Here is a 144,179-nt window from a genome sequence, read left to right as displayed (position 1 = left end):
TCTTTTTTCAGTATCAGTCGATGCAGGAAATCTAATGTCTGAGCATGAGGTTTTCAATAGTAAGTGGATACTGCAAATTATTTCACAAAATTTTTCTGCCTTCAGAAAATGAGACCACAACGATCATTATAATTAAGCCTGATTCCGCCAATGTGCATCCTGGGAATCACGCTGGCAACTTGACCATTGCCTGGGGCCAAAGCGGATATATCTCTTGCTTCTTGAAGCCACAGATAATGTGCGTACACATATTAAATTGTTATTTTTGAATTGTTTTCATGAATATGCTGGAGACCAAGCCTTTGTTTGTTCATGGATTGGAATTACTCAATAATATTCCTGTTCCAGCGGCTGTTAATGGAGCTAGTTTGTTCTGCTTTGATGCTATTGTGTATTTATATTTATGGTTTTAACGTGTTGTGAGTTGCTCATAAACCTTCAGGTAACAAGCAGCTAACAAGTCAAAATTATCATCATCATCATTGAATTGCTAGCAGCAAGTGCAAATGTCCTTGTGGAAGCACCTTAAAAATCCTGATATGCTCCTGGAAATGAAGACATTTGATAAATACTACATATTAAAAATACTATTATGTACAACTATTCCACCCACATGCTGGGTGCACAGAGCTTTTCACAAATATTTGTGGGTTGCACAGATGTATTTTGTTGGACCACCATGACTCACAGAGGATTTATGCTGTACAACTGGCTTCTAACTACCATAACTAACTAACTAACTAACTAGCTAGTTAGCTAACTATACACACAGAGAAATAGACATACAGGCACACCATTGGATTGTAAAAACAAACAAACCTCAAAGTGTTTTACAAACAGAAAAGAACAATAAAATTATCAGTAAAAACAGCTGTTTAGAATATTCAAGTCATAATTAAAATTGATAAGCCTTCCCAATGCAGAAATCCAACCCACAATGCACAGAGGGGGGAAAGCTGGAGACAGTGATGGGCAATGCCTGAAGTGAGTTGTTATCTCTCTAATATCTCCTCAACAACATTTTCTCAACAACCAAGGAACCAATCTGAGGGCAGGCCAAGGGGACTATTGTTCAGTCAGACCATTTGCCAAAAGACTGTATGTGTGTGTCCCCTAGGCATGCTCCAATAACCAGCAGCCATGCTCAAACAGGTAATATATAATACAACTCAAAGTTAGGCATATTTAAGCTCATTGAAATCAAGGGCCTCAGTTTGGTTGAAGTTTGCCACAAGTAGGCTCCACTGAAACCGGGGGTGCAGTTTAGCCACAACTTTCTTAAGCCCATTGCTTTCAGTGGAATGTAGTCAACTTAAATTAAGGACCAATGTGTTTAAGGCCCAAAGTAAAGAAAGATGCTGAGAAATCTCTCTGTGCAGTGGGACAGTTTGCATTCTTTAGAAAAGAACAGCTCATCTGTGCTGTTGTGGTTCACAAGCAGCTGCTTAAAATGCTTCTGAGTGTGTGGTCTAGGAGCGTAACTCTGTTTTTGTTTGTGGCTCTTGTTTGGGGGTGGGGAGAAAGTTTTTTTAAAAAAAAAATCCCTGAAGATTTATGCCTGACAAAAAACCCTTAAGTAGAGTGATAGCTCATAAAACATTTTAGGCAATGTCTAATGAAAGAAACTGACCTTTGTCCAGCTCTGATTGCATTTTGATGGGTGTCCCTATCTGTAGACGAGAGTGAGTTCCAGATTAGCATGGCAGTGCATATTTGCTTTTGGGCCCACAACTGCACATGCATGACCCTATTTTGCTTTGCTTTTTTTTTTTTTTTATACGTTGTAGATGACTTAACATTATCATCACATTGAATTTAGAGCCCTTCTGATCCAGCAGCTTCTTGTGGGTGCGTGGGCCCCAAAGTACACACAATGCTGTTTTGTATCTCATGCTCCGGTGGCACAGCAGCAGCAGGAGGCCCATTAGCTAAAGTGGTACCTCAGGTTAAGAACAGTTTCAGGTTAAGAACGGACCTCCAGAATGAATTAAGTTCTTAACCCGAGGTACCACTGTAGTTTCAAAAGATTCTACCACCACCCCCATTATCAGCTGTCATCTTTTTTGTGTGACATCTTCTGTTTTGCACAGTTTGGTGTGTTCTGGTAGGCTTCGGCCTGCTTTCAGGAGGAGTGATATGAAGTGGTTTAAAACTGCAAAGGGATCACCATGCAGTTGCAGCAAAAACTACTTTTACTGTATTGTACTTCATAAGGATTTCATTATAGTCTCCTTCTCCTCTTCCCCGCTCCCTTTCTATTTTTCAATGTGTTTTGTTTTTTTAAGGAAAATTTACCCAGCAAAATTCTTGCTGTCAAATCAATGTTCTTAAATAAAAGCCTTTAATTTATCACTCCAAAAAAAAAGAAAGAAAGAAAGAAAGAAAGAAAGAAAGAAAGAAAGAAAGAAAGAAAAGATGGTCGTTGTGGAAAATCCATTGAGTTCTTTCATTTGCCAGAAATGATAGGTCAAACAAGAGGAAACGTTTATTTTCACGTGCCACTTGTTATTGTTGTTTTTATAGGTCAGGGAATTATAAACGGCTTTAAGTGCTTTGCAATACCAGCCTTTCTTCCTCCATGGACCTTTTCGGGAGAGGGCTGGGTGTGTTAGAAATAACACATTTATGTTTATCAGCACCAGTTTTATCATCTGCTTCTGATCCAGTTGACTTGAGCTGCCTATAGATTTTTATGGCTGTGATTACCTAGCTGATTTTATTACTGTGTTTTAATGGTCTAAATTTGCTTACTGGGTAATATAAATCCTGAAACGGCATAACAAATGCCAATCAGAGAAAAATAGGGCTCTTTTCCCCATGCGACTACTTAATGGAGACGTTTAGAGCTACTTTGCTTTCTGTGATGTGATTGGCTGCATTTCCTTCCCTGAGCCTTTCCCCTTGGTACTTTCTGTCTCCCCCTTTGGTCTTTAGCAAGTTCTCCATGTCCCCTTGATTTGTCTGCTCTCTGGCTGCCATTCCTTGCACCCAAATGCTCTAGCATAACCTGAGTGTCAAGCCCCATAAAAACGGTTGAACCTCATTCAAGCACCTCTGTGTCGAATTAAGGCTCTGCACCCAGGCTTAGGGTACAGACTTCCACCATTTCTACTAAGGTTCTCCATTTATTTCAGTAGGTTGAAATGTTTATAGACAAGGACGGCTGTAGATTAAAACGCACACCTCCAAAATGGCAAGCATGTTTTGTGAAATACACTAGCAATTGCTTGAGCTTCTGTAAAATGAAGTGAAAATGTGAACTGTTTTCTTCCTTCAATCTGATTTGGCATTCCTACATCACCATGTCTCCAAACCTGTTTTGCTGCATCATGATCCGATGCCATCATGATGCATTTGTGACCTCTGATTACCTGGGGTCACCTCAGGTAGGAATTTCTGAAATAAATGTTGCATATCAAGAGAAAGTAGCCACTGTGCACAGGTCCTATGGATGTGGGCGGTATACCCCCCCCCCCCCTACACAGAATGGTTACAAACTTGTCAAATTGACTCTACTTAATACAGGATTCAGGCTTGAGGAACATCTTGCTAAGTTCAGTAATGTGCTCCACCTCACAGGGTGAAGAGATACATCCAGGCTAAGCCACTGATAAGGGAAAGTCAGAATATCAGACATGTTTATATAGTATGTCTGCTATATAACCTAGGAAGCTGAATCTGTCTTCTATACTAGAGCTGAGACAAATTTTCTCAGGAGGCTTTTTTCTAAGACAACCTCTCTTCCCCGCCACCACCACTCTCACCTGCCAAAAAGAAGACCACTTTACAGTATATCCCCTGAATATTCACTACACTCTCTCTCTATACACACACACACAAATATATACACACACAAACACACACATACATAAATACATATATGTATACCATATTTTTCCGTGTATTGGGCGAGGTTTTTTGACTAAAAAATCATGTCAAAAAACTAAGAGAAATTGATGAACTATGCAGAACTGGCGAAACTAACATGCAAATTATGAGACAAGGGCAACTGTGACTTTAAAGAAGAATGGGAACCTTTTACAAATTATTTAAAAATCTACAAAATGAACTGGACTCCTTGGCAGGTTTTGAATAAACATACACAAATTTATTGAGGATTAACATAGTAGACAGATAATATAAGGATGTATACAATTTTATAATATGCAGAAGTTAACATTGGTTGAGAAATCAGAGAGAGGAGCTGAGGGAAGTCTTAGGGGAGAGGAAGGGAGGGTTTGTTGGGGAGGGGGAAAATAGGGGGGGATAATGAAAATGATTTGTTTTGATAATTTGTTATGTTGAAATTCTTAATAAAAAATTATATATACCGTATTTTTCGCCCCATAGGACGCACCTAGTTTTTTGGGGGGGAAATAAAGAAAAAAAATTATTTCCCCCCCAGGTGCGGGGCTGGCGTGGGGGAAGCCCGAGCTTCCCCTGACCCCAGCCCCCAGAACAGGCTGCTGCCTGCAAGCCTTGCAAGCCCGGCGTGCAAGGCTTGCCGACATCTGCCCGAAGCACAGGGCGGGCTCCGCAGCTCGCCCCGTGCTTTGGGCTGCAGGCTGCCGTCCCAAGCCTTGTGCGCCCGGCGGGACCTCCCGCTGGACGCGCGAGGCTTGCGGATAGCTTCCTGTAGCCTGGAGAGTGAGAGGGGTCGGTGCGCACCGACGCCTCTCGCTCTCCAGGCTTCAGCGAAAGCCTGCATCCGCCCCATAGGACGCACACACATTTCCCCTCGATTTTTGGAGGGGGAAAAGTGCGTCCTATAGGGCGAAAAATACGGTATATAAAAATCATGTCAAAAAACGGGGGTCGTCCAATACATGGATAGTGGCATGGGGTGGGAGAAGCGGCACACCGCCAGCCACCCAGTAGGTGGGAATGCAGCTTCCCCCGATGCCACAGCAAGCAGGAAGCAATCTGGGGGTGTTTCCTGCCCACAGCTGCATTTGGGGTGGGGGAGAAGCTGTGTGCTGCCAGCCAGCTTGTTGACGGGAGTGCAACTTCCCCCAATGCCGCAGCAAGCTGGGGGCGCTCCCTGGGTCGTTTTCTGCATGTGGCAGCATCAGAGGAGGTTGTGCTCCTGCCAACTGGCTGGCTGGTGAGAGTGCAACTCCCCCTGATGCCGCCGTGCACAGGAAACGATCTAGGGGGTGTTTCCTGCCTGCACCTGCATGAGGGGAGAGGCTCAACAACTTGGGACCATCTCCCCACATTTTCTTAAAATTGAGTCCCCCAAAATGGGTCTTATACATGGGGGCGTCTTACAGATGGAAAAAATATGGTATATATGTTTCTGCCATTCCATCCTATGCTAGGTTTAGGACGTTGTGGAGGCTGCAAAACTGTGGCTAGACTGTCAACACAGTTGCTATTATTACTACTTGTGTTGGAAGTGGAAAACCAAAAAACATAAATCCTTAGGGAAGAAATAAAGAAGCTGTTCCACTGTTTATAGGGAGCACTGTCTACAATAAATTATTGGAGACTTTCTCCTCATCCAGAATAAATCTGGTGAAAATGGACCACCAGTTCCTTGGTCCGCAAACAGCATGGAGTACAGTTTGATTACTATTATTATTATTATTATTATTATTATTATTTTTTTACAGTGGAGAAGCAGAATCTAAGTAAGTCTACAGAACAATACCGTAATGGAACAAATGCAAAAGTAATAAACGTGATGGGGGACGGAATTAAACTATAGAGATTCTCATCTTATTTTGGTAATATTTATGTCTTTAAAGCAGGAAAGAATAAAACCAGCAACTCAGATTGTATTTCTAAGAAGCGAGCTGCTATTGTTTCATTTCATCCACCTCTTCCAAAGGTAACAGTGTTCTATCATGCAAAGGCATATATCAACCAAAATGTTTAACATACTCAAAACCTGACATATGTAATATACTATCGAAATGCAGTAAAGGTGAAGTTTACAATCTAGCAGAAGTTAAATGTTTGAAACCCCAGCTGATGTCAACAGGCAAGTCAAGGACATGCATACACTTCTTCCAGATGACTAAAAAATGTGTGACTTTGACTGGATCTTGCCCAAAGTTTTACAATCTAGAAACAAAAACAAAAAAATAGGATAATAATTATTGCTTCTTAACATGCATTTGGCTGCTCCTCAATACCAAAATGTATAACTATGCAGCTATTTAGAATTAAAAACAGCCCAAAAACCTCTTTAAACGGCTCCAACACATTTGGCCCACATGTGTCCATACACTAGTGTTCATCAATACATCCTATTTGGCACATCTCATTTTCCATTTTTAAATATCTGGGGCAAAGAGATTTGCATGTTGCAACATCTTTGCTAGGATGGACAAGTATGAATAAAATTGTCCTGAGCAGATGAACTGTATTGGCATGTATATCATATATACCAAGATAGTTATCTTTAGACTAGAACTCCCATCATCTCCAGTTACTGGTCATGCTAACTGGGACTGATGAGAGTTGGAGTCAAGGACATTGGGAGGCTTGCAGGTTAGCCACTCAATGGACCCTTATCCTGTGTGCCATTTTGCTAGTGCAACAGAACATATGGTCTTAAATTTATATATATATATATATATATATATATATATATATATATATATATGAGAAACATTTCTGTTGCTTACTTAAAATAATCCAAAGCATTAAAGTAGGCAATAATGAGGACTAAACAGTTTATGTATACAGTGGTACCTCAGGTTACATACGCTTCAGGTTACAGACTCCGCTAACCCAGAAATAGTACCTCGGGTTAAGAACTTTGCTTCAGGATGTGAACAGAAATCGTGCACCGGCAGCGCAGCGACAGCAGGAGGCCCCATTAGCTAAAGTGGTATCTCAGGGTAAGAACAGTTTCAGGTTAAGAATGGACCTCCAGAATGAATTAAGTTCTTAACCCGAGGTACCACTGTATGGTTTATATAAAGCTGTTTAAAGCTTATAGAAAACCTACACTGTCACTATATTCTATCAGTATATATATATATGGGAGGCGGGTGGCGCTGTGGTCTAAACCACAGAGCCTAGGGCTTGCTGATCAGAAGGTCTGCGGTTCAAATCCCCTCAACGGTGTGAGCTCCCGTTGTTCGGTCCCAGCTCCTGCCAACCTAGCAGTTCAAAAGCATGTCAAGTGCAAGTAGACACCTTCTGGCAGGAAGGTAAATGGCATTTCCATGTGCTGCTCTGGTTCGCCAGAAGCGGCTTAGTCATGCTGGCAACATGACCCGGAAGCTGTCTGAGGACAAATGCTGGCTCCCTTGGTCTATAGAGCAAGATGAGCGCACAACCCCAGAGTCGGCTGTGACTGGACCTAACAGTCAGGGGTAGCTTTACACACACACACACATATACACTTTTTTCTTTCTCTTTCCTTTTTTCTTTTTCCCCATTTTCTCTTTTTGTTGTTTGTTCATATTAGATCTGTTTGGTTTGGTTTTTTATTGTATTATATGTCGAAAACCTTACATAAAACTGATGAGGGGGAGAGAAAAGAAAACACTTTATGCTTATTAGATCAAGTTTGGCTACCTCTCCTGGCTTCAGATTATAGTGGACTGCAGTGCTCCCTTTGCCTATTGAATGTTTTAGCCAATGGCCAAAACAAAAGGCTAGTCAGGTCTCAAGCAATCTGCCCCCAGCCCCTGTTTTGTCAATTAACATATGCTAGGGTGCCTGTGGGATCTATTTTACAGTGGATAGTCACTGTTTGAGGAGCTGTCACAGGATGGCCCTTTATTCTATGGTCCAAGTCCAGTTTAAAGTAGGGCTGCCATATGTCCTGATTTTCCCAGACATTACCAGGATTTCAAATGTGGAAAGCTCAAAAATTTGAAATATGGCAACCAAGGAAAAGGAGACCAAGGGCCTTGAAGTTGCCTATTAACACTTAACAGTATCTGGATAGCAGGTTGAGCAACACACTGGTCATCTGGTCAGAGTCTTACATGATGAGTTATCTTGGGTTTTAATTCAAATTTCAGTAGTTATTGCTAGATCTATACATGTAAATCAGCACGTGCAATTTTTATGCAAGCCTGTGTTTCTCCTGTGTTTCAGTTTCTCCTTCAGCACACCTGCTGGTCTTTCTTTCATATTGTATAATGTTAGAATGGGATGGCATTGTTGTTGTTTTTGAATTCAAGAGGAAGAAAGGGATGTTTTGCTGCAAGAAGGTTGAGTGGTAAATCCGAAAGGAATGAAATAACAGAAGCAAGGTTTAAAAAATAATAGAAAACAGAGCAGGAACGGAGCACTGCAGAGCAAAAGAGAAAGTAAAAGCAAGTCCAGGAGAATTAAAAGAAACAAACTTCTAAAGCTTTAGGAAAGATGCCTCAACTTCAGAATTTTGATTTTCAATATCCAAGCAGCAGGCCCACATGTTTTGGATTTGAGAGGTATAGGGTGGCAAATGTTCTAAAGTTTGTACTGGGAAACACCGCAGATGATATTTTATGTGGCCTAACCCATACAGCAGAAGACAAAAGTTATTATGAGGAAGTGAGAGGAGCTTTTGATAACCATTTCATAGGAAAGAAAAATGTTGTATATGAAAGCCTCATTTAACAGGAGGTGCCAGGAGCAGTGGGAAGCTGTCGAAGATTTTATCACTGCTGTACACACCCTAGCCAAACACCCCACAGCAATAAAAGGGTAGCTAAAAGGCGGCAGGATCATAGTGAGGATTTTTAAAAATGCAAAACTGGCAGCTCAAGTTGCATTTGTGATCTTACATTAGCCACTACAGTAGCAAAAGTGAAAATGCATGAAACCATAACCAAACAACAGATTGATTTACAGGCTAGCCCCACAATACCAAATGCCCCGGATAATGTGGGCACTGAAGAAATGAGACAAGAACAAGTACTGATTGCCAGTGATGAAGATTTTGGAGAACCAAGATGCCAGAAAGGGAAATACATATACCTTCATTTCCCCAGTGTGCCTCCCTCTATCCAATATGTAGCTAAAGGGCTGAATAGAGAGTGCCAAAATCTGCCCAGCAACTGGACTTTAAACAGCTAAAATGTGTGGACAGATTATAGGTGCTCTATATCTGGAGCATTTTGTTTCATCACTACTTTTCACTTTAATGGTGTCAAATGCATTTTCTGTAAAGACAGATGCTCTTTTCAAGATGTTGCCAGCTTCATATACACATCAGAATCCTGATAATCAGCAGATGTCACCACTGGAATGGTTTGGGGCTCACACTTAACAATGAACCTATGTTTTTATGAATATAAGAATCCACCAAATGGTATTTAAAGTAGAGTTGCTACCATCTGAATTTCTTATAATATTATAACTCCATGTTCTGGTATTTTAAAACACACACACTTTTCACTATTTGTTCACTGAGACCTTCAGGATATTTTGTGTTGCTCCACATCATTGTTTACAGGTTTTTCCCTCTTTCTTAAACTACCATTTTCACATGTGACAAATGTCACATGATTCTATCAACATGCCCTCCAACATTTCTGCAGTGAAAATAGGGATGTCCTATTCGATAATAATAATAATTTTATTATTTGTATCCCACCCATCTGACTGAGTTGCCCCAGCCACTCTGGGCAGCTTCCAACATACATAAAAACATAATAAAACATTAAACATTAAAAAACTTCCCTGTCTTCACACGTCTTCTAAACATTGTATAGTTGGCTCAGGGGTTGGTGCAGCAGCTGAAAAGGACCATGGAGGAGGAAAGTGCCTTTGAGCATCACTTTGGAAGCCGACACACTCACAAGGTCTCACTAGGCCATAGTTTGGCTTAGCATGTCATGTGAACTGGACCCGGGTGGAACAGCAAGTAGTATTGTGGTACCTTAAAGATGTTTATTAAGGCATGAGCTTTCGTGGAATACTGTCGTCTCCATCAGAAACATGAAGTGTTATCCAGAGTTACTGGTGTATGGGGAGGCGGGGAATTGTAAACAGTAAGGGGGGAGGAAAATGAAATGTAGAAAATAAGCTATGTAATGTGTAACCATGATCTGTCTGTTTACAAGCTATGTAAAGGTCAGCATTAATTTGCTTTTGATTTCAGCATTGTTAATCCTACTGTATATCTTAATTTAATATGGTGAAAAATCAGGCTGTGGCCTATGATGTTGTTTGTGATTATGCAGAAGAAAACTGAGATAAAAATAACACATTTAATTCAGAAGCAGTTATACTAGTAAACAGAATAAGGTGGCAGTCCAAGGAAACTAATTAAGGTATGGTGGCTTTTTAAGATAATGAGGGAAAGTAGTCCCTTAGTCTTGAACCAAAAATGAGACATACATGAGAAGTATTGAGTGCATCACTGTAAATATAAGAAGCCCTATCTGCATTAGGAAATAAATTTAGTCCAACATCTGCGTGGGATCCTTAGAAATATTTGAAAATAGCCATCATTACATCTCAATTTCTCTAGGAAAACTATATGCATATCCTTCAACCTTTCCTTAAAATGACTTCCCTCATCATCCAGGTCACCCACCTCAGGACTCCCTCGTTTCCTGTTGGGAATGAAGGTAGGGTTCTTTGTTGTTGATAACAATGTTGTTGTTGATGGTGATGATGATTACAAATGATTTTTTCAATCTGGTTTTACTTCTGTGAGCTGCTTTGGCTCAGTTTAAATAAAGTAAACCAGGGTGTGAGATATTAGAATGAACAAAATAGAACCTAAGTATTTGTCCTCATAAACAAATCTGGGATCAAAAAAATTGCCAGTACATGGGGTTCCTATAGGTGTTTGCTTGCTTGTTTTCTGTAATGCTTTCCAGAGCTGGAATTGGGAAACCTGACCATCACATTCCTTCTGAATCATTTATTAAAACTGTGTGTTGATTGCTGAGAAAAACATTCTGGCAAACAGTTTGTGAATTTATTTTACACTGGTATATGTATGAATGAGATATTAAGAGGGAAGACCATATAAAATGTTTGTGAGAATATCAATCATGGGCCAGATAGAGAGCCCAGGAATTCCTCATCTGGCCCCCGTCCTTGATGTTTATCATCCCTGATCCATAAATTGATACCTAACGCAGAACACCTTGAGATTACTAGCTAATCTGACCTGAATTGTTTTCTAGCCATATAACTCAAATAAAGCTGAATAGGCAACTGTGAATTTGGGAACCTGCAGATGAAAACATAAATCATATAGAGCTGAAGTGTGCAGTGGGTACGTCTGTATTATTGCATTAAGTAGATCTAATGTAGTCACCCTCAGAACAATTCAGGGAATGAAAGATAAATATTATTTTTAAACATGCCAGTTCCAAGCAGAGAGAAACAAAAGCCACAATAATACAATGAAACAAAATATAGATTGTATGTAGCAGCAGGCATGTGGCCTTGTGCCAAAAACAAAATCTTATTTTAGTGAATCAGTCTCTATAAACAACTTACTCATAATTGTTTCAATTGAGGAGAAAAGGTGGTTGCCGTTTCCACCGAATCAAAATCTGAGAAGTGTGTATTGTTATGTCATTGTGTCCCATTAAGAAGTCTGGGCATGGCACAGTATAGTAACTGATGCTTTATTAGGGAGACCTATTGCTTTCTTTCTTGCCTGTTTCTGAACTAATAGACAAAGGCACATCTGCACTCCACGTTTAAAGCAGTATCAAACCACTTTAAAAAGTCATGGCTTCCCTCAAAGAACACTGGGAACTGTAGCTTGTTAAAGCTGCTAAGAGTTGTGAGGAGAACTCCAATTCCCCCGACAGAGCAACTGTTCTAGGGCACAGTCATTTTGAGTATCTCAAAATTCTACTTCTTTGTTATGACTTGAACACATATATAACCAGTCTATGTGACGGTGGTTGAAGTTGGTCATGACTACAACATTTCCCCTTTTGGATGCTTCCTTGATTTCATTCTTCACCTCAAGATCTCATTGAGCATTTTAATAGAGGCGAAAGTAGAATGTTCCCAGTACTATTATTCTTCTAGGCCAGTATCACCACTCAGAATGATTCTGTGGAAGAGTCTGCCACTTTAGGGACCTCTACCTTGCTGGATTCAATGACCTCTTTGACATACAGAGCAACATGACCTCCCACTTTGATGGTAATAACTACTACAGTGATTGACTGCGGTTTTGTTTGTTTTTTGTTTGTTTAAAAAAAGGAATATCCCATTCACCTACAGCCGGTGTGGGGTATCTGTGAGCACCCAAGTATTATTGGGCTCCAGCATATGTGATTGCCAGGGATCATGGGAATTGTAGTCCAATGAGATCTGGAGGACACCAAGTTCCCTGGCGTCATCCTCTAGGGTGGCTTTTCATTAGAGTGGCTGGGGAAAGCCGGATGGGCGGGGTATAAATAATAAATGATGATGATGGACCACAAACTACATCATCAGCATATTGAAGTTCTATGACGGAAGTTGTGGTAACCTTAGTCTTTGCTTTCAGCCTACTCAAGTTGAAGAGCTTTCCATATGTTCGATATATGGTTTCTACCCCAGTGGGGTAATCCTAGAAGTAATATACAGTGGTACCTCGAGTTAAGTACTTAATTCATTTCAGAGGTCCATTCTTAACCTGAAACTGTTCTTAACCTGAAGCACCACTTTAGCTAATGGGGCCTGGTGCTGCTGCCACGCTGCCAGAGCACGATTTCTGTTCTCATCCTGAAGCAAAGTTCTTAACCTGAGGTACTATTTCTGGGTCAGCGGAGTCTGTAACCTGAAGTGTATGTAACCTGAGGTACCACTGTACTGTCGTCATGAGTAGTAGCCATTGGCAGCCTGATTGTCCACAAATTTGTCTTAATTCTCTTTTAAAGTCATTTGCACTGCTGACCGTGTCCCCATCTTAAGACAATGAATTCCATAAGTTAATGTCCTGTGAATCTTATTCATTTCAGTAATATTTACTTATAAATGAGTTTGGTGTTTGAGACGAAAATAGATTTGGTAACCTTTATTCCTGCTGAAATGTACTAAGTGATGTGTCTTTTGAGAAGCAATTTAATGGTGGTATAAAGAAAGAAAGAAAGAAAGAAAGAAAGAAAGAAAGAAAGAAAGAAAGAAAGACCTATTGCAGGTTTTTCTTGCCATAATTCAGGGATTATGAGGCCAAGGTTTAACGTCATCAGCAAAAATCTGGTTGTCTTACAGTTTACTGGCATAAAATTCAGCCTAATTTTTGAATGTTTGTAGAGTAAACAGTAGCCAGGAAATTCTTCTAGACTTGTTATATTGCTCACACACTTTCCCTTTCCTCAGATGTTTGAGCAACATGATTTTAGGCAAGCAAAGAATGGGTCTTCTGTTTACATTTTGTCTGTTTTGAATGGCATCTATTTTATTTGCTTCAGTCTCACCAAGTTGTGTGACACACACAACCTGGATTTTAAATCAAGAAAATAACGTGCGCATTTTGTCCTAAGCTGGTTTCTCTGCTAAAATCCAGTATGATCAGTGGGGGGGGGATTGGTTCTGCCTATTAATTAAAAGTATTTTCAGTCAATTAGTTATCTGAATAACATCTTTATCAACGACTTGGCTGATGGACTCAAGGGCATCCTGATCAAATTTGCAGATGACACCAAACTGGGAGGGGTGGCTAACACCCCAGAGGACAGGATCACACTTCAAATCGACCTTGACAGATTAGAGAACTGGGCCAAAGCAAACAAGATGAATTTTAACAGGGAGAAATGTAAAGTATTGCACTTGGGCAAAAAAAATGAGAGGCACAAATACAAGATGGGTGACACCTGGCTTGAGAGCAGTACATGTGAAAAGGATCTAGGAGTCTTGGTTGACCACAAACTTGACATGAGCCAACAGTGTGACGTGGCAGCTAAAAAAGCCAATGCAATTCTGGGCTGCATCAATAGGAGTATAGCATCTAGATCAAGGGAAGTAATAGTGCCACTGTATTCTGCTCTGGTCAGACCTCACCTGGAGTACTGTGTCCAGTTCTGGGCACCACAGTTCAAGAAGGACACTGACAAACTGGAACGTGTCCAGAGGAGGGCAACCAAAATGGTCAAAGGCCTGGAAATGATGCCTTATGAGGAATGGCTAAAGGAGCTGGGCATGTTTAGCCTGGAGAAGAGGAGGTTAAGGGGTGATATGATAGCCATGTTCAAATATATAAAAGGATGTCACATAGAGGAGGGAGAAAGGTTGTTTTCTGCTGCTCCAGAGAAGCGGACACGGAGCAATGGATCCAAACTACAAGAAAGAAGATTCCACCTAAACATTAGGAGGAACTTTCTGACAGTGAGAGCTGTTTGACAGTGGAATTTGCTGCCAAGGAGTGTGGTGGAGTCTCCTTCTTTGGAGGTCTTTAAGCAGAGGCTTGACAACCATATGTCAGGAGTGCTCTGATGGTGTTTCCTGCTTGGCAGGGGGTTGGACTCGATGGCCCTTGTGGTCTCTTCCAACTCTATGATTCTGTGATTCTATGAATCTCATTGCACACGAGTATGCATACAAACATTCATCAGAAGCTTCTTCCACATTCCCACAATCTCACACTTGTGTGAACTTTTATATTCAAAGAACTTTCATAGGATAGATAACTTGGGGAATCAAGTCCAGTTCAAACATATTTTGCCCATCTGCTGATTCTTCATATCCTGAAGGACTAGAAATATTGGAGGACCCTTCCAAAATATGGAGATTCTTATACATAAGTGCCTGATACATGCATGCATTCCTTTCTCCTGAAAAGTGTGTGTGTGTTACATACATGTGTGACCTAAGCAACACGTGTTTATGCATAGGCTGAAAAGAAGTACATGTGCCCATTCTTCCACTATGTTAATAAAAATATTAATAATCATAATTTTATTATTTCTACTCTGCCAATCTGGGTGGGTTACAGGGAACAGCCAACTAGTTAAATTTGTGTTGTGACATAGACCTTGTTCTTGTTTTCTAAAGAGATTATATTCTTCTCTCTGCTATAATTGAACAGGTCATTTAATGAATACAAATAATATTTGGGAAGCTTTTCTGCTCCTTTTGCTATTTCCACAAATTATCTCACATAACGTATTTGGCACTTGATGACTCTACTGAACAAGTGAACTCTCTTCAGGATGTTCAAAATTCACTTATCTTCCCAACTCTTTAAGATACAGCAGCCTTAACGTTAAGAGGTTGGTTCCCCTTCATTCATACATAGGAAAAGGGTATCGTTCTGCAGCTCAGATGTACAGGCAATTTTCCAGCTCCTCAGAAAGTCCAAGAAACGTGACGATTGCAATGAAAGTCTGTTTGTTAAATAGAAGCACATCTTTGTTTCTTCATGAAGGAACTTCTGGAATGAATCAGAACAGAGAGAAACTTTTGGCAACTGCCAAGCTGCAATTAATTAATTGGAGCTTCTTCTGCCCCCCCCTCCCCACTCCCAGTCGCCATATTACTTTTAATGTTCTTATTGTATTTCACTGAGTAGCACCTATTTAATTAGGTTTTGGCTGAAAGACAGAAGCAGATGGTGTGTGATACAGAGGGTGGTGGGCAAATGTTTATGGAACAGAGGCTAACATCCACTTATTTATTCAAAGTACGTAGACGATGAACCTTTTTACAGTAAATGGTTCATAACTGAATATTTACCAAACGTGGCAAGGACAAGCTGGAGCTGATTCAGGTATCTGTTTTTCTCTTATGTGAGTGAATTTTTTTGGGGGGGGAGGGGATGAAGAAATGTATGCTTCTTTGCATTTTTTGTTATTTCTATTTATTTATTTTTGACTGTTGACACAGGCAATGCACAGGCAATCAAACACCAGTTATTGGCGGATGTCTTCAAGTACCTGCCGCAAGAACACTACTTTTTCACTAATAAAACATATTGGCTCAGGTGTTGGTCATTACGTTCCGAGGCTGAGGAGAGAAAGTTTTCTAGGACTCATATGAAATGCAAGTACGTGTGTAACACTGTCCTGAATGTTCCTGAGAGGAAGCATAATGAACCTGACACAAAGAGGAGGCCAGAGAAGTTAGGTAGAGAGCAATGGAGAGTGGTAGAGAGCATGTGTTGCCTGTGGAACATCCTAGGTTCCACCTCCAGCATGGTCTCTGTCTGAAGCAGGGGTTGCTATTGTGGCACCCATGGGTACCAGTGTGCCCAACAGAACGTCCCATGGTGCCTGCAGAAAGCAGTAAATGTTCCCAAACTTCCAAAGTGGATTACTGCCGTGCACTTTGTGTGGGTCTGCCCTTGAAGGCTACTCAGAAACTTCAGTTGACCCAAGTGTATTACCAAGATGACTGGCTAGGGTTCCATTTAGATCTCCTGAAACTCGGGTTTTAAAACAGCTGCATTGGTTGCCATTTTATTTCCAGGACAAATCTGAGGTGCTCATGTTAATGTTTAAACACAGGCCCCAAATATCTGAAAGACCACTTTCTTCCCCATGGAAGCTCTTGGGTGTTAAGGTCAGCCCTCTTGGTATTTGTGAGCTGGTTGCCCACAAGAGGATATTTTCTGTGGCAGCCCCTAAGTTGTGGAAAGCCCTCCCCACAGAGGGACACATTCAAAAACATATTCTGTCAGTGTAGAAAGTTTGTTATGCACCGCATGCCTAAATTAATTTAGAAACAAACATTTGTATCTTCATAACCTTTTGCGCGTCAAGCCCCGAAACCCACCCCATGGAAATAAAGACACAGTGGAGACAGAATTTAGTTTAAAGGTTAATGGGCAAATTTAGGCCACAGCTTTATTGAATACACAAGTGTGACTGGCATTGGCTTAGGCATTGGTATTCAGTGACTATAACTGGCTCCTGCCCACCCTGCTGGGAGCCTGCAAAGGGTAAACTACCAACAGGGGGAGCTCCATCAACATCTATTGACTGGTGCTCACCCCTGCAGTTCCCGGGGCTCCTGGCATGGCCTTAGCCCCTCCCTGGGCTTTGGACAAGTTCCAGACCCCTGGATTCCTTTAACGGAATACCCTATCAAAATGGAGGTGCAGGTGATGGCCTCCCCTCCCCTCCCCACATTCCCCTAAACCAATGCCGAAGCAAGAGGAGGTCCCCACGTCACGCTACCGCTTAAATACCCCCGCCCCCAACCATGCCACCCCACTGATTGGCTAAAGGCCAGTGGCAAGATTGTGGCACCACCAGTTGGAGCAGGGCAAAGCCCAACCAATCCGGTTGGGGGAAGTCCCAGTTCTGCGCACAACATGGACCCTCAGTTAGGAGGATCCAACTTGTCACTGTTTTGCTGTGATGGTGGTGAATATCTTGCTTTCTGACTGCTTTGAGAGAACAAAGCAATAAATAGATCCATCGTGATTGTAAAGGTTAGTGTCCGTGTCAGAATGCCTACATAGCTACGGCATCCCTTTGCCACATTGGGCAGGGGGGTGGGGAGGGAACGATGCGTAGCTAACATCTCATATTATGCCCCATAAACAGCATCTACATTTGCAGTCATCTCGTCTTAAAATATTTATTCAGCTTAAATGAAGAACAGATTTGTAGGGAGATTTACAAGAGGCTTACGTGCTTCTTTTGGGACTTTGTCCTAATATTCCATGACCTCAGCATGCTCTTTCTTTTCTTTCCTTTTTAAAAAACTTATCCAATAATGATTATGTGAGGGTTAGGGGGAAGCATATGAGCTTCCAACATTCTTGTTCTTTTGATCAACTTTCATTGACCTTTATGGGTCTGTTTTCTTATCTAAGCAAGGGATTTTACATACATTACTTGGAGCAGTTTTGGGAATTTCCCACAAAACCACCCACAAACCATATGTGTGATGATGCTCTAGGCTACACATTATCTTTAAATATATGAAAGCGGGAAGAAATAAGGAAGCTGAGATTGCTAGGGCTGTAAACAAGCCATAAATACTGAGACCACTGCAGTCAACAAATAATTTGTCATTGTGTTATTTGAGTGCATAGAGGTGATCACAACGCAATGTGCATGTTAAGGTCACACTTGAAGCAATAGTTCATAAATGTTTGGAATACAAAATTCCCTTAATAGTTGAATTAGATGACTGTGGATCCATGGAAGATAGCCAAGAGACCTAAAGCAACATTATTATTATTATTATTATTATTATTATTATTATTATTATTATTATTTTATACCCTGCCCATCTAGTTGAGTTGCCCCAGCCACTCAGGGTGGCTTCCAACACACACAAAATTAATAATAAAACACCAAACATTAATAGTGACAATCAGATCATATATAATAACTTTAAAATAAACAACTTATACCAAATAAAGCAATATGCAATAATGCATTAGAATCCAATAGTAAACGCTAAAATTAAACATCAGCAAGTCAAGTAATAATTAGAATGTTTACACTCATTACAATAAAAAATTACTCATCAATAATCGATAAAAATAGCAGCAAATCACAATGCATAAAATACCACAAATCATAAAAAACAATGTCAAAGGATTAAATTAAGAAGCAAAGACACACAAAGTATTTAAAACAAAACAAAACAAAAAAACTATTCCTGAAGTCTTTGCTTTTTCAAGAAACATATTCTAAATATTTCTAACATATTTTTATTCCAGAAGGTATAATGGCAAACCAATTAAAAGAATCATTCATTTCTAGGTCCTGCCATCAGTGATGGCCCCTTGGCCTTTTTATAAGGCTCCAATCCACCCTCTGCCAGATGTACCAGATTTCTAAAGAGCAGCCACCACATTCACTTCCTCAAAACTGCGTAATTGAACCACTGCTTTTTTGCCCCCCCCCCCACACAGTTACAAGCAGAGATCTGTGTAGGCTATATCATGGTTTTGATGGAATTCAGAAGTGATTTAGCCTAACCTTTCTACCTTCTGAACTTCATCTTGTGAAATGCTAAATTCAGCAACATATGACATCAGTTGTGGTGTGGTGGTTATCGTTAGACTGGGGTGATCTGCATTCAGATCCCCAGTGAAGTGGTGGTGCTCACTTGGGTGGGCTTGGGGAAAATTCCTAACTTCCAAACTAATCTGTCTGATAGGGGTTTTGCATGGCTTTAGGTGGCACAATTTCAAATACAGTGGTACCTCGGGTTAGAATTTAATTCATTCTGGAGGTCCGTTCTTAACCTGAAGCACCACTTTAGCTAATGGGGCCTCCCACTGCCGCCGCGCCACCACTGCACAATTTCTGTTCTCATCCTGAAGCAAAGGTACCCGAGGTACTATTTCTGGGTTAGCAGAGTCTGCAACCTGAAGCATCTGCAACCCCAGGTACCACTGTACAATGCCCTAGATGCCTCTGAGGAAGGTGCACTACAAATGTGATACAAAGCTAAAGAAAATCAATTTCTTGGATATTTGCAAATGCAAAACAATAACCCAAACATCTATGATGAGAGTCGGTGTTACAAAAGTAAGTATCAGAGAGCCAAGGTTATGATGTTATCATCTGGAAGGGAAAATGCATCCAATATTATCATCTCCCCATAAAACTGAAGGGTGGTTTATATATATTTTTTTAATAAAATATTTATTAAGATTTTACATAACAAAACAAGCATCACAATCAGACAAAACAAAAGAGAAAGACAATCAAAAACAGCACAATCCAAAAACGAAAAAAAGTAAAAGTAATCAGAAAGAAGGGGGGGGGGGAAACAGAGAAAAAATAAAAATCTAGTTTTTTGCTTACTGTCTTTATAACCCTCTTTCCTGACTTCCTCACATCTCCCTTATCTGTATTCCCCTTTACGTAATCAAGTTCAGCAATTCCTTACCCTCTTTCCAATCTTACTCAATATTATACATTTCAATCTATTATGTCTTCGGTTTTCCTTTCCTTTTAAATCCATTTATCACATGTTCTTTATAACTTAATCCCTTATATCATTTGTTTAGTTTTGACATAATTTTACTTTGGTCTTACCCTTTTTTCTTAAAACATTTTTGCATATTTCTTTTTACTATGTCACTGATGCCATATTATCTTTATATCCAACAATAACCCAAACATCTATGATGAGAGTTGGTGTTACAAAAGTAAGTATCAGAGAGCCAAGGTTATGATGTTATCATCTGGAAGGGAAAATGCATCCAATATTATCATCTCCCCATAAAACTGAAGGGTGGGTTATAATCATATTTAGCTCTTGCAGCATAGGTGATGAAGCTACTCCACACAGTGTGAAAATCATAGATGGTTGTTCACTTATGCATTGCTCTGAACTTTTGCATGCCATCCTCCACACATCTTGGTACCATTCTCCCAGCATCCCGGGACACTATTCTTTCCAGGGTCTCACTATTGCCAGTCTAGCAGCAGCAAACAAGAAACCATTTATATATGTCATGTCAGTTTTGCTTCACCATGTGTAGGAAAGCCTACATGTCAATTCCTTCCCCGTAAAATAAATTGTCACACAAACCTACCCTGGGTTTGTTTGTTTCTGTGTTTGTTTCATCATTTATATCCTGATTTTTTCGCTATTTCCCCCTATGATGTCAAAAAAGCGAAAGTAATCCAAATAAAACAGCCACACAAAAAACACATCAAAATGTATCAGCAAAAAACCCTCAGAACCGTCATAAAATGGCTGTAAGTCCTACTCTATTAGGAGTCACCTTATTCTTGTGGTTGCAATTTGTTTTAAAATGTTTTTAACGTTGTACTGTATTTTAAATTGTTTTGGCCTTCCAAAGGACCCTAGGGTGAAGGGTGGATAATACATCTAATTAAGAATAACAATAATTAGTCATCTATCACAGTCGTTCCATTATTGTGTGTATGTGAGACAGATGAGACTGCAGACCAGGGAGATGCCAACAACACCAAGAAGGAAGAGAAAGGCTTTCAAAGCCTCTATGAAAACAGTAAGTTTGGAAGATCTCCCCAGTGAGTGAATTCCATAAGTGCAGTGCCAGCACCAAAAAGTCCACGTCCTTGCTACCCACCAATTGAAATAACCTTCCTAATCACAGACCAGAGAGAAGAGCCTCAAATGTCAGTCTCGGGAGTCACCTGACTTTATATGTGTGCAGATAGTTTTGGTCCTAGACTGTTCAGGCACTCGAAACTGAGCCTAGATGTGATGAGTTTGGCACCAGTGTAATGTGCGCTGGCCATCTTGCTCCTACCAGCATCCTGGTAGCTACATTGTGCATAAGCTGCAAAAGAAATGCCAGTAGAAGACTTTGTAGCGTGTGAGTTGGTGGTCTAGGCCCATCAACCCTAACCTTCTCAATGTGGTCCTCCAAGCATTTAAGTTGCTAACTAGGGAGATGGCATGAATGGTTCATTTTGAGACAATCATTTCTAAAAGTGATTTAAATCTGTCGAGTTAAAAGCGTGAGCTTCCTCTGGCTTCCTACAGGCACCCTGTACCTCTGAAACCACAAATTTGTGCATGCAGTGGATTCTCTCTGGCTGCACTTCCAATGGCACAGTCTGTAAGCTCTTTTAATAAGATCTTGTGACATACTTCCCCCTCCCCCTGGGCCCCGAATAGGACTAGTCCAAATCCCTTGTGGCCAACAAATCATTTACATGTGCTCCATCTTTTTGGAATTATTTTCCTGTGTCAGCTTTAAGAAGGCGGTTGCATAACTTTGCCCAAGGTCGCTGCTCTGACAGTTCTAAGTAGGTCTGAAGTGTGTTTCCAATTACAGGCCATTCAAAGCAAAAGATGGGAAGTCATTTCATACAACTGCTGGTGCACATTGCCTCTGGAAATGCAGGGTTGGTGATGGGTGGAATCTAGATAGATGAAGACGCAAGCATGTGGCCACTGAGAAGAGGAATGGTTGCCCAAAGCAAGGCACATCTGCCACAAGATACTGTCCAAAGCTTGCCACAGATGATGAAAGCAAATGGCCAGCCTCATCTCTCCAGAAGGAAATATGTCTCACCACTGATAATATAGCACACAGAATAACTGAACATACTAATAGTTCGACAGGAGAGAGAAAACTAATAATAACCCAATTTTCATCAGTCTGAATGGCTCAGCTATCCATGATTTCTGCCAGTCCCCAGGCATGCCTCAATAAGTTTCCCTCCTCCTCTCAGGGTAGTAAAAGCCAGTACCAAAAAGGGATTGTGAGACACTCCAAAAAGATGTCTCCAAACTTGGTGAATGGACAATAAACTGGCAAATATTCTTCATGATATGCTAGTCTAAGGTAAGGTTACCAGATTTTTTTCAATGAATCCAGAGACACTTTTCAACTTCAATGGATTTTGTATGGGGACTGATTTGTAAATCTGGGGACTGTCCCCGGGAAACGGGGACGTCTGGTAACCTTAGTCTAAGGTGATGCAGATTGGGACAGAAAATCCTAAGAACATAAGCAGAGTCCTGCTGGATTAAGCCAGTGGCCCATCTCATCCAGCATCCTATTCTCACAGTGGCTAACCAAATGCCTATGGGAAGCCCACCATCAGGGCCGCAGCGCAACAGCATTTTCCTCATCTGTTATTCCTGGAAACTGAGGCTATGTGGTATTACCTCCAACAGTGGAGGTAGAAGCCATTGACAGTCCAATTCTTCATGAATGTGTATGGTCCTTTTTTCAAAGCCATCCATGTTGGTGGGCACCATTATATCATGTGGGACCGAATTCCATAGTTTAACTAGGAAATGTGTGAAGTAATTTCTTTGGTCTCTCTTGAATCATCAGACATTCAGAACTCAGTGCTGTAGGTGGGGAGGGAGGAAGGGAACTGCAGCTTTCTGGTCCTTGTTGGAAATGAAGTGCTCTTTCCTCCTCGATCACATTCTGGAGGCAGTAACAGATCCCCAAGCATCGTATAGCACACAAGAAGAATTGTGTACTTACTATTCAGCTGCCCCTTGGAGGCTGAGCATGAAATAACTCTCTTTATGTCCTCCTCTAACCCACCACTGCTGAATCGAACCTGCTATTATTATTCCCTTCTTGCCTCTTCTGGTGGAGGAATGGCGGCTGACTTACAGGCAAGCTTTACGGGACCGAATGTGGTAAGGATGCCCTTTCAGTAAAGTTGAACCTCTTACCACCTCAGGAGACAAAACACCTCAAAATTATGTCTGGTGCAACTAATTTATTAGGGCTGGTGTGCGTGTGTGCTTTGAAGTTCAGAAATATCAACACTTCAGAGGTAAGGGAAGCCATAGCTGCCCTTAGTTACCCTCACTGACAGGAATCTCTGACAAACAGCTTCATTTCTTTGCGCTATTATATTTTTGCAATGACCTACCAGAGCCATTCATGGAATTACCAAGCATTTGCAAAAGTGCTTTGAGACACAGGCATGAAAGTATTTCTGCGTATGTATGGTATTATTTTTCTATGCAGATTTGTTCAGGTTTCTACTCTACGTGCATCTGAGAATGTACTATGTCCCATATTCTTCATCCATAAAATATTGTCTGTTTTTGAACATATTACAGTTTTTCCAAGCTACTTAAGGAAGTACCTGACCTAGTAATATACAGTTAATGTCTTTACATTCACTCTTTTCGTTCCAAGATAAATATATAGCGTTCAAGAGTTTTCAGTGCGGTTTCATCTTTTTGCTCCTAAGCCAATCCCTCTAGTCCTATATAAAACAGAGCTGCTTTTCCTTTCTCAATGAAGTAAATCTAGATTTGTTATGACTCAGCGGCTAATAGCATTTTGCTATTTATTGGAAGCGTTCCACTTTACTGTCGCTATTTAACATTTGCTTAGTGCCAAGAGGCAATTGACAAATCTAGGGCACCGGGAAGGTAGAAGAAAGTTAGCAGGGATGGGAGATGAGAGAAGCAGAAACGTGAAGCTATTCGGACACCGTTTATTTATTTGTTTTATATAAACATTCATTAAAAGGGGCACCCAGGGCAGTTCACAGCAATTACACATTCAAAACCAAGGCGAGGGCAACCAGAAATGCCACTGACATTGGCAAGGAAGGAGGGCAACTCCATTAATCTCCTCTGGTGAGGATTCTGTCTGCCAGCAAATGCCCATTATCTGCTGGTAGAGAGGGGAAGCCTGCATCTTACCGCCCAACAGTGGGAGTCACTGCTGCTTTCCAGGAGGTGGAGGGGAGGTGTGGGTGTTGACCCAGTGTGGTCACCCACACATTGGTGCACCCACTCAGTACTGATATTCATGCTACGTTACCCCTCTCCCAGTAAGCAAGTTCAGGGACTCACTGTTGCCTTGCCCTGTTGGCTACCACTACAGCTGTCTGAGGGAAGAACTGTGTGGTAGGAGCCACCCTGTCCTCTTGGCCTGGGCACTGTCACTGGCTTGGCTCACAGATCTGCTCACTGGTTCAGGGGAGTGCTTCAGGAGGAGGCTGCTGTTCTCTTGAGAATAATAACCACAGTTGTACCTCGGCTCCTGCACGCCTTGGGAGCTGAACGTTTCGGCTCCCGCACAATCAAAAACCGGAAGTGAGTGTTCCGGTTTTCGAATGTTCTTTTGGAAACTGAACATCTGACGGGGCTTCCGCAGATTCTGATTGGCTGCAGGAGCTTCCTGCAGCCAATCAGAAGCCGCGCTTTGGAAGTCGAACGTTTTGGAAGCCAAACAGACTTCCAGAACGGGATTCTGTTCGACTTCCGAGGTATGACTGTACAGCAGTTCTCCTGCAAGGGCAGACATTGCCATTTCAGGGTGGATGCAAACAATGGGGGGGATAGGTGGTGGAAGAAAAAAGGATTATCAATTTCCAGGAAAAAAAACTGGGCCAGGGGAAATGCCACACAGAGACACACTACCAGAAATTACTCAGTAGCCTCAAGAGTTGTTGGTGGCGTTCTGCTCCCCTTCCGTGGATTTTTAAGAATACAGCCTCTTCTCCCCGGCAGAGAGATTTCTCTATAAACTTGCATGGGGGAAGGGGGAGTAGAAAACTAGCATAATTCCCCAGGAATCATCAGGTTGGGCAAAATGTCAGAAGTATCCCAACAAGGACACTGTTATCCCAAGGATCACTGCTGTGTTAAATGGGTTTCTTTTCCAGTGACTTGCATGGAATAAGGAATGTAGGATCAATCTCCAGAAAAGGCTGGGGTGAATAAAGTGTCACACTCATACCCAACAAGAACCCCATTACACCAATGGCCATTTGTAGGGGTGTGCCTCTAACCCCCCCCCCATGGAGTTTTGAGACTATAATGGAGATCCATCGATTTGCATACAAGAAGGCATAGATCCACATGGGGGGGCACCATTTTAACCCCCTCTCCATTTAAATTTTATTTATTGATATTTTTGCTGTGATTGGAGTGCCCAGGGAAAATTTCACTGTAATTAAAAGTGTTAAGTTGTGGGCGAACATATCAGACGACACAGCGATTCTTCAAACAGCTCTTGTTTATTCAGAGGCCAGAACAGAACTGAACTGAAGGGTTCAGTCAGCCTGCTTATATAGAGCTCCAGTACACATAATTGTAACAACTTTCTAAAACTATCCAGTCACTGAATGTCACTTTCGATCCCTTATTTGCATAACTATCTACAGTATCCCCCTGCTGGCCCAGGGTGGGAACTTCAGTACATAACAAAAAGCCAGACCTGTAAGTCAAACAAATGATGCCCCCCATCTCCCTTTCTCTCCTCCGGTGCTCTAGTGAGCATGGCATCATGGTTCCAGCATCCAGTTCCCAGCAGCAGCAATACTGCTGCATTATGGGACACTGCAGGGGTGGTGCAGGTTGGTAGTGAGGTCATACACACTGGTAGAGCTAATCTATCACTTCCACTGGGGTACCTTCACTGCTCCAATGTAGTTGTGGCTGTCCCCACCACAACTGTCTCATATGCAGCAGCAATACTGCTGCTGGGAGGTCAGGTCTGCTGGTCCTAGGCTGGATCTATACAAATTTAAAAAACACTATTTTAAAAAATGCTATAGGGGGGAGGAGCTCCCAAGGCAATCTGCCATTGGATTCTGCTCTACAGCGCCATCTGGTGTCACATTTTTATAACACATTTATAACGTTAGAAATTGACCTGTGTAGCTGAGTCCCTGGGTAGAGATGGTGGAGCAAGTTTGTTCCGTGCATGGTTGCTGCTGGTTATTCAGTGCAAAATGTTAGATCACAGTGAATGAAGTTTCAGATATTCTATAGGTTTGTGTAGAGGATAAGCTTCCATCAGTCTTATTCATTACTGTTTCTCTCATTCTTATTCTCTCTCTCTCTCTCTCTCTCTCTCTCTCTCACACACACACACACACACACACACTGCCTTTCATTTCATTCTTCCATTATCTCAAATGTATTTTTAATTGCTGCTGCATGTATCCATTCACAAATGATATACAGAATGCAGAATATCACCTTAACAGCACACTAACTGCCTGCCTCTAGGCAGAACTCATATTTTTTAAAAGAATATATATATATATATATATATATGCCTAATAATCTTAATAGTGTTTTGGGCAATAGGTAATTTAAGCATAAAAATGGTTCTTCTGGCCAGAAATGTGGCTGTTACAGATAATTTCCTTGCAGGCGGAAAGCCCTTTCATATTTTCCAGGGACTGCTGAGATGGTAAGGCAAATCAGTCAAACTACCTTGGAACACTGACTAAAATTCCAGAAACGATACAACTTTACTAAGCTTTTTACCTGAGGGTGAACTCATAGTCACCTTTTGAATCATCTCTGCTATTATAAATCATCTTCATTGGAAGTCTTTCATCTGAAATGTCTGATCCACATTTCCATTTTTTTTCCTCTGCAAGGGAAGCCTTGAACTCTGAGATAGAATATAGAATTTATCTGTAGGGATAATGAGTAGTTCTTCCCCAGCCCTGCCCCCCTCCAGCATCTACTTGCCAATAAAAAACATTAAAGCTCCTTCATTTGTCTAACCTTTAACAGAAGTTCCCCATCTGTGTTACTCTACTAAAAATGTGAGTTTTGGACTCTTTGAAGTCCAAATAAATTTTGCTTCAAATGTGCCATACCATACAGCTTAAATAAGTTGCTTGCCGATGGATGCTCCTGAAGAACAGCTTCCTGAAATGTGCATGGTTGCCATAAGAGTGTTCATTTAAGGAAGATTATATATATGTATAAATATTTCACTTTTATTTTATTCCTGCTTGTATAGAAACTAACTATACATAAAGTGCCAATAGATGTAGCAAGAGTTCACACACCACGATCTTGCTTTGTTTGAAAGGAAAGCAGCTTTGAAGTAAGAGGGCTTGAAGAATTCGGTGGGTCTGAATTCTCAAGTGAAATCACCTGTTTTGCACCTCCTGCATTTATGTGTAAATCAGAACATGATCCTCTTTGAAAACTGCACCCATAACAAATTTTGTGAGGTGGTTGGAGGGCTAACTCTTATTCATTTATTTAAAACATTCTGACATCACACTTAACTGAAAGATTTCAAGGCAGTATATTGTTATTATATTATATTTTGTTATTATCATTGATTTATTACCATTCATTTATCGCCTTGTATTCAATCAACTTTAAGTGAAGCATGATTAATTATTATTTTTTTAAACCCAGCTAATACATTTCATTTTAAACAAAACTCAAACCATACACAATAAGAATTCATGGCAAAGACCCATTTATCCAAGTGGGACAATCTGCCAGAACAAAACTGTCCTCAGTTGATTCTGGAAAGTGCAGTTTGTGGATGCCTGTCCTAACTCAACAGGAATGCTATTCCACAGAATGAAAGAAGTCACACTAAAATACCTGCTCCAGGTTATTGCTGAGTGGGCTTCTTCTGAGATCTTTGAAACTTTGCAAGAGAAACTCTCCCCCAGACCACAGCAATCTACTCTGCATACTGCCAATCAGGATACATAAAGCATAAAACAATAACCACAGCATCATTAAAAAGACAACAATACCATCAACACAAAATTATATATATATTCATCTGCCTGAGTAAGGTAGCTGGCAACTAAAAACCTTCAAACGTAGGTGCCAGGCACACACACACACACACACACACACACACACACACATATATATATATATATATATATGAAATCTAGGACACCATATTTCAGTTTCTTCCACCATTTTAAACCAGTAATAGCTATCCAGAGTGGCTAGAAAGCATGGCTTATACCTTGTGAGTTGAAAATGCCCTTGGAATGATGGGGAATCTTAATGGGCTATAACAGGAGTTTGTACTGGGGAGGGGGAGGTGGCTGCCCCAGGAGAGGCCGGTGGGGAGGTCAGTTATGTGCAGGCAACTTGGTGGAGCCAATCAAATGCTCCCACCAGTGATTTTGCACCGCACTGACCTCCCAATTGCCTCTCCCCAGCCCCTTATTGTAAGCTGCAGAAATGCCAGTACCAGAAGGCCAGGTACCACTGCCCCTCACTACTGACCACTCCTGGTTGCCCCACTTCCTGGTCATTGTTTTAAATCCTCAAACCACCTCATCAGACCTTTAATAATAACTAGATATTTTTCAGTGGGGTGGGGAATCAGCAGATGAAATGCAGTTTGAGCAGATAGAAGGTGGAGAGGTGCGTGGTCTTTCGTTTTGACAGAGAAAGCTGTTTTCTTCACAGCAAATCATTTCTCCAGGGCACACCGATCACAGTCATTGGGGTGGGGGTGGATTTTGAAGTCAATATTAAATACAGTGCTGTTTTTTTTTCCTCCACCACCCATTTCCCAATGCAAATCAATGGAGAGAGTTATCTCTCCCAAGTGGAAAAGGCTGTATCCCCAAATATCTGTGGTGGAGGGCAGGGCCCCACACTCCACCAACAACTGCTGCCAGCTCCTGGGAGGAGCAAGATGCAGGGAGTTCAGCCAGATGTGGGCACAGCAGCAGAGCAAATCCAAAACTTCTGCCACCTGCACCATGCTGCCGTCCCTGTGCCCCATCTTTCACTATCTCTCGAAGTGGCAGCAACATTCAGTGTTATGGAGGCACACACGCAGGCAACAATACCCTGCTTGCACCACACCACTGAACATTACTGATAGACAGTGCAACCAGTCCCAAAGAGTTAATCGCATTATCCCCCCCACCAGCACCCTGGGCACTGAAAGCAGAAAATAAAAATTGCAAGGCTGCAAAACTGTTGAACAATATGACCTAGTGGATCATCACGAGAGAATGCTAGGAGATGAAGTTGTTGTTTCTGTTGTTATTTAAAGTGGGCTCCGAGTTAATCCAGAGCTTTAAAAATTCATTACCATGTTTATTCTCCAGTATTTTGGGTGTACCCAAACACTTAACTGTAACCATATTTATAAGAGTCTCCTAATTTCCTGAAGATGCAGACTGTATGACCACAGACCACAGTTAGGAACTTAATTTATTTCCAACGCGTTCCCCACTCCGCACTGTTATTGCCTCCATTTGTTGTGGACGCTGCCCCATATCTCAGGCTTCCAGATTTCCTCAGGATCTCTGCTGCTTTCATAGTTAATGCTGAATCTGTGGAGAGCAAGGCAAACACACAGTCATGGTGGTGCAATGGGAAATGTTCGTGTCTTCTCAATGCCTACTCAATTATGCTTGTAAACCATGACTAAGTTCGCCCGCACCTGTTGCATATCAGTTTAACATCAATCGTCATCACAGCCCCCAGCACCTTAAACTAAAAATGGGTTGTTTACTGCCCACTTAATCTCAGCACAAAATGATGAGCAATGGAGTGCTTCCTGCTTGTTACGTGTCACAAATCTTCAGCGCAGCTTGAAGACAAATACATCAGTTACCCTTTTCAGTCCTACTTCATTTTATTTTTTTCTAAGCAACAGAAATGGCCCTTTGGCCAGGTTTGATGAGTCAGAGAATGGTTTATAGAATTTACTCAGCACCTACACTCAATAATACCATGACATTTGCTTAGTCTGGGCCATCTGAAATTTCCTTCCTGACAGGAGGGAGCACAGAACTGCTTTGTGAAATTCAACAGCTATTAAGGAAGGGCAAATCTGTCAATTTGGATTTCAGTTCTGTCTCCACATTTGCACATCAGTTTGTGACTTTAAAAAAAACAACATCTAATGAAAATTGTAAGCCTTTAAGAGTGCATTTATTCTAGCATGTACATTTTGGTATGCAAATCTGCTTAGTATACATACTTTTCCCAAGCAATATGTCTTAATATGTGTGTTATTATGCAGTTTCCTGTAACAGATGCATTTTCGTGCACATTTTTTGGCTGGCGTACTGCATCTCAAAATTCAGAAAAGTGATAATTTCAAAGGATAGCTAATTTCCATTCACATATTGTTTTATTAAGTAGATTTGCATTAAAATTTGAACCAGACTGAGCTTCATTTCCATCCCTAATTGCAACTAGCTCCAATGGAAGTTTTGCAATGCGCTGAGAATTTGGTAGTAGCTGAATTTTGGTAGAATAGGAGCACATGGAGAACTTCAAGATTGTGAATTAAATTTTAATAGCCAATTTCTGATTAGAGATGGCTCCTTTATTTAAAGATAAAACATTAGGAAGATTCCATCAGCATTGCTAAATATCATAAATAGGAATAGGACAATATCACTGCTTTTACTCTTGCCAACAGTCCCCCTCATCCTTTATTTCCACACTGTGGCTGCAGACCAAATCACCTGTCAGGAGAGTTATGAGATTCAGGTGAGGGTCAGATGCCTTGTCAATCCCAGCAGGTATATAAGAGGCCTTCACCCTGGCCAAAACGAAAGTGCTTGGACGTGGACCTGGAAAGCACAGGGCAACAGGTAAATGTGAGTGAGCCCTAACATGGGTAAGCCCTCTGGAAATTATTAAAATATTAGTGACCCTCTTTGAAAGGAATATATATGCCAGTATACCTGAAGGAGCAGCTCCACCTCCTTCATTCAGCCTGGACGCTGAGGTCCACTTCCAAGGGTCTTCTGGCAGCTCCCTCACTGTGGGTGGGGTATAAACAATTATTATTATTATTATAGATAGCTGTCCTAGTCAGTTTTAACCAAATTACCATTCCGATTGAGCTAAATGCATTGCTAAGGAACTGCATCAGAACCAGAGCACAAAGTACTCTTTTGTGATTTGTTTTTAGTTCACGATGCATAAAGATTAACATTACATAAAACCATTACCCTAGTTTTTTCTAGGATTTTTCCCCCCTAGTAAGAGTAGAAAATCGATAAATTATATAAAATTCCCTCAGGGAAGCACATATGGTGTATATATATCCGCCCCGCCCCCCGTATATAGGACAGAAGTGTATATCAAGAACAAACAATAAAAAAGAAAGTGTGTGTGTGGTCTGCATTGTTCATTTATGCAGACAAAGAAAGAGCAGTCTAGGCTGGTCACAATATGTTATGCTCTGTGTTATTCACTCAAGTACAGAACTCCACAGTGATCTCTGAATTTTTGGCGGTGCCCCCTTAATGTTTGTGAAAAATGGAAACCATGTTTCAATAACATTCCTTTGTCTAAAAACCCCTATTGCCAGTTTGCTTTCATGTGTGAGTTTTTCTCAGAATTTGCCAGAAACGGGTAAACCGGTATCGTATTGTATTCCTAGTTTTCCAGTGTTTGGCTATTTCGATCCCAGCAGCTTCCAGAGAAGGATGACTAAGGCTGCAATCCTAGCCCCACCTACCTGGGAGTAATTGCCATTGAATTCAACAGGAATTACATCTGAGTAGATATGATTAGGATTGTGCTGTTAATCTTCAGGCAGAAGGTGATGATCAACAGAGCTAACAGTGTTTCTGGATTATCCATGGGTTGTATATGGGGAAGGCTCATAGCTCACTGGTAGAACATTTGCTTTGCATCCAGAAGGTCCCAGGTTCAATCCCTGGCATCTCTAGGTAGGGATGGGACCTTCCCCTGCCTGAAACTCTGGAGTGCCACTGACAGTCAGCAGAGACAACCTAGTTCTGAACTAGATGAACCAATGATCAGTTTCTGTATAAGGCAGCTTCTTATCATCCTTTGAAAGGTTCCTATACCCAAAACTAAGTCACCATGAGGCAAGCCCATCATATCTGACACAGCAATCATCTCTCCTGACAACCTCTCCACCAGTTAAGGGACAAAGTCCAATTAACACAGTGCAATCAAACTCATGTGTAACTCTACCTAGGCTTTTCTTAGGATTGTGAAAAACATTTTCTAAAAAGCTACATACTACTAACAAAATAATCAAAAAAGCAACTGAGAAGATGAAGCAATGAAGTCTGTTATGCTTTAAAATGTTTTGGCATTATGAACTTGTTAAATGAGTACAGTATTTAATTCTTGTGCAGTATTCGGGTTAGGAAGTTTCAATTAATAACTTGCCAGTGGGAAATGAGGTGGCTGTGCAGCATAATGAAATGGGAATAATCAGTTCCCTCATGTGGGGATGACAGTCGCTGCATCTTCAGAAGCAATAAATTGAGCTGGATGTGTAATTCTCTGGATTGGCATGGAATTTGGGATAGAAGATAATGACCAGATGTAGTTGTCACTCAATAGCTTATGAACTACTAAGTGTAGCTGCATGGGTGGAGGGCATTTCCTCTGTAAGCTCTTGCCACACAGCAACTGCAGTGTTACCAACAACTTCCACCCAAAGCCATTCAGATGAAGCAACACCAAAACACAAGGGTCACCTTGCTGTATCAGACCAAGTCTGTCCAGTCCACCTTTGCCTGATATAGCCATCTCTGTCTCGTTCCTGTCCAAACTTACTATGGGTGACTATTGTACAGATGGCTATGCCAGCTATGACTGCAGTGGGCTGCCATGACAGAATTCTGGGCATATGGATTCATAGGATATGTTTTTTACTAATGAGATGCAGATCCTGAGGTCCAACTATGGTCATTAGGTTCCATAAGAAATACATCAGAACTAGTCCTGAATACCATGCATAGTCGCCTAATTTTTTAGTGAGTTACTTTAAAAAAAGTAAGATTACTTTTTGTTAAGGATTATTTGTAAATTTTGCACTTTATGTATTTCTATTATTTTTAAAGAACTTTGTGAACTTTTAATATGTATATGATTTTCATATACTGGTGGGTAAAGGTAAAGGGACATCTGACCATTAGGTCCAGTCGCAGACGACTCTGGGGTTGCGGTGCTCATCTCGCTTTATTGGCCAAGGGAGCCGGCATACAGCTTCCGGGTCATGTGGCCAGCATGACTATGCCGCTTCTGGCGAACCAGAGCAGCGCACAGAAATGCTGTTTACCTTCCCAGCAGAGCAATACCTATTCATCTACTTGCACTGCGTGCTTTTGGACTTCTAGGTGGGCAGGAGCTGGGACCGAACAACGGGAGCTCACCCCATCGCGGGGATACTGGTGGGTAGTTTTGAGTATATGATGGGCATGTGTGCCACTCTGATAAATTAATTAAACAACCCCATTTGCACAAGCCCCAAATAATGCAAGCACAGATTGCTATGATACAGCTGGCTTTCCAGGTGTCAAACTATTCTTTACCTCCATATACCTTTGTAAATTTAATGTTGTCACAAGCTGTCTTTAATGTTCCAATTTCCCATAGAAGCAGCATCTTGTGGACAGACTAAAATGAGGATGAGACTGCTAAGTCCCATCCCTTCCTTTGTAATGCCAGGTGTCTTCCAGGTCAAGGAATCCTGGGAAACATTTTTCTAGATCATGCAGGTCTATAGAATGGACCACTTTCCATAGGGAGCTATGGTTCCCAGGCTCTCTGAATGCTATGGAAGCATTCTAGGTATGAGGGAAGAAGTCCTCACCCAGACATCTCCCAAGAAACCGCTTTTCCCAGCTAAGTTTAAGTCAAGGGGTGCAAGCATTAGGGCAGGGCTTGGAGCAGGTGGGTTGACTGGACTCATGAAGGTGGATGGGTAGGGAAAGTATCAAAGGCCTGCATACTCTCAGAACATCATCTAAGCCTCTGCTTTGAGATGACTGTGTGGTTTCTTAAAATGCTTGTTTCATTTGCTGCTTTATTTCTTCTCCGTATTTTAGCATGTTTTATTTTTTTTTTACATCACCCAGAATTACTGATATCAGAAAAATGGAACAAACAAACATGACAGGTTTCCCAGTTTCAGAATTGGGAGTGGAATAAACACAGTTATTTCCCATTTTATTTTTTTTTGAAAATTGTAGTAAAGCAAACTAATGATGGGGCTGTTGTGCTTGAACAGCCATTTCTATAATGGCTCCATCATTCACTTTCTGGTTGCAAAACTTGTGCAAAGATAATGCACCCCACTGAAACGTCTGAACATTAACGTTTTCAACGTTCTTTCTCTTTAGAAATTGCAATGAACTGTAATACTCCAATAGTTTTGGTAACTTTCCAAACCTCCCTTACAACACACATTCACAAATACAGAGTTTTTCACTGTGGCCTGGGCTGCCTCTGAAAATGCTTTGGAGAAATTTCCCTTCTCTTGTTTTAATTTAAAAAGTTAAGGATTCCCTCCACATTTTTCCTAAAGGCAGCTTCTCAGAGACGAGGAGAAAGTGTTTAGAAACGGTCTTTTAATGCCCCTGACCCACTGCAGTTTACTACGCACATCTCTTTTGTCATCATCAAAGGATCTAGTTACTTAGCACTCTGTAAGTGTTCCATGAATGCTAACTGTAAGATAAAGAAACTGTAACAGGAAAATAAAATGAGTCTTCAATTTACAATTCTTTGTAGAATCTGGATGTTGGCCATTTTGGAAACACTTGAAAAGGAGCTTATACTGCATTTACAAACTTCATGTTTTGTTAATTATTGAAGAATGTAATCAGAAATTTCATGGTATAGTTTAATGGAAACAGTGGAAAATATGGAATCGCTGGTCTCTGTAAATCAGAAGCCGGAAGTGTCTATACCCCACATATTGAGTCTGTATTCTAACAGTTAAGCATGCTTATGTAAGTAGACTGGTAAATCTAGGGACAACATTTTAATGTTGTTAATAATAATAGTATTAATAATAATAATAAAAATATTTGTGTATATATTTCAAGTGTTTAAAGCACCTCACATATATTATCTAGTAATAATCCTTATCACAACCCTTTAAAGTAAATCAATATTTTGCCCATATCGCAGATGAAAAGAATGAGGCTGAGAAAGAATGGTTTGCCTGAGATGACCCGAAAAATTCATGGTACAGTTAGGCTTAGGAATTGATCAGATCAGGTTGGCCAAAATAAGGCACCTAGGTACTTCAGTTTCATCATTTGCTCAATGGGATTCCCACCCAAAACACTCTTGGAAAAGAATATCTTTGTTTTGTTATAATTGGGCTTTAGTAGTTTAATAGTTAAGAAATTAAGGGCACACATCAGCCCTACCTTAGGTATTAAAAGCAGCCCCCCATCACTTGTGCAAAGAAAAACTGGAATCTGCCAGTATAGGGGGATGCCATTCAGCAGGGGGCGATGTCATTTAGATAAGGGCTTTAAATATCAGTGCAAGAGTGCACCCTTACATTGCATTATTGACATAGGTTAGCCTTCCACAACCAGACATCCTCCATTTGTTTTGGATCACAACTCCCATAAGCTGAGGCTGATGCAAATGTTCTCCAAAACATCTGGAGGGCTCCCGGTTGGGAAATGCAGGCATAGAATTAGATAATATGCTTTGCAGGCCATTGCACAGCTTGCCTGTACTGTTTAAATAATAAATTGTAATGACGAAAGGATCCCATTTCATTTGTCAATTGAAGGTTGAGACCATTCCCACCTACTCCCAAAGCTTCTTCATAGAGAGCGAATCAAATGCACCAACTGGCTTATCATTTTTTGGGAATCTGATTCAGCGTCTTTATGGTAACTTTGTCAGCGTGGCTTGATTTCAAACCATGTGGGCAAAGGAAAACTGCTCATGTGTTGTCATTGTGGTGTCAGTTGACCCACAGCTGGATGGCTCCACCCACCTGTCAAAGTTGGACCACTGGGCTTGGGGAAGTAAGGATCCAGCCCACCAGCTGGAGCCAGTTCCCCTCCTACTATACAGCATTGCTACTGTGTACAATATCTGCCCCGTTCCATTTTAAGGCTATTACAAACTTCAGATCAGGGTTGTTGCTGTTGTTTTTTGTCTTACCCAGAAATGTCCTTATCTTCCCCTCCCAACACTGGCTTTTGCTTTGTAATTTAAGGTCCAGCCTGACCAAAAAAAAAACCCCACTGTGATGCAGTGAGAGCTTGCTGACTTCTCTGGGACCTTTTCATTGTTCCACTCCTATTAAATCTGCTGTGCTACTGTTACTTTTGGATTGTTATTTTTAATCTCCTTCTCCTGGGGTCACCCAGCAATCTGCAAGCATTGAATAAAGAGGCCCTGAAGACTTAAGAGTCCAGTCCATATCACAGACAGCTTTCAGAGACACATTTGGGAAGTCAGATGTGGAAAGTTGTCTTTGCAGCTGTTTCGCTTTGTTTTAATGTGCCTTGTCTTTCCACACCCGGCCAGTTCTGTTTTCTGTCAGATGTAAATGCATTAGTAACAAGAGACCTAAACTGATGAATAAGGACATACTGCTAAAGAATACGCAGTCAGGTTTTATATATTACTTCGTTAATTTCGGTATGACTCAGGAAATTAAATGTGCACTTACAAAGTGAATAAATGAAGCCATGGAGTTCTTTGGATCTTTTTGTGAGTTTGGCACCCTGGAGAAGTATGGACACGCCACTCTGCTACCTTCTAAACACGAGAGGAGAGGAGACAGGGGCTTTGATCGTTTCATGACTATTGGTTCCCAACTTCATGGCTAGGAATGTAATCTTGAGAGCTTTTTTGGAATGTAGACAAAGTGTGTGTGTCTGTGTGTGTGTGTGTGTGTGTGTGTGTGTGTGTGTGTTTTCGTGCACATGTGCATGTTTCAAGAAAAGAAGCCAGAAACAAACAAACAAGTAAAAAAATTAATCTGGTCCAGAGACAAGGAGTTGTTTGGCTAGCTTCATTCTCCATGGCAGGAGATATTGATAGGCAGCAGGAAAAGAATGAATGACTTGGCTTCTGCCAAGATTAGATCAATGTTATCCTCAGTGCCAAAAATTACCAGGGTGTGCTTAGAGGAGCTATAAATCAAGAAACGTGCTTTTCAAAGAAGAAGTCAGCAAGAACTTTAAAACGGGGGGGGGGGGGTAAACAATTTGGACAATGCTAGCTTGAACTGGTGGATTTTCATGTCAAGTAAATTCCTGCATGTTGTTTCAAATGCTGCAAGGAGGACCCTTTGGCTCCTGCAGGGCTCCCTAGCTTGTTAGAGGCAAATAAGAAGCCTAGAAGTAGATTCTGCTCCACTCCAAGTGTGAAACCTTGCAGGCATTCAGGTGGGATGCACCGATATTGGAAAGCTCCCAAGATGAAGATATGGCTCTCATATGAATTTGTAACCCGTTGGCAATCTGTCCTTAAGATTGGGCCTTGGTTGACTCGAATTCCATTTTTGCACCTTTGGCGATGACTTGGAAACTGCAACTAATCCAGAATGCATATGCTTGACTGGTGACTGGAAGCATCCCCCAGGACCATATTACACCTGTCCTAAAAGATCCACATCGGTTCCCAGTACATTTCTGAGCACAATTCAAACTGTTGATGTTACTTTTAAAGCCCTTAATGGCCTTGGCCCGGTATACCTGAAGGAGCATCTCCATCCCCATCATTCAGCTTGGACATTGCCCTCCCATCAGATGTGAAAATGATAAACAACCACACAATTTTCCAAAGACATCTGAAGACAACCCTGTATGAGGAAGTTTTTAATGTTTGTTGTTTTGCTGTGTTTTGCAGCCAGATGGGCGGGGTATAAGTAAGTAATATGCTGTTGTTGATTATGATTATTTTACTTTTTTCCTTATTTATAACTAGGTTTCTTTCCCCAGTCTCAAGCAATCCTACCTTTATCTTGTTTTCCCGCAACCTGACTTTATTTCAGTGGCCTTTCTTATCACTCTCCTTCCTTATCATAAGTAAGATTGGAGAGAACATATGTCCAGGGCACAGGTGTTGACACTGGGCATGCTTGCCTGACATTCCTTCGTATCTGCAATAGCACTGGTGAATGGGATTTTGGAACAGCCGCATTATATGCCATCTGCATTGTGTTGAGCTACGTTGAATGGTTGGCCCAATCCCATGGTCATGAAGTACACCATAGGATTCAAAATGCATATAGATATTTCTCCATATGAGAAATTCAAGGGGAAGTCAGAAGACTTTGGGAAGGACTACTTACGTTTATTGGGGAACGCTATCATGCATTCCTAATTCAACAACACAAGATCAATCCTTGTTGAACGTCCTAAGAAAGGCACACCTTGACTGAACTTCCTGTCTAAGAGAATAAGAACCCAAATGAACCTGTTTGATGGTGTGTAAGCTATGCAACATTTCTGGGGACGTGGCTGGAGCTGTGGGTTAAACCACTGAGCCTAGGACTTGCCGATCAGAAGGTCGGCAGTTCGAATCCCCGCAATGCGATGAGCTACTGTTGCTCGGTCCCAGCTTCTGTCAACCTAACAGTTCGAAAGCACGTCAAAGTGCAAGTAGATAAATAGGTACCACTCTGGCGGGAAGGTAAACGGAGTTTCCGTGCGCTGCTCTGGTTCGCCAGAAGCGGCTTAGTCATGCTGGCCACATGACCCAGAAGCTGTATGCCGGCTCCCTTGGCCAATAAATAAAGATGAGCGCTGCAACCCCAGAGTCGGCCACGACTGGACCTTTACCTTTACCCAAGCTTTGCAACAATATGATCTGCATAGCCCCATTCATAAGGAGGACATTTTACACTCGTAGCAGCCTTTTGCACCCATAGTGGTAGCAGGAAGGAGATCACCCTGCCACCTTAGTGGTCACCTTAGGCAAAGTCAAAATGCTGGTCCACTACTTAATATTTTAATAGAACATAAAGACTGAGGGAGCACAGTTATGTTAGCTACCTGCAGCATGGAGTGTGTGCCACATGTGATAACTGTTTGATGGTAAGGCTGGCCAAAGGGAGTGTCATGTGTAGAAAAAAATTTCAGTATGCAGTATGCAGTATTCCCCTTGCTAGACCATGGTCACTGAGCACAATCCTGAAGTCAGTGACTAAATCCCAGTGCCTCTTTTGCAATGCCTGAATTGCTTATTGCCTAACACAAGGAAGAGCAGAATGGTGTGCATGTTGCTGACAGCAGCATGATGATACGCAGATTTGGACATTGTTTGCATCCCCAAAGGACACATTAATTGAATGTGACAATTAAAAAAATGAAAACAGGCATACCTCCATATGCCTTTTTCTTTCTTTTTTTTACTGCTCCAAGCTTTGCTATACAAAGGGAAAATAATGAAGCAAAGACACCTTTGAATTAACCCATGATTTACATTTATATATGTGACATCTTGGAAGGGGCACACAAAAAGATGGAAATGAATGGAACTAAATTCTGTTTAAAAATTCAGAGTATAGGATTAGAAAAACAAAAGGAATTTAATAGCTATAGAATGCATATTATTTGGGGCGGTATTAAATGAAGTCCTTGCATAAGCAGAATGACTTTCTTCCCTTCTGCATTTCCTGTGTCATCCCTAGATTGGCTCTGGGGGGGGGTTAGGGGAACCCACAAAACAAATATAAGGGAGCACACAGGGGGAGAAGAGGGGGAAAGCCCCATTGCACAAGCTGAAGTTGCACAAGGATTTACTTAGTGCTATGCTGAATGTAGCCATTCTTATTGGATATCCATATTTCTTCAGTAATATAACTTAAGGCAGTGTTCAGAGAGTTCCTGGAATGTTTCCTATTCAAGCACCAGGTACTGGGCTGTACTGGGCACCACCTGTGATAACACACACACACACACACACGACTATTTATGATGACATTTAAATGACATCCAAAGCATTTAAATGCTCCGTGATAGATAGCTAACTGAAGTGCTATGGGGGGGGGGAGGGAGGGAGTAATTTGGTCTGCTTCACAATATGTAAACTGAAATATGGCGATCCTTCAAAATTCACACTTTTCTGAATTTTGCATTGCTGTTTTCCAACCAAATGATACAGACAAAAATGTGCATGTTAAGGTAGAAGGTGCATTGAAAAAAAGACATATATTAGTGAAAAAAACATACAAAATGCTTTATATCCAAGAAAATAGTTTTGCTAAAATGTGTATTTTAGGGAAAACTGCATACAAAAATGTGTATATGAGGATAAATGCATGTTATAATACAGGTGAGTTTTGTGAGGTTTTTTATTTTTAAAAAATAAACTTATGCAGAAGTGTGGAAAAAATATACTTAAGATTGGGAAAATGAGGAAAGATTAGGTTTGCTTTCTTTAATTTGGTGGTTAGTGCCACTGCAATCTGAAAAGAGGCCTATAATTTCTCCCTCCTCTTTCTCCCACCCACCGCTTTATCAAGACAGGGAGACAGATGTTAGCAGCGCTGGGCATCATCTCCTTTTACCTCCTCATTTCCTTTAAATGCTATATAATGCACAGCACAATCCTTTCAGTATGAAAAGCGGTTCAGTCTTTACTTGCTGGAAGCTTTACCTCTCTCCCCAAATGGCAAGTTTCCGTGCTGAAACTGGAACCCTGTGAAAACCCAGCTGAGGGAAATCAGAGTTGCCGTGAGTGAGTTTCATTTCAGAGTTGCTCAGCTGCTGAAAGCAATGAAACAGCAAGCCCTCCACATGGCTTGCAGACAGGAACAAACAAACAAAATCCCATAGAAGGGAAGCAGTAAGGAAACCTCAAGCTTGAATTCGGCACCAGGGTTGAGAGGAAGGAGAGCATCTATCAGCAACCTAAATAAATAAATGATACTTTATCGTTTCAAAAACAAATTGTTCCCTTGGTTTCTATGGGAAGGCGTAGCCCATCTTTGATCACAGGTTTCCTGGTGATAACGAAAAAAGGTACTCCTAACAGAACAAACACATGGCCTCTGGATGAATGTAAAACAGTATTGTCACTTAAAGGGAAAGCAAACACTTGATAATTTTGCATTGTTAATGCAACCAATGAAAACACAGGGTGGTATTCAACTAAATTTTACTCAAAGGAGACCTGCTGAAATGAATGAACATGACTATGTTAGGCCCAGTCATTTCAATGGGTCTACTCTGAGTAAAACTTAGTTGAATACTCCCCATCGTACTTAGGGAAGTGAATCGCTTTCTCTGGTGAGAAAGTGTTCAGACTCACAGATACCAAAGGTGTGAAAATACAGCATCCTGGGCTTTCAACTGACAAGGCATTTATATAATTCTTTTTTTAAAAAAATCTATGCTAGCCTGATCTTCTTTGCTTTACAGAGGGAGTTCAAACACTAATTTGCTGGTGTCAAATTCTGAATTCAGAACTATCAGATTTAATGGGATCAGTATAAGAAACTCTTACAGTTAACAAGGGGGCAGTACATGGAAAGATTAATGGCTGTTAACTGGACAGGAGATTATGTACATACTCCTCATATTGGTTCTGCAGGATCCATGCGTAGGATTATGTCCAACGCTGTGCCAGTGCAATTTCTCTGGCACAATTGTTTTCTCTTCTCCCTGTTCATGCACACCAGAATTATGCTTTGGACCCCCCAGAGCTAATTTTGAGAAGGTGTGGGGTGCTGGAGTGGACAGGTGAGGAAGAGGGTGTTCCGTTGCATGCTCACAAGTCCCTTGCACCAGTGTATATGCAGCATTGTATATACAAGGTCTCCTCTAGTCGGTGCAACAGGAGGCAACAACAAGAAGAAAGCCAGGAGCATTCAGCATAGTGCTAAGTGAAGTATGCATGTGGGGAATGAGGTCAACTCATGCAATGGCACTTCCCTGCTCCCCATGTGCACCCCTAAACTTATTCTAAGAGTTTCCCCAACCCACCAGAGAAGATTTGGGGGGCACAGGGGGCAAAAAGAGGGGGCCCATTGGTGAGCAGACCTTGTTCCACCCATAGAATCATAGAATTGTAGAGTTGGAAGGGACCATGAGGGTCATCTAGTCCAACCTCCTGCACTGCAGGAATCCTTTGCCTAATGTGGGGCTCAAACCCACAACCCTGAGATTCAAAGTCTTATGCTCTACCGACTGTTCTATCCCACAACTTAGCTGAATCCTACAGAGGAATCCATTCTAGATTGTAATGGATGTTCTGTTATCTCTAAAATATAGTTCACATTTAGCAATTGTCCTATTTTTTTGAGGGGGATACACGTATTTTTTGTTTGAGGGCTGTTCACAAGGGGAGAATCCATGATGGGCTTTTTCCCCAGTGAGGAAACTGGCCATGAAAAAAAATCTGAAATTTAGGGTTGAGAATCTAAAATATTTGAGTTACGAACACTGATGCAATATGGCCTAGCGACTCAAGCTCCTATTAACAATGAGCAAGCCATTTAATCATCCCTTTATTGTGGCAATGTTCCCTGGAGTAGAAACATATATTTTAGAAGGGTTAGTGCTGGCAGTAATCTGTTTCCAAGGGGAGCTGATAGGAGCATCATCTATCTTCTCACAAAATTTCTAATTAACAAACCACAAACATCTGGCAAAATATTCCTTAAGAAGGTTACAGTGCCATGGACCAGATGTGCCATTAAGCCTGCTACACAGAGATGTGCATATGAGTCTGATTTAAATATTGTTATGGATTATTAATTGTTTTATAGCCATGTTCTTCCATCCGGAGTGCATTTTTAGAGTTGGAGTCAGTTTTTTTTATTATTACTTAAAAGCAGGAGGATCTGCATACATGGGATGATGGCAAACTATTAACCAAGCTTTAAACTCTTTGGCTGGGTAGATTCACGCCGTTGACACATCCTTGTGAGGAGGGAATTCCACATCTATGGGACTGCCACAGAGGATGCCCTCTTTGGGGCCACTACTGTTTTTGCCTTGCATGCGAATCTGTGCCATCCTTTGATCCTTTCAGGTGGGGCCGACCACTTAGAAATGTGATAGTCTAGTCTCAGTGTGATGGCAAAGAATGTCATCATCAAACCTTTATTGGCATCACTTACAAACATTCAGGTCCAGTCGTGGCCGACTCTGGGGTTGTGGCGGTCATCTCGCTTTATTGGCCGAGGGAGCCGGCGTACAGCTTCCGGGTCATGAGGCCAGCATGACTAAGCCACTTCTGGCGAATCAGAGCAATGCACAGAAACGCCGTTTACCGTCCCGCCGGAGTGCTACCTATTTATCTACTTGCACTTTGACATGCTAGGTTGGCAGGAGTAGGGACTGTGCTAGGTTGGCAGGAGCAGGGACCGAGCAATGGGAGCTCACCCCGTCGCAGGGATTCGAACAGCCAACCTTCTGATTGGCAAATCCTAGGCTCTGTGGTTTAACCCACAGCGCCACCCGTGTCCCTCAAAATAAATAGGCCAGTACGATCTCGTCACCATTTCAACTATACAGTCATTTGCCAAAGCGAAGAAGAGGAGGCAAGCACTCTATTTCACCTCTGTGGGTCTCCAGCAAGGGCAGGGTCCTGTAGCATACTTCGGCCACACACACAAAATAGAGGAACTTAGCTACTGTCTTGGTGAGCTCCTGATCTCTCCCCTGTAATAAGAAGCGTATGACCTCTGTCTCTGGTTTCCATATTGAGATACATAGATGGTCTAAAAATTGTTGGCGGAGATCATCATACATTTTACATTTAAGGGCCATGTGAGCTAGAGTTTCCACCAGGTGGGCATCACATGGGCATATCCTATCTCCTTCTGCTGTACCCAGAAACCTGCCCCAAAGGAGGTTAGAAGGATTAGAATTGAACCTAGCCAGCGAAAAAGCCCTTCTTTCTTGTGGGTTAAACAAAAATTGTAAATAATTAAGGTTAAATTCCTGTGCCCAGGAGAGTCGAAAATAAAGAGGGGGGCATGTTTTTTCCACAGCTGAGATTAGTTCCTGGCGACCTGTGTCCCACAGCCTAGTTTTTAGCATGGCCTTGGCGACTGGAAAAGCCACAGCACCCAGGAGATCCTCTGAAAGCCTAAGTTGTGGCAAAGAATGTGATCAGGGGACTTTCATGCCAGGCAACAACCAGGCAGGCAGAGAAAATAAATGTGTCAGATAGTAGCAGTACTCATGAAGTGAGTGGGAATAGGATAACAAAACCCTAGATCCTATATGTGATTTCATAAAATAGCCTAGCATAGAACCAGCAACAAACTGCCTTCAAGTAACATCCAGTCTGCTAAGAATTTTCCTCTGGAATGAGCACAACAATAGCCTCACTGGTTCAACACAAAGGCCTATTGGTTGAGCCTCTGTTTTCCCTCAGTGACAATCAGAAAGCTCTGGGGACCCCACAAGCAGGGCCAGAGACCAAGGGTTTGGCCCCATTTGAGTTTTCCAGCAGCTGGCCTTCAGAGGCACAGGACCACCTTCAGCTGTCATAACCAGCAGCCAGGGATAGCTTTCTCCTGCGTAAACTGCCCTACTGATGAACTGCACCATGTAGACCAGAGGAGGGAGCACTGGGGGACTTGACAGAGGAGGGAGCAGGGGACTTGACAGGCCACACAGTAGCATGTTGTCAAGTAGCAAGGGGGGAAGGAAGTTGGAAGGTTCTGATGAAGTAAAAGGTGGAAGCCTAATGTGTCTGACAAAAATAAGCAAAGTTCAGCTTCTTCTCCCTTTTCACATAAAATGTAATTATATATAGAAACTGTGATCCAAGCGCCATTTTATAGCCTATAGTACAAGGAATCTAGTACGCCAACACATTTTTGTGGGTAATTATACACGAAGGAATCTATAGAACAGATGGCAATATTCTTTTACTATATTGTTTTTGTAGTGTGATATAAGACGTTTTGAGAACTTCTTTCAATAAAAGGCTAAGACTTAAAACGGTGAGCAATGGCTCTTGTACAGCTAAATATGCTTTTTCTTTTGGTGGGGAGGGTGGGGGAAATAAAATTAAAATGTTGTAATATATGATGACGGTCTCTCCCATCTTTTGAAAGCTGCTTTGGGAGGCTCTTGGGGAGATAAAGCAGGAGAAAACTTTTCTAAATAAGCAAAGGAAAAATTCACACTAAAATACTGAATAATTTTCATGAAGATTAATTTAAAAAGAGAAAACTGCAAATTGCTGCACAAACTTTGGTAGCTGAATTTAAGATTGGAAAAAAATGAGAAACTGGAAGAACCAAAACTGGCAGATTCACCCATCCCTAGTTTGGAGTAAGGCATACAGCCTGAGACCCTTCTTGCGCAAGTCGCTGCCATTCATGGGGATGTGCTGGTGGTTCATATCTTCTAGCTACAGGTTCAGTGTTTCATATGTCTTGTCTGGGCCTTGTCCTATACCTGGGTGCTCCAGAGCTGCTCACTGCCCCTGATGCTTGGATTTCCTTCTCCTGTGTCCTAAAGACATGTATGCTGGACTCATACCTGCCAAACGTTTGTGCCACAGCACATACACTGGTGCCATCCCATACACAGTCCAACACTTCCAATTTCTTTTCCACTGTGGGTTTGCCATTTTTGCAATTTTAAAATTCACTTCCAGTTTTTGTGCGATGTGCATATGCATGGTCACGCACATATTGAACGAGTCCAGAAGCAAATATGAATAAAACCTACACAATGAGGTAAAGGTACAAAAAACTGGCTGCAGTTAGTAGCTCTGCAGTCCCTAAAATAGGTCAGCCTTGATCAGGAACTGCTGCTGTTGATGCACTTCACAGCCTCAGAAGGAGGCAAAGACAAATTGTTCTGAAAACTATTAACTAAATGCTGTTAAACCAGCCTGTTAAACCAGCCTTTCAGATGTTTTGGACTACAACTCCCATCAGCCCCAGTCACTCATGCAAATTGTAGTCCAAAATATCTGGAAGGCCTCTGACTGGAGAAGGCTGGTTTAACTCTAAATGCATGCATTCCCAAATGTATGGTCAGGAAGAAAGCCTTGATATAATCATGGTACTTATAATGTCCATCAATATGGGTAGTATCTCTGCTTGTTTGAATTCTATTTTTCCCACTTTCAGTATATTGTGGCCATAGCTTTTGATGGCGGGTGGGGGCAGATATTTTTGCGTTCGCTGGAATTACGGCTGCAAAGCACAATCTCGGCTCTGTCTCCTGTTGAAGCCTGTTCATTTCGTCTTGTTTTATTGTTCTCTTCTTAATCTAAAATAAGTACCATTCTGGCAGCATGCATATGGATTCTCTTTGCACTGGAAAAGAACGTAAGTGGGCCCCACCCAGCGCTGCCTGTTACCTCAGGCATCTGGTGGGTGGGGTTCACACTATGGAAAACAGCTTCAGTTTTCATTTTCACAGATGTCGCCCAAGGGGCTTGTGCTAAACTGGAGTCAAAGATAGCTTGAGTTACATAAGCAATTAATCTCTTTAAAATAATTTTTACATTAAACAATGCCATATCATGATTTATTGGGGAGTGACATCTTGTCCAAAATGCAACTTGCAGGCCTTTGTTTCTTTCTGCTTAAATGGAAAAGCAAATTCCAGAATTGTGTAGCAACAAACAGCATTGATTTGATATTTGCATGCTATTGCAGTTGGGGGTAACCCTGCGCCTTAGATTCCTCTATTTCTGTGGAGCCGAAGAAGCTTTGGATTACAACTCCCATCAGCCCAAGCAGGGTTGGTTGGGTCAGATGGTGGTGATGATGATGATATACTTATATATATATCACCTTTTTCCTTGACAGGGAGTCAAGGCGGCTTTCAGATAAAATAAGAACAGCTAAAAGCACTGGAGGTGTAATTTTTTTAAAAAAACTATTTGAAATTAATAGAATTAAATGTGGGCTGGGGGGGGCGTGTTTGTGATCTATTAAAAACACAGAGACAATCACAGCAAAAATAGAACAGCACCAGCCCCCTCATTACAAAAAAAGCAGTCAGTTCCCAAAGAAGGCCCTCTGCCACATCCCTACAAAGTGTGTTTGTGAGGGTGGTGGGACCAAGAGAAGAGCCTCCCCTGAAGATTTCAGAATCTACGCAAGTTCTTATGCAGGAATACGGTCTTGGAGATAGCTTGGATATAAAGTTGATGGGAAGTTCAGCCCAGAACATCTAGCGGGCACCAGCTTGGTCAAGGCTGAGTTAGGAGGACTTTTCCTGCGACACTCTGTGAATAAGATTTGGTATGGCATGGTTGTGTTTCAAGAATCCATTCAAGGCAGCAGAGGGAGCAGTGCTCTCCATCCCGCTCCCCATTTCAAGCCACATGTGATTATTTCTCAAGAACATCTGTCCACAGCCAGCTTGTTGGATCTACTTACCGAGCACTTTCTTATGAAGAATTAAATGGGTTTATATTTCAAATGTGTGTGCCAACAGCACAAATCTATTTGTTTCCAGAACTGCAAAAAAAAGGTGCTATGTTTGCTCTGTGTTGATAACATTGCTATAGTTATGGGGTATGAAAAGAAGATCTCTACAACCAATGCTCATGAAATGCGCTACAGTTTTTCTACTTAATTGTCAATATATCCTTTGAACCAGCTATAAAACTGTCCACATACCTTACTCTGAAACTGAAATACTTCTCAAGCTCAGCTCATAGCAGCAACAGAGCAGTTCCAAAAAGCAGCTTCCATAGTGCAATCCATAGTTTTGAAATAGTTCTCCTTGTTCCTTTGTTTTCATTTACTGTTTCTTGTTTCTTTCCTCTGTGAATATATAGTCAGTGCCTCTTGTTTTGGGTTGAAGCAGAAGCCCAAATTTTACATTATGATAGCCATCTTCAAATGTCTAAAGGGCTGTCACATGGAGGATAGAGCAAGCTTGTTTTCTCCTGCTCTATAGACTAGGAGCAGAGCCAATGGATTGCCATGACAAGAAAGGAGATTCCAACTAAACATCAGGAATAACTTTCTGACGGTAATAATAATAATACAGTGGTACCTCGCGTTAAGAACTTAATTCATTCCGGAGGTCCGTTCTTAACCTGAAACTGTTCTTAACCTGAAGCACCACTTTAGCTAATGGGGCCTTCCACTGCCGCCGTGCCACCAGAGCATGATTTCTGTTCTCATCCTGAAGCAAAGTTCTTAACCCAAGGTACTATTTCTGGGTTAGCAGAGTCTGTAATCTGAAGAGTATGTAACCTGAAGCGTATGTAACCCGAAGCGTATGTATGCCTTCAGATGTCTTTTAAAAATAGGATAGCTGCTTATTTCCTTGACATTTGATGGGAGGGCGTTCCACAGGGCGGGTGCCACTACTGAGAAGGACCTCTGTCTGGTTCCCTGTAACCTCACTTCTCGCAATGAGGGAACCGCCAGAAGGCCCTTGGCGCTGGATCCCAGTCTCATCCTAATGATCCCTTGCAGCTCTCCAGTTTTATTATTCTATGAACAGAATAGCTCCTCATTTTGTAGCAAAGAGTCACTATGTGATGTTTCCCATGAAGTCTGTTGACTAGGCCATCTTACCAAGGACTTCTGGTAATTGCAGTCTACTGCCACTGAGGCTCTGTGTAACAGCAGAACCACCACACCATATATAGCCCAGCCACTCATTATGGAAGATGGGGGGCAGGAAGTTGGGTCTGATCCCTGAGCCAACTCTTAACAGGTTAGCTCCACCCTAACCCAACCCCAGGAATGCCTCATTTCAGGAGTGCCCACTGGCCTCCACTGATGGGACTTTTGTTCAGGATGTAGCGATGGCCTGCACTCATGCTGACTTCATTCTGCCAGCAGTGGCCAGCAGGAGGCCAGCTGACGCAACAGAAACGAGCAGAGGGATGCCACCACTCAATCCAAACCATCCAAAGCCCAAAGGTAAATTCAGATATTTCTACATCCATGAGTATAATGCCACCATATACATGTCTACTGAGAACTCAAAGAGTTCAATGGGGCTTACCTCCAAGTAAGTCGGTACAGGGAAGCATTTGCAGCCAGCATTTTTAGAAGGTTTCATAAAGGCACAGCAAAACTTGCTCAACTGTCTTGAGTTTCCAACACAGATAGCATTGCCCACAGGCAAGCTGAAAGCAAAGATCTCGGATGTATGAGTGCCAATAGGACAGTTCTGCACAGGCAAGTAAGACAACTGCAGAACACTAGATTCTTAGATTACAAAATAAGTCTTTAGTTCAATAGCAGTATGTTTTATGGTTTTAGTTTTCACTGTTGCTTATCCTTTTTATTACTCTGCCCTTTGGTCTGATTTATGTTACAGCTATAATATGCACTGTGAACAGAGCTCTGCTTTTGGTTTGGTGACTTTAATCCATGGGGGTGAAAATGAAGCAATCCATCCTACATAAGATTAAAAGCTTTCATTTATTTCATCATTTATATCCTCAAGGCAGAAAATGGAGAGGGATCTTGTTTGCAGAATAGTTTCTCCTGATACTCCAAACCACAGAACTCTAATAGGTTTAGATGGTACATGGCTTCCTAAAATAACATTTAAAAATAGACTAGCTTAAAGCAGACATCCAGGGAAGGTTAATATTAATTGTTCTATAATTACAAGCAAAATAATGCTTAATAATACAGTCCCCCTCAAAAAAAATTCTATCTATCCATGTCATTTGGGTATACATATTATATCTACTTATTATCAATAATGAAACTTTGCCAAAATTATTGAAATATGTATTCATATATTTAGGATGTGCAACATGTACACAAAGAGACACTAATCTGGACACTATTCTTCTTCAGATGTTTCTCAGTGTAGTGGTAGAGTATAATTTTTAATTTCAGATCTTTGCCTGGTTATTTTACGACTTCACTTTTACGTTAATGTAAAAGCAAGTAGTCCTAGCAATGAGAAGGCAAGCAACGAGAAGAAGAAACCCACAACAACATTAAAGTCCTCCACCTTGTGGCTGAACTTTTGACACACATTTCCTCTTTTCTGTTGCGTAGCCGAAATAGTAACCAGATCCCCTGTGATCCATAAGCATTGCTTTCCAGCATGCAGCCAAAATAGCTCTGGAGAAGGCATTAAGATCGTTAGTGAAATTCCAGGTAGCAAACCTTTCTCTCCTTCATCGTGTTGTTCCGTCCTCATAAGTATGCTGTGTACTTATAATGCCTCTTGCTGACTGAACACCATGGTCATGTGGCCAGCATGACTAAGAGCATGCACCAGAGCAGCACATGGAAATGCCGTTTACCTTTCCGCCGGAGCGATACCTATTTATCTACTTGCACTTTGACGTGCTTTTGAACTGCTAGGTGGGCAGGAGCAGGGACCGAGCAACAGGCGCTCACCCTGTTGCGGGGATTCGAACCAATGACCTTCCGATCGGCAAGCCCAAGGCCCAGTGGTTTACACCACAGTACCACCCGCGTCCCCTCAAGGGATCTGTACTGACTGCTTATTAGCCACCAATCCACTTTTAAGGTTCTGCTACTTACACACAAAGCCCTAAGTAACTCAGGACCAGGTTACCTGAAACAATGCCTTCCTCTTCACTGCCCAGTAAAGACACAATGGTCAGTTAATGGTTAGCTTTGCCAAAGCCTGATGACTATCAGCTTGTGGTGACATGGAGGTGGGCCTTGCTGAAATATAAAATGCCCCCTCTGTGTTGGCAGAATGCATTGGCATTCTGCTGACACACAAGTTTAGGCAAGAATTTTTCCAAACCGAACAAGTGATTTTATGGTTTACATTTTTTAAAATGGATTGATTTTATGGTTGCAAACAGCTTAGAAGCTATTTTGGCATATAATGAGTATATAAATGAAATCATTACAATATGCATATTTTAGTAAAAAGAACCAGGGCGCTTTTTTTCTAGAAAAAGAGGTGTGGGAACTTGTGAGCCTTTCTTTAGCTTTTTTTAGGGGGAAGACTTTTCTTTTTTGCCGGCTTTGCATAATTGCTTTGCATAAATATGTATTATAGGGGGAAATGCTGATCAATTTTCACAAGAACTTTTAAAAGAAGAATTCACAAACTTTGAAGAAATGTCAAGAGTTGAACTTACAATTGGAAAAATGAGAAATGGAGAAAAATAAAATAAAATAAAATTGACACATTTTCCCATCCCTGTTTTAAAATGATCCCAGGCCTGGTTGCAGAAAAATCTGAGCAATGAACAGTGATCTGCTTCTTGCCCTATATACCTGAAGGAGCATCTCCACCCCCATTGTCAGCCCAGATACGGAGATCCAGCTCCAAGGGCCTTCTAGCAGTTTCCTCATTGTGAGAAGTGAGATTACAGGGAACCAGGTGGAGGGCCTTCTTGGTAGTTGTGCCTGCTCTGTGGAATGCCCTCCCATCAGATGTCAAAGAGATAAACAACTATCTGACGTTTCGTAGACATTTGAAGGCAGCCCGGTACAGGAAGTTTTAATGTTTGATGGCTTTATTTTGTTTAATGTTTTAATTTGTTGGAAGTGGCCCAGAGTGGCTGGAACAACCTAGCCAGGTGGGCAGCATATAAATAATAAATTACTACTTTTACTACTGCTACTACTATATTTCACACACAATATTTATTCAAAGGTAGCAATTAATCTTTCTAGGGTGTTGCTTATATTGGAAAAGTCCTTATATACAGAAATAGTCATTGAAATAAAAGGAACATAACTTGAACAAAAATTAATGCTCCACAGAAAGCAGAATATTTTCCATAATTATAAACAGTAAGCTTTTTTTAAAAAAAGCAAATGCTTTAATTGTCTTAAATTGTTAATTGGCCCATTTCTCCCACTGAAGTCAGATGATTTATGCATCCAGACCTCAGTTGCTCCTTTATAGATCCAAGTTTTTGTCTGCCCTGGGAAGCAGTGTCAGTATCTGTTTATCCAACTTCCATATTTTTCAGATATTTTGATTTTACCAACTGCTGACATTTGGCACTACAATTCAAATTAATTCAAGATTCAATTTTTATTCTAGTTCTGATTATTGCTGACAACCATCTTGTAGGGGAAAGAAGAAACTTTTGCTAGTTGAGGGAACTCAGCTCGGGAAATATATTACAAGCTGTTAAGTTATTCCAAGGAGAAGGGGGTTGGGGAGAAACAGATCTGCATTAAAAGAAACAATGGCATCACCAAGCCCAGCTAAAAGTGAAGAAAACTCTTAATTAGAAATAAGTAAGAAGCTCTTAATTGCGGCTAACTAGTCACTGTGATAATATAACTGGGCTATGATGGATTTTCTATGCCTTGAAGTAATTACAGAGGATATTTCCTTCTAATACACCCCAGAAATCCTGGCTTTGGTTCAAGAGTTGTTATTTTTGATGTGCTCTGGGCATATTTACATTGAAATGTTTTTTAAAAGGTTCCAAAGTATGTTAAATCAACACACCCTGCTTCCACAAGCCACGTTGCACTAGTGCACAGCTGTCTGCAGTAACTCCCAACAAGAATGTGCAGTGCAGTCTCCCCCCTTACAGTGGGGAATAGGTTGCTGCAAGGAAGGTTGACAAATTAGAGTTGGGTACAGAACCATAGTGGGTTCCTTGGTCAGGAAGGCTGTTTCTGCATGTGCTGTAGAGGGAAGTGAGGGGCAGATGGGGCTCATCAACCTGAGAAGGCAGCTCATCTAGGAGAAGGAAAACTCTGATCCTAAAGCTCTGCTGCCTTGTGGAGCATCTTTGGGAGAAGAAAGGGCCAAGGAGTAAACCCTAAATAAATGTGGAGTGGTGTCCCTAAGACAGTTGGATGGTGCCTTGAATGCCTCCTTCCAGCAACTCCTGCAGACAAGTTGGTGTCAGGAATGATCCAGCTCTAAGCGAAGATTTGCAGCCAACTGCAGAAAGCAGCCAGGAACAGAGAGGCTTAGATGTTAGACAGGCAGCTGCAGACTTCGGCTCTTCCTGACCTTGACGAACCGACTGATAAGGCAGTAGCTGAGAGCAGGCAGGAACACAACCAAAGCTTGCAGGAAGCACGAATAGTCACGAATAGACTCAGCCTCTCAGCACAGGAGGAAATTGGAGCTGATCCACTAAGTCCGAAAAGTCAGCGAATGGGAGGGCTTCAAGATAGGAAGCTGAACAAGAGATGTAAGAGTTGTAAGTTCAATATCTTCAGTCGCGGCTGGAAGGAGTCTTCAGAAGGGTCATCTTGAGTAATGATGCTGGCGGCTTTGTCATAGCCGTCCGGAGCTATCTGTTTTTGCAATTAGTCCTCCTTTTTAATTACCCACACTTACTGTGTTATCAAGCTGAGAACCTGGACTCCTGACATCTGCTTTCCTTTCAACCACATCAGTGTAGCCGAGAGGGCGGTCTTGCCATCTGGGCAGATCAGGACCACCATACACAATGCCCAGGTTTGCACCCTTGGGAGGTCACTTCAGTGATGTCACCACAGCGGTTTTACTTCACCCATGGAGGCGCACTCCATTGTCTCTTGAGGCAGATGGAGGCCAACAACAGGCTAGCCCTCTGCTGCCGACATGGCCTTGGCCTGTGGGAATGTTAGGATATTTCCGTTCCACCTTAAAAAGGGAGCAGGTTGTTGTGTCACAGCCTGCGTATTTCCTGTTCACAGGAAGTTTCTGTTTTTGTATATAGCTGTTGTTTTTCTCTCTCTGTGCCTGGACACGCAGACAGGCAGTCATGTTTTTCCTTTTTTCTGACCAACGCTGAATAAAGTTGTAAATAATGCTCTCCTGAGTCCATCTTTCGTTGTATGAACTCTGCTGAAAGAGCGTGCACCAGTCCTTGGAATGTGGGAGCTGTTTCTGAGGCTTGTGTCGCTAATTGACTGATACTGCGTTTCTACCAGAGATCGATGGATTGTCCGGAGTCGATGTGGGGGCATGATGACCTTTGTCTCCCTGGCAGTATCCCAACAGGGAATGAGATCTGGCAAGCTAGATATGGGCAAAGCTTCACTTCTTTTTTCAAGTCTGCTCTGCCAGTTGGCTGCACACCTGTATTCAACAGATGAATCGAATCACTGGATGTGTGCAGGAGGTATAATGAAGCATGTGTTTTTGAAGATGTATTGCTGGGGCACAGAAAAAGCTGTGTTGCACTGTACATTTCCCATCAAATGTGAGCTATAAGCCTGAGCAAGGGTAGCCAATGTAGCCCTCCAGATTGGGGAGAAATATGATTCAGCTTGCCTTTAAATGTGAACTTATGTACCATGCACTTTCTGAAACAAACACGAACTGAAACGGAGCCATCCTTCAAAACTTGTACTTCTCCAAATTTTGCAGTGCATTCAAAGTGGGGCTGGATCTAGACACATCAAAAATGTGTTCAGGAAAATGAGTTATAAACCTCATAGTGTGAAATCACATTGGCAAAAGACGGGACTCCACAGCACTATCTGGTGTCACAGTGTTATAAGCCATATAAAATGCTTTTTCTTTACTAATGTAGTAAAGAAATGTCTACTAGTACTAATGTCCTAAATCCAGTCAAGGATTGTGTGCAAAAATGCACATACTCTGGTAAAATGTGCACAAAAATGCATATGCTAGTGGAAATAACATACAAAAATGTGTATGTTAAGACAAAATTGCACCGAAATGCTGATGAATTTTCACACGGACTTTAAGAAAATAAAATCACAAACTCATGTGGATGTGTGGAGAATGAAATTTAACAATGGGAAAATAAGAAAATGAATGAAACTGACTCATTCTCCAGATGTTTCAGACTTCGCCTCCCATCATTGCTAACTAGCTGGGGCTGATGGACGTTATAGTGCCCAACCTCCAGAGGGCACTGTGTTAGTTACCCTTGAATTAATACTCTTGGCATTCTCAGCAATCATTCTCCTGCCAGATTCAACCTGTAAATTTTGAGGGTTCAGCTAAGTCTAGTCCTTAATGCTAAAGTCCATGGTCCCACGGGGCTCCCAGATGATCACCCAAACAGCATATAAGAGTCAGGGAGCAGGTGACTGGTCATATACATAATTGCTGATGCTGATTTTATTATGGTTATTTTAAAAAATACTGTCCTTTTCTACAATGAGTAGCAGAAGCTAAGTCCATTTTATTTGTGTAGTCATGATGGTGTTTTGATTTAATTGAAATTAAAATGTGAAAATGTGCATGCTCAGAGTATTTCATTTTTAAAATAAGCCCTGGTAAACCATTTTTTAAACATATTTCTTTCTGTGGTGTTTTGTTCTATATGCCAGGATTGCAGAAACAGTTGTAAAGCATGGAATGGTGTGCTTCTGGGAAAGGGAAAGCATTATTAATATATGCTTTAAAACTGAAGTAATACACATGGCCATCTAAGTGGCCGATCCATCAGCTGTTCTTGATCATCTTCCCTGATGAAATCAGAGAGAATGATCTGTTGACAAGGAGAAGTATTCACCATTTGATTTTAACTCCCAATCAAGATGTACTGTTAAGGACAGCTGATTCTATTTTTCAATTTACAAGAATCAAATGAGAATTGTGGCTTAGACTTCCTGGCTTTCTATTGAATTCTGAGATATTTGTGGGGGAAATCCACAGAAAGTGCAAAGAAGGGGAAACATACTTTTGAAGAAAAGATGAACACTTGGCAAAAAAGAAACCTGATAGGTCCATGCTTAAATCCAGAACACATGGGAAGAGAATGTTGCATCCATAAAAATGGAGAAGACACAAGGCCTTTGGCTGTGGGTAACTTGCCATCAGCTAAATTCCTTCTTAGATAGGTTGAATGTCTCACCTCCAGATTAATTAAGACTGAAGAAGGGAAATAAAACATAAGATGCACATGGTTTCCAAATCATTCTTCAAAAACCTTCTTGATGGAGAAGAGCTCAGACAGGTAAATGTGTATATATAGAGAGATAATAGTGTAGTCCCCAAAGTTCATGTTTTCCAGTATCAGAACATGAATCCCTTCATCTCATAATGCTCTGTTGCATTGTAAAACATACCCTCCAGCATTTCTCCGATGAAAATAGAGACATCCCATTCCATAATGACAATTTTACTATTTATACCCCGCACATCTTACTGGGCAGCTTCCAACATATATAAAAACATAATGAAACTTTAGACATTAAAAAAAACCCTTCGCTATACAGGATTGTCTTCAGACAGCTCAGGGGTCAGATAACTCCCTACCCACCAACATTTTTCCAATGAAAATAGTGACATCCTAAGGAAAAGAGAGACATTCCAGGATCAAATCAGAAACTGGGATGGCTTCTCTAAATCAGGGACATGCCTGAAAAATAGGGACACTTGGAGAGTCTGTAGAAAACTTTTAGAAAAGTTTTTCTCTGACGGGATATGCACAGGTTCGTAAGACATCCTGAGTACTATAGTTTTTAAGGACACCTTAGAACCTATATTGTATTGCAGGCACTCTAGAAAGAACTGTAGCTACCATAACACACTGGGGCCCAACACTCTTTTTAGTCTGAACAATGCAGAACATAAGGTTTATGAATGTCTCCTTTTTTAAAGCCAAATTAAACTCTGAAGAACCTCAGAGGTCTTCCACTATCTCTAGTAGCGTCCAAAGCTAAAGGGCCCCTGGGACATGAACTGGGGAGACCAGGAGAATAAACCTGAGTTGATAGCCCGGTGATTATATGTTAAAATCCCTTTGGAAGAACAATCCACTTTCTCCCTGTCTCCCAGCAATGATTTCCATGAGAACATTTTTAAAAGCTTATGTGAATCATCAGTTGGATGCTGTAAGGCCCAGTCAGCTCATAAATTACTTTCTCTTCACAGTGATGGCCAGGGGACCACTCTGGGGGGGACGACTGTATGAACTGGGCCAATCTAACTGGGGTTTTTCAACACAGACTGCTGCTATAGGTGAACAATGCACAGAAGGTCTGCATCATGCAGAGTCATTTCAGTCATGGAAAAGAAGAGCTCTCTGCCAGCTCTTCTGTTTGACTGTTGCTTTATCTCAGCCTTCAGAAGGGTCAGCCTTTGTGACTTGGATCAGTTATCCATGTGACTGCATGGTTGGTGATGATGCAGATGTGTTTTCCTGATGAATATTCACATTTTCCAGCTACGATCAGAGCAGCTGCGAGCAGAGGCTAAAAACAGTTTAATATAACTTCTGTTTGGAAATGCTTTGTCATATAGCTAATCTATAGCAGGTGACTCTTTAATCCAGAACAAGCCTTTCTTGATCCTTAATACTTAAAACTGGACTGCGCTACCATCAACCTTAGAATGAAGGACATTACTGACTACTAAAGTCCAAGCAGATTAAATTGCTTTGGTTAACGGGGGGCTGAGAGTGCAAAAGCTTATAAGTCTCATTATTACTCCAGCTATTAAACCAAAACATTTGAAGAATCTAAATAAGCTTTTGATTTAAAAATGATCTGTAAAACCTGCAGATATTGAACTCATGGACTGAATTTAATGTTGACCTATTCCCGGGATACAATCTCTCTCAATATAAAAAATTAGCTCAGAAGGCTCTGAAGTTTTGCCACATGGCCATGCAAACAAGTAGGCCACCTTTCTGGTTAGCTTAAGGATAGGCAAATCTGTCATTTTTTGTTTCTCTCAGTTCAGTTTCTCATTTTTACAGTCTTCAGTCCAGTTCGGCCTATTTCCATATCTGCCTGTGATTTTTTAAAAGAAGTCTTCATGAAAATTTATCAGCATTGTAATGTAAATTTCTCCTAATATGTATGTGTATACTTAGGTTATCCTTTATCCTAGTATATGCATTTTTTGAACACACTACGTGGCTAGAGAACTGCATTGCAAAATTCAGAGGAGTGTGAATTTTGAAGGATGGCTATGTTTGGGTTTGCATCTTGGTTTTGATAAGTATGAAATAGGTAGATTTGCTTTTAAATGAATACTGAATCCATTTCACTCCCCACTCATTTATACAGGCATTTGTTTTCTCCGACAAATTTTCCCCCAGTGCTTTTGTTTTAATCTGCTGCACTTTCTCTGTTTTGTTTTTTAAAAAAACTGAATTATAATTTCTACTAGAGTTTAAGCGCTTTTAGCTGTCCTGAGGCACCAGAAAAGGCTTGATATTATAGATAGATAAATACATCACTGCCCCCCCCAACGGCCTCGGCCCAGTATACCTGAAGGAGCATCTCCACCCCATCGTTCTACCCGGACACTGAGGTCCAGCGCCGAGAGCCTTCTGGCAGCTCCCTCACTGCGAGAAACAAAATTACAGGGAACCAGGCAGAGGGCCTTCTCGGTAGTGGCCCCCATCCTGTGGAACGCCCTCCCACCAGATGTCAAAGAGATAAACAACTATCTGACGTTTAGAAGACATCTGAAGGGAAGTTTTTAATGTGTGACATTTTAATGTATTTTTAATCTTTGTTGGAAGAGGGGCTGGGGAAACCCAGCCAGATGGGCAGGGTACAAATAAATTATTATTATTATTATTATTATTATTATTATTATTATTATTATTATTATTATTTTAAAGTATATGTCTCATTTAATAACATATAGAATTAACCTTCTGTATGATTGTGGTAGCAAAAATGATGTATGCTTAAAAAAAATTGGAAAGCTGCAAAACTATCCTTGGCCAATGACTGGATCATCAAACTCTGAGAATTCTAATTATCAGAAGCATATTGGTTGTAATGAAAGACAATGTAACAGGAGAAATAAAATCATGAAAATAAAAAAAATTATCAGCACAATTTACAATTATTCATTAATTATATATTTTATATAACATAAATACTTTTAATGCATTTTTATAGTGTTTTTAACTGATGTGCGCAACTTTTGATTTTTAAACCCCAATTGAAAACTTTTCTATTCCGTCAGGCTTATGCAGACAATTAAAACAATACGTCTTTCCATAGCTGTTAGCTGATTTCTGATTTTAACATTTTAATATGGCTTCACTGTTTGGTTTCATGTATAATTGTTGGAAACCACTCAGGTACTATTTCTGAATAGGGGTATATGCATATTTTTCTAAATGAACCAATAAATAAGAGATTGTGAAACTTGTTGAAAATAAAATAAATAAAATGGTAAAAATAATACAGCTATATTAAAATAAAATAAGCATTAGAAAGCAACAGAATTTTCATTTTTGTACATATTATGTGATGTGAGAACCGCACTGGAAAATTCAGAGAAGGGCAGATTTCCAAGGATGACTCTGTTTCAGTTTGCACATTGTTTTGGAAACTGTGGATTAGCTAAGTTCACCATGAAACGTGAGGTGAAGTGATTGATGCCTTTAAAGGCTCTTAAATTTTATACGTGTAAGATGGATTCTGCATCTCTGACATTAGCCAAAATAAAGAAATACTGACTTGGTTAAGATCATTTCCCAATGATTTAGTATTAAATTAAGCTTTATTCTTTCATTAAAATTATCTCCCCTTCCACACACAACTCCTAGTTGCCAGTTCTTTCTACCTTAAAAGGAGGCAGTAGCACTTAAGGCAGTTCACAAGAGGCCTTGAAAACAACATTGTCTATGTACTGCTGACATGAACAGACATGAGGCCAGGCAAACTCTGGGAGGGGAAGAAATTCAAATATCAAATATCAAACTTAAGACTGTGGCATGCATCTCAACAGTCCCAATTTGAGTGGGGACACCCAAGAATTAAAGAATCCATCCTGGCCTCACAGATATACTGAAAGCATGTGATATTCGTTTGTGTGTGTGTGTTCCTTTGTACAGCAGCGTCTGTAGTTCAGAAAAATATTATTCAGAACAAAACTGTTGCAGGTAATAGTACCAAGGGAAAACCCATTGGCTTGCTTTTTAAAGAAGACAACCATTAAAAAAAATAAATCACAGAAATCCCTAAATAAAGGTTTTTGTGGAAAACAGAGAGCAGTCTTCCTTTGATAAATAGCCCTGATAACTTTGACGCAAAGTTATGTGTTATGATTTCATTCCATACTTTCAAAGCATCATTTTCCACAAGCAGGGAGTAAATGTGTCTGGGCTGAAAGTGCTATGTAAAGTTGCTGTGATTAACGTGTTTTTGTTTTTTAAATGACAACACTGAGATAACAAAAGGTGTCGTTTTTCATTGATGTGCTTCAGAAAAAAGAGTGTATCTTCTTTTTAGAAATGTATTGTGTGCATTGTGCATTACTCCTACTCCTACTACTGTTACCCGTCCTTCACTACAATATCTCAGTGAGTGTCACAACAATCTAAAATACAAAATTGAGAACAATTTAAAAACTACCTTTAAAGGAAACCCAAAATGACTTACCAGTCTTGAGTAGGGTGATCAGAATTAAAGGAAAAGGAGGTTCCTCAACCTAGAATAGTTATGCAGAATTGGTAGTTTGGGCAGGCACAATTTATCAGATGGAAGTGAGAAAAGTTCAAAATGTTTCATTTCTGACTGGGTGGTTAACTTCCAAAAGTCTTGAGGTCTAAATAGCTTTAGTTTAACCTGCTTCTGTATGCAGCATGGCTAGCCTATGGGTCTTTGGCTGTTGTTGTGGACTACAGCTCCTGTCATCTCTGGCCATTGGCCATGCTGGCCGTGCTTGATGGGAGTTGGAGTCCAACAATATCTGGAAGGCAATAGGTTAGCCATCCCTGTTCTACATGAACCTTAATAGCTACTTGAGTTGCAGGTCATTTAAGTAACCACTTTTGGGTGGGAGTTAGCACAAAGAAGGCTGATCGCCAAATAATTGATGCTTTTGAATTATGGTGCTGGGGGAGACTCTTGAGAGTCCCATGGACTCCAAGAAGATCAAACCTATCCATTCTTAAGGAAATCAGCCCTGAGTGCTCACTGGAAGGACAGATCGTGAAGCTGAGGCTCCAATACTTTGGCCACCCCATGAGAAGAGAAGACTCCCTGGAAAAGACCCTGATGTTGGGAAAGATGGAGGGCACAAGGAGAAGGGGACGACAGAGGACGAGATGGTTGGACAGTGTTCTCAAAGCTACCAGCATGAGTCTGACCAAACTGCGGGAGGCAGTGGAAGACAGGAGTGCCTGGGGTGCTCTGGTCCATGGGGTCACGAAGAGTCAGACACGACTAAATGACTAAACAACAACAACAAGATTTGCAGTTGCCTTGGTTTATTTGTAAAGATTATTCCCCCCCCCCCAGATTAGTTGACATTAAGTGACACAGACCCAAATTCAGAAAAGGGTATCTGCACTTTTAGGGGGGTGAGGGGAGCTGGACTTAACTCTGCTTTCCATTCCCTTTCTCCACTAAACAACTGGTGGTGAGATCCCAATTGTTTGTGTTAACTTCACGTATATGTGTAACTTCACATATGTTGTGCCCTGTGTTGAACTGGAGCCATTTGGACCAAGTTCACATATCCTTTTCAAGCAAGAATATCTTATGACATGGACATGGTGTGGATCAACCATTTTAGGAATTCAGTGAGCAAAATAGCTATTGATCCTTTATGTGAGAAATGTCTGAATATGTTAGAAAGAAGAAAGGACAATACAAGGCAGCGCTATGAGTCACAATCATCTGGTGTATAAACCAGTTTGCCTAAGAATGGGGAAATGATGTAATCACTAATTAATTTTCAGTTGGAAGTCCACATCTCATCAAGGTAGAACTCCCATGAATTTGAATTAATCTCGGCTGAAGCCTGCCAGAGTAACTCGAAAGTCAATTAGTTAACAGAAAAATGCAATGGGTGTCTGTGTGACTACTCCAGAGCAAAGCTTGTACAAATTGCTTCTGGCATTTAGCTTTGCAGTCTTAGCCTTTCAACACTATGTGAGGTGAAACCTCTTTCCCCTCCCAGTTTTATTGATCTGTGAAATAAGGGTAAAGAGTTTAAACAACTTGCCAAAGATTGTGTGGTATGCGACAGAGCCAAAAATAAAGCTTTGGTCTTCTGAAACCCATCCCTGTTGCCTTATAACCACAATATCATGCCTTTTCTTTCTCTAGGATTTCTTTGAAGTTTTTCATAATTTATAGCAACCATAGAAGATTTAACTTTCCTGGACTTTTACAATACAGGGAGTTTTATTAAAGGGAAGAACGAGTCATAAATCACCAAAGCTGATTTGAGAGTTCACATCAAAAGGCAGTGTTTAAAGAAAAGAAAAGCCAAGTTTGAAAGCAAAAAGGCATGTTCTCCTAATTGTACAGCAGATAAAACACACATTTGGCTTTTGCCAGTGTAAGTGAGATGAAACTTGTGCAGCCTAGCTATAACCCTTAGGCAAGTTATAAGATGGAGGTTGGCTAGAATTTTGGTTCTCTAAGTCAAAAGACAAGACAACATGTGCAATCAGAAATGCCATATTGATTTGTTAATCATATAATATGATTTCTGTTGTAGTTGTGATCTTTAGCTCATTTTTAGTTGCTATTTTGTTAATAGTGTTTTATAGATTGCAATTGTTTTATTGATACGTTAATTATTTTATATGATTCATGCTGTATTTGTGATGTTCTATTATGTTTCATTACGTCATTGTTATTTATTGTTTATAAGCTGCTTTGAGATTCATTTGAATGAAAAGTGGCATAGGAATACAATAGTTTAAATCACTAACGCTCAGTTCACACATTGTGCTGCTTTTGCCAATGCACAACTTGTTGTATGTTAAAGGGCATAAGTAACATACAAACTGGCCTTGATGACCTCTAGGGGCCACACCAATTCCAGCAAGGCATGAAATATAATCACATTTCAAACTCTAGTCCTGCAAATGTGTGCCTGTGAAGAGATATGTCTCATCTTAAAACTTTCCACACAATAGATGCACTCTTCCATTAAGCATTTTGGAACAGGCACTTGTAACATCTCTAACTTCCTAGCACTTCCAAAAATGACTTATTTAGAGTCAATTTACTCATGGCAGAACACCCAAGCGTTACAAAGATGTGTCCTTACCATTTTCTGTTTCTCTACACACATTTTCACAATGGGGGCACAGTATGCAGCATCAGAAGAGATCAGAGACAGAGATAATATGTGCACTTCTCTGTACAATTATCATTGTTGCCTCTGTTACATGAAAACAGACTCAGCTGCTCTTTACAGTCATTGGAGAAGGTCCCCTTTGTCATGCTTTGGCTGCCAAATAGACACCTAATAACAGTGGCATCAACTCTCTGCAACATCCCTCCGCATGCAAACTGAGAAGTGTCAACTGTGACATACCTTGGATGGCTCTTAAAATCTTATTTGGGGGGGGGTGTCATTTTGATTCTCACTTTTTATTGTGATATCCTGGACACATTTGTCATCCTCGGATAGCAACCATGGCTATGATGTGGACCATTACATATGGTCTGACAGCCATTTCCTAACAGTAGTTCCAACACTGCTTATAGTAAAATGACCATGTCACATGCATAATGTAGATCCAGCCCTACTGCCTTTCTTTCAGATATGAGACAAATTGTTCCTACATGATGGTCTTGTGGTCTGTGATACGCATCTTCATTCCGCCAGAATTACAAGTAAAATTGATACAACTGATACACTTCAACGGATTGTATAAACCAGTCAATGACTCTGTTATTTTTATGGGTGTCCTGGAAGCAGGTAGAAATATTGTGTTACTTGCCAATTTAATGACAAGATAGCAACCACATACATGCCACTGTTATAGCCTATCACACTTCCTGATTCAGCCTCGGGGAAGCTGACCATTGACATCGATGATCCATTTGAAAAGGCACCTGCTATTATGCTGTTACCATTACAGATTATTCTAGTAAATGGCCTGAAATTCCTTTTACTCCACATGTTATTTCTGTTACTGCTTTCAAGTTTCTTACTTCAGTTTTCAGTAGAGAACCCCAAAGGAATTGATCTTAGATAATGGCACTCAGGTTTTCTTCTGTAGAATTTGAGACTTTCCTGTCAGAAAAGGATATCCAATATACTAAACCAAAGTTAGTCATTAATTTCAGTGGTTCTAATCTGAGTACAATTAACATCAAATACACCCCAAAGTCTACAAACAGCTGGCCTAGAAGATTAGGCATGGAAACAGAACCCATCACCACAGTTTTCTTACACATCTATTTAGCTAAACAGAATGCCACAACACAAGTCACCAGCTGAATTCTTACAATGCAAGTTCACTGTTGCTGGGCAACAGATGCATAAGCCAAATGCACTCTGACAGAAGACAATCAGGACAACAGAAGCAACAACAATATAAGAAGCATATGGGTCACCATAACGAAGCCAAGGCACCAAAAATACAACATGGTTTACTTCTGTTGGTCGGAACACTGGGCATCCTGCTGAAAAAAGAACCAAGGTTCAATTTACCTCTCAAGGTAAAGGGTAGGAAAGTACAATATGAATTATCAGATGGCTGGATATGAAGTGCCTAGCATCTGGTTCCTACCCATTATGATTCGGCCACAAATGGCCACATAAGAAAGGCTACACACCTGGGCCCTGCTGATTATGATGCATCTACTGATGTCTGGTCTCTTGCACATAGTTGCCAACCAGAACATCTGCTACTCAACAGTTTCAATAGAGCAGGGGACAGTAGTTAAATTACAATGTTGGTGATTCTGGATTGCAGTTATATGCTTAAATATATTTGCAGGAGTTGGTTCTTCTTAGATAAAGGGATATATGGGTAATTTGCATACGTAGGGTTGTGAGTCAAGGCATAAAAGGGAGCAAGGAGTAATAGGAAGGACAAGGTGGGTTGGAGTGTTTGAAGAAGGACCAAGTTCTACTTCAGTTTCAGCTCAGAGTAAAGAACCTTCCAGCATTTGGCTTTGATATTTTGGATTCTCCGCCCCCCCCCCCATGCAACACATCCCCAATTAGAAGTGAAAAGATATAGCAGCTTTAATGTCAAGAGCAAAATAGGTGTTTGTGTTTGTCTCATGAAGAAAAAGAAAAACATCATTTGTTACATAGGTGACCACAGGATAGGGAAATACTGTTATTTCAAAATACCATCGCCAATTAAGCACACATTCAGTTTTAGTAAAAATAGAAACTTTTGGTTCTTCACAGGTTTTGTTAAAAAAAATCACTGGTAACAAAGAGGGAGAAGTTTAGGGCTCATTATAATAGAACGACTGGTGCCTTTTGTTTGTAGATAACAAAGTACATGACTGAATGTACTAATGGAATATATAACCTGTGTCTGCTGTCAGACCTCTGCTAATATAATTATGACTCAGTCGAAAACACACTGTCTTTTGTTTCAGCTTCTAAAACATGCTGGTGTCAGCACTTCAGGATCATCCTACACATTTTAAAGAGTAAGATGTCTGAACTTATCACACTATCAACCCATGGGCCTTTGAGGCCCTTTTCACAGAAAGGAAGGAAAATAAGCCAAAACGAAAACAAAGTGTAGACCAAGAGCAGGAACAAACAGAGAGAAGATTCTAACAAAGCAATAGCCTAAAAGATTTTGCGGGAACGACACTTTGTGTAATTTTATACAGTGTTTCCCACACGAAGGGCTGACAGCATGATTCCAACACTCCTTTATGTCTTTCTGGTAATATGTCTATAAACATAAAGGTACAAGGTTAGCAAAAATGTGGGCTGCAGTGGAATCACTAACACATAGAAGTGTAGCTTTGGATCTCAATATTATTGTTTCATTGGGCGTTTAGCTTTTGATAGCTTTTATTGTTTCATATTGTGTTTTAACTGTATTTGTTCTGTGAGCCGCCCATAGAACATATGTTGAGGCAGCTATTATAAATTATGTTAATAAATAAATGCCAAATTTATTAACTTTGGATTTATTTATTTCAAAGATTTCTTAGTAATCCTTCACCATATGGTCTCACAGCAGGTTACAATAATATCATCATACAGTTGTAAGAAAGAAGCAAAACAGTTATCATTCAAACTTTTCCAAGCAAAACAGAACAGTATTGGTTCAACAAAAGAGGTGGGTCACACAAGACAAAAGACCTTAACTGTCAAAGGCCAAGAAAGAGGGGCCTCTTTGGGGAGGAAAGTGGGCAGCAAATAAAACACAAATGAGAACAAAATTGAACATGGTTCCTGTGCGCCAGTGACTTCAGGCTGAGGACAATATGAGGAAGGCAGAGTCAGTACAAGGACTCAGGGGGACAGTGTCATCATGGGTAAGGAGGTGGGAAATGATGAGGGTACAAAATAATGAGAACTGTTGGGCTGCAAAAGCAGGATAAATAGGAAAAGATATGGCAGTGGCAGGCGTACACAACAAGGTTTTTCATTTCTGTGAGGAACAGAAAATATCCAAAAATTATTCATTTTATTTATTGATCATACAATCATAGAGTTGTAGAATTGGAAGGGACCATGAGGATCATCTAGTGCAACCCCCTGCAATGCAGGAATCTTTTGCCCAAACCCACAACCTTGAGAGTAAGAGTCGTATATTCGCCCAACTGAGCTATCCCAGCCGCCACAGCCAATCAGTGTAGGCAGTGCTGAGCTTGAGGGACCAATGGTCTGACTTAGTGTAAGTAGGTAGAGCATGAGACTCTTAATGGTGTAAGTTGGTGGAGCATGAAACACCTCTTCTACTTGGGGGGGGGGCGCGTGTTCAGCAGAGGTGCCACTCAGAAGAGTGTAATAAATTTTGGGTTCCTTTGCTTTTTTTTCTCTTTCTCTTTTTGTTTTTATTTAGATAAGTTTCTTGTATTATGATAAAGCATCAATAAAATTTTATTATAAAAAGAAGAGTGGGGTAGAGATGTGGTTCATAATACTACATATTGAATAAGCAGAGGTTCAATAAGAGAGCTGATCACAGGCTTTGTAAACACATTCTATACAGTGGGAGAGTCGTATATTATTCTCAACCCAGAGTTCCAAGTTAAATTGCTGAACTCCTTTTGAGTTATTTTTAGCAAAGCACAAGGCATTTAAGATGTACTTGAGTGACTTCAGTCCTGAAAAGGAGAGGGGTGCTCCGCTTCATGTCTGATTTCAGATCTGTTTGCATTGGGTTTGATTTATCCCTTCAAGACATCTTCATAAACTTGGACCAAAAATAAAATGGAAAGGAATGTCCTGGGAAGAACACTTAACTTTCAAGTATTTACCATTGATATTCAAGTGCACTCACTCCCTTTGTGCTCAGCAGAACAAAAACAATGGCTTTCCTTCATGGTGGGGTGACTCGTTCTTTCTTGATGTTCACTTTCATCTCCAATATTATCATCACAATAGAGCTATTCAATTCGGATGCGGCAGAGAGCTGCATCTTGCTGATAAAAATGCACACAATGTGTTTTATTATTACTTAGAAAAGTATAAGCATTTAAGCAATAGGGTGCCCGGGAGGCTGATGACCATCATCAGCCTCCTGAGGAAGTTGCCTCACTCTGCCTAATGGAAAGGCTGGTGTTGCCACAGATAACCTCTTAGGCTAGGAGAGGGGGGAAGAGAGGCCTTGCAATGTCCTCCTCTTCCACTCCCTACCTTGCCTCCTGTCAGGAGATCAGAGTTGACATCTGTTTGGCAAAGAGATGGCTCCACAGACATGCCACCTCCTCCTGTAGCTCCTTTTCCTTGCATGAGAGTTAGATCATAAGACAGCAGAGAGATGTTCCCAAACTGCTCCAAGAAGACTACAAATCACATCACAGATTATTCTGTTATAGGACATACACTAATGGAAGTCTCACAAGAACAGTTGTGCTTGCTTCTGACAGTTCCACAATATACTATGATAAATTTTTAGCTTTATTCTGTGTTCTGCTCCAATCCTATTATGACCCTTTGACAGTAGCCCAGCAGTTTGTTGCTGTCATTTTCTGGCTGGTTTTGAGCTTCTCAAATAATTGCACGTGTTGTTTTACTTATGGGGGGGGGGACTCTTGTCTCACTAAAAGCAATGTGCATTTTGAAAGTATCTGGTAATTGGGAATTATCTGGTATTTCTGTTTGTGCTGATTTTATTTTTTAAAAATGCTATTAGCCTCCCTGAGGTTTGGAGGTTAGAATGCTAAAAGTCTAAATAATGAGGTAACTAAGCTACAGAAGACTGGATCCACTGGCATATCTGCAATGAAGCATGCAGGCCGGGACTAGCAGGGACTAGCCCACGGTCACTGTTAAGTTGTGGGTGAACTTATCAGACGACACAGCGATTCTTCAAACAGCTCTTGTTTATTCACAGGCCAGAACAGAACTGAACTGAAGGGTTCAGCCAGCCTGCTTATATAGAGCTCCACTAGAACGCCACAGTAACCATTTTCTGTAACTATCCAATCACTGAACGTCACTTTCAATCCCTTATTTGCATATGTGGACCTGAGTGAAAACTATCTACAGTATCCCCCTGCTGGCCCAGGGTGAGAACTTCAGTACATAACAATCACCCAGTGAACTTCATGGCAACTGAGCAGCAACAGAGCCCAAATGGAGCCTGATGGTGCTGTGTGATGGCAATAATGCCAGGCTCAGCTCCCCCCCCTTCCCTGTCCAAGAACCAGGGATGGCTCACTCATGAGGCAAAGTGAGGCAATTGCCTTAGATGGCAGCATCCACCAGGACAGCAGATCCTGATGTTGATCTTTCTCTCCTCCCCTCACTTGTTCTAATGTAGATATTCCTTCACCCCTTCTTCCCTTGCATGGGGGAGGGGACAATTTAGAGGTCCACCTCAGGGGCCAAAATGTCTTAGGCCAGCGCTGCCCAGAACCCATTTCAGGGTTCCTGTTGGCAGATTCTACCACGTTCAGCAGGCAGAAGAGGGAGGTCTGCATCATGGAGGAATACCTTCTTCCAATCCAACTCCCACTCCATTAAACTCTAAGGTAGTTCCGATTGCTATGTTAAGATGCAATTCTAAATATACTTTCCTGGGTGTAAGTGCCACTTAATTCAATGGGACTTACTCTAAGTAGACATCTGTAGAACTGCATGATTTTAAAAATGACATTTTAACTATCTGAATACCTTCCAAAGTCCCACACTTCCCACATTTAGCCAGGATACATTTTGTCCCTGAAATAAACTTTAACATACAGATCATCTTTCTGTGCATGGCCCTTTTGATTGATGCCCTATATGCCGAATCAAGACTACAAACCAAACAGACTTCAAATATTCTCATGTGCAACTACATGTATGGAACCAACTTCTTTGTACAAGGAACTCTGGGCCAAACCAATTTTCATAGCTGTTCATAAACTATCGACTAATCACATCTAATCTATTTTAAGAAGATATGTGTTGCAGGGTTCCGCTTTTCTGAAACCCTTTGAAGATCAAAAGCACAATATGAATACTAAGTGCATACTTTTCAGCCTCTTCTGAGACAAATGTGACCCACGTCGCAATTGTAGGAGAACCAGCCTCTGCCCTCACATGATTCACACCAAATAGCAACAGCATGTACCTATGCAAGGCAAATGACCATTTAAGAGAGCCCCGCCCCCGCCACACATACACATGCTGCCTTGTCATATTGAGATCCCTATTCATATAATGTTAAGCAGCACATGGGCAACAAGTTGAGTATGGGGAAATAGTACTGCTCCGCTTCACATCTGGACATTGTTTTCATCATTTTTCCATAGCCTGGAGGAGGCATCCAAGACCTATACCTGACCCACAGCCAGTCAGCTTAGATTTTGTTTGTAATATTTTTACAGTGACAGAATAGTTAGTTCTTAGAAAAACATTATTGGACATAATTGTTTACTGTCAGATTCCATGTGTGTTTCAGCGGCTTTCCCTCGCCTTGTGCTTTGCTTGTCAGTCTGTTATGACATGCTGTCCTTGGGAAAAGCATCTATGAATAGAGTGACATTTTAATTAAAGAACTAAGCCAGCTGAATGCCATTAATCAGTCACAATGAAACACGCAAACACACACACACACACACACACACACACACACAGTCATTGTTTAGGGATTGAGAGATTGGTCTTTTTCTGGTCCATGTCAATTTGGTTTCTCTTCATTCATAAATACGTCCCATTCCTTTTCTACAATAACCTGCCATAAAAAAGACAATCAACACAAACATATATAATGTATTTCAGGGTAGGCATGTTGGCACCAGTCTGCCTCAAGAGACAGTGAAGGAGTGTGCTATCAGGGGTAAAGTCAAACCATTGGAAGGCTCCAGTGTCTGCTGTGGCTGTCTTTCGATTGTGGCTGTCTTTATTGTCCTAAAAATACATATCTGAAGCATTTTTGTATGTTTGAGCTAAGAAATATATCACAAGATTTGGAGAAGTAGAAGAGCTACTTTCACATAAATTGAATTCCTCAAACAGCTGTAACTGTGAGACAGAGTAGTCTTTTGATCCATAAAGTCTGAATTCTGCATCCCATTTGGATTTGCTGGACCTCGTGGCAATTAATAAAACAGCAACCTGTGCCATACCAAGGCAGACTATATGTTGATCCCGCACACTATTACCAATTACTTGGCTGGTAGCAGTTTTCTGGGTTTCTCATCACTTGGGCCATTTAACCAGCAATGCGAGGGATTATATCAGGGAGCTTCTGCATGCAAAGGATACGTGCTACGACTGAGGTTTATTCACTCTGCAGTTGTTGTTGTTGTTTAGTTGTTTAGTTGTGTCCGACTCTTCATGACCCCATGGACCAGAGCACGCCAGGCACTTCTGTCTTCCACTGCCTCCCGCAGTTTGGTCAGACTCATGTTTGTAGCTTCGAGAACACTGTCCAACCATCTTGTCCTCTGTCATCCCCGTCTCCTTGTGCCCTCAATCTTTCCCAACATCAGAGTCTTTTCCAGGGAGTCCTCTCTTCTCATGAGGTGGCCAAAGTATTGGAGCCTCAGCTTCATGATTTGTCCTTCCAGTGAGCACTCAGGGCTGATTTCCCTAAGAATGGAGACGTTTGATCTTCTTGCAGTCCATGGGACTCTCAAGAGTCTCCTTCAGCACCATAATTCAAAAGCATCAATTCTTCGGTGATCAGCCTTCTTTATGGTCCAGCTCTCACTTCCATACATCACTACTGGGAAAACCATAGCTTTAACTATACAGACCTTTGTTGGCAAGGTTATGTCTCTACTTTTTAAGATGCTGTCTAGGTTTGTCATTGCTTTTCTCCCAAGAAGCAGGCGTCTTTTAATTTCGTCTTTTAATTTCACTGTGCAGTAGGCATGGACAAATCTGTTCATTTTGGTTTCTCACTTTTTCTATTTCTCTCTATTTCTTACTTTCCCAGGCTTAAATTTGACTCTCAACATTCCCTCATCAGTCTGCATTTTTAAAAAGAGTTCTATTGAAAATTTGCAGGATTTTAGTGCAAATTTCTCCTAATATACATGTCTGCATGTTTTGCCTAATAATACAGTGTGTGTGTGTGTGTAATTGATCCATGGGGTCACGAAGAGTCAGACATGACTAAACGACTAAACAAATTATATAATATACATGTTTGCATTATTTTTCCTAATAACACATTTTTATTAAATATGGGCAACCAGTGCTGCTATCGCTGAGGGCAAATGAAGCTCATTTAGAGTGGGTGTACAGCCCATTCAGAACAATGCATCCTGAATGTTCCATCAATTCCACAGCAATACACACACACACACACACACACACACACACACACACACAGCCAAAGGGGACACTTTTCAATGATGATGGAAGTATTCGTGAAAATTGCCTGACTTCTCCTTTAGCCTTTAACAAATCAAAATATAATAGAGTTGTTTTCTGAATAAAAAGTATTGGTTCAACAAAAGAGGTGGGTCACACAAGACAAAAGACCTTAACTGTCAAAGGCCAAGAAAGAGGGGCCTCTTTTCATGGGTTACTTCCGGGTTTCGGCGGTCGTGCATGCGCAGAAGCGCTAAATTGAGCTTTGCACATGCGCAGAAGCGCCAAATTGCAATCTGCTTGTGCGCAGATGTGCCACTGCAGGTTGCAAATCCTGCAGGTTGCAAACATGCATCCTGCAAGGATCACGTTCGCAACCTGAGCTTCCACTGTAGTATATTAATGTCTATTACAGCTGATATAATCACTATCATTCTTATTGCCTGTTTCAGACTAGCAGATGACCACATCTGACAGATGTCCAGAATGACAGAAGTGCTGAGCTGGCCTACTTGTACTTTACAATAGTTAACTGCAAACCAGGGGTGGGGAACTAGTGGTCCTCTAGATGTTGCTGGACTACAACTCCTATCAGCCCCAGCTTGCATGACCAATGGCCAGGGATGATGAGCGCTGTAGTCCTGCAATATCTAGAGGGCAACAGCTTCCTCAATCTTCTAGTAAACTGAATTAGCTTAAATATAAGAGTGGAGGTTTGCAGATCATGCCATTTGAAATAATTTCCAGGAGAGAAGCCCTATCATTGTTATTTTTCCTCTGTCTAAACACAGTCCTTTGTGTGTACTGGAGATCTCAGTCATGCTAGCCGTCTCTGTGAGAAGCTTCCAGCAGGACTATAAAAACAGCAGATAGATATTTTTAAGAAATATGGTCTTCCACATCCTTTTCTTGGCCAGGAGTTAGCAATGGCTGCCTCTGAGCATTTGGAAACTATTTCCCTTCCTGTCTTAGGAATGAGGGAGAAATGTAATTTTATTTGCATTTTAATTTGAAACTACTTAATTTACATGTTTTGAATCAGTACAGGGACTGGAACGCAATTATCATTTGAAATTAACACCTCTCTTTTTTGTGCTAAAGTTGCCCAACCAAACAAGGTGTAAAAAAGAAATGCAAATATTTGGGGGAAAGCATATCTACAGACGCATACATGAATGGAAATAACATGTATTATATGAGATAAATGTGCTTGCAAAAATGTATATTTTAATGAAAAATGAACACAAAAATGTATATCTTAGGAGAAATTCATGCTGGTGAATTTTCACAAGGATCTTCAAAAATTAAAAGTTGCAAATTGCTTCAGCAATGTGTAGAACTGAATTTATGACTAGGAAAATGAGTAACTGAGGAAAACCAAAATTGACAGGTTGTCTGTCCCTACTTATGATAGCACATTTGGCATATATATATATATATATTTTCAGCTAGAAGAACACCAGTGAGGGACCGATTGCTGCAGCTTCCCATCCAGAATGAGAAACATGAACAAGAGTCATCATGTAAACCCAGGCACAAGTTAATGGAGCTGTTCAGATTTATGTGCAGACAGGCAAAATGGATTCCCTTGAAGATAATGAAGAATGTGTCCTTGGCCCGAACTTTATTTCTCAAAAGTATAAGATGATGACATTAGGAATGGAGCTGGACAGAGTATTTGTCTGGAAATTCAAATCCTGGAAAAATGAGCTCACAAGAGCCTGCAAAAAAAATAAAGAAAAAAACTTCGGCTATCATCCAGCAGAGAAAGATCCTGCTGACATCATTAGCAAGTGATGTGATTTGGTCCAGTGCTAATACAGCCTGTTAAGCAGTCTGAAGTGGAGTGTCCTTCTGCTTGCAAAAAACCAACAGAAGAAGAAGGATTTATTTCCTTTTTGCTTTCTTGCTTTCAAATATGGTACAACAGAGAGAAAGGGAAGGAGCATTCTGGGGTGAAACCAAGCATAGGAGCCAACTCCAGAAGGCTGCAGGTGCTTGCACACCCACAATAATATAATTGTGGGGGCAGGGCACCCACAAAGTCAATGAGAAAAGGGGGCAGGCGGCAGTGATGCTGCCTCTGAGAGAGAAGCAGTTCAGCTCCGCTCTTCGCAGCCAGCAAACAAGGCACCTTTTCCCCGAGGGGGCGGCTCAGACTTGCTGGCTGTGGATAGGAGGAGGAAGAGGTGTGTGCCTGTGATGCCACAAGTCTGCATTGTGGTGCTGGGCACCCACAATCCTGAGAATGAGATGGCACCCCTGAAACCAAGCCATCCGTGAACAAAGGATTGATGGTTCCTAATTTCCGAAAAAGAAGGCTGGTCGCCGAAGAATTGATGCTTTTGAATTATGGTGCTGGAGGAGACTCTTGAGAGTCCCATGGACTGCAAGAAGTTCAAACCTCTCCATTCTTAAGGAAATCAGCCCTGAGTGCTCACTGGAAGGACAGATCATGAAGCTGAGGCTCCAATACTTTGGCCACCTCATGAGAAGAGAAGACCCCCTGGAAAAGACCCTGATGTTGGGAAAGATGTGGCTGTTGGAATGGAGTCCAGACGCTTCCCTGTGCCTCACTGCTCCTCACTGGACTCCCGTGGAAAGCTCTCCGTCAGCTTCCTGTAGCAGAGTTGCCGCAGCGGTAGAAAACTGTTGCTGTGTGTGTGTTATAAATCAGACTGCATGCAAGCATTCTTGCTTATCTCTAACAGTCTTTAATCGTGAAGGAAAAACATTATAAATCATCCCGGCGAGAGAGCGCATATATTGCTGCCTCGCCGCAAAAGCGAAAGAAAAAAAAAAGACACAGAAAAACACTCCCCTCTGGGAAACATGACCACGCCTCAGAATGTGAGACGTCACTCAGAACTGTTTAACCCTGTAAGTTCTGATTCTCTTCACAAAAGATTGAGGGCACAAGGAGAAGGGGACAACAGAGGACGAGATGGTTGGACAGTGTTTTCGAAGCTACCAGCATGAGTTTGACCAAACTGCGGGAGGCAGCGGAAGACAGAAGTGTCTGGCGTGCTCTGGTCCATGGGGTCATGAAGAGTCGGACACGACTAAACGTCTAAACAACAACAATAATTTCCAAAATACTGGTTGGTGAATAAATTGAATCCACGCCATGCTTTCCTTTGAGTAGGAAAATGAGAAGACCCTGAAGACTCTTTTTACAGCCTAACCTTGAGACTCTAGCAAGGAAGTGTTTAGTACAGAATGAAGCAACCATGATGCCGCCACAGACATTTAGCATCAGCTAAACAAAGGTAGCCCCCCGCCTCCATGTACATTTTAAAATGGTGTCCTTTATAACTGCTTGTGCCTGGATTTGTCTATGCTTTACTTTACTTTCGGAAAAATATAAAGAAAGCAAGATATATTAAAAAGAAAACATACATTAGAAAAATGGATAATTGGAAGTAATAGCACTTAAATGTGAGGAAATGGCCATGGGCTTACATGTTAAACTGTGGGAACTGGAAAAAATGGCTTTGGACAAGGTGTGATACATAGCCATAAATCTGTCTAGCTATCCATTCAACCATCCATCCATGTAAAAGGCTGGAGACAGATTTGCTGCTCATCAAATGGAAGAAGGCACTGAGATGCAGCAGACACTCCTATTGGAGCAGTTCCATGCGAACCAGGAAGCAAGCTCTGCACACAATGGAACAACTCCTCTTTTCATATCTCTGCAGCTCTGATCTGGGTGACGCAGATGCTGTTAGGCAGTTGAATGTGCATGCATACTCTGTCTGATTCCCTCCCTCCATGCATCCCCGGGCACTGGCAACCCACGCTATGCATCTGCATTGGAGAAAGAAGAAGAAAGGGGATAAATGGGTGAAAATCACTTTCCCCATCCTCTGCCAAGAGTTGGCAGTGCCAGGGCAAGGCATCCTCAATAGCCTCAGTGAGGCTACTTCCTTGCTGCCATTGTTGGCAGCTGTTGCTGTTCATTGGTCTCAGTGTTGCTACCATCTGCTTACTTCTCAGATAGAGTCAATGGGAGCACAGACAGTGGCAGTTTTATCTTCCCACTACAGCCCAGAGCAAGACGCAGGTGCACAAGCATAATGCAGTGGGGAAGAGGAGGGGCAAGTCAAAGGAGTTCTTCTCAGCGGGTTCCCGGCTGCAGGGTAGGCAACGATACTGAGCCTCAACGCCAACCCTAGTCCCATCAGCAGAGTTCCACACATGGTGAATCTGGACCCAACCCATATGCAATAAATTCTTTGCTTGCTTAATGAGCCTGGATAGCTCAGTTGGTTAGGCCATGGTGCTGATAACGCCAAGGTTGCAGGTTCGATCCCTGTATGGACCAGCTGCATATTCCTGCATTGCAGGGGGTTGGACTAGATGATCCTCAGGGTCCCTTCCAACTCTACAGTGCAATGATTCAGTGCTATGTGCTATGCTTGACTTATAATAGAAATTTTAGATTTCTATCAACGAACAGCCTTTGCCAGATTGTTTTTCTCCACCTACAGGCACTGGTAATAGCAGGCAGAGAAACCAATTATTCTTCTGTGTGATTTCAAACCATTTGTTTCAAACTACCTTTTTATCCAGCCACCCATCATTCCAATCTTTATATGATTAATCATTGAGTCCTGTTTTCAGTTTCCCACCAGCTGAATAAACACACATGCTCTCTTATAACTTTTTCACCCGAGCTCTACTTGGCTGTAGGTAGGTATATACAGTATGACATCTCAAAGGAAAATGCCACGGTTGTCAGTAGACTTAGGCTAATGTTGCAGGGTGATAGCAACGCACAGATTTAGGTCAGCAAGGGGACAGGGAGGGGTTTTCTTTAGGAAGCAGAATGAATTCTTTAACTCTAGACCACTTCTGAAAAAGGAACCTCATGTGATGGTGACTAATACCATTGCCATGTAGCAAACAGTCAACAGCCCCATATAAAGAAATGTGCATGGTGCCAGGAAGTTTCAGGATATGGAATAACTGTTGCACACTGCCTTCCTTTTTGCAGTAATGCCAGGTTTCGCAGGAGGGGTGGCGGGGTGGGGAATATGTAATGGTAATTGACTTTACTAATTAGGAAATACTTGTTTGGCCAAACTATAAATGTCATATTTGTGTCTGAAATTATAGAAAATGTTTGGGAAGCCAAAGGTTTCCTGGGTTGTATGTTTTCTTTGATGTGTATGAGAGCAGCTATTAGTATTTTAGGATTTGAGTCATAGCTTTACATTTGGCATCTCATAATGTTCTGCTTTGGAAAAATGTAGTCGAGTGCATGCAGGAATACTGGTGATAACTTTAACTTTGCTTGAATGCCTTTGAGACATCTGTTAATCGAGCAATCAAACATTCTCAGGTCAACTCGGATTTGCAGATTACTTCATTTCCGCCCTTCCAGGTAGGCCTGTCAAAACACAGAATCAATATTGGTCTGGATAAATACCATTTTGAAAAGTTGAGCAGACACTGGTCTTTTTATTAGGGGACTGAACCTCAGATGAGCAGCTAATAGGTGTGGAGAGGTATGTTGGGCTTCCCCAGACTTCCTGTCTAGCTTTGCAAGGAGGCTGCCGCACATACATATTTGGGAATTTAAATATGAAAGAAAAACAATTTCCGAGGAATTATGCAACTTCGTGAGTTTCTAGCAATTTCCAGCCAAATAACAGACACAAAATATTCTTGTCTGGACAGTACAGTGGGATAGATTGCCTACCATATGATCTGTCATTCTTGGATTTTAAGGCCCGTTCACACACTAGCCACAATGTGTCCTGTCTGTATGTAGTGTTGATGACTCTGGACTCTTGCACACCCATACATACTGCCATTTGTACTCTGTTTACATCACACATAGCCCACCTTTCACATAGAGGCTGAATCCATGGCTACCACAAGGCATTGCTAGCAGGTGCATTGTTGTCAGAAGGGTATAATCCTGCTCTCTCCGTGGGGAAAAAGTTCATACAATTTCATTGTGCGTTTCATTTTTTATTATTTCATTTTATTACATTTTTTACATATAAACATTTTATTTCATATATTTTTTACATATAGAGTTTTTTATCATTTTATTGTCTGCTGCATTGAAATTGTTTATATTGTTGTCTTGTAAATGAATTATTGCTATGTGGGTTTTTTTATTGTAAGCCGTTCATTGAAAATTAGTTGGGGTATTGTTTTGTTTTGTTTGTTAAGCAAATGAAACAAACAAACAAAAAACTTCTAAATCAGAGGAATGGCCAAGCCTCTCTCTGTAAATATTGAATAAAAAGCGGATGGTAAAAAACTTTTCCTTGTCTTTGTATATTCTTGGCAACCAGCCATGCAAGTTGCTTATGTAAACTGTGTTACTTTTACTGTTGTTAGCCACTCTGAGCCCAGCTTCGGCTGGGGAGGGCGGGATATAAATGAAATTTTATTATTATTACAGCCGCCTGACACCACCCAGGCACACTACTATAATGGGAAAGAATCACTGGTGCTGCTGTAGCTCATGAGCCACTGATTTGATAGTGAGACAAGTAATAAGATGGCATTGTTAGTACATTCACAAAGACTGTCTGGTTTATGGGAGAATTTTGATCGAAAATATCCTCATTTTTGTTCTCTGTAGGAACTTCACTTTCCATCCCATATTAATCTTCAGTGAATGCTACTAATCTTTCAGTAGGATACCATTTTCTGGTCCAAAGGTTTGTTTTCATTTTCTTAATTAATCCAAATAACAGCAGCTCAAAATCAGGTGCAAGCCGGTTTTATTAATTACAAGGTCATAGTTTGAAATATGTGCAATGGCACTAAATGACCTACTGTCATTTTATATGTACATCATGTTCATCTTGTCAATTTATACGTTTCATTATAAAGAACAAGGAACCAAGAAAAAAAGGGGGGAGGTAATGTTGCTTTTGTTCTTGGCTATTCACTCCTGGAAGGGATTTAAAAAAAAAAAAAAAAAAGATTTCTGAGTCAACATGATGCAGAAGAGGAGGGAGGGAGACCGAGAATCATGTGGGTTTAAAATCTAAATTTAATCCAGTCTTAATGGTCTGTGCTCTTAGTTTACTAAAAGTTCCCTACCAGTGATTTTCTGCTGTTACCTTGGGAAAATTAATTAACAAAACAAGTTGAATCCTGCATAATCCCCTCTTCAAAGCAGCATTTGTATATATATTTTCCAACAGGAATCAGCAATTGATTTTTTTAAAAAATATACTTGACTGAATGTTGAGAGCCATTGGAACAAAACCTGCTGTTTAATGTGGGTTTATTAACTGTCATGTTTTCCCCCCTTTAACAAGCTGAGCATTATTCTTCTGCTGCAGCAACATCCTTGTTGGTCTGCTCATCACAGTTTAATGAGCTCCAGTAGAACTTGGTGGTGTGAAGAAGAAGAAGAAGAAGAAGAAGAAGAAGAAGAAGCAGCTCCTAATCATTATGATTACATCTGCCTCTGTGTCCCTTTTCCTCATGAAAATGTATTTTACGTCTGTGAGAAACTACTTAAAGATTGTTCAAAATCCATATTCCGTGAGTCATCTTCAAGACATCACATTTTCCCAAACCATATGTAAGGACAAGAGGTCTTGGTAGCACAAGTTCATTATCCTAAAATGCTGTGTTCTCTTCCAACCTTGATTTTCCCTCTAGTCTAGTCAATTCATGCGACTTGTTAAAATATTCCCCAGAGCACTGGAAATTCTTGTGCAAACTTTCCCACTGCTTCAGTCTCTACTAATATTGTTCTGTATCCCTGCTACAGTCCATTGATGTGAATAGTTTCACTATTACCAATCCCAAGATTGGGTCAACACACATATTATTGGGTCTACACACTGTATTATCACACTGTGTTGTTGTTGTTGTTGTTTCAATTTATTACCTGCCCTTCACCAACAGGTCCCAGGACAAAAAACAGTTTACAGTCACTGGAAATTGGTAGGTCCTGAAAACATGTGTCTTAGCGAAGAGACACATCTTCAACATATGAAGGTGCCACAAGCACTGATGACATTATTACAAGATCTGGCAGGTGTCCAGGTAACTGTTCTCCTATTTCTAGCTGCAAGCGACACCCCCCAAAATATTGATGAGTCAGTTGCTCATTAATCCCTCTCTCTCCTGAGGTCATCAAGGTCTTCATTCTATCCCCTATTCATTCAATGAGGCCACTGGACTAGATAGCATGGAGACTTGCCATTTCCCTGTACTGTATACTGGCAACACCCAGTTCTTCCATCTGACCCCTATCCTGATGCCTTAGACTCTAGAGCTTACTCAGGGTGTTGTGGTTGTTGTTGTTACCCGTTGGTCCCAAACCTTCCCTTGTTTAGTGACTGGGCACTTTGAAACAAATGGTGGTTTGCAAAACTTGTGAGAGACAGAGAAAAGTGGTCTTCCATTGTCACTAGAGATCAGCATATTTTGTGGGTACTGTTCATTGTGTCTTTGTAATCTTGTGAATATCCACTTGTGAATAGTATAGTGGCAGATCACCAGATGCATAATTCATCTACATCAAAAATATACCTGTTATATCACCAAGGTTCAAATAAAGGTGCTGGCTATAACCCCAAATGGCCCCTGTTGAGAGACAGCTTTCACTCCAATGTCCCAATCCAATTTCTAAAAAGTCAATCAAGAGCACCATCTTATGCTTACCTTTGTCAAATTCAGACTGCTGCAGAGAGATTTCTTGGTTGCTGCCCTTCAGAACTGCTAAAGGCATTTCAGCAGCTCACGAACAGCTAAACCAAAGTGTTTTGTCACTCAATTCAGTGTAATCCATGGATGGGGACTCTGTGGCCCTCTAGATATTGTTGGACTTCAACTCCCATTACACCCCAGCCAATGACAAGGAATAATGAGAGCTGTGTATTGGCAATATCCAAAGGGCCACAGCTTCAACATCACGAGTGCAATTGCTAAATATATATTAGTTTTCAGCATAGTTGCCTACATTGTTCCAATTCTGCAGCTGCTTACAGCTGGGAACTCCACTGGCAGTGCTGCAAGGGTTGTGGGTTATTATGAAAACAGTAGCAGGATGCCTCCCAGAAACCTCCAGCCAACATCATCCTCCTGTCCAATGACCTGGCCGGACACATGAGTTGGAAACAGAAGTATATAAATGTGGGCTAGAAATGGGCTCCGCTGAAAACCTAGTCTCTCATGAAATTTCCTGGCAAAGAGCTGTAAGCATATCATGTGGCCCTCTGGGAGAGGTGAACAAATGTTAAAAATGCTTCAGATGTTAACTAAATATTAACTAAAATTAGAACAAACCAGATTCTTCATTTAGAACAATGTACATTAATGTTCATAAGAGCAAAAACTGTTTGCGGAGCATTTTTCTTTCGTTTTCACATTTCTTAGCATTTTTATATCCATGTATGACCATATATAATAATAATATGACTCTATGTAACAACAACAACAACAACAAGTACCAGTACTTAAACATATACAGGGCATGTATATACTATTAAAAATACATAAAACTGGCTGCCCATTATTACCATAAGGAGTTCAGGAGTATTGTTACTTGCCTTAAACCTTTAAAAAAATAATAACCCCAATGAAAGCCATTTTGCTATAGTGCATGAAATGTTAAGTTTCAATAATGGAGAATGAGGCTAATATTCCCATTTGAAGCTCAGCCATTGTTCTTAGGTTAGTTACTATACCTGCATTTCAACACCTTGTTAAATGATAGTTTAGCATGAAGAAAATGAGCCAAGGTGAGCCTTGTTCTCCCCTCTCTTCCTTCTGGGTTGGCCACAAGGAAGAGTGTGGAAGCTTCTCATTCTGATTTTGATTAATCACAGGTAAGCATTAAATCTGAACCCTTAATTGTGGTTCATCTTAACTATAGTTCATTGAAGCATGCCAACTTCATAAGCCAAAGTTTGAAGTTGGCTTGCTTCAAATGAACCAGAGTTAATATTAACCACTGTTTGTCAGGTTTGGATGGCATGACAAGCTGTTATTTAGGACTTCCGGAGGCGGCGCGAAACAGCAATGGCGGTCCTCTTCGGGCTTTGAAGAGGGGCTCCGCAGAAAAGGGTCGTCCGCTGCGGCATAGCGACGACCCATCCAGAAAAACCACGGGCAGAGTGAGCCCGTGGCCGTGGGACTCGGCGGGCGCCAGAAGCCCCCCCGGAAACGTAAAAGGGACCCCGTAAGGGGCTCCGGAGCGTGAAAGGGGGAGCGGCGCTGTGAGTTCATCGCTCTTTCTGCGGGAAGCAAAGCCGCGCGGCTGCTGCTGATGAGCGCTGTCCTTTCTTCTTGGAAACATCGAAATTGGCAAGTAATATACCCGTGAGTAAGGGGTACTACATTTTGGACTTAAAATTTTGAATTTGGACTGAAAACGGGAGGCGAGTAACAGGAAGTCCGTCTCCCGACACTGCTAAATAGATCAAAGCAAAGACTCGGAAGAGCGCTGAGGCATTTAAAGAGATTGATAAAGTGGAGCTATTGTGCATTTACAGAAGTTAAAGTTTTCTTATTTAAAGGATAAAAGAGAGACTCTTTCCAAATTTGTGAGATTTGTTATTGGAACTTTCCTCTTAGCAAATAAGCCGGCGAGCTGTCAGTGCGAGTGAGCTGTCAAACTGCGGACTATTGTTACAAGAGTTTAAATTGCTACATGTATTGAGACTTTAACATTTAAAACATAGTAGCGGATACCACTCTTGCTACCTTGTGGCTTCTGCTTTGGAAATAGAGGGCTTTGCGAACTCTCCTTTTGCCCTGGAACTATAAGGATTTAAAGAGGGAATATAGGAACTTTAATGGCGGAAAAACTTCTTCCCTTCCTTCTAACTTGGAGAGACTCCCCCTAGAGGATTGTGGAGATATAGAGGCCTGGGAAACGCATTTTGTTTGGACTTTTTGTGGTTAGTTATCTGTACTCTGGACTTGCCTTCTCATGGAATAAAGGATAATTTGACCTTGAATAGAGGCAGGTGGGGAATGAGTGGCACAGGGAAAACAAGAGCAGCTAAAGCTAAAGAGAAAGAGAAAGAGAAAGAAAAGAAGTCTGTGCAACTTGTTCAAACAACCTTAACTCATCACCACAGATCTTCTGCTCCAAATGTGCTGACAGCACAGGAGGGAGAAGCTGAACAACCTGTTCTAGAGGAAATGGCAGCAGGAGGATCTGATACAGTCCTGAAACAAATTTTGGAGCAACTAGCAATTTTAAACCAAAAAGTGGACAATCAATCAATAAAAATTGATCAAGCAACATCCTCCATTAGCAAGCTATCTGAAAAAGTTTCCCAGCATACCCAGGCAATTGAGTGTGATGGCCTGGGATTCCGAGTCTGAGAGTGATCTGGAGGAATCCCAGCCGGCGCAGGAGTCCCCGCCTCCAGGGCCGGCTGAACTGGGGCAAGGCCTAGTTGCTGAGGAAACTCAAGAGCAGGCACCAGGTGAAATCATTCAGGCCCCAGAGGTGCTGGAAGACTCAGTGGCTACAGGTGAGCCTCCCCCGGGGCCCAGTAACCCTTCGGCCTCTCCTGATCTGCAGAGGCTTAGGGCAGAGAGGCGAAGGGAACTGGTGTCTCCCAGGAGGAGTGCTCGCCTTAAGGCCAAGAGAGGCGGGGCTTCTGGGGGCCAGGACCGCCCCCGGCCTTAGAAGAAGATAAAGGTCAGGCAGCCCGGTCCCAGGTTGCGGGAGCAACGTCGTTGTGAAGTATCTGCTTTACCCAGTCCTTGTTCGGCACTCCCAGTGTGCCTGTTCTTCGCCCGGCTTCCTGCTTCTGCCTTACCAGTGTTCCTGTTCCCCGCCTGGACTCCTGCTTCTGCCTTACCAGTGTTCCTGTTCCCCGCCTGGACTCCTGCTTCTACCCTACCAGTGTTCCGGTTCCTCGCCTGGCTTCCTGCTTCTGCCCTACCATCGTTCCTGCTACCCCGCCCGGCTCCCTGTTGATCTTGGCCTACGGTAATAGTACCTCATCCCCCCTGGGACCAGCACATTGAGAATCTACAGGGAGCAACAGCTGAAAATCATAAATTAGCTGAGGAAGCTTATCAAAAAGCCGAACAAGCAAACAAGAAGGTTGATGAGATCAAGGGGGAAGTTAGGCCTCTGCAAAAGCAGGTAGGGGAACAACAAGCCTACCTGTCAATGGTGGAATTGAAAAATAAAGAAAATAACCTCAGGCTGAGAGCCATCCCAGAATCGGAGGAAGGCAACTTGGAGGGATTTTTGACACTTTTATTTTCCAAATTCTGGGGAATAGAAGAAGAGAAAGACTTCAAAATTGTTACGGCATTCAGACTGGGTAGATCGGTAAAGAAGGACAAGGCCAGAGACTGTTTGGTTGTTTTAAGATCAAGAGAAGAGAGAGACAAGATACTAGGCCTGCATTTTAAAAAATCTTTGGAGATACAAGGCAAAAGGGCTGAAATTTACAGAGATATACCTAAATTGTTATTGGATCTTAGAGCCTCATATTTAGAATTGACAAAGTTGTTGAGAAACAACGCAATTCCATATAGGTGGGAGTTTCCGCAAGGACTATCATTTACCTACAAAGGAAGGAAAGTAAGGATTAAAACACCAGAGGACCAGCAGAAGTTCCTACACGATCACGGGGAAGACCTCCAGAAAGGAGTAATAACTTCTTGGCCACCGCCACCACCAGAATCTGCATTGCCTGGAGCTGGACCAATATTACCACCACCGGGACCAGAGGAAAAGCAAGACACCCCATTGTAGGATCTATAAATTGACTCAGGATGTCTCTGCAACTTCTTAGTTGGAACATAAATGGCGGAAATTCTCCAGAAAAAAGAAGAAAAGTATTTCACATTTTGAAAAAAGAACAATTGGATATCATTTGTCTGCAAGAAACCCATGTGACAAGGCTCCATAGGAAAGTGTTAATTAATAAAAGGTTAGGCCAGGAATTTATTTCCTCGGACAGAGTTAAGAAAAGAGGAGTAGTGATATATGCAAAGGAGAGCCTGTCACCGAAATTTTTATTTAAAGATGAACAAGGCAGAATTTTGGCGATTGAAGTTCAAACACAAGGAGAAAAATTTTTAATATTAGGAATTTATGCACCAAATGATGGAAAATCGGAATTTTTTAAGAAGCTGCATGAGACTTTACTGAACTATTTAGATTACAACAACATTATTATGCTGGGAGATATGAATGGAGTCGTGTCTGTAAACATGGATAAGTCGCAAAGTGCAAACATATCGAAAAATGGCAGACTACCTAAAACTTTTTTTGAAATGACTGACAATATGGACTTGATTGACATATGGAGGGTTAAGAACCCCCTAGGAAAAGAAGGAACTTTCTTTTCCGAAGCTCATCTGTCATGGACAAGAATCGACCAAATATGGACAACTAAAGGACTGGCACCTAAAACTAGAAAAGTGGAAATCTGCCCAAGAACCTGCTCCGACCATAATGCTCTGAAAGTGGAATTGAGACTAAACACGACCGGATCCTTCAGATGGAAAATGAATGACACTTTATTTAGAGATCAGGAGATTGTAAAGAAGGCCCAAAAAGCTTTAAAGGACTACTTTGAGATAAATTTAAATACTACGGTGGAAAAAAGAACAATCTGGGACGCAAGTAAAGCAGTAATGAGAGGGTTTCTAATACAACAAAATACGATCAAGAAAAGACTCTGGAATGAAAAGAAAGAGAAGATATTGGAGAAAATAAGAGAAGGAGAGAAAAAATTAAGATCTAGGCCCAAGTCGAAGGAAGTGCTGAGAGAAATGAAATTTTTCCAAGCACAATATTCGAAATTGATAAACCAAGAGGTGGAATGGAAAATTAAACAAATGAAACAAAGATCTTTTGAATCAGCAAATAAGTGTGGGAAACTGCTAGCATGGCAGTTAAAGAAGAGACAAAAACTAAATACTGTTACAAATCTAGAGATTGAAGGGAGAATTGTTCAGAAACCCGAGGAAATTAGGAAGTGTTTCCAGAGATACTTCAAAGAACTTTACACACAAGGGCCGCAGAAAGAATCTGAAGTGGATCAATTCGTTAAAACCAATGGATTACAAAAAATACCTCAGGAAATGAGAACAATCCTGAATGGTAAAATTACACAGCAGGAAATTGAAAGTGCCATTCAGAACCTTCAATTAGGCAAATCTCCAGGCCCTGATGGACTTACCTCCAAATATTATAAGGTTTTGAAGGACTATTTGTTGCAACCCTTGATGGAGGTCTGTAATCAGATCATGGAGGGGAAGAAGGCACCGGAAACGTGGAAAGAAGCTTTCATCACATTGATACCTAAACTAGAAACTGAAAAGACCCAACTTAAGAACTACCGTCCCATCTCACTCCTAAATGTGGATTACAAAATTTTTGCAGACATTTTGGCAAGTAGATTTAAAAAGGTTCTTAACGAAGTGATCCATAAAGATCAGGCAGGCTTTCTCCCCGGTAGGCATTTGTTTGACAATACAAGAAACATCATTGACATTTTGGAGCTTTTACAAACCAATCTTAATACTAGAGCGGTGTTAATTTTTATCGATGCGGAGAAAGCCTTTGACAATATTTCTTGGATGTTTATGAAGAAAAATTTGGAAGGGATGGGAGTGGGACGGGGGTTTGAAAATGGTATAGAAGCAATATATTCAGAACAAAAAGCTAAATTGATAGTAAACAATGTGGTGACAGAGGAGTTTAAAATTGAAAAAGGAACACGGCAGGGGTGCCCCCTATCCCCCCTATTGTTTATTTCAGTCCTGGAGGTGTTATTGAATATGATTAGAAAGGACAGGTCTGTACAAGGAATTGAGGTCGGAGTGAAACAATATAAATTGAAAGCATTTGCAGATGACTTGGTATTAACATTACAGGAGCCAGTCTCTAGTACTAAAAGAGTGTTAGAACTAATTTCTGACTTTGGTCGGGTGGCGGGATTTAAGCTGAATAAGCAAAAAACTAAGGTTTTAGCAAAAAAATTGACAATTACAGAAACAGATGAATTTCTGAAAGAAACAGAATTAAATGTGGTTAAAAAAGTAAAATACCTAGGGGTGTATCTGACCTCCAAAAATTTGAATTTGTTTAAAGATAACTATGAGAAATGTTGGTCAGAGATTAAAAGAGATTTGGAAATATGGTCAAGATTGAAACTTTCCTTGTTGGGTCGAATAGCAGCTATAAAGATGAATGTATTGCCAAAAATGTTATTTTTGTTTCAGGCCCTTCAGATCGTGGACAAGGTGGAATGTTTTGGAAAGTGGCAGAAGGATATTTCTAAGTTTGTTTGGCAGGGCAAAAAGCCCCGAATAAAGTTTAAAATACTAACTGATGTGAAAGAAAGAGGGGGATTTGCCCTGCCAGACTTGAGGTTATATTATGAATCTGCAGCCTTCTGCTGGTTGAAAGATTGGATTTTACTGGAGAACACTGATGTCCTAGATCTGGAAGGGTTTGATAATGCTTTTGGGTGGCATGCATATTTGTGGTATGACAAGGTTAAAGTGCACAAACTGTTTAAAAACCATATTGTCAGAAGAGCAATTTTGATGGTCTGGACAAAATATAAAGACTTATTGGAGAGTAAGACCCCGAGGTGGCTTTCACCGGTGGAGGCCAAAGCACGTAAGAGGCTTAACATGGAGGCCTATTGGCCTAAATATTGGGAAATAATTGAAAAAAATGGAGACAATTGGAGGTTGCAGAGCTTGGAAAAATTAAAAAACAAGGTGCGAGATTGGTTGCACTATGCACAAATTCAGGAGGTTTTTAAAGTGGACAAGAAGGTGGGATTCCAGGTGGAAAAATCGAAACTAGAGACAGAATTGTTAGAGCCAAAAAATAAACTACTTTCGAGAATGTATAACTTGCTGCTCAAATGGAATACTCAGGATGAGACAGTCAAATCCGCCATGATAAAATGGGCACAGGATATTGGGCACAACATTATGTTTGAAGACTGGGAAAGGTTATGGAACACCGGAATGAAATTCACGGCATGTAGTGCCCTGAAGGAAAATATTATGAAAATGATATACCGGTGGTACATGACCCCAGTCAAGCTTGCTAAGATATATCACTTGTCTGACAACAAATGTTGGAAGTGTAAGGAGGCGGAAGGGACATTCTTTCACCTCTGGTGGACGTGCCCGAAAGTGAAGGCCTTCTGGGAGATGATTCATAATGAGTTAAAAAAGGTATTCAGATATACCTTACCTAAGAAACCGGAGGCCTTCCTTCTGGGCATTGTAGACCAGAGTGTGTTAAAGAAGGACAGAACTTTTTTTATGTATGCTACTACAGCAGCAAGAATTCTCATTGCAAAGTATTGGAAGACACAAGATTTACCCACACTGGAGGAATGGCAGACGCAGTTGATGGACCATATGGAACTGGCTGAAATGACTGGCAGAATCCGAGATTTGGGAGAAGAAGTAATAAAAGAGGACTGGAAAAAATTCAAGGACTATTTGCAAAAACATTGTAAGTTGTATGAATGTTAAGAAAATGCATTTTTTAGGAAACACCAGCCCCAGCAATTGTAATTAGATGAAATGAAAACTAAGGTACAAAAAGCTAAAGGTGGAACAATGAAATAAGCTTTATTGTGTTTTAAATAGGATATACAAGAATTGGGATACAATATTTTGAATTTGGAAACATGATAAATTGAAAGATACAATAAGTCATGAAACAAGATAATAAATTGCTGAAGTTTGTACTATAAATAATGCAGAGTCTGGAAGACGTGGGGAAGTCCAGATAAAGGGAATATGGAAATTTGAAACATCTACTTTTTTCTTTTTCTGTCTTTATTTGTTTTTCTTTGTATTTCTGTATTCTGTAAAACCAATAAAAATTTTATAAAAAAAAAAACAAGCTGTTATTTAAATAATAATAATTTGTGGGTTACAAAAGTACATACATCATCTCTGTTTTCAGATCATAAAATCCTTGGTTTACTGTGTATCAGCAGTGTTCGAGTGCATGCAGCCTGATTACTCAACAGTGCTTCTTCACTAGCATGAGTGGAAGCAACATACCACAACACTTCACTTATCTTGGCAGCTGAAAAAAGTGCTAATGGATTTGGTTCTCTTCAAACAAACCATGATCTGAATCCAAGGTTTGTTCTTTGCTTCTTGATTGTGGGTTGAGTGAAACAAACCGCAAGTGCTGCTTTGGACATCATGGTAAGCCAAGGGTTGTGGGAGCCAATGGGAGCTAGAAGAAGAGAAGGAGAAGGAGAAGGAGGAGAAGGAGAAGGAGAAGGAGAAGGAGAAGGAGAAGGAGAAGGAGAAGGAGAAGGAGAAGGAGAAGGAGAAGGAGAAGGAGAAGGAGAAGGAGAAGGAGAAGGAGAAGGAGAAGAAGAAGAAGAAGAAGAAGAAGAAGAAGAAGAAGAAGAAGAAGAAGAAGAGTAGTTTGGACTTGATATCCTGCCTTTCACTCCCCTTAAGGAGTATCAAAGCAGCTAGCAATCTCCTTTCCCTTCCTCCCCCACAACAAACACTCTGTGAGGTGAGTGGGGCTGAGAGACTTCAAAGAAGTGTGACTGGCCCAAGGTCACCCAGCAGCTGCATGTGGAGGAGCGGGGAAGCGAACCCGGTTCACCAGATTACGAGTCCACTGCTCTAAACCACTACACCATGCTGGCTATTGGGCACCATGTGCCACACTCTGCTCCTTCACAGGTATCTGAAGAAGTGTGCATGCACACGAAAGCTCATACCAAGAACTGACTTAGTTGGTCTTTAAGGTGCTACTGGAAGGAATTTGTTTTGTTTTGCTCCTTCACAGTAAGCCATGGTTTATGGTATATTGTGATGGCCAAATGTACCCAATGACACATGAAAACTAAAGTAGCCTTAAAGTGTTCCCTTAACTCATGGATTGAAATTTATACCCGCCTATCAATCAATTAACGCTTCATTTAAGTGGTCCACCGATTAAAATATAGTGGTGGTAAGGGGCACTTGTTAGATCCTGTGGGACAGAAGCATTAAATATACCATTCCCACAGGCATGCAACTAAGTCCACATGGCTCTAAGCTGCTACCACTGATGTAGGAAGGTTAGTAGGATGATTCTGAGCAAAGAGATTCTCAGAGTTCCACCACTGTGCCACTACTACAGCTTAGAGATATTGAAATGCTTATGTTGTTGTTGTTGTTGTTTAGTTGTTTAGTCGTGTCCAACTCTTCGTGACACCATGGACCAGAGCACGCCAGGCCCTCCTGTCTTCCACTGCCTCCCGCAGTTTGGTCAAACTCATGCTGGTAGCTTCGAGAATACTGTCCAACCATCTCCTCCTCTGTCGTCCCCTTCTGCTTGTGCCCTCCATCTTTCCCAACATCAGGGTCTTTTCCAGGGAGTCCTCTCTTCTCATGAGGTGGCCAAAGTATTGGAACCTCAGCTTCATGATTTGTCCTTCCAGTGAGCACTCAGGGCTGATTTCCTTAAGAATGGAGAGGTTTGTTCTTCTTGCAGTCCATGGGACTCTCAAGAGTCTCCTCCAACACCATAATTCAAAAGCATCAATTCTTCGGCGATCAGCCTTCTTTATGGTCCAGCTCTCACTTCTATACATCACTACTGGGAAAACCATAGCTTTAACTATACGGACCTTTGTTGGCAAGGTGATGTCTCTGCTTTTTAACATGCTGTCTAGGTTTGTCATTGCTTTCCTCCCAAGAAGCAGGCATCTTTTAATTTCGTGACTGCTTTCACCATCTGCAGTGGTCATGGAGCCCAAGAAAGTAAAATCTCTCACTGCCTCCATTTCTTCCCCTTCTATTTGCCAGGAGGTGATTTTTTTTGAAGTTGAGCTTCAGACCATATTTTTTGATGTTGAGCGTCAGACCATATTTTGCACTGTCCTCGTTCACCCTCATTAAAATGCTTATAGTTGCTTTTAAATAAAATAAATACTCTTAAGGTGCTATGGGGTGGGAGTGGAGAGTTTTCTACATCTCCTACAATCTACAATTCCAGTTGGAAAAAGAAAACCAATTCTTTTACAGGGTAAGCAGTTCAGGTCACAGGGGTAAAAAGTACATTCAAAGACATGGCAGCATGCTTTTTTGGTTGATTACAATAGATGTTGGAAATTATACATTTTCTTCTTGATGCATATTCAAATCTCAATCCAGGTTCTATTCATGGAAAAATGCTTCATTTTCTAAGCACCCATGACTTCCCACAAATTTAGATCATACAGATGGCACACAGAGGCATTGTTTGCATGCACACGGATTTTCTTTTCCATGAGATACTAATCAGTATATTTTGCTTCACCCATCTGTTCCTTGTTGAATATTAAGAGGCTCTACCTAGCCACTGCCATGATAAAAGAAGGCAAATGTGCTTTGCTCCAGTTCCCCCTGCAATTAGCATGGTGTAAGAAACTAAAGAGCAAACATCACAGAGCCCAACACTGAGCTATGATAAATCATAATGCTTCTGAGTTGCAAAAAGCAATAAAGGTGTCATTGCTTCTTAATGATACATAGATAAGAGAAAAAGAAGTTTACTAAGACTGCAGTCTAAACACATTGAAGCCTGAAGAAGAAGCCAATGCAGTCCATATTACAGCCATATACGGGGTGTTATGTTGATATTGGGAATGAATGGGAAGATGGGTATGCTTGCATCCAGAGAAAATCTATAGGACTTGAATTCAAGTTAAAAGGGGGCATAGTCATACATAACATTCTTGGGACTGCATCTGAGCACCACAGTCAAGTGAATAGTAATTTGCATGGGGCAAAAGGCTTCCCTGAAGTGAATTGCCATGACTATAGACGTAAGAAGTTGCTTTGCAGAAATGTGCAGGGTGTAATATGAGGTAGCCTAAGCAGGGGCGCCAGCTTTCCCCTTGAGGGGGCGTGATCATGTGACGTGTCACGTGATGCATCATATGATGCCACCCAGCGTGTGCTGGGCAGGGGTGGGACGCACGGAGGCTCGACCCAGCCCTCGCCAGGCTGCCAGGCTGCTGGGCTGTGGCTGGAACAAGCAAAGCAAATATCTACTGCGCTCATCCCAGCCACTGCCTGGCTCCTGGGCTGCCAGGTGGAGGTTGGGGGTGGGGCATGCAGAGGGTGCACAGCAGGGAGTGGGCGGCCCCCTCAATATGGGGGGTGCTGCCCCCTGCCCAAAAATATCGGGGGAGCTGAAGCCCCCTCCTTCCCCTCTACCTGACACCGCTGGCCTGAAGCGTGTTGTCCAGAGGGGTCAGAGGTTCCCGGCAGAATCCCCTTTTCCTTCTTGACAATCATCTGTTCAGTGACAGTGGGAATACCACAAACATCTGGACAAATGTGTTTAGGATGGGGTTGATTAGAGTTAAATGACTCCAACCATCACTAAGTTTCGAAATAATAAATTACAGCCAAGTCTGCAACACATTTACCCAAAGTAGGGATTGGCAAATAGGACAATTTTTCTACCTCTCCTTTTCAGTTCTTCACATTTCCACATGAGTTTGCATTTTTTTAAAAAAAAAAAAATTAAGTATCATGAAACTTTACCAGCCTTTTTGCATGGATTTTTTCCTAATGTACACTTTTGCATGCAATTCTGCCCAATATACCCATTTTTATTTTTATTTTGGGCAAGCCAATTTCTCCACAGTACAACACATTGTCGTAAGTTACTTTCAGATTTTGTGTGTGTTTTATTCTGCATTTTTGTACTTATTTCTTTGCTGAATTGCATTGCAAACTTCATAGAACTCTCAAGTTCAACCAATAATTGTGTTTCAGTCCATGCATTGTTTTGAAAATTATGAATTAGGTGCATAGCTTCCCCTTAAAATGTGAACCAAGTCAAATTTCTTCCCCATCCCTAGCCTTAAATATTATGTTGGTTTTTCACCTCATTCTCCATTTTGATTGATCCACTTTGCATTCAGTCTTGCTTCTCAGTAGTGTGCCCAGGATTACAACCTAAAGGCTATTGCATAAAAAACAAAGCTAGCACTGTAGGTCTGGACTGTATTCAGCAGAGAACTACAATGAATTCTTACTCCCAGGTGACCATAACTTTATGATACCCATTGCATTCACACAACTACTGTATATTTGTAGGCAGACCTTGAAAACATATTAGGTAAAAAAGTAATGTCTGGTATGGTTCATCCTGTACTGAGATTATTCATTTGAGAATAAACAAATCAGTTAGCCTTGTTAATGGAGGTTCTGTTGACCATTGTGCGTTGTGTGTGTGCTTTTTTAAAAAAGGCCATGTTGCTGATCTTTATATGCGTGTTGTTAAGGAACAAGCATTCTACCAATGACGCACCACCACCAACAGGAAAGGCATGCTAAGTGTATTTTGTGACTCATTTCAATTTGCTATCTAGTGCACTCACAGTTTGCTTATTAGCCTCAGCGTCAGTAACTAATGGATACTCAGTAGGAAGCAATTTTTCATCATGAATGTTTGATGGAGAAATGGAAATGGAAATTGGGAAGATCTAGTCAAAGGCAAATCATATAAAGGCTGGCTAAAAAAGGAGCATACTTTGTGTGTGTGTGTATGAGGGAAACAGACAGAAAGTTATTTTAAACATTTTGGCCCCCTTCCTTGAAATATTTTGCTATTCAACACAAAACCATCTATATATGTGAGATGAGTCAGAGAAAGACAGAGATAAGGAGGAAATGTGTGGTCATGCACATTAAGCTGTAATACCACAGAGATAGCTTTCTATAATAATAATTTTAAAAAGCAGGAGAAAGGGCAGAAGCTTGTGCCCCATCTGAATTTGCAGCAACTGGTTCCAGACAGAAGAGGAGCATGCAATTCCTGTTAGTGCCTCCTCCACCAATGGAAGCCCCCCCCCCCCCCATGCTAATTGACATGCAGGGAGGGAGGAGTTTCCAAGACCCTGCCTTAAAACTCACCTCTCCATATGCCACAGTGCAAATGACTCACACCCTCTGACTCTCACAAGTTCCCAAGGACCATGCTCCTGTGGGGGGGGACCTTTCAAGGGTCACATGGCTGCAGTGGGCGGAGTCAAAGGCAAAAGTTGGCATAGCAATGAACGTGATTCTTAGTTCTGTGCAGCAGGCTATATTCTGGTCACACAAAGTCAGAGGTTTCTACATGCACGCACACACCCTCTAAGAACGTCTTCCAAAGCAAGCAAGAGGCCTTGAGGTTCTTTGACAATCAAGCGGCGTATAGATGTTATGAAATAAATAACTAAAATGGTCACAGTTCAAGGACACAGTCCTACCACAGAAAAGCACTCAAGAAGGGTATGCAGTGCTGGTGAGGGATACAGCCTGGGGAGAAAAATGGCCTAGGGGTGGGAATGGCCTGGGAAGAGTCCTGAGGGCCAAAGAGATGTGCCGGGGGCCACATTTGACACCCATACTGGGCCTGAGGCTACCCACCTTTGCACCACATAATAGCTAATCACACAATTTATGTATTGCATGATTGGGGAATTCTGTAGTAACCAAAGTTACATTTGTAAGCTCTGTTACTTCAAATTTTGTGCTTTGCCTAGTGCTATCTGAACTCCATGTGGCAACCTCCCTCAAGAAAGGAGGGAGCTAGTTAACATGACTGGATTTGGGCATTTTAAGATTTAGACATTTCTTCGTCAGTAACACTTGAGAGGTATCTAAACACACTCATTGAGGGTTCCAGCTTAATGATGACTCTGATAAGGAACAACATTGTGTTTCAGTCAAAACTTTTCACAGAGATAATTAAAAACTTTGCTTAAATCTCTCACTTTAACCTGCTTCTGAATAAACTGTTGCCTCCTAGAATGGCTGTTTTATTCTGCTAAGTCAGTAAAGCACTCCCAGTCCCTTCTAGGGTCTTTACTTTCCCCTCAGGCTAGTCATCTGGTTTGCCCTGCCTAAGCGCTGCCTAGGCACTTTCTAAGCTCCATCTGACAGTTTAACTGTCAGGCTCTAACTTTTAACTGCCTCCAGAATGGATGACACACCACCTGGGTCTAATCGCTTCTAGGTCTTCAGGAGGCAGACCCAAAGTCCGTCCATCACACTCCAATTAACATTACACTATTTGTGTTTTAATAGGCATGAGCTTCAATAAGTCTGCCAAAGGTGGTTGAAGGGCTTGCTTTGCCTGTGTTTAATGGATTTTTTATACTATTTTAATTCTATTAGTGTTTAATTACACCTTTTCTATGTTTTTAGCTTGTTCTGTTTTATCTGTGGGAAAGACATGATGGTGATGATGATGATGATGATGATGATGATGTGTTTTATAATGATGATGATGATAATGTGTTTTAGAAGATGTGACCAACATAACATATTTATATTAATTTATTAAATAATATAACAGTAGTGGTAGCAGTGATTGGGGTAGTAGTAGTAGTAATAACAACCACAAGAATTTATCTGTAACTTGGATTACTATTTCCTCTTCCAGCTCTATGTGCTTTTCAAGACTTTGATTAATTCTACTATAACCACTTTTGATAAAGGTCCTTTAGAAAAGTTAAATTTGTGTGTGTACTCTTTCTGTCTCTCTATGAGGAATAGAAGTGACCAGCAGCACTTCCTCAAAAATCCAAAAACATCCACAGGCCTCAATAGGTTGGTGATCCCTGCAATGAAGTGTTTAATTAATCACTTTGCCTGCCTAGGCTTCTGTTGGTCTGTGCAGTTTCATACACATGTCTGCCAGAATACAGTAACCAAATGGCTTAGGGGGATCCATTAATTAGTGTGATCTTTTAGCAGAGTACCGAGTAAGGCCAAGGAGTTGTACGCACAGCCAGTTTTAATGACTTTGCATGATCTGCCCCAAAGGATAATTCCAGAAAACCTACGTCATGCCAATCATTTAAAAAATGACATTCCATCTATAAAAATGAATGATTCTGGCATTTGATTATTTATAATATTTTGAGGGGGGAAACAATGTCAGTCCAATGTCCATTACAAAGCACTGCAGTATGTTAAAGCACTGCTGTTGCAACCTTTCACATTATGACACCCATGAAAGAAGAGGAACTCTGACATTTGAAAGGAAACGACCAGCTGCAGGTGTACAGCTGAAGCCAACCATTATTCATTCTACTACCAAAGATGACCTTCCAACACTACTGTTATTTTTTCAAACTATATTATAATCAGGACAGCAAGGATTAATGCTGTTTGATTGCAAGGTCATCCCATGGGCAGGTGCTAGATAATATTTGTCCACCCACACACACACAGCCACAGTCCTCTTCAACTCCCTTCCTGTTACAGCTCAGAATCAGAAATTAATCATTTAGAATTGTATTATACTGTTTGCTGATGTGTTCTTTTTCCTTTCTTCAAGTGGAGATTAGGGGAGATTATGCAGTAATATAAGCAAACAGGTTTTTTTAAATACTAGGTAGAGCTACCTGTTCATTTCCAGCACCATTGTAATCAAAAGCTGGTAGATCTGTTCCCATTGACTACAGATTTAGGGTACAGCCAAAATGGTTTTTTACATGACTGGAAGCACTGCCAGCCAGTTGGGCCAGTCACTGTTAGGAGGGTGTATATGTCACTTCCTGCCAGTTTGCATAGGGTTGGTGGGACTTCCTAAAATGTTCAAAGTAATTGTCACACAGCTCTAATTATGGAGCTCAGTCCTTCCATTTCAGTACCTCTTAGACTCACAACGGGTTGACTCAAATTAGCTTCTACTCAGAAGTAGACCCATTGAAATTAATGGATCTTAGTTAGTTATAGCCATTAATTTCAATGGGTAAACTCTGAATGTGACTAACATTGCAAACAATGCAAGTGCAACAGAAGAAAGAGAAGATAGTGAGACAGGAGGATTAACCTAAAAATAAATAATAATAAAACAGATGTGTTTTCGATTCAATGCCCTTTCAAAATGTGTTTGGTGGGGTTTACTGGGTTGTTCTTGTTTTTGTTTTTATTATGTATTTTTTGTTTTTATATTGTGATTTTGTCCTGTGAATTGTCCTGAGACCTGCATACAAAATATAATAATTATATAAAATATTATATAATAATAATAATAATAATAATAATAATAATAATAATAATAATAGTTTCAGCTTTTTGCTTCCTGAAATGGATCCTTAATTGTACGCAGTCAAACATACACACATGCCTGAAACAGAAACCAAATGCTAATTCCCTGCTATGGAAAATGCTTTAAAAGATCTTGCTGCACCATTCAGGCTGCAGTCCTGAACATATTTATTGGGAGTAAGCCCAATTTAATACATTAAGCTTTCATTCTAAGTAAAAATGAATGGGATTGTATTATTATTATTATTATTATTATTATTATTATTATACATTTGTATAATTTTGTATTTCAGTATACTAAATTTCAGCTGATGCAGGTATGAAAGGGTAAACCCAATTGCAGACCAAAACTATTCTGGCATTTGATTTTTAGCAGTGTCAGCACAGAGACTTCCATCTTCCCAAACAATGGAGCTCTAATAGCTAGTGTGCACTACCACTGGCTGTGTGCGCCATTTTGTTCTCTTTGCTTATGGCAGTATATGATGGCATTGGGCTTGTCCAACATTCTTCTGCAGTTGTATGCAACATTCAGCTTCTCCCCATTTTCAGGCTGGTTCCACAAGAGAGGAAAATATGTTGTAGTCATTAGAGTATGGCTGGAGCCAATGAGAATGGCTCCCACCACTTCAGAATGCACACTAATGCATGGAAGAATCAAACTGGCAGTACAATAAGCTCATGTGCTGTCCTATCCTTTATGAGGCTGAAGTTTCTTCCTGATTTCCCAAGCTTACTAGAAACTTCTAAGGTAACACAGATTAGGATCCCAGTCTTTACACAGGAATATAATATCAACTTGATTGGGTCAACCAAAATCCTGTCATCCAAAACTGAGAATACTGGTTGCTGAGAAGAAGCATGCAATAAAAAAACCAGCATGTTCCAATTTCTCTCCTTCGCTCTGAGCATTTGGCAGTCTAATGCTTAGAGGTGTTTTCATCAAGGTGTCCAAAGCCACAAGGCTTCAGGTTCAAACAGAGCCACATCAGAGCCCACCAGAGCACCTGGAAATTGCCAGAGATGGCATGAAGGGAAGGCTTCCCCTAAACTGTGCAATCCAGCTGAAATGTGCACTTAGACTTTGACCCATGATGAACAGTGAGATGGAAAAAGAAAGCATGTTGCAGAAGAAATTAAACCTTAAGCAGTTCTTAAATAACTAGACGATGCTGAAGCTAAGGAAATATACTCAATTTAAATAATGCTTCTTTAAGTTATTGTTTTAAAATGTTCACACTTCGTTCTGCCCTGTAGCTGTAAATAAGAAAGAACTTTCAGGCCACCAGACTTTTAAAAGTTTGGAAGTTTAGCCAAGAGAGTATATCGGACAAGGTAGTTTTCCATGCACATTACAGGCAATGGCCAGGAAATGAAACACCTGTGGGAGGCCAGGCCCCTTTTTCTTCTTCTTTTTTTGCTGAAGGCATAGGGATGACCTGGAAATTAATTTAGCTTGTATTTTTATGCAGATTTGCCACATTCACCCTTCCTGAAAAAGTGCCCCAATCCTTTAAAATTCAGACCTCTCTGAATTTTGTAATGTGTTTCTCCTACTTAATGTGTGAATTAAGAAAGAGCAGAGGGCCAGCTTAGAGCTTGGGAAAGGACTTCTGATTTGGGGGGTCTGATTTTGGCAGGATTTGTTATGGACAGGAGTGCTATGTGCCTCTGCCATGCTTACCTTCCATATTTTTGAATACAGTAAATCCAAGCATGAAAAACTGCTGCAGCTCTCCAGTGTCCCTTCTTGCTGAAAGGAACCCAGTCTAGATAAGCACTCTCTCTCTGAAGCTTATTTCTACCTAGGGACAGTGAAGCAATATCTCAGCGACTATCTGGGCACAGAAACAATATCTGAAGAATATTCAACAGCAAAAAAAAAAAGTTACAAAAGGAACATTTTGTAGAATTTCTGAAAACAAATCATTTTCGGGCCAGCCAGCAGACTTCCTGGCAGTGCTAATAAATTTCCTCTTGGCTTTCAGTGACCAGATGTAATCCCTGTAGTGTATCAGAGGCCTGGCTGGAGGCAGAGAGCAAGAAGTGGCAACAGCAAGTGTGGTTGAAGGTGGGAACGGTGCCAGCTGAGGAAGGGAGACGAATGGCAGGCGCTGTCCTTCTTTGGCCTGTGACCACATAGGCCACTAGCTGCACACTTCTAAGCCCCATTAATTTCAACAGGAGAGTTAAGGATGTGCTGAAGTCTTTCCCATTGAAATACATGGGACATAAAACTGCTCGGAAGCCTGCTAATAAAAACTACATGGATTTTGGGCTCAGGTTTGATCAATTTGGCCACTCCTAGCAAGGACATTGCATTTACTGAAAAGGTTTTAGAAAAGACAGCATAGATTTATATGAGAATTTAGTTTAGTCACCCACTGTATACAAGGACATAATTCAGGCAAATTATGTGTTGCTTGCGTGTCAGGAATTACTTATAAACCGGAGCTGACTATATCTGCAAAATGTGTAAGATCCTGGCCTTCTCCATTCCCAGATCAAACTAACTGCCTCTGTTCGATGAGCTTTTTGTCATTCCATCTTGGGATGGGGAGATAGCAAGGTTGATTTGGCTGCCAATCTTCTCTGTAAATATGTCAAAATGCAGACTGTTAGACTTGGCTATTACATGTTGACTAAAGAGGTGGACTAGCGTAGGGAAATAATAAATACAAAGTGAGGTCTACTTGTCTTGGATGAGATTTTTTTTTCCAGCTTACTCAAATATGAGCTCCCCAGCTCTTTTTGGCACCTGTTCGGGAATGAGTAGCCAGAGTAAAGCAGAAGCCTGCTTTAGCACTTCATTCATATGCATCATTTGAAAGTTATGCATGCTTTACACTTTTTTCCAATCACACCAGGCATTTGGAGATGAAGGAAGATCATACCAGGGCCCAGAAAGGAACCTTTCTCCCATTTCAAAAGGAATGGGGAAATTATATTGCCTCCCAGGAAGATCTCCAAATGGGAAAGCTCTGTCACTTTCTCTCCAAAGAGATTTAATACTCATTGCATTTTAATGATTTGTTGGATGCACATTTCTGGGTCCTTTGAACAGATGCAGTCTTTAAAGTCTGCACTGGTGCACTGAAAATCGCTTCACATATTATTACTTTTTAAGGCGTACACATAATTGTTTTTTCTTTTTTCAAATGGACACCTAAAAGCATGTGGATTCATTTATTTATACTAATAATTACATGGGGTGTGCATTGGCTCTTTGTAGGAGCCAAATACTAAAGCAAATTGGGACACTTCAGTGTACTTTCCCTTCTGCCAATTCCAAATGCAAGAATCTCCCCCGCTCCTCAAGTTAGATCATGGGTCCACAAAAGCTTTGTGTCACTCTGTTGCTCTATTGATTCTGTACCAACACAGGTCTACCTTTCCTGCATCTCTGTGTTTCTCTAGCCCAATGGACTTTCCAAGAAGTGAAGCTGTCCCAAATGCTGCCTGCAGAGCTCTGGATGTTGTTGTTGTTGTTGTTGTTGTTGTTGTTGTTGTTGTTGTTGTTAAAACATAGCAAGGGGAGATTTTAAAAATACAGTGGTACCTTGGTTCTCAAACAAAATGCATTCCGGGAGTCTGTTCGACTCCCGGAACTGTTCAAAAACCAAGGTGCAGCTTCCAATTGGCTGCTGGAGCATTCTTCAGCCAATCAGAAGCCACACCAGACATTTGGCTTCTGAAAATCGTTCGGAAACCGGAACACTCACTTCCGGGTTTCGATCATTCAGGAGCTGATTTCTTCGGGAGCCAAGGCATTTGAGATCCAAGGCCTGACTGTAGTTGAAAACTTCATATGTGTTTTTTAAAAGCAATGTTTAACAAAACAAAAAGGCACTACAAAGCGAGGAAATTAATCTGATTCTCATCTTCTGCCCCCAATGACAGGTGGAAAAAGTTGTTTCTTGAGCCACTAGTGGAATGTATACAACAACAGGGCACAACTTGGGGGCCACCAAAGAGAAAGTGTGCTGCTGTTCCTCAAACTTCATAGGGTGATGGCACTGCCAAGCAGGGCATCTCTTTTTAGGGGCACAGAAGAAGCACTCTGCTGTCCAGAAGGCGTATCTGCTTCCTGCACGATATTGTAAAAGATCCAATGAACATCTCTCAGACTGTTTTATAGTCATTTGGACAGCCAATAGCCTTCTACTCCTTCCTAGCAAGCAGGCTATCTGGTTCCTTTGCCTTGGGGAGAAACTGAAGTACTGCACCACACTGCTGAACCCATACTGAGATTTTTTACAGTAATATACAAAATGGTGGCTGTTTCTCATGTGTGTGGACAATTCATGCAAAACCATGCATGGTGAACAGAGAACCAGCATAAATGTGGCAGCCGTGTGCATTATGAAGTTGACAAGACACAGTGACATTAATATGACATAAACATGTGCAGTATAATATAGATTTAGAATTCAGGAGAGGGAGAATTCATTGTTGCATATGGGCATTTAATCCCTTCTTCCTTTCTCTCTCTATCCTGCTCTCCGTTTTATTGCATCAATAAACGTTTGATGGATTTCACTGAAGAGGATGCCCACAATCTCGTTTCACTTAGACAATTACAAATATGCAATATTGTGTGTTCTGTTTGAGTCACCGGTGGCGGAACGGAAGTGTGACTTAACAGGCTATTCATGTGTACTGGAGAATATTTGTTTCACGTTGAGACTCAGCTTCCCTTGGCACATTAACGTAATTGCTGGAATTGAAATGACAAGAGCTGTCCACATCTGAGAGTAAAGGTCACTTTTTGAAAATCCTTTGAGGAAACAAAAGGCTTTATTCATCCCGGGTTGAATTTTTTGCGATTCACTTTGCCTTCGGATGGCACCTGGCAAATCAGGACATGACAAACGGTATCCTGCTCAGATCAAAAAAGATACAGCCATAGGCGCCGACTCCATGGGGCCTGAGGGGGCCCGAGCCCCCTCAAAAATTCATTTGGGGGGGCTCTGCCCCCCCAATAATTTAAGAAAATTATTAGTTATATTATGCTTTGTAAAATCACAAAATTATGTTGGTATTTTTTATTTTCCTTGTTTGACGATAGTTACCTTTTAAAATACATTCAGTAATGAGTTAAAACAAAGCCACTCCCGATCTAGAGAGGGGGTGGGGTTGCGGGCTCTCGACCCATCAACAATCTCGCGGGGCTGGCGTCAGCCCCGCGAGAAGCGGGGATTCCCCCTAGCTCATTAATATTCACCGCCCACGGCGGCAGCCAATCGGCTGCCGCAAAGGGCGGGCCCTCACAGGTTCACTTAAGGTCGGGGCAGCCCGGGGCTCGCCCCTTTCGTTCCCCCAGCAGCAGTGGTTTGGAGGTCTTGGGGCCCCCCAATATTTTTTATAAGTCGGTATGGGCCCCTGCCCCCCCCCCAATATTTTTTATAAGTCGGCGCCCCTGGATACAGCTCATATACAAATGAGCAGTCAATATGCCAAGAGAGCTGGGTGGCAGAAGAATATGCCTTGGATATTGCTCCTCGCACTCCCTCTGTCCATGGGAGCAGGGGTGCCTCTCTACAGTGATACTGGGTCTTCAAAGTCTACCAGGACAAGTGTTTTTTATATATATAAAAAAACCCTACCTGTTTTGATTTCAGCCATTCTCTTCTTATTTCACTTATTTAACAATATTTATATACCACTTGACTACAAGAAAACCTCTAAGTAGTTTACAAGAAATACTAAAATTATCAATAAAAACAGTTAAAAGCAAGTAATTATAAACAAAAGTTACCGTATTTATGTGAATCTAATGTCCCATCCAATCTAATTAACACCTCCCTTTTCAAAACCTTGAAACCAAATAAGTATTTGCTGGCGAATGTAAATGCACCATCAAATCTAATGTGCACCCTAATTTTCACAAAGCAATTTACCCAACATTTGTCTGCCTTACATTTGTGTAAATACGGTAATTAAAATCAACAGTAAACTAAAAAGAGATTAAAGCACACCAATATCTAGGTGTCTGGATAGACTTGCCTAAACAATAATGTTTTAAGCAGGCCCTGAAGAAAGTACAGCAGAGACTCCTCCTGCCTGGTGTCAAGAAGCAGGGAATTCCAAAGTGCAGGCGCTGCCACACTAAAACACTGATTTATTACATGGCCTGGTAACAAATTGGCTGGCAGGGTCTCACTCCTCTCCCTATTTTTGGCAGTGGGAAGATGTCGTGTTTGGAGATCCAGTCACAGGATCTTGTTATCCAAGTTTAATTCTTGAAGGAGAAAAACACAGTGAACATGGAGGCCCCTTCCAATTTCTTTCCACTCTGTGGGAGCTTCAGATCTTTCATCAGGAACCCAGCATCCTTCTTGGCAGGCACAATCCTTGGGGATTTTGGATATAATCTCAAGGCATAGAGTAAGTTGAGACTGATTATCTATCAGAAGTTCTCTTCAGAATATAAAACGAAGTTGAGATGCCTGGTGCAAGAGTTGTTTTTATAGCATGCTATGGGGGGGCGCGGGTGGTGCTGTGGGTTAAACCACAGAGCGTAGGACTTGCCGATCAGAAGGTCGTGGTTCGAATCCCTGCGACGGGGTGAGCTCCTGTTGCTTGGTCCCAGCTCCTGCCAACCTAGCAGTTCGAAAACACGTCAAAGTGCAAGTAGATAAATAGGTACCACTCTGGCAAGAAGGTAAACGGCGTTTCCGTGTGCTGCACTGGTTTGCCAGAAGCAGCTTAGTCATGCTGGCCACATGACCCAGAAGCTGTACGCTGGCTCCCACGGCCAATAAAGCGAGATGAGCACCGCAACCCCAGAGTCGGTCACAACTGGACCTAATGGTCAGGGGTACCTTTACGTTTACGTTTATATTTACCTTTACCTTTACTATGGAGGGGGAGGTGACACTCAAGGTAGTTTCCTGTCACCCTGACTGACAATTAGTTCTGTCAGAAAGTCGTTTGAGGAGGGTTCTGCAGGTCCACAGATGTCACTCCCAATACAATTTTTAAAGGGGCTGCTAATGGAAAGGAGTACCTCTCAAAGGCCAGATTTGACCCAGGCAACTACCCTAGTGGAAATGGGGCTAGCTGTTGAGGAGGACATACAAAAAAGGACTCTGCACATATGCTCCAATCTGGTTTGTGGCCAAAAGCTGCAATCAAGTGGTACAAGTCTGCAGGCAACTATGTGATTCTGTCCCAGAGCTCTATGTGCCATAGCATAGCATAGCATAGCAGTATACGTCCATGGGCACATGAAACCTTCAATTGCAGCTCTGACCAAGTTTCATATCCGTTGAACCTTTCCTTATGTTGCACAAAGGGCTCACACCATGATAGTCTATTTTATTTTTAACAACAATGGGAAAAGTCTGGCCTTCAAAAATTGAATAGTGTTACCCTCAGTCCTTCAAGTACTTCCCTAGTAAGTTGGCTTCTACCAGGCTAAGTTACCTTAGAGGCAAAGTGGTTAACTTAGCACAAGCTTTCTTATTTCATTATTTTTCTTTGCTTTTGAATGGGCTGTAAAATACTATGAATGAATATAAATTAGATACTTTTAAAAAAAAATAACAAAACAATGTTTTTGTCGGCAATGAAACGGCCTACATTTAATCAAAGGACAAATTCCCTTTTCCTCTATTTTTCCATAGTGGGGGAAATCTGGAATATATATATATACATACATACATACATACATACAGAGAGAGAGAGAGAACCCAAACAACCCAAACACAGCTATTATAGATAAGAAACTAAGCAGTTCAGTGGCTCATATAATGGCAGCTTTTTCTTCCACTGTTATCAGATTTCCTCCAAATGTTAATTAAAAGTGAACGTAAGAGGGTAATCCAATAATGACCCAGTTGCCAGCTTCCTTAAACCAGAGAGCAAACAACACTGCAGACTGTTTGAGGAAAGGGCATTCAGATTAATTAGGAATGCAGTTGATCTTACTTTGAAATGTAATGTTTTGGTGGTATGATAAACTAACCACCCTCCTGGTCAGGAAATATTTTGATTTCCCTGTCATCATAACCGATTGAAAACAAATTGTTCAGAAATGGCTGACTGGGAACCAACTTTATCATGTTTTAACAAGGTGCTTATACAAACAGTCTGAAGACTCGAAGCAAACTCTGTGAGCAGGGCATAGCAAAGGGGAGCAAAAGTAAAATAAGAGGACATAAGCCCCATTTATTCCCACCATTATTTTGAAACATAAAAGCACACTCCTTTTCATTGATGGACATCTCATGGAGAGTCAGGATTCAAGTGTTTGGAACTAAGGCTGCCATCCAGGCTGTACTTACCAGGAAGAAAGCCCCACTGAATCGACTAGTGGCTAGGGGATACTTCTGAGTAGATAAGGTTCATATTGTGCCATGAATGTAACACCTTGGGTCCCCGTTTCTAGGATGACCTGCAGCTACCATTTGTTTTGTCCCTGACACTGAACATCACATTGGCTAGGACAAGCCTGAGGAACCATCCCACACAACTCCTGAACCTGGATGAAAGAGTGCAGGCCCTGAAACCACGTCGGTGAGATGCCAGAATACTTGCCTCCAAGGGCATCACACTCTATAGAGCTAGTGCACAAGGTAAGCAATGTGCCTGGCACAAATACCTAGAAGGACAATGGGGTGCTGGGCTCCCGACTAGAAGCCTGCCTCTTGAAGGACTGCCGTTTTTCAAGGAAGGGGGCAGAGCCTGAGAATGGGTTTCAGATGTCGATGCATAAAAGGCTTCAGCCTGGTCCCAGATGATGTCAGATCAAGCTGTTCATTAGGAGCTGTCCGTGGTGCTGCGATGCCCCCCCCCTTGCTGCACTGTGCCTCATGTTCAGAACCAGAACAGGACAAAGTAACATCCGCCATTGCCTTGCAACACTGTAATGTCCGCCACGAAATCCTCCATGCTTAAGCCTATGTGCTTATTTCACAGAGTGGCACTGCATAGGATCAGGCCATATGTCAACAAGCAGTGTTTTTATGCTACGTGGAAAGCTTTTCTCGCATTCGCCTAATATGAGCAGGTATGGCAGCTGTTTCTGAATGTACAAGAGCACAGGACACTTAGTAATCATGACTTCAACATCTGCTATACTGTTTTGCAAAATCACCCAGGGAACATTTCCATGTTTCATGAAATGATCAAGCAAATGAAGCATATTTTTTCACATAATAATTCTGACATAACAAGTTTTCCTTTGTGCAAACCAAATTCCATGCACTCTGACATTAGGGTCTGGGTGAAAACATGGATTTTTCTCAAATCAAACTTCCTCAAGTCACACTGCTGTATTTAGGGCTGGTTCCAACAAAAAACAGCTTGCTTCAGGATTTTGCAGAGACCAGTAGTGGACCTTTTTAAACTTTTAGAAAAAGACAGAGAAGATGGGATGTTCAGGCCAATTATTTCAATTGCATTTCCAAACACTCTTCCTCCTCCTCTGCTTTACCCCAGTCATTAGAAAAAAGACCAAACAAGGTATTAGCCAAAAAATAATCAGGCTTGGACTTTGATAACTGCCACAGACAAGGGAATTCCATGCTTTTAAGCAACTGCTGCAAATAACTCTTAGTGTCTTCCTGCCATTCAGTGGCTTGGCTACACTCTCAATTAATCTTATATTTTTAGTCTGGCCTGTAACATGTTTATGTTTTGCCTGCTGTTAGTCAAAAGAAAGAAGAGAAAATTAAGAGTCAGTAACGAACCCAACTTATTCCCCACCATTCCCCTTTTCTGAACAAATATGACTTGCTTTTCTACTGTCGCCAGGGCTCTAAAGTTCAGAGAAAGAAAGAAAGAAAGAAAGAAAGAAAGAAAGAAAGAAAGAAAGACGTACAAGAAATGTGTGTGTGTGGTATGTAATTAACTTCTAACCCTAAGACAAAATAAAGCTGTCCCACAATCTCCTTTATGTCTCAATAGAAATCACTCACAGTCCATAAATACAAAGCCATCCATCTCATTCGATGACATGATAGGAAGGATTTGGTTTTGAGAGTTTGGGTCACTGATAAACGTCAGGTCACCAACATGCATTCTTTCCGTTGAAAATGTATCTGTTTCACATTCTCCACCCTGGGTGGATCTCTGGACTGCTGCATTTGAGACCATACACTATGTAATATATAGTAATGCTATATTATTATAGCACTTACTATATAAAGCTGTACAATCAAATTGCGAATACATTCATCCGTACCACATAACATTATGCCCACATGCTCTGGAGGTTCTGGATTTGGGAAAAGAGAATACAATGTGAATGTTGTGCCCTTTAATTGATATTTACGGGCATAAATGTTCCCAGCAGATGAAGGCATTCCCCCCCCCCCCATCTCCTGCCATGAATTCTCAAGCATCCTGGACTCTCTGCCTTAGATTACAACAGAGCTGGGCATGAAGGATGGAGGGGTGGTAGAGAGAAAAATTAAACTCTTTAAATTGTATACTTCATGAGAAATAAAATACATATCAGTGGTACCACATTGTCAGCTGCAACTTGCTAGATATGTGGCCTGTAGCTATGCACTAATTTGATTCAATGTTGGCCAGGTCTTCTGTATTTTAGGCCTTTATAAATCTATGTTGATTATTTTATTGTACCCTTCCATGAAATTTTTCATGAGCTGGTTTCCAAATACTCTTATAAATTACTACTGAAAAATAAATAAATACTACAGAGAGAGGAGAAGCTTATCTCTTCCCTCCCCAGCACAATCGAAATGAAACTCTCCCCAATGCATGTGGCTAAGAGATAACGGGGACTTTTAAAAAAAGGTTCCTACCTCAAGGGAAGTTTCTGATCATGTTGGGGGGGTCACGCCCCACTGCTTGTAATTAAGTTGGCGGAGGAGAAACCTAGGTGTGTAACTGTAGACTATGTATCCTGTGAACATCTCACTAGGACCTGAGAGCAGCATTTAGAGACCCCCTCCCCTGTTTCCTGGATAAATCTGTCAGTTTTGCTTTCTCTCAGTTTTTCACTTTACCAGTCTTAAATTCAGTTCACTTCATTTCTTAATCCATTTGCAAACTTCTTTTCAAAAGAAAGAAGTCCACACGATAAATTGTATGCACGTTTGCTTGCATTTTTCCTTATATATCCATGTATGACATTGTTATTGCGTTTTTGTGCACACTTCCTCCTGATATATGCTTTCCCCCTATTTTGTACACATTTTTGCTGGCAAAATGCCATCACAATATTCAGAGAAATGCAAATTTCAAAGGGGAGCTGTGTTTCAATTTGCACATTGGTACGTGAAGTGTGAATTGGATGTGTTTGCACCCGAATGCAAACTGAATTAATTTCTCCCTCGTCCCTACTGTTCCCTCAAGAACAGTAAAACTTTCAAATAATATAATAAGACTCATACAAAGGATCCCCAAGAGGAAGGAGCCTAAACGCTTGTTACAGTTGTGCAAACTTGTAGCAAGCAAGGGAAACAAAAGAAGTAATGCTAAAGAAGTATACAAAGAGGAGATTAATCTGAATTTTTTTATTCACATTGCAGAGTTTGGCTTCCCTTAAACCTGAATTTGGATGGTCTGTGTTTGTTTAAATGCAAAGTGTGCAGCCCTGATTGTTCCCAATCTGTAATCCCTGGAAGAAAGAGGATGGAATCTTCCTTCAGGTGTTTCTGAGTCACAGTTTCCAAGATCCACCAGCTCATCAAATTCTGTTCTTAATTCAGGTCACTGAACAGTGTTCTGGGAAGCTTAGAAGCTTCTATACTTGGTCCATTATATTGTGTTGCTAGTTTTTTAGTATTACTTATCTTCTAAACATAGAGGCAAAAACACAAACCGCCCTCTACCGCAACGGGCGTCATTAGGGTATCTACGAACACACCCTCAGCACCCACAAGGTTTCATCTCCCTGCCTCCCCACTGTTCCATTAGCTAACACAAAGCATTTTAAAAGTATTGGGAGGGGGGGTTATGGGGCAGTTACAGGTAGAAGAGCATGCATGATACCACATGCATACCTATAGAGCATTGCAGCATGTATGTGGCATCACAACAGTGTCTCCAGTTTGCAGATGTGCTGACAGGTTCAATGTCATTGGCCATAGCAATTCTACTAAATGGGAAGTCATCCCTCGGGCTTTCACTTCCAAACAAGGGCTAGCATGGTTCCTCCACCTTTTCCTTCATCTTTGCTGTTAAGATGGAAGAGTAATGCTTGGTCAACAGCTGCAGACAGCTAGAAACTTGCAAAGGGTCAGGTCTAGGCGTTCCATGATGAGGGGTAGGGTACCTGTGCATCAATGTTTTTTGTGCCTGTAGATAAGAGTCTGTTAGACCAATGTCTGACCTTGATAATAGGCTGGATGAGAGTCAATAAACTGAAGCTTAATTCACTGTTAGTGGGTGGTTGCCTAGACTGGATGGATCTGCTTTGGGTGGGGTTTTACTCTCCCGGAGAACTCTGTGTGGTAGGAAGGTGGGATATTAATGTAATAAATAAAGTTTCTTCCCAGAAAGTTTATTCAATGGACAGCATTAACCCTCAGTGATCATTTATCTCAGTCACCTCTGGCTACGAAACAAGGCTTTCCACATGAGTAGATTTTCAATCCCTTTTCACAGCATTTTTCTTACCCCAAAGGGATCAGCGATCCTTCCTTCTCTCACATTTTAGCAGTCAGTTCTTCCTTGATTTTCCTGCATTATAGATGTATAGGCTTATACGTTAAGATCATTCAAGTTTCAGCCTCCTCTGTGGTGCCTGTTTCAGCCACACTCATTATGACTGAAAAGCCCCAGGGCATAACAAAATGATTGCTTTAATACTTCCCTGGGTCAAACTGTTCATTTAAGAAACCAAACCCAGAGGAAAGTTGGGTGAGTGTAGGAGGAAGATGCAGCAGCCAAGTAACTAGTAAGCTAGGTCTGAAATAATGGAAATAACCCCATAGGTCAGATTCTCAGCCATGTCTTTTGTGTTCCTACAGAGCCTGATTAAACAATAACCCAGATTTCAAAAGAAGTCTTGGAGGAGTAAAAGATTAAAGATATTCTACTGTTAATATTATAAATCTCAATTAAAAGAAAACTAATAGAAAAACAAAAGGTTATTGCATTTCTTTCCTCTAGCCTGCTTAGAATTCTCTCTTTGATACTTTGACATAATGGAAGTGGGTTTCTTAAATGGAGGCTAGGTAGGAATATTAGTAATGGAAAGGGACTGGCAGTAATTAAACATGTGAAGAAGGAAAGTGGCTTGGCATGGCCAGGAGCATATACGATTAACTCTCATTGACAAAGAATATTTTGTATGGCCCCACAAAATGTATATCTCACGCATATTTTCCATTGTTAGAAGAAGAAGAAACCTCTCTCTTTCCCAGTCTCTTTCTCTTGGCAATAAATGCAACTTTGTTTCCAGACATATGCTGTCAATCAGCATGCAGGGTTCATTTTGTCATTGAAAATCAGAACTTCCTAAGCATCGACTGTTTTCCGAGAACAGGTCAGGCAAAGCCAACAGAGCGAAAAAGGTCTAGTAGATATGCTAACTGCAAGGACCAGGTGCTTTAGGAAAAAGTGAGGCAGGCAGGTTAGTGGGGAAAGTGAACACTCACAAAAAGACCTGTCTTTGCTACTTGCCTCCTCCTTCGCCACAAGCACAGAGGAAGGCAGAAACAACCATTCTGCAAGTCCAGGCAGAACATCTTTTTTACCTTTCAGAGTTGGGATTGGGACTACACATTTCAGAATCCCTAGTACAGCGGTACCTCGGGTTAAGAACTTAATTCGTTCTGGAGGTCTGTTCTTAACCTGAAACTGTTCTTAACCTGAGGTACCACTTTAGCTAATGGGGCCTCCCGCTGCCGCCGTGCCACCACCGCACAATTTCTGTTCTCTTCCTGAAACAAAGTTCTTAGCCCGAGGTACTATTTCTGGGTTAGCGGAGTCTGTAACCTGAAGCGTCTGTACTACTGTATGCAAATAGTAGTTTGCTCATAGTTGCAGCATTCCACTGACCAATGGCAGGTGATCTTTCTTGGGCCTTTAGGGGGCAAGGAAAGGGAGTGGTGGTTGTGGTGCACACCGTATTCAAAGCAAGCAGGGCACCGCTTTAGGCTACTTTGTGAAAATGTGTTTCTTGGGTGATACTGCATGCAAAAATGTGTATATTAGGTGATATGTATATATTAGGTGACATAAAATGCTGGTGAATTTTCATGAATCAAAAATATTCCCAAACAGATGTGGAAATGAGGGGAACTAAACTGAAGATTGGAAAAATGAGAAACCGCGAGAAATCACAAGAGAGAGATTTGCCTGTGTAGCTGAGGCCCACTTCCCAGTGGCAGAGTTTCATGTTCCGGCACCGGGGGCAGAGAGCAGGCGGGGGCGGGGCTGGCACACGTCCCGGGGGCGGGAGGGGCAGCCACGATGGAACCTCACTGGGATTGCACTGCCGGGGGTGGTGCACTCCCCCACACCCCCCTCTTCCTCCGCCAGTGCCACTTCCGCCTTGGATCCTGCTTGAATTCTAAGAAGCAATGAAGAATAATATAGCAATGACAACTATGTCCTTGGGACTAGAACCTAATGCTTGCATTTTTAGGGATAGGCTTTGGTGACTGGTGACATAAATTAATCACCTACTGGAAGAACCCAAATAATTCTAAGGCAGAATCTAGTTCATTTGGCACTTGGCACTTCTGCAAGAATGTATTTCTGCATGTTTGAAAACCATGCTAAGGGTCCATAACTCAGATCCTTGTGAATTAAAGCTCTGAGAACAGCTACACCATATCTGGGACATGATGTGATCCACTCCCATCTTTTCTGCTGTACGAATTTCTCCCACCAAAGGCATTTTTGACAGCTTAATGGAACAGAAGTAACGAGGTGTGCCCAACAACCTCATGCCATTCCCTCATCAAATTAGTCAATTTTCAACTATTTCTCCAATTGACCCTTCACACTTTTAATAATTTCCTTAGAATCATAGAGTTGGAAGAGACCACAAGGGCCATCGAGTCCAACCCCCTGCCAACCTCCTTGTATAAGTAATGGCAGCTCCTCTGTAGCCTTTCTCTTTATTTTGTCTCTAAGCCTTCAAAAACAATCAGTTATCCTGGCAAAATCCAGAGCCTCCTGAATTGAGTGAACATGTGAAAATATCTGTGAAAATGTCTCCTATTTCAATTTTCTACTTCCTTCCACTCTCCTTCTTATGTTTTCTCTGGCCCAAGCACCACGCCAAATTTACAAGCAAGCTATTTCTCTTGCTATCCACATTCTTCATCTCACGCCCTTGTGAGCCAATTCAAATGTTCAGCAAAAGCACATGGTACAATCTTCCTGGGACTCTGCCACTTCAGAATGTAGGTAGGAAAAAGAATCTTAACATGCTTTGAAGATTTATCACTTAGTCTCTTCCAGTTACAGGGAACATTCAGGTAGCTCATTCCCTGCATCAACTGATAAACGATTGAAAAGGCTGAAGTGAATGGTGCCAATATAGAAATGAATGTTCTGTACAAACAGTGGTGTGTACGCTTAATTGGAGGTGAATATGCTTATAGGAATCCTTATTTTATTGTACATTGTATTAAGCAGTTGACCTAATATTCTGCAAAAGCCAGGACTGTGAGAGCTTCTTGCACCTGCCTAGAAGTGACACACATTTCTGTTGCATGTGCCATTCATGGTAAAGGATAGCTATCTTAACACAATTGCAAGATAATTGCCCCATCTATTTCAAAACACCCATGAAAATGAAGTTTAATAACAAGGGCAACAACACAAGTGCTTAAAACAGCCAATCAGATAACTGGACTGAAATAATGAACAGTGCTGATAGCACAATCCACAGAAAACTCTGCTGCAGTACCTTAAAATGGTTCTTAATAATAATAAAAAATGAAATATTAAGAAAGCAATCCTAAACCTATTTATTTGAGAATAGGCTGTATTTTCATATTCTGCTGGAAGCCACCCAGAGTGGCTGGGGAAACCCAGTCAGATGGGCTGGGTATAAATAATTTATTATTATTATTATTATTATTATTATTATTATTATTATTATTATTCAGAAATAGTCTTTTTTCAGGTTTCGGCACAGAAACTGCCCTGGTTGCCTCATCTGATGACCTCTATCAGGACAGAAACCGAGGCAATGTGTCCCTATTAATTCTCCTGGATCTCTCAGCAGCTTTTGATACCATCAATCACAACATCCTCCTGGAGAGGCAATCTACCTTGGGGATGGGTGGCACTGCTTTGCAGTGGTTTTGGTCCTACTTGGATGGCCATCTTCAGTGGGTGATGCTTGTGGAGCATTATTTGGCACCTTAAGGCCTTCAGTGTGGGGACCTTTAGGGTTCAGTTTCATCTCCCATGTTGTTTAATATATATATGAAGCTGCTAAGTGGGTTATCTGGAGTTTGGGAATGTGTTGTAAGCAGTAAGAGTGATGCTCTCAGACCAACTGCACTGCCGGCGTCAGCTCCAACCCCCTTTTAAGCTTCTGGAGCAAAACGGAGTGAAGCCTGCTCCCACTTGGTTCACTCTGGTTGCCCCCCCCCAGGCCACCGTGGATAGGCCAACATTTGAATCTGGGTTTGGCAGGAACCCAGCAGACACTGTGGTGGCCAGGGGAGCAAAGCAACGGCCAGTGAAACAGCGTGGCTTCAGGAGGATGGGTTCAGCGTGGCCCACCAGGAGACAAACGTCGCCCACTACCAGACCTGGCGAGCAGCTTGTGTGGAACTCAGAAACTCAAAGGTTAGGTGGATGGCTTTGCGGAGCAGGGTCTTCTCGACGGTAACACCCACTTTGTGGGTGGCTTTGCCAGGCAAGTCTCGCTGAATCAGTTCATACACTTCAAATGCCTGCAGTTTATTTGCACAGGCTTTGAGGATTTGAATGCTTAGTGAGGGAGCCGTTCTTGCGAACAGATCTTTTACAACCTATAAGCCACCGTGAGAGTCTGCTGAGAGGTTTAATAGCAGGAGATTATATATATTAGGGTAAGACGTTTTATAGGGCTGAGGCTCCTGAAATGCCTTTGATTTGCATATATATCTGCATGCCACACTGGGAAAGCACATTTGCATTAGCTGAAGGCTGATTTTTATGACTGCTATTTTTACTGCCTAGATTGTTTTAGGAAACCTCCCCTGTGTACTCTCCTTCCCGCTGCCTTTCCATTTAGCTACTGCCACATTGGCTGTGCTGTATTATAGCGTGTTTGAATTAAACCTGTACCAATGCAAACATCGAAGGGTGCATTTACCCATGCTCTGCCCAGCACTTCTCCATGGAAAACCTGCAATGGTTTAAACAATATTAGGATTTATTTATTTCTTTCATTAAAGAAAAACCAAGAGTCTACAGGGCATATCTGGCATACCTTACCTTTCAGCGGGGGTATGAAGAGAGGCAGACTAATGCCAGTGTACTGGAAGAAGCAAAGATTACCAGTGCCAAAGCAATGATTCTTCAACATCAACTTCATTGAACTGGTCATGTTGTTTGGATGCCTGATGATCGTCTTCCAAAGCAACTACTCTATTCCGAACTTAAAAATGGGAAGCGTAATGCTGGTGGTCAACAAAAGAGGTTTAAAGACTGTCTCAAGCCAAATCTTTAAAAAGTAGTATAAACACCGGCAATTGGGAAACAGTGGCCTTTGAGTGCTCCAATCGGAGAACAGTCTTTACCAAACATGTTGTGGACTTTGAAGATGCTCGAACTCTGGACAAAAGGGAAAAACGTGTTAAGAGGAAGGCACGCTTGGCAAACCCTCACCGTGATCAACTCCCACCTGGAAACCTATGTCCCTACTGTGGAAGGATGTGTGGATCCAGAACTGGCCTCCACAGTCACTTACGAACTCACTGTTAAGACCGTGTTTATGGAAGACAATCTTACTTGGCTATGAGTGATCACCAAAGAAGAAGAAGATGATGATATTAGTGGAAAAGACAGTGAAAACATTTCTTTTGCTGTATTTGGCATTTCGCACACCAGCTCATGTTTTAATTTAGAATTACACATTTTATCACTTAAAGGGTAAAAAATAAAAAATAATGGAAATGCAAGGTTAGATTTAAATAATAAAAAAGCAGATCCTGAATCCATTACAAATAAGGATGGGAAATAAATTTGATTCAGTTGTCATTTAAAGGAGAACCTACCTTTGGCTGATTAATATTCTACAGCCTTTTAAAGGTGTCTGTGGGAAGGGAAGGTTATTTTTTTGCTGTTTCGTTTTAATCATTTACTTGTTATTGTCTTGTATTTTATTCTGTGAATGGCACTGGGACCTTATGATGAAGGGTGGTATATAAATCTAATAAATAAGAATATAATAATAATTTGTACGGTACTTTCCAAAACAACGCACAATCTGAAACACATGTTACCACATTTTGCAGTGTAGTATTTCAGTGAAGAAATGTGCCCGCAAATGCATGTACTGAGATAAAGTGTGCCTATAAATGAATATATTTGTGGAAATAACATTAAAATGCATTGCGTTTGGAGAAATTGCTTGCAAAAACATGTCCTTTCAGTGCCATCAAGAGCTTCACCATTTTAATTTCTGCATGTCAGGTTGCTGTTAAAGGTGCAGAAGTAGGACCAGTAGAAAAAGTAAGATTGCACTCCAAGAGACATTTTCTTGGGAGCAAGTGGTACTTCAGGACCACAGGAACTTAGCATGTTTTAATACCCTGGATTGGCAAGCCCTCGCCTCTCGGCCACTGCATGGGCCACCATGAGAAGAAGGATGAAGGCCCAGCCCAGGCGCAGCTTGCCTCCCCACAGCTCTGGAAGGTGGCAGGAGCTCAGCAGGGAGCCTTTCATGGGTGTGCCTGATTGCATCCCCCTCAGGATTTTGTGCCTGGGGCCACCACCACAGCACCCACTATGCCACTGGAAGGTGGTCCTTATGGTATCCAGATCCCATTTGGGGTTTGATATCAATCTCATTGCTGCCTTGGCAATGCATTTGCTTCATTTCTTTGTCACCCAACATTATTTTCTGTTTTCATTTCTAGAGAACATTTTCTCCAAGCAGTAGCAGTGGTATAGCTCCCTCCCTCCTCCACTATCACCAGCTATATGAATTAGGTGAGTCATCCATAAAGCTCTGTGAAAAATGAAGGGAAGGAGGGACGTGACACTGTGCTGAATAAAAATCCACACTCGCACTGAATGATATATGAAGGCTTTCTATCTGTCTGAGGAAAGATCATATTAAAACACCACAAAAATCTTCTGCTTCATCTTGGAACAGGTACAAAAGTGAGCGGGTGAGAGGAGGTGTTCTGCCTATAAGGTTTCAGTATCTTTTATTTCATTATTAGCCATTCAGACTTTCTTTTCCAGTGAGAATAGTACATGTCATAATGGATAATGTGCCTATTCTTTCACCTCCAAAAAAGCTGGAAAGTAAAGTAGGGAGAGAGAAAACAAATATCGTTCCTCCTGATTTCAGCTGGGACGGACAATCTCCTAACAATTACTCATGAGCCATCAAGCAAGTTAATTGCAAATGTTCGGGTTTCTTCAGTTCTTCAGCCCCAGGTCAGACATTTGCCCCAAGTTCCTCAATGCTATGAGGAGCCACTGCAGGAGTTCAGGCTCCAGTACATGGGGAAGGAGGATAATGAATCCAATGACTATGGTGCTGCAGAGGAGGTGGGGCCAGGAGGCATTCCCTGCCTCTTCCCCCTCACATGATTGGAATCCTTAATGGGCAAATGCCTAAAACAAGCTATAGTCAACTCCAAATGGATATTCCATACCCAGATTGTGTTCCCTAGTAAACAACTAGTTTACATGCTCAAATACTATTTGTTATCTGAAGATCGGTGACTCTAATTGATAGTTCCTACTTAAAGATTAGTGGGACACGGGTGGCGCTGTGGGTTAAACCACAGAGCCTAGGGCTTGCCGATCAGAAGGTCAATGGTTCAAATCCCTGCGATGGGGTGCGCTCCCATTGTTCGGTCCCAGCTCCTGCCAACCTAGCAGTTCAAATGCACACCAGTGCAAGTAGATAAATAGGTACCGCTCTGGTGGGAAGGTAAGCGGCGTTTCCGTGTGCTGCTCTGGTTCGCCAGAAGCGGCTTAGTCATGCTGGCCACATGACTCAGAAGCTGTATACCGACTCCCTTGGCCAGTAAAGCGAGATGAGCGCTGCAACCCCAGAGTCGGCCACGACTGGACCTAATGGTCAGGGGTCCCTTTACCTTTTTACTTAAAGATTGGAAGCTTTTCTTTTTCTCATTCTCAACAAGCAAATGTTGAAGGAATGGCATCTTCCATTCCACTAGGTAGCATAAATTTGAAAGAAGCCATCTAGTTTCACAAACTGATTATTAGTTTGGGTGGGAGAAACAGTTCTCTGTGATGCATTGCCACAAAGATAGGAATGTAGTGACAAGCTGTATGCCTTTTCATAAGCTACCATAAGATCAGATCGACCGCAAAGAGTTCTTAGATTAGCATTTCTAATTTTGAGTCATTTATCCTGTGTGGGGCTGCACTTGATAACAGTTCAGAAGTTTCAGCCAGTGCAGAATACCATCTACACTGACCCCATCCATGGATGCATTAATGGGAGACAATGATATAAATCAAGGTGTTAGTTTTAATTCATAAATCTGTTAAATGTTTCATCCCCACACAATTCAGTTTTGGCGTGCTGGCAATTAGCAATTTAGCAATTCTGACAACAACAGATAGGGAAGCAGAAATCAACCCATGTCCAGAAAGGAAATCAATTCAACGAATACAATCAGCACTTGCTGTTGTTGCTGCTTTCGGTTCTCAAATGAGACGTAATTGATTACTTTTTATCCCATTTGCATTGTGTTTCCTTGGCAATTGAATGAATGGAGTGGAATAACCTAATGCCAATGTAATTCACATAATTAATCTAAGGAAGGTAATTTCGCTACTGTGGACAGTAAGACAAATGGTGTAGCTTTCTGCAGTGGAACAGAAACAGTGCTGCAAGTGATGAATGCAGAGTGGAACAGAAAACAATGTCTTCCTACATCCCAAGTTGCATTTCAATCAATCAGGCTTACTTCCAAGTTGTTAGAATTGGGCTTTCAGTGAGTGAATTATTTATATTTTGCAATATTCGTGATGAGTATCACAAATATTTTTGCAATATTCATGATACTCAACCTGTCCTATGAACATCTGGTGATATGCCATCCCTTTCCCTCAATAAAAGCCCATGCTGCTTGCTTGCTTGCTTGCTTTGCTTTCAACATGTGTTGTGTTCGGATCATAAGCTATCTCTTTCCGAGACCATAATGATTCCTTCTTCTGAGCGGAAGGCAATTGTCAGGGCAAAGCACTTGAGGCATTGAGGACTGCAGAAAGAAGCTGTAGAAAATGCAAGGAGAAAATTGATGCAGCTAATCTTTCAAGGAGAATCACACCATAGCTGGCCACAATATTGGCTGAGCACAACTAGGACAGGGTGTGTCCCCAGGAAAGCAGGAACTTTTTTTTTCCCCTTTTGAGGAAATTCTTGCACGTGCTACAGGGAGCCTAGATGGGGTGCTGCCGAATTCATGATGGGAGCTCGGTTGTTTCCAATAGCTACACAGATGGGTGGCAAGCAGCCTTGGCTGATTTTCTCTTTGCACAGGCGAGACCGCTGAACCTTCCTTGGCTACAGATATGCCTCCAGTTTCACAAATAAATGTGGACTGGAGCAGCACCATAGCTCACTGGCCCATGCTTTGCACACAGAAAGTATCAGATTCAATCCCTGGCAACCCCAGCTGTTGTGGTTTTAAATAAAAGATAGCAGGGGGTAAGAAAGAGCAATGTTGGAAAGATGGTTTTGATCAGATGAAAGAATACTGTGAAAATATGGGACAGATTTCAATGATCATAGGACTGCACACATGTACACACAGAGAGCTGCCTGGAAGTGATTTCTGCAATCCCAACAGCAGTTCTTCTAGGTGGCAGAATCACAGCAATCCTTGTGTGTTTGCTCATGTGAACAGGGGGATGAACAGGGCGAGCTTCACCAAGCCCCAAAATAAGTAGCGTGCAGACATACCCATGGATGTGAATCAAATAACAACATGGACAAAGAACGTAGCCTAGCTAAAAATACTCTGTCTAGATGACTTGAGCCAAACTGCTGGGACACACCATATTACCTAGAAATAAAACTGAATATCATACATGCTCAAACCCTTTTTTGGGAATTGTAAGTCTTATAATGCCAGGCAAAAAGGGTTTGGATCGATTCTTAAGCCAACACCAGCTTTTGCTCCTGTGTACTTTGGCAGCTCATTCCAAGCTGGAAACTACAAAACCATAAAAGCAGAAGACAAAACACAGTTTGCCTCCTTGCATAAAACCAGCAGGGATAGGAAAAGCTACTCAAAATACATGTGAGGAAAAATCTTGGAGAAGGATTCTGAATCCATAGTAGGGAAGATATTCCACCTCCTTTCCTGTAAAGAATTCAAGGAATATCTGCTGAATGCTTCAAGATGTGAGAGATGCTTTCATGAGGGTCAGTATCCCTGGTTGCCCTTTGCTCAGGCCACACCTCTGAGCAGCCAAGAGTTCAAAGACTGGAAGGGCTATTTTAAATGTTGCCAGTCAAAGAGCTCAGAGTCATGACTGCAAGCTCTCTTGCTACCCCTATTAGTAAAATCATCCAAGTGGGGCCAAAGTGGGAGATGTGAGAGAACAGAAGTAGGTCCGGGCCAGGGTGGGAAGGTAGTGAAACCCAAGATACACAACACATTATTCCAGGGTATGCTGTATTGTTTATGCTGTATTGTTTTTAACACTTGATTGGAAGCCGCCCAGAGTGGCTGGGGAAACTCAGCCAGATGGGCGGGGTATAAATAATAAATTATTATTATTAGGGTACGGGGAAGAAGCCCCAAGCTCCAAGCATGGCAGGACCAAGGGTTGTGCACATGCATTTGACTTCATGCAGACAGCAAAGAGTGAAGTGTCCAATGCATGCAGAAAAGGTCCTGGAGTGAGCTGAAGGAGCATTTCTTTAATTGCTAGAGAGAACATCCCAAACATCAGGGGTTGGAATAAGTTACAGATAGGTAGCCGTGTTGGTCTGCCATGGTCAAAACAAAATAAAAAAATTCCTTCCAGTAGCACCTTAAAGACCAACTGAGTTAGTTCTAGGTATGAGCTTTCGTGTGCATGCACACTTCTTCAGATAGGGTTGGAATAAGGAATTCTTGGGTGGATGAACTGGACAGTGTCAGTTTCTCCCTGTTCCTCATTTTTCCATTTCTCAACACTTCCACATCAGCTTGGGATTTATTTTATTTCATCAACATTGCAGTGAGAATTTTTCCTAATGGGCACATTTGTGCACAGTTTTACATAATATGTATGGTTTGTTGTTTTTTTCAAGCAACTCTCCCTAATATAATGTAGTTTGTATTTTTTTTAAAAAAAACAATATATGCATTTTTATGCACACTTTCCCCTAATAAGTGCTGCTTCTTCTTTTTTTACACAGGGCTTGGGCTGGATCTGCATTGCAAACTTTGGAGAAGTGCAAATTTTGAAAGATGGCTGCGTTTCAATTCATGTGATGTTTGAGGAAGTGTGAATTATGTAAGCTCACTTTAAATATGAACTGAACTGAATTTCTTCCCCCACCCCTGAGAGTATTGTCTTAGGTCGGATTTGAGCCACGACATCAAGTGCTGGTCTGATGCTGTTGCAATGTGCAGGGAAGGCAATACCTTCAGTACAAGATCCTTGAGATCAGTTACTGTAGAACTGAGAGCACTGAAGTGCCAATCACAGAAGCTGGAATGAGGCATGAGCCAAAATGAGGTACTCAGCCCGACTTTCCTGTTCACTGTTGCTTCAGGAACTGCAGTTCCTTCATTGCTTGTTTAATTGTCCTGTAAAAGTCCTGTGTCAATATTTCTGTTTCCCGTGTTTACCTGGCTGTGGCAGACAATCTGCTCCCTTTACAGAGCTCCTGACTAAATTTAACATGGCAGCTATAACAGGGAGTTTAAGGCCAGAGAGCTTACAGGCCTCTTGATGAATAGGAAAACTGTAAGTGTATTTAACAATTTAAAAGTACGTCTGCAGAAACTGAAAGCCATCACCATGCTGTGAATAACGTTACTGTTCCCTTGCAGATCTGACATTGTTGGAGGTTTCAAGGTTTCAGAGCTATGCTGAAAAAATGCAACAGTTTATACTGAAGGCTGATTCTCAAAGTTATTTCACTATGACAATACTATGAGCAAATGACTGTGCTGTGTGATTCATGCATTTAAGAGTTATGAAGTATGCAGCAAGAAAGCACAGGCATTCTTTGCTTCTGGCTCCATGAAACCCTTCTCAATACATTAAAGTCTGGTAATTTAAAAAGTCATTTTTGACCCACCTCTTTAAGCTTACATTGGGCAGGTAAAGAGCAACTGGAAAGCTGGTTTACAAAACCCTCTTACCAGATAGGCATGCTGGGCAGCAGTACGGTAGACCAATTGACGTGGAAAATACCTGGGTCCTGATCTCTCCTGAGAGGAGAGATCTTCATGGTGAAGCTGCCACCATATCGAGCACCCTGCCCACTCAGAGCAGCCAGGGTGGGAGCAAGCCAATGGATTTCTCTCTCCTTTCGTAGCCAAAGGGAGTGTATTAGCTATGTCAATACCAGGGCTGGATTAGTTTTAGGTCCTTACTTGAGGGTGTGAGGGGAGCATATGATCCACAGGTCCACAACTTCCTCCAACATGCCTCCATGCTTTCTGCCATCGTTTTAGGGAGACAGTCAGCAGCAGAATTCCCTCACCACTGGTGGAGAGAGAGCTCTGTAGCATCTTGTGGACCACTGAGCATCCTCTTAGGGAGCCAACGATTGCTACTTAAGGCTTTAAGCTAATGACATTTTTGATGTTTGTTAATTCATGGGAATATTCTTAAGTTTTAAGCTTTTGTTTGCTTTTCATTTTGCTGTGCTTTGTATTTTTATGGTGTGTATGTGTGATGCATTCAAAGTATTCCTATCTTTACAGGGAGTGTGTGTGTTTTGATGCATTTTTGTTTTTAATGCACACAGATTTTTTTAAAATTTGTTTTAAAAATGCACATATAAACTTATGCACATTTGGATAAAATCATTCCAACCACAAATGAACTGACGGAGTCTAAATTGGCTGTTAGAATTATACTATAAAGGAACTTCGAGGTTTGTAGTTAAAAAAAAACTCAATCAAGTCATGAAATCGATGTGATGCGACCATTTTATTTGTTTATTTATTGAATTACAATATTATATTATTGTAAAGGGATTGAAATAAATAGTTGTAAAGAGGTTGTAAATTAATTGTTTTTTAAGGAGAATTATTGTAAAGGTGTTGAAAATAAAGCAGAAACACAATGAAGTGACTTGATTGATGGTGCGTTGAAGCTGGAATATTGTGTAAGGCACATGTTTTGCACACAGAAGATGCCAGGCTCAAACCTTGGGATCTTTGATTAAAAGGATGTCATAGCAAATGATGTGAGTGATCTGTGCCTTGGCTCCTGGAGAGCTTCTGCCAGTCAGAATAGACAATAAATCATTTGATCTGGTATAGGCAGCTTACTATGTCCTGCATACTCCATCTCAAAAAAAGGACCAAATGTTGCTTTTATTAATGTCTTTATTATTTCCAAGACCATGTTTCATCCCAAAGGATCTTAGAAATGTTCACACAATACCATACAAAGGAGAGATATAGTAGATAAATTTAAGGCAAAAATAGAATAATTTTATAACATCTATTATTTGCACTATCAATGGAATCATTGGCTAATGCTATCCAAAGTAATCAGAAAATAAAAGGAATATTAAGAAATGAACATAGAATACAATTGAACCTGGCCAAATCTGGTCCATGGGGTCACGAAGAGTCAGATACAACTAAACGACTAAACAACAACAACAACAACACAATTGAACCTCTTTGCTGATGATATTTCCCTGATGGTCTTGGACCCAGATATGTCCCTGTTGGAGGCTATCAGGGAAATTGAAGCATTTGGGGAAATAGATGGACTGTCCATCAATAAAACAACACTGGAACTTTGAATGTTCCTTCAGAAGTGCAAGCAAAAACACAAACCAAAACAAGTTTTAAATTTTGCCCACAATATATTAAATATTTGGGAATCAACACCACAAAATCATGGAAACAATTATGTAAAGTTACCATGGTAAAAAGTATTACAAAAGTTATTGAAAAATGGTCAAAGACATCTCTCTCTCGGATGAGTATAGTAGCGCCGGTGATGTTACCAAAAAAATCATTTTTATTCCAGACTCTACTTCTATGTATTTCAGCAAAGATCCTCAAGAAATGGCAAGAAATGATTGTCAACTTTATTCATCAGGGCAGGAAACCTACACTGCAGCTAACCGTATTGTATCGACATTCCCAGAAGTGGGGCATGAGTCTACCACATTTGCAAAGATACAATGAGGCACCCCATATAAACAATCACATTAGAATTATATACAATGTAAAAGAGAAGACCTGGGTAGAATTGGAATTAGATCAACCTGTGCAACACAGAATAACTTGCAGAATATAATTTTTTTATTCAAAACAGAACTATCCTAAAAATAACAACATAATGATCAAAGTCTGAAGCAGAGCCTTAAATACATGTCAATTACAAGTGGGAAGAATGCTGTTGCCCTCAGGCTCTGCTTCAGACTTTGCATGAGAACAGGATGTTGGACAAGACGTGACACTGGCCTGATCCAGGAGGGCTGTTCTTATATTCTCTTGTCTAAAACACCTCTGGTTTATTGCTATGGCTGAAGAAGAAAAGATGTATAATTTACGATTGATAAAGGGACAATCTAATACACTTTATTGCTTGCTGTATGGTACACATTACCTAAGCAGGCATGGGATTCTACTTTGAAACAGTATAGAAGGAACTCTACGCAGGTGGCCATGTAATGCTGGTCTGAATATACCTGAATGGAAACAAAAGATTTTGGTGAAGCAGTTTTAAATATTCTCTACATGATATTAACACTTACCTTCGATAGAACCAAGTTTATGTTCTGGTTTCTTTCTGGTTTCTTATCTTCCTGTGACAGCATGAAATGATGATGATGATGATGTTTTAAAAGGGACATGGGTGGCGCTGTGGTCTAAACTACAGAGCCCAGGGCTTGCCGATCGGAAGGTTGGCGGTTCGAATCCCTGCGATGGGGTGAGCTCCCGTTGCTTGGTCCCAGCTCCTGCCAACCTAGCAGTTTGAAAGCACATCAAAGTGCAAGTAGTTAAAAAGGCACCACACCAGCAGGAAGGTAAACAGTGTTTCTGTGCACTGCTCTGGTTCGCCAGAAGCAGCTTAGTCATGTTGGCCACATGACCCAGAAGCTGTACGCCAGCTCCCTCGGCCAATAAAGCGAGATGAGCGCCACAACCCCAGAGTCGTCTGTGACTGGACCTAACGGTCAGGGGTCCATTTACCTTTACCTTTACTTTTTAATGTTTTAAAAGAAAAAGAAATCGCTCTCTTATGTTCCACTCCTCTCATGTGCACCAATCATCACGGCCTGTGAACCAAATGAAAGGCTATTTTGAGCAGTGAGGAAACAGATATTTACAATGCCCATGGAATTTAACAAATGCATGGGCTCATATGGTGTAAATTAAAATTTGAGCCTTCGTGCAAGAAAACGATTATTTACTTTTAATTTGTGAACTTAAAATGTTTTTATTGCAGCAAACAATTGGAGCAAGAACTGTGACTGTCAAACTGTGGGTTGATTTCAGATGACTTGAGAAGTATAAATTATGATAAAGCCAAGAAACAAATCAGAAAAAGGTTAAAAGAGGTTGGCATCCAATCAGAGAAGGCCTGTATTTTTAGTAGATAATTTTCACAGTGGGACTATTCCCTCCCTGAAATGCAAGTCAATTTTAGATAATTATTTCAGTGATATAACATTCTGTCCCCCTGACGAAGGATTTCAACAGTGTTTCAATTTTAGTTGATGTTCAACCCTACCTTCAGCCTTAAAAAAAAAAAAATCAGACATAGACATATGTGCAATAGCATGTCGCATTGTGTTATGGAGACCACTAACTTTACAGCGTTAAGATTGTGGTAGTCCCTTTCCTCTGTTTTAATCCTTTGTGATAACCTTTGGTTTTAAACAGTACATAGCACAGGCCTTTGGCCCTTAACTGGGAGGGTAACTAGCCATGTCTTTGGCCTCTTTTGTGGTTATTCTTTTAAGACAGATACAGATATAGATATACTGTAGATGATATAGAGATGGATGGATGCAACCATCAGGTGACCTGACTGTGCAGAGCCATGACCTGTGAGTAAGTGCCGGTGCCATTGAATTTCTCCATGCAGAATGGTTGTAGCAGCAGGAAGCTCCAACAGTGGGATCAGGCTAAAAAGCTCCTTGATCAACCTGGAAACATAAAAGAGAGCAATGTAGCATACACAGACCAGTACAGGGCAAACAGACATGTGATTTTCATCCACACACACATATATATATATACAGTGGTACCTCGGGTTAAGAACTTAATTCTGGAGGTCCATTCTTAACCTGAAGACGTTCTTAACCTAAGGTACCACTTCAGCTAATGGAGCCTCCTGCTGCTGCCACACTGCCGCCGCACGATTTCTGTTCTCATCCTGAAGCAAAGTTCTTAACCCAAGGTACTATTTCTGGGTTAGCAGAGTCTGTAACCTGAATATATATATATTCTTGTTTGAGTTGATATCAGCTTGTGACAGCTCTTGGTTCTGAATAATAGAAGTGAAATGTCATTGTGACATTGAATTCAAAGGATTCCTCGTCTGAACTATTCTCCCATTATACTGATGTAAAGAATAAAACTCACACTGGAGATCAGGAATTCAAAAATAAATAAATAAATCTTGTCGGTTTTCATCCCACCCTTCCTCTAAAGAGCTCAGGGGTACACCTCCCTTGACATAAAAAGAGAATTTTAAAAAATTATCTGCAAAGACTCTGTCTGCACCTTGGTCTCTTGGGAGGAAGACTGAAAGATACATGGCACTTCAACGCCAGGAATGGTGAGAAACAAGATGTTCCGGTGCTAATACTTCTTCTGACCAAATGCCAATACTACTGTTGGCAACGTTTCATTGGGCACAACCTGCCTTGCCGATTTCAGCAACATGGCAAACAGACATTCAATAAGTGAAGATTTTGACCCAATTCATCTGTAGGTTGGGGAAAGCTTCACCTACTAAAGTTCTGCTTGTCAGGCAGCTGTAACATTCATGAGAAGCTTGCCAGAAAAATGACAGTGGACAATACAGTTATAAATCATATTAGTCAGTTGCTGTGGATTGGTACCAAGATAAACATTTCCTAAAACTCAGTCTCCCTCCATAGTAATCTCTTCTGACTCATTTCTGTCCTTATGTTGGATTGTGTTGGACAAAAACTTAATCTTCCTTGTTATAACTCTTCTCAGTTCACTGAGATCCATTCATCTCAACAGTTGGGATATGAGTTTTGTCCAACATTGGCTTGTAACACACCATGTACGACATGCAGTCCTGGATCAATAATAAGATCCAAGGACTGAAATAAGAGTCACAGTTACTGTATTTCCTCAAAGTATACAGTCAGAAGGTGCAGTATCATTTGTCTCCTTTAAAAGATGTGACAAAAGCAAAATACATATGGCGATGGCTTCTGCTCCTCCAATATTTCCTAGCAAGATGTACTTGGAGTGAAGATCTATTTGGCAAATAGTTATTTAAGAAGGAAGAGGAAATGGCACTACCTTGGTCTTTGGAATTATTTTCTGTAGCAATCGGCTCTTTTCACAGCATAGAGACAAACATAAGGGTGGTCCAAAAGTTGGAAGCCCTATAAGAATGCCCTCCACCAGTTCAATAATATGGCCAGTGGTGGTGGTGGCTGGCATTATCCTGGCTTGTCAATGTGCATGCTTATGTGGGTAAAGTCAACTGTTCAAACTAATTAATTACTTTGACATTAATTGAGCATAAGGGACATGGGTGACGCTGTGGGTTAAACCACAGAGCCTAGGACTTGCCAATCAGAAGGCCGGCAGTTCGAATCCCTGCGATGGGGTGAGCTCCCATTGTTCGGTCCCTGCTCCTGCCAACCTAGCAGTTCAAAAGCACATCAAAGTGCAAGTAGATAAATAGGTACCATTCTGGCGGGAAGGTAAATGGCGTTTCCGTGTGCTGCTCTGGATCGCCAGAAGCGGCTTAGTAATGCTGGCCATGTGACCCGGAAACTGTACGCCAGCTCCCTCGGCCAATAAAGCGAGATGAGCGCCGCAACCCCAGAGTCGTCTGCGACTGGACCTAATGGTCAGGGGTCCCTTTACCTTTACTAATTGAGCATAAACGAAGGCCATTCACCGTAAAGAGCCACCATGAGAGTGAGTTGGGAAGCAGGTTCAGGCCCGCTGAGTATAGATCATTAGCATTTTCACCAAAATCACATAGGCATCCTCAAAGCTCTTGACAGAACTTGCTCGCAGGGCATGGTCTGAAGACGCATGAAGTCACCATCTTACTGAAGATAAGCTGGTCTAGGTCTGGTCTGGGACTTACTGGGAGTCACACATCTGCTGCCTTGGGTTCTGTGATGGTGGGAATCAAACACAAGGAAATACAAACAAGATACTAGCCCGATAAAGGAATGTCCCATAGGCCATAACAGCATCTTCTTTGGGGGAGTGGGGTGGGGTCTTAATCAACAATGTGGTGATAGGGAAAGGGTTAACTAGCACACAAAGCCCTAAATATCTTGGCTCCTGAGTGTCTAAAAGAGTGCCTCCCTCAATATCAACCACCTCGGACCCTATGATAAGTAGAGGGACTCCTGTTGGGTGCTGCTGGTTGGGCCATGACATGGCCCTCTTAGTGGTGTTTCCCCATTTGTGGAATGCCCTCACTGGTGAGCATGCTGGCCTCCCTCATTATCAACTTTTAGGAGTAACTAAAACATTTTCAAATTTTGAAATTGCTACTTACTTGAGTATTTGATGGCTGAAAAATTCTCTTGCAGTAGCAGAACACTAATGCTGGCACTACCCTCTGTTTCTGACAACCTTGAAATTATTAGCCGTGAAAGTATGTGACTATTTTACATGTTTTTGGATGCTCCTGAAATTTTCAAAAAGTTGTTTAATTTAAATAATGGTTTGCTTGCTTTCAAATGTTTCATTTATGCTTTTAGTTTATCTGTAATTGTATGGTTCTATCACTTTGATGTTTGCTGCCCTGGATTCCATTGGAAGGAAGAGGAGAAAATAAATTTCAATAATAACAATAGCATGATATGTTTGGCCCCCAAGACAATGTGTGTGGTGACAATGATGAAATATCATGGTGATGATTATATTTGTTAGTCGCTATTTGAACAACCAACAGAGAAGAGATAGGGATTGGCAACTGAGTGTCTAAGTCAGGCTGAAACTAGGAGAACGTCTTTGAAGTAAGTTGGTGTTCTTCAACTGCTGTCTGCTGAGAGAGAGGGTGTCCATTCATGTTCTCCTGGCATATCTGAAAAATTAAGCAAATCATTACCCCCCCCCCCAAAAAAAAGTACAGAGCTCGCTTACCCAAGTAAGAAGACTTTCCAGCTGGGCAACACAGCGGCTGGAAAGTCTTACCACATGAGGCAAGTGGGGAATGTGTAATGATTATAAATGATGTAGAGTCCTGCAACAAACAGGGTTGGCTCCAGGCCTTTGGAGAAGACTCTTGGCAATGTGAACAGGACTCCTGTTTCTTAGGAAGGTCCTGCTTGTGGGTTGTCCACAGGCATCTGGTTGGCCACTGTGAGAACAGGACGCTGGACAAGACGAGCCTTTGGCATCATTCAACCAGGGATCTTCTTACATCCTCAAGTATCAATAGCAGAAAATCAACCAGCAAGTAATTCTCTGAATGCCCTCATCTTCAGTGGGTGCATACTGCTGTCAATTCCAATAACTGTTGCAAAAAGCCCACATAGCTGTGGGCAGGGTGAGTCACGAGCACCCAGAAGGCACATGATACAAGACTTGCTCATTGCGTTCATTGTTTTGTGAAGAAAAAAACAAAATAAAGCCCCTTTATAAGTGACTCAGAGCAAATCCCCCAATGCTCTAGTCAATTTGGACGATGCAGATACAAAATTCGATTTCCGTTTGGCGCAGTGCATCAAATCTACATAGTCCAAGGGCATTCTTAATAAGTGGCATTTATTGTAAAGCAGCGGTGGGGGGGGTTGTTGTGATAATATACTAGAGAACTTAAACTCTGTTAAGGCCAGAGTTTCAAAAAACAGCAGCCTATTTTCTAATTTGCAGTTGAAGGCATGAGAAGATGAGGAATATCACACGTTGGGCTTCAATTTTTAAGACTCTTCTGTCATCTCTTATCAAACTCCTGCTCACCTGCGATGTTCCTCAGCTGCTTGCTTTGCTTGTATTGGACTATGTAATTTCAGCAGTAATCCACCGACATTTTAGAGTCCAGAAGATAAAAAGAGACACCTATGGGAGATACTAGATTTCCGTTTCAATAAAGATTTGGAGAAATGAGAATGTCATTTACACAGAGCCACAATGACATGGAAATATGATGGGAAAACTGTGTGACCAAGATTATCAAACGCTGAAGCAAATTTTCTCCCAAAATAGTTTTCTCTATGATCCAGTTATGAATATTCTACAGAAGAGGAGGAGGAGGAGGAGTTTGGACTTGACATCCCGCCTTTCACTCCCCTTAAGGAGTCTCAAAGTGGCTAAAAATCTCCTTTCCCTTCCTCCCCCACAACAAACACTCTGTGAGGTGAGTGGGGCTGAGAGACTTCAGAGAAGTGTGACTAGCCCAAGGTCACCCAGCAGCTGCATGTGGAGGAGCAGGGAAGCGAACCCAGTTCACCAGATTACGAGTCCATCACTCTTAACCACTACACCATGCTGGTTCTCTGTGCAAGTACTTAGTGAATACTTCGTAAATATTTCATATTCACTTTTGACAGCAGGAATCCACAGTTGGCATAATCCGACAACCAGCAGGCAGCAGCATTCAGACTATGGCACAATCTAATACAAGATTTTAAGATGAATTTAGTAACCGTTACATTAACTTCATTCATTAAATAACTTTGGCCAATTTCACAATTTTGTTGCCAGATTTCCATTTTAGGATTCAAAGATTGAATTTTTAGGTCAAATGTCATCATCAGTTGTCGTAATCAAAATCCAAACAGAAGAAAGACTTGTGTAGAATGAACTAATTTCATAGGAACTGACAACAGAGTAATTATATCCTATGAATACAAATAAAATCAGCCGCTTTTAAAAAAAATGTTGCAATATGCTAGACCCCTTTTTTAACATGCCAGTAAGAAACAAAGTCAGCTTCACTCCCTGGACAACATGAATGCGGATGGTGCCTCTGTTGCGCTGCACAGACACCACATTTCAATACTACTGTGAATAATATCCCCTGTGAAACTGTGTTTTTAGTTCCCTGCATGCAGATTTAATGGGTGCATAATCAATCACTTCTACTTTGCTTCCTTTAGAGCAGAGGTAACTTCAGGCCTGGGGGCTAAGTACATCCCTTGTGGCCTCTCTGTCTGGTCCTCAGGACTCTGGCCAGGTCACACCCTTTCACTAGCCATGCCTCTTGCTGGCCACTCCTTTGCACCCTTCTTGCATGTTTTTGCCTGACTGGAATGTGTCTGTGGAATCTGTCTTGCTGGTCTGGATCAAGCCTAGGGAAGGATGTTTGAGGATGCATAGAAACAAGCCTACTGTACAAAGAGAACATTGACATTCATTTTTTCCATCCATGTTTTCTGGCCCTGCCAGAAGACAGTTCCTTCCATAGAACTGAAGACACAGTTGTCTCTTTCACTCTACCGCTCATGCCTTGCAATGCCAAAAGATGACAGAAACCTCAGAGGCTTCAATTGGAATTCTGGAGTTTTGCTTTTTTTACTTTTAAAATTGAACTCACCATTGCCTTGGGGCAGGGCAGGGGAATGTCTGCAGGATCTCTCACAAACACCATCAGTTGTCTTAACCACCAGTCCAGTTGTGTGGGTGCCTGGAAACGTCTGTGCAAGGAAATGTTCTGGGGGAAAAACCTGTTTCTTTTCAGGGAAGCATGCTGATGAAAAGTTGCTTAGTGCTCGTCCAAAATTCTGCTTCAGACAAGATCCCTAATATTGTTGCTTTTGGATGACTTTCTGGTGAGGTTTGTAGATGCAGAATCAGTGGTTAGTTTGTACACATATTTATTATTTTCCTGCATTTTGCGAATTCTGGAGTAGACAAGTACAAGTGATGCTTGACTCATTTGACAGGCAAAACACAATAGTTGATTAAGGAATGATGCAGTCAAATATACCCCATAGCAATCAATTTATACTTCACTTTGGAAAGCACACTAGCCTTGGAGGTTAATGGCCCCTGAGAAAGTTCTCTTGGAGCCCCCAGACACCTGCTTCTTGAGACACTTTTAGGGTAAGGTTGCTCAGCTTGGTAGCAACCTTGGCAAAATAGTTGGTGCAGAACTATGGAAGGTGCCCAATGCCACAGGTATCAAGATACTACTTAAAATGCCTGGTTCCTCTATTTTTTCTATCAATGAGGTTTCCTTCTAGATGCATGAGACCAGGGTGGGCAAACTAAGGCCTGGGCCCCGGATCCAGCCCAATCGCCTTCTAAATCCGGCCCACAGATGGTACAGGAATCAGTATGTTTTTACATGAGTAGAATGTGCCCTTTTATATAAAATGTATCTCTGGGTTATTTGTGGGGCATATGAATTCGTCAATTTTTTTTTCAAAATATAGTCCGGCCCCCCACAAGGTGTGAGGGACAGTGGACCGGCCCCCTGCAGAAAAAGTTTGCTGACCCGTGCATGAAACTATGAGATTGAGCTACAAATTAGGGTTGTGAATCCAGTGGCCTTCTAGATACTGTTGCACTTCAGTTTCCATTAGTGCCAGCCACCATAGCCAGTGATAAAGGATGATGGGAGTTGTAGTCCAGCAACATCTTGAGAGCCACAGATTCCTTACCCCTGCTGTAACATAGTCAAATAATGATACTGAACAATGGTAGGTAAATATTGAGCAATGCTAACTAAGTTAAGATATTAATAATGCTAAATATTATTATGGCATGCACATTCTACCAGAAGCTCCTCTTGTACAAGTCCCACTAGATATGAAAATGTAGGTTGGAAATTGGCCAGGTGCATGTACATTACTTATTAATTGTAGTGGCAAGTGACTATTTGCATGTGTCATAGAGCCATAACAGATAAATCACCTACCAGTGGTGTCATCAGAACAAGACTTTGGGGCAGCCATCCAAGACCCACTCTGAAACACAGTTGGGTTGGCTTACTGCACTTTGAAGTACATGAAGCAGAGCTATTAAGCCAAGAGTCTAAAACAGGGTGGAGAACCTTTGGCCCTTCAGATGTTCTTGGACTCTCATCAGCACCAAGGATAATGGGAGTTGTAGTCCAACAGCTGGAACTCTGTAGGTTCCCTTCCCCTGGTCCAAAATTAACTTCACCCACTACTGATCACCACCAGCAGAATTTTAATGTCACCAGATGCTGACTCACAATGCTTCTCAGTGGAGAACAGCTAGCAGACTTGCCCGAAAGGCATTAAATGTCAAGTAATTAATGAAGATTTGTATGTATGTAAAACAGTTCTAAGATTTGTATGCTTTGTAATTATCTTCTATTAATTTTGTATCATATTTGTAGCAGTCTGCAACTTGTTCCTTCTGTTCTCCTACACCTTTCATTCAATCTTAAGTAGATTGAAATCATCATCAAAAGCATTAATTTGAAATCTGAGTCATCATATTTTTCTCTGTCATTTTTTTAAAAAAGACATTCTTCATACAGTATTGTTTATCCTGATTTCAGGAATTATTTGCCATATTGCTAGCCTGCGTACAGTTATTAATCTTACCATTTCAGCTGTAATCACTTGGACAAAAAGGCCGTTAAGTCAGTTAAGAGGAATGCAAAAGTGTTAATCAATTTGAGATGTGAAGCCCTGATTTGTAACTAATGCTGTAAATGCATGCAGTCCAGATTCATAAGCATCATGATATTTCCTGGGCTTCCTGAAGATAAACCACCCAACGCAAGTAATGCTTGTGTTATAAAAGATATTACACCCCATTTTTGCTCTTATCTCTATTTCTGCTTAACATAAAATTGTGGGCAAGAAATAATTCATTGTTGCTGGAGAATGTTAATAACAGCTCATAATCTCTGAGCGGGAACCTTACCCAACAACATAAAAATATCAGATATGGCTTTTTGCCGCAAAGAGCCTCATGCGCCAATTTCAAATATGGCACAAGAAGTTAATGATAAAGGAGGTAAGGAGGTATTTTAGACTAATCAAAGTTGTGCATTTTGATGGGCCCCCTTATTTTAATTGATTCCCCCCCCCCCAATTTCATCACTTAACTTACTGCAAGCACAGAATGAATCTGGAAGTTTTAAACAAAAGGGAATATTTGCGAAATAGTTGGCTGATACAGAGCACCAAAATGAAAACACTAGAACTGCGTTTAAAGCTGTGAAAGCCTTCCTCTCCTGCTTTGAGAATTTTGCACACGTTCCTGTGCATGGGAAGAAGAGGGAGTGGAAAACTACCACCCAACACAATCCTGTACCTCAAACCATATATTTTGCATTCCATCTGCAAAAATTGAATATATGTAAAATATAATTTGCACCACTACATTCAAAACCAAAGAGAATATTGACTGAGCTATGAAAGATGACGCCATAATCAAATTGTTTGCCTTTCAGGGTTCTTTGTAGTTTTCTTACAGAATGAGACATCGATTCTATAATTATCCCAGCACCTCTTCAATGAATAATAAGCTATTCTGGGGGTGCAACTTTTTTCTCACTCCGTTCTCATCAATTATCAAGGTGATCAAACTCACAAGCTCAATTTGAACATCAAATTTACTCAAGTTTTACAGCAGCAGCCTAATTTGTTTTCACATTCTTACCCACAGCAGCTTCATGAGAAGGAATCATGCTTCACTGTGAAATCTCAAGGCCACATGAGAATCCCCCTTTTGGGGGAATTAGACTTTTCAAGATGGTAACTTCTAATGCAGCCTTCCCCAAACTTGTCTTCTCCAGATGATATGGATTACAACTCCACGAATTGGAATTGTACGACCTGCATGGCCAGTGGTCCAAAATGTTTGAAAGGCACCAGGTTGGGGCAAGTGGCCTTGTCTGTATTCTGGGGTAGAAGGCTGGTAGAAATGCATGCCATGGTGCTAAAAATTCCCATACAAAGAGATGTGGAAAGAGAAATGGGCAACACTGCCCCTGTCCCACCATCCTATGAACATACTATAGCACAAAAAGTTTTCTGAGTCTGGCAGCCAATTCCACACCATAAGCGTTTAGCGTTCCAGAGCACAGTACATCAGAATAACGTTCCATGTTTTCCTCCTTCTGATCTAGAGCCAAGCAGATTCCAAGGTTCCCCTTCCATACCAACTGGAGTCCTAAACTGAAGCACTGTTAGGGATCAGGGACACGCTGCAAGATTACGTTGCAGGCTGATTCCCACTAAGGTTCCATCTGCAATGTACATTTCTCAAGAGTGATTTTATAGTCAGCCCCTCTTCCCAGAGAATTCTGGGAATTGTAACTCTGAGGAGAATAAGGGCTCACCTAACAGGTCTCAGCACCCTTAACAAACCACAGTTCCCAGGATTCTTTGGGGGAAGCCATGCTTGTTTAAAGTAGTGTGATATAGCTCTAAATGAGGCCTAAAATAACACTATGATAACTACCATTAAGGTTGCTTTTATTTTCTCCAGTGGATTATGACCGTAAGAGATCACATGCATAAGTTTTGAGAAAATTACACAGAGGTTAAAAGGCTATTTTCTGCTTGACTATCCACATAATATCTTTCATACATCATTCTAATTGTAACGTTAGCAAGGCATTGCCCCAATTTTTCTTAGTCATACATAAACAGGCATTGTGAATGCTCCTGTGTTCTGTGCACTTGTGTTAAAATTACAGGAGAGGTCATTGAGTCATTTGGGGGGGGGGTTGAAATCAAAGGGTGCAGTCCAATGGTTTCTAGCCACCTGTAGAATGGACTTTTGCTTGCTCAGCCCTGTAACCTTCCACACATACTCCCAAAATCTACTCAAGGCAGTTGTGGGATTCTCCAGAGCAGGGCCTGCAAGGGGCAGGTCAGGAAAGAGAAGCCCATTTGCACCATGTTGTGTGTCACCTACAATTACTAGTTACAGATAGGTAGCCGTGTTGGTCTGCCATAGTTATACATTATACATGATACATGACATTTTTCACCTTCTCACCCCTTGCTTTTTCCTGTAAGACCTATTGCAGTCATTAAGAGTCGTCAACAGGCTCATCACAGCTATCTGCCAATCACCCATTCCCACCACCCTTCTGAGTAATACCCCTCCCCACCTTCTCACTATATAGAAGGGTCTGGTGACTTCTGTTTCAGTGTATCTGAAGAAGTGTGCATGCACACGAAAGCTCATACCTAGAACTAACTTAGTTGGTCTTTAAGGTGCTACTGGAAGGAATTTTTTAATTTTGTTTTGACTACAATTACTAAACCCTCTGGGACACGGGTGGTGCTGTGGTCTAAACCACTGAGCCTCTTGGGCTTGCCTATTGGAAGGTTGGCAGTTTGAATCCCTGTGATGGGGTGAGCTCCCATTGCTCTGCCCCAGCTCCTGCCAACCTAGCAGTTCGAAAGCATGCCAATGCAAGTAGATAAACAGATATCACTGCGACAGGAAGGTAAATGGCATTTCCATGCCCTCTGGATTCCATCATCGTGTTCTGTTGCACCAGAAGCGGTTTAGTCATGCTGACCACATGACCCAGAAAGCTGTCTGTGGACAAACACCAGCTCCCTCAGCCTGAGATGAGCGCTGCAACCCCATAGTTGCATTTGACTGGACTTAACCGTCCAGGGGTCCTTTACCTTTACCTTTACAGTGTAACCTCAGGTTACGAATGTGATCTGTGCAGGAGGCACGTTCACAACCTGCAGCGCCGCGTCTGTGCATGCGTGGGTCGTGATTCGGCGCTTATGTGCAAAGCGCAATTTAGTGCTTCTGCACCTGCGCGAGTGCCGAAACCCAGAAGTAACCCGTTCCGGTACTTCCGGGTTCGGCACGGTACGCAACCCGGAAAGACATAACCTGAAGCGTCTGTAACCCGAGGTACCACTGTACTAAACTCTCTCCCCTTGTCATCAGCAATGAATTTATGCCAGCTTTCCTGAAAATAGCTGAGTAGGTCAAAAGGTTTTTAAAAATAGCATTGATTTTAGAAGGTAAAACATGATGGCCCAAGAAAGGTACACAAGTAGTAGTATTATGGCAATCAACCTTCTAACCACAGGAAGTTGACTGATCAGGGAAGGAAAGTTGGTGGGGAGAGAGAAGGGAAAATGGAATGGGATGTCCTGAGAGATGCTGTGGCTGGATGGCTGGCTGCCTCCCTGAAGATGAGAACTCTTTTCATATCACATTCATATTCATTCCTTTTCTCATAAGCTCATGTGTTTATTGTATAAATATTTTTTGCAGTTTTCTCCCCCTTCCGTATTTGTGGAGACATGAACTTTTTTTTTTTTTTTTTTTTGGCTGGGTTTCTTTCATTGTTGCTTGTTTGTTTCTGGCAAAGTACAGCATTTCCATCTCTATTTAGTATTAACTTTGCATTATGCCCATTTGTGATTTCTGAGAAAAATGAACTTCATTTTGAAGGGTTGCTCTGGTGCACCAGGAAGAAGGTACACAAGGCAATTACCAGTGTGGATTTGACATTTATATGGCATGCAGAGGAGATTATTATTCTTTTTCTTTCATTTGCCAAGTCTTCCTGATCTCTGAGAGAGTGCTATTAAAAGAGGACTTGTCTCTCCTCCTCCCTTGCCCCAGAACCTCTTATCGTATAGATATGGAAGGTTTTTTCCCGTGAAGGTCATTTACACTGCGCATTATCATAAATACATAAAAGGTCAAAGCTGTCTTGAAGTAATGATAAAAATATGTAAAATTACAAAGAAATGAAACATGATTTGGCCACTCTACCCGCTTCTACTCCCCCTCCTCATGCACATACCATTTAAAATACAGTTACCTCTTGAAATAGGAAAGTTTCCCCATGTCAATTACGTTATATTAGTGGCTGGAGTTTTGGAAATTGTGCCATGCATTTTCCCAAAACGAAAAAATAAAATTATGTTTCGCATGAATCATCCATGTTATGGTCTTCATAAATCTACATCATTACCAAAATACGTTCCAAATTACTGTGTAAATAAGAAGATTTGAAAACACTGGCTCAGAGGAATGGCATATTATGTTATGTCAGAGCAAGACTGGTTCTAATATGATGGCACAGCATAATCATGCTGTCAGCAGATGAAATTTCTGTGGTACTATACCAACTTGGAGACATCTGACTTTGATACAGAAACAGATGTGGAAATATTGAACTTTGCATACAGTATTATGCCTCCATCAATTTGTGGTAAAACAACCTCAAACCATAAAAACAAAACAAGATGAACTTTACAGAATTTTTTTTTTTTTTTTTAGTGTGGATTCTAGAGCTCCAGTGATAGTGGTGGCTGCAATGGATCTAAGAAGACAACCCGTAGAGGAGAGGACTTAGGCCTATAGCAGCGATGGGGAACCTGTGGCTCTCAAAGAGCTGTCACACATCTCCTTCCATTCCTTCCTCCAGTGACCTCTAATGATGCAAAATGTGGACTGTGATAGCAACACACTACATTTCCCTATTCCCCATTCCCTTCATGGGCTGCTATTTGTAGGAATTTGCAGCATGGTAGTGTCATGTCACTTTTACTTTCTTGGGCTCCACGATCACCACAGATGGTGACAGCAGTCACAAAATTAAAAGACACCTGCTTCTTGGGAGAAAAGCAATGACAAACCTAGACAGCATCTTGAAAAGCTGAGACATCACCTTGCCAACAAAGGTCCGTATAGTTAAAGCTATGTTTTCCCCAGTAGTGATGTATGGAAGTGAGAGCCGGACCATAAAGAAGGCTGATCACCGAAGAATTGATGCTTTTGAATTATGGTGCTGGAGGAGACTCTTGAGAGTGCCATGGACTGCAAAAAGATCAAACCTATCCATCCTTAAGGAAATCAGCCCTGAGTGCGCACTGGAAGGACAGATCCTGAAGCTGTCCAATACTTTGGCCACCTCATGAGAAGAGAAGACTCCCTGGAAAAGACCCTGATGTTGGGAAAGATGGAGGGTACAAGGAGAAGGGGATGACAGAAGACGAGATGGTTGGACAGTGTTCTTGAAGCTACAAACATAAGTTTGACCAAGCTGTGGGAGGCGGTGGAGGACAGGGGTGCCTGGCGTGCTCTGGTCCATGGGGTCACGAAGAGTCGGACATGACTAAACAACAAAGTGTCATTTCTCAGGATTTGTATGACATGATGCTACCAAAGGAGAGAAAAGATGGAGAGGTGAGGTGGTTCATAACTACGCTTCTCCTGTAACATCAAGTAAGCCTTCTATGCAGTAGAAAATGACCACAATCTATGTGAAACTTAAAACTGTAAGTTAATTGGTTCTTATCTTCTTGGAAGCAGGAAAAGAGTAACTTTACCTAAAGACTAAAGCACAATCCCCAGTCACCCCAAAGACTCATCTCATCCAGAATCCTGCTCTCACAGTGGCCAGCCAGGTGCCTAAGGGAAGCCCACGAGCAGGACCTGAGTGCAGTGTCAAAGGTCCCACACTTCCTCAAGAGCCAGAAGCATTGCAGAAATGTTCAATGTGCTGGATAAGCCATGCCTAATTGTTTTGTGTCTTGCACCCAGTCTGTGGTTTGGTCACCACAGCAGCAGAATGCTTGTAGCATCTCTAACAGTCCGTGGCCCTCACACTGCTTGTACCTTTGCGGTTCCCTCAGAGTGGCTGGTGTTGACTAGACATAGCTTGTTCCTGTGAGCACGAAAGAAAAAGCTTGGGCATTTGTGATTAATAGCAACTCAGCCAGACCAAACTGTGCTTGAAAATAGTTACAGTTAATTATAACGTTATTGGACCACAAATACACTCTTCACTGCTCTCCGCTTGCTCAGAGTGGATGATTAGTAAATGAATTTGGATTTTTAAGAGTAAATAGATTATTCAGGGAGATTGTACTCTATCAGCTGCATTGGCCAGAGATATATTATCTACTTTGTGAGCTGTGAAATATGAGCAGGCCAAATTTAAAGTGCTGTAGTTATATATAAAGTCCTAAACAACTTGGGTCCCGACTCTCTAAGGGACCACCTCTCTCCATATGCCATTGAAATCAGCTGGAGGGGCATTTCTAACTATGCCTCATGATGTTCAATTGACAGTGACTAGGAATGGAGCATTTAGTGAGATCACACCAACATTGCAAAATTCATTACATATGCATATCAGGCAGGCCCCATCTGTGCCAAATTTTAGACATCAGCTTAAAACACTTTTGTTTCTGCAAGCGTTTCCAGATATGTGACCCAGTTAGATGTTTATCTCATTTCTAATGTCAATAAATCTAATTTTATGGAGTGGTGATTTTATTATGTGCACTGCTTAGATAAGAGTTTTCGTGTGTGTGTGTGTGTGTGTGTGTGAGAGAGAGAGAGAGAGAGAGAGAGAGAGAGAGAGAGAGAGCTGAATGTATGAACCATCTTCACTGAAAAGTAAAGAAGGTAAAGGTACCCCTGCCCGTACGGGCCAGTCTTGACAGACTCTAGGGTTGTGCGCTCATCTCACTCTAGAGGCCGGGAGCCAGCGCTGTCCGCAGACACTTCCGGGTCACGTGGCCAGCGTGACGAAGCTGCTCCGGTGAACCGGCACCAGAGCAGCACACGGAAACGCCGTTTACCTTCCCGCTATAAAGCGGTACCTATTTATCTACTTGCACTTAGGGGTGCTTTCGAACTGCTAGGTGTGCAGGAGCTGGGACTGAAGACAGGAGCTCACCCTGCCGCGGGGATTCGAACTGTCAACCATGCAATTGGCAAGTCCTAGGCGCTGAGGTTTTACTGACAGCGCCACCCGCGTCCCAACCACTGAAAAGTATGGTGCTTAATATTAGCTGATGTCATAATTCACTCTGTAATGACAATAAATTAACAAATTTAAGTTATCACTAATGCAACGAAGAGTAATGAATAATGAATGTGTGAGCCACCCCTCACATTCACAAACAATAGATCTGCAAGGCCAACATTTGACGATCAGCCTTAAGTGTCAATGGACTTGTGTATATGAGCTCCATTATGGAGCTGACATCCACATCACCTCATGGAACGAAGCTGCTCAATTGTGTCGGCTCCTATGTTCAGCTGTGAATATTAAGAGTTCCAGTAAGGAGAATTCAAATTATTACATGCATGTGTACCCCATGCATGTGTGACTTCTCTACTTATTTCGTTAAATAAATGCATGATCTAAGCTTCATTTTAAAAAACAGAATTAAACACCTGAAACCATTTCAGTCCTCTAAGCCAGTGGCTGCAATCCAGACAACTGCATGATTGACTTGTGAAAATGCCCTTCTGTTGTATCAATCGGTAGCACAGATAAGCTGAAGGCCAAACTTTGGATTTGGACACTGAGCACATGCACTTTAGTGAATGAGCAGTATTTCTGTCCCTTTTCTCTTACTCCTTCCCCAACCATGTGCCCTTCAGATGTTGCTAGACTACAGCTCCTGCTATCTCTGATGAATGGCTGACGGGGGTTGGCAGCCCCAAAACATCTGCGTGACACCTTGTTGAAGAAAGCAGCTCTGGTCCTACTAAATTAATTTTGAATTACATGTGAGGTAACTGCTATCAACCAGGGCCTTAAGAGCATCATCGCAAATTCTAGCAAAAGGTTAATGTTTCTGTCTACTTTCCCCCCCAAGCCTGCTGGACCTGGTTTCTTCCTTGAGTGGAGAAAAAGCTCTTTTCCAAGAACAGTAAATTTGGGCTAAATAAAAAGACATTTAAAAATACTTTATTGGAACATGGTCTAGGTTGTTCTGTGATTGTGGTCAAGATTCCTTTATCTAACCTGCTGCTCCCTATTCTTGAAAGGTCAGCCAGCTTGGACCAATTTGATATGTGAGATTAAACCTTGTGCCCAACCTTGAGTCCTTTCTCTGATGACCAATCAGCTTCAGGATCGTGATGCACACTGAAAAGTGGATGAGAAACAAGAACTTCATTGCCTTGTCTCAGCCTTAAAACAAATAGCAGGGTACTGTGTGCTCTGAAAGGGAACTGTTTATGTTGGATTAGCGTGATGAAAAGGATGCGGGAGTTTCAAACACCAGAACAAAAGTAGGCTGAGTGCATGGAAACAAATGCGAACTGATTATGGGAAAGGGTTTCACAGAAAATACAGATGTGGAAAATAGAAAAGCCCCAAAGCTTAAACCAAGGAAGGAAAGTAAAGGCTGCTTGGGTTTGAGATCTGAAAAAATATATAAATTGTAGCCAGACCCTGCTCATGACATCAGCTTCCCTAAGCAACAACAAAGTCCCATATACCATGAGTGGGGAACTATGGCCCTCCAGCGGTTGTTGGACCACAACTCCCATGATCCCATTGTTGTGTTATGGGATTCCTGGCCATTGGCCAGGCTCTCTGGGGCTGATGGGAGCTGGAGTCCAACAAGCTATGGAGGGCCAGAGGTTCAGCATCCCTACTCTAAGCATTAAACTATCTTTTAAAAGCTTGCTCTTGGGATGGCTTTTACTCACGTCACTGGACACCTGTCTAGCTCTCAGTATTGTTCTTCTGATAATCAGTTGTAAAGTTTTGCCTTACAGCAACATAATATACAGCAACATAAAACAGATCTTAAGCAGGGCCGGATTAAGACCTTTAGAGGCCCTAAGCACTTAAAAGATTTGGGTGCCCCCATATATATCTAATTCAAAAAAATAGGCAATAATAAACCATGAAATAAAAAAATATTTTTCAAAATGAAACAAATCCTTCAGGAAGGTGGAAAATAGTTCTATTTCTATATGCTTCCACTTTATCTATATTTGATTTTTTTCCCCTCCTACTTTTTCAAATTGCAAATTCCCTGGTAAATCTGGCAATGGGAAATTTCGGTGGTGCCCTCCTTCTCTTGATGCCCTAAGCATGTGCCCTAAGTAGGGATTTCACTGCTAGTATAAAAGAACTGGGCCTCCCTCATCTTTATCTGTATTTTAATTCCGCATGTATTTTTGTTCAGCTCTCCTTGTTCTCATCGAAAATTTTGCCTCAGTCAGATTGTGAACCATTTATGAGCAAAACTGGCTCACAGTCTGACATGTCCCTTTGCTTAAAACTGTGGTGGCCAATAAGCTTTTGGTTCAAGGGCCACAATTCACTATTTACCAACCCTCCAGGGGCTGTTTGGTGAGTGTGGTCTCCCTATACTTTCCCATGAACATAAAATGTGCATGCAAAACAGCTGGGGGGAGTTGATGCCCTCCCTTGCTCTTTAAGGGATCGATCTGATGATGGGAGAGGGGTGGTTTGCATCCCCTTCAAGCTACTAAGCTTTAAACCTCTTTGCCTGCTACAACACTAAGTCTATTTTTACAAATTTGACTGCAACTGCCAAATTCAGTGGGGAACCGGGGGGGGGGGTTGCTTGGAGGGCTGCCACCATTAGCTTAAAATAAAATAAATAATGACTTGGGACAGAGCAAGCCATAAATCAGGAAAATTTTGTTTTTATTACTTCTTATTTGTCAACTTATATCCTGAACTTCCTCCCAAAGGAACCCAATGAGGCAAGCGCATCAATACTAATAATAAAACAATTCTGTAAAAAAAAATAAAATTAAATATTAAAACAGTTATCTCAGGGTTGTAAGCAACTGCGTTCTTCAGCCTTCTAATCCCTAGCAAACAAGAATGTTTGAGTAAAGGTTATATCCAACACATGAAAGTACACAAACTGAATTATGGTGCTGCAAATTGGTATGGAATGGAAGAGGTGAGAGGAAAGGTAAAGGAAGCATTGGGAAAACATTGTCACATATTTCACCAATTAGCAACTGTTGTGTCATTTAAAATGGCAGCTATAGTACTGGAATACTCTATACCATAACTCTCTCACCACACAAAATGCCAACTGAAACAATGGTGTCCATTCATAATCTGACAGTACAGTGGTTTCCAAACTCCCCCCCCACACACACACCCATGGAACACTTGAAAAATGCTGAAGATCTTGGTGGATCAATTAATGGTTTTTCTGTCTCATGTAGCAATTGTAATGTGCTGCATTAGATGCTGCATGGTTTTTCACTGTATTTTTATTGCTTCTTTTATTTCTTATGTTGGATGTTGTATTACAATATGCATTCCATAGAATCCATAATATATTAATACGATAAAATACAGTATAAGAAATAAAATAAGCCATAAAAACACAATTAAAAATCAATGTGAATATTTACTGCAGACATGTCACGGACCCCCTGAATGAAGCTCATGACCACAGTTTGGGAGCTTTTGCCCTAGGCAGTGATTATTGCAGCAATTCCAAAAGCACAATGGCTGTTCCCTTAAGACTCACTGTTTTTGTAGAATTAAGTTGGATAAGCTTGTTAGGAAATGCTTTGTTAAGTTCCTCTGGGTTTAATATTCATATTAGAGCATGCTTCTACAGTACCATCATAAAAGCAAAACAAAATGGAATGAATAGAAGTAGTGGCATGTGTAATTATGACATGGAAATGTTATGAGTTAAGTAGATGTTTATAGAAGGGATTTTAATTCCAAGCTACTCATAAAAGTATAGCCTGAACAGACTCCTTTAAGCACTGCCCACACCCAGAGTGGGGTTTTTGGAAATAACAAACCTAGAAAACACTTCATTTTACTTTGTTTTTTCAAGAGAAGACTGTACCAGTGACTCCATAAGATTTAAAGCTCACTGTGGTGTTGACCACAAGAACTTTTGTTGCTAGTGTGAGCGGTATTTTGGTCTGAAATATCACCAAAAATAACTGGTATAAACTCATTATTCTCAAGGAAAACAAGCCATAAAAAAAATCTGAATATATATGTGTTTTTATGTGGTATATATCAGCTACTGTCGTGGATGGCTTATAGGACTCACCAGTCAGGAAGCTTGACAAGAACTTTATTGTCCCTTTCCACATGAATAGAACAAGAAACTCCTGAATTCACTCAGACATAACTAAGTTCAGTGTCTAAATGATTTAGGCCTCAAATATCTGAAAGGCTATTTCCATTCCTACAGACCCTCTCACGTGTTAAGATCTGCAGAGGGGGGTCTTGGGATTCCCACTACCTTCAGAATTGCAGGGAATGGTGGCTCGGAAGAGGGCTTTCTCTGTGGCAGCACCAGTGCGATTTTTCTAGAAAAAGAGGTTCCAGAACTCTCCATGAACACCTCCCTCATTCTCTTAGAATGGCAATGGTGACCACCTGAGAGGTGCCGGAGCTGAGCTTTGGTGAGCTCAGGTTGCAGAGAGAAGCCATGGGCTTCAGTTTGAACTTTGAGGGCAATCCAGTCAGGGGTTAGAACAGTAGATGATCTGCTGATATGGCAGACCCAAAAGCTTCTCGCAGCCTATCAGATCCATATATCTGTTCTGAGCATGCTCAGAGCTGTTTCACTGAAGGCAACATATCACCACAGCTCTGAGCAAGCCCCCCATATTTCTAGCCATGCCAATATTATTTTATCATTTTTATATTGACAGCGAGAGCCAGTGTGGTGTGGATAAGTGTTAGTCTTGGCTTAGGGACAGATTTATTCAGGTCTCCACTAGCCCTGAAACACCCTGGGTGGCC

The 144,179-nt window shown here is 41.4% G+C and overlaps 4 long non-coding RNA genes across 5 annotated transcripts; 2 read left to right on the top strand and 2 right to left on the bottom strand.

Moving 5' to 3' along the window:
- Nucleotides 1-29,214: 29,214 nt before the first annotated feature.
- Nucleotides 29,215-94,080, bottom strand: LOC309339417. 2 transcript variants are annotated; one of them, XR_014155322.1, is made up of 4 exons: nt 93,959-94,080; nt 93,114-93,181; nt 30,723-30,800; nt 29,215-29,348 (listed from the first exon to the last, which is right to left on the bottom strand). It is a non-coding gene; the product is annotated as an uncharacterized lncRNA (long non-coding RNA). The 2 variants fall into 2 exon arrangements; XR_014155323.1 differs by lacking the exons at nt 29,215-29,348; nt 30,723-30,800 and adding an exon at nt 88,133-88,431.
- Nucleotides 93,107-104,797, top strand: LOC309339400. Its single transcript, XR_014155304.1, has 3 exons — nt 93,107-93,240; nt 93,994-94,298; nt 104,638-104,797. It is a non-coding gene; the product is annotated as an uncharacterized lncRNA (long non-coding RNA).
- Nucleotides 104,798-115,261: 10,464 nt separating this feature from the next.
- Nucleotides 115,262-120,829, top strand: LOC309338672. The gene is made up of 3 exons (XR_014155006.1): nt 115,262-115,334; nt 119,749-119,846; nt 120,389-120,829. It is a non-coding gene; the product is annotated as an uncharacterized lncRNA (long non-coding RNA).
- Nucleotides 120,830-121,938: 1,109 nt separating this feature from the next.
- On the bottom strand, nt 121,939-123,544 carry LOC309338668. The gene is made up of 3 exons (XR_014155003.1): nt 123,292-123,544; nt 122,200-123,060; nt 121,939-122,117 (listed from the first exon to the last, which is right to left on the bottom strand). It is a non-coding gene; the product is annotated as an uncharacterized lncRNA (long non-coding RNA).
- Nucleotides 123,545-144,179: the final 20,635 nt, after the last annotated feature.

This window comes from Podarcis erhardii (assembly GCF_964252035.2).
Source record: "Podarcis erhardii genome assembly, chromosome: 3".
Lineage (NCBI taxonomy): Eukaryota > Metazoa > Chordata > Lepidosauria > Squamata > Lacertidae > Podarcis > Podarcis erhardii.
This window is presented reverse-complemented; position numbering and strand designations above follow the sequence as displayed.